The sequence below is a fragment of the Diceros bicornis genome, chromosome X (genome assembly GCF_020826845.1).
Source record: "Diceros bicornis minor isolate mBicDic1 chromosome X, mDicBic1.mat.cur, whole genome shotgun sequence".
NCBI classification, from domain to species: Eukaryota; Metazoa; Chordata; class Mammalia; order Perissodactyla; family Rhinocerotidae; genus Diceros; species Diceros bicornis.
This window is the reverse complement of record NC_080781.1, coordinates 34,831,578-34,972,110: the sequence shown is the minus strand read 5'-3', so window position 1 is coordinate 34,972,110 and position 140,533 is coordinate 34,831,578. Positions and strand designations below refer to the sequence as shown.

The window sequence follows — 140,533 nt, the reverse complement described above, 5'->3', positions numbered from 1 at the left end:
TGAATAGGCCACTCTCTTTCCTGCCTCTGAGCCCTTGTTTTTGCTGTTCTCGCTGCCTAAAATTCTCTTCCCCTGGTTCTATCATTACTATCATTATCTGACTCACCCTGAAGCTCTCAGGTTAAATGTTGCCTCTTGTTAAGATAGGAATTCTCCCTAAATATCCATTCTTCTCTTTGTTGGTAAATAACTTCCAATTTTTCACTGAACACGTGGTTGGCCAGAATAAGGTCTACATTTCCCAGTTAGATGTGGCCAAGTGACAAAGTTCTAGCCAATACGGTATAAAATGAATGGGTGTATACAACTGGCAATAAGTGTCCCTAATGAGGAGTCTGCCCTCAGAAGAGTTGCTTCCTCTTCTCTGCCGGCTAGAATGGGTACCAGAAGGCTGGAGCTCAAGCAGAGGGGACCAGGGGTGGTGGCAAGCTACACAGAGAAGCCTCACGTACAACACAGTGCCAGAGCCACAGGGCAGCCAAGGCCCAGAGGGCCTGGAGGCCAACAGCACTCTCAAGCATGGGGAAATAGAGCTCTAAAAATGGTCCCCATACCCAAGACGGGCACAGACATGGCTGTGAGGCTGGAACCCCAAGAGGCCTCTGGGTAGCAGTGAGGGAACCAGAGACCACAGCAGCTCTAAAAAGGTCAGCAGTAAATGCATCGAGAAGAGCGGGTGTAGCAGTCTGGTGTAGGGAGGGTAGATTTTGAAAGTGGCCTCTACGATATTAATGATCTCACAAACTCTTCCAGAACCCTGCCATTCCACCATCAAGAAGTGGAAACCATTTCTCTCTCCTCTTGAAGTTGGCCAGGCCTTTGTGACCACCTTGACAAACGGAATGTGATGAAAGTAATGCCACATGATTTCTGAGGACTAGGTCATGAAAGGCAAACTGGCCTTCTCTCTCTCTCTCTCTCTCTTTCTCTCTCTCCACTCACCCTTAGAATCCAGCCGCCATACTGTGAGGAAGCCCAGGCGACAGGCAGAAGCCATGAGTAGCTGTTCCAGCTGGCAGCCCCAAATGAGGTGACACCCAGCACCAAGTGTCCAAGGAGGCCTTGAGGTGATCCCAACCCCCAGCCTTTGAGCCACCCCAGCTGACACCGAGTGGAGCAGAGAGAGATGTCCCTGCCATGCCCTGCTCAAATCACAGATTTTATAGGAAAAATCAATGTGGTGCTTGTTTTAAGTTCTGGAGAGCTTTGGTATGCAGCCGGAGAGAGATAACCCGATGGCAGAAGTGAGTAAGCACCAGTGGCGGCGTGTGAGCCCCTCCCTCGTGCCAGGGCCAGGGGTCAGCCCTTGATTACCCCTGGGGAGAAGGGAAGGAGGAGGTAGGGATGAGTGAGAACTGCATTTACCCTGAAAGGGACTATCTTCACACCAGAAGTGCCTGAGCTGGTCTGAATTGTCACACCGACATTTTCCACCATCAGTGGAAATGCAACCTGGAGAGCCAAGGTAATTTTAGTTTTAGGAAATTAAAGAGCATTCGTCTTTGCACACCAGAGTTTGTGATCAAGCAAAAACTCCTACCCACTTTACAATTTGGGGCTGAGGTGCGTCTACCCACAGCTCTGAGTCTAGCCCCCAAGCAGGCACTAAATTTGTCCACACAAAGACTAATGCTGCACTGGCCTTTCCAGCAGGAAATCATGGTTTAGTGGTATAAAGTCATGACCCCTGGAACTGTCACCCAGGGAAGTCCCTAAAACATTTTCCACATCTAAAGCTTTGTTTTTAAGTTGTGCTTGCTTATAGGAACCAAGGCAGAACAATGCGGGTGGCCAAACAGCAGAACCAGTCCAAACCAAGTTCAAGACGGCTATTGGGTGCCATGCACAAGAGGAAATGCGTGCAAAAGATGCTGTGAGCAAGAAGGGAAGATCTGCGCATGCCCCAAATGCCCCCGCCCCGAGTGATGACGCGGAGACCCCGCCCCCTTCACATCCCATAAGAACCCTGCTCACTTTCCCTTTGGGGAGAAAGTGTTTTAGAGCATGAGCTCTGCCTCCTCTATTCATTGATCAATGAATCAAGTTTCCGCTCTGCTATTCTGAACCCAATCTAGTTCTATTGGTGAGAGCAGCTCCGGGCAAAAGGACCCACTCACGGTCACTGGTCCCTTAGGGCTCGGTAACAGAACCAAGTGGGTCTCTCAGTTCATCCCTTTACCATTCCAGTCCACCCGAGGCTTCTGGCAATGGGAGGGAAGGGGAAGGATTAGTGCAGGTGGAGAGCCCCATCCCTGATCCATTCTCGGGGAGGGTGGGGGGGCACCCACAGTCAAGCTGCAGCCCCACCTGTTTACATCCCTCTTCTTGGCCTCTGCTCAAATGGTCACATGCTGGCCTAGTCACTTTGTGGACAATCCAGGCAGAAGGTTGTGGATGGGCCAGATGTGCCTCCAGGCTTCCTTAGCCTTCCAATTCTGAGACAGATGTTTTATGACTCAAGAATTTTGGGGAGGGGCCGGCCCGGTGGCGCCAGTGGTTAAGTGCGCACGCTCCACTGTGGTGGCCCGGGGTTCACAGGTTGGCATCCCAGGCGCGCACTGACGCACCGCTTGTCAGGCTATGCTGTGGCGGGGTCCCATATAAAGTGGAGGAAGATGGGCACGGATGTTAGCCCAGGCCCAGTCTTCCTCAGCAAAAAGAGGAGGATTGGCAGATGTTAGCACAGGGCTGATCTTCCTCAAAAAAAAAAAAAAAGAGTTTTGAGAAGGCAATCTTGCTTCAAGTATTCCTATTGTAATCTACACCACAAGTTTTTACAAAAGGGATGTTTTTCCTTTGAGATACGTGAAATAGCTCTCCGTCCCCAAACATGCCTTGGAACCCTTCAGCTCACTCTGCCTACAAGTTGAGCAGCGCCGTATTTTTTGCTCCTCAAACAAATTAGGTGCGTAGTCTCAGGAGTAACACATGGTTGCCATTAACGCTCATGACGTTTGGGGTTTGGTGTAAACCCACATTTTATTCACTGAACTATTTCTTTTTTCCAAAATAGTGAAAAGAACTACAAAACACAAGAGCAATTACGTGACTTAACTTTCCAGCTCTGTCAAGCTGTGATTAAAAGTGGACAAATAATAATAGCACTTATGTTTCTTTCTGGAAAAGCAAGAAAAAAAGGAAATTTTTTGCCATGGTTGTTTTTTTAATGCCATAAACTACCAGTGATGAGAAGTGGAGAGAATGATGGGGCTTCCTGAAAGCATGAGAAGCTACAAGGAAAGACCTTTTTCGTGAGGGACAAGGGCTTGGTGACCACTCAGGTCCTGGAGATATGTGACATGTTCCCTGTCAGGACACTTGGAGTTATGGTTTAGCCTCTGATGGCTCACTCACCTCTGGTAGAATCCAAGAGAGACTGGCTATGATATGGTGATTTATAATAGGAAATATATATTTGGTCTTCATCCCCATTTCTGGCACAGAGCTCCTAAAACACCTGGAATTTGTTAAGTGATTCGAGTGCTAACAAGTGCCTTTTGTTATGTTAATAAGGTGATTTTGGAAAGCCCCTAGGTCACCTAATAATGGGGGCTGGTCAACAGAGGAACCAACCATGTGATTAGTGGGTTGGAACTTTCAGTCCCGCCCCCTAACCTCCGGGGAGGGAGAGGGGAGAGGGGCTGGAGGTTGACTCAATCGCCAATGGCCAATGATTTAATCAATCATGCCTATGTGATGAAGCCGCCATAAAAACCCAAAAGAATAGAGTTTCAAGAGCTTCCCCATGCCTTGCCCTGTGCATCTCTTCCATCTGGCTGTTCCTGAGTTATGTCCTTTTATAATACACCAGTGATCTAGTAAGTAAAATGTTTCTCTGAGTTCTGTGAGCTGCTCTAGCAAATTAATCGAACCCGAAGAGAGGGTCGTGGGAACCTCTGATTTATAGCCAGTCGGTCACAAGCACGGGTAACAACCTGGACTTACGACTGGTGTCTGAAGTCCAAGGTAGGGGGAAGCCTTGTAGGACCCAGCCCTTCACCTGTGGGATCTGATGCTATCTCCAGGTAGATAGTGTCAGAATTAGGTTGAATTCTAGGATACCCAGCTGGTGTCCGGAGCATTGCTTGCTTGTTGGCGGTGTGGGGAGCCCCCCTGCCCCCCACGAATTTGAATTGGGATCTGGACACTTGTACTGGCCAATAGCCTATGTTAATGAGGGGCAAGAACTGGCTCCTAATTCACCAGCCAACCCTGTATGATCTCCCCTAGATTCCCTGAGGATTTTTCAAATAATCTTGGATAGGTCCTTCCACGGTCGCTTAGCTCTCCTATCCACGCTTTTATCTGTCCTGATTTAGATCTGTAGGCCCGGTCACAGTTTAGGCCATCTGAGGTCTCCCATGTGCCCTGATCCTTGGGAAGGTGGTAAAGGAATATCCCGGGAGAAGTCAAGAGGCTTACATAATTCCGTATCACAGAGGACTGCGTTCGGCTGCCCATAATGGAAAGTCAACAACTGTGGTGGCTTGATGGAAAAGGAATTGATTTGTCTCAGGCAGTAAGAGGTCAGAGTAATACAGTCCCGGTCTGAAAGGGTGGCCCACGAAGGTCAAGCAGGAGCCAGGGCCTGTCTGTCTCCCCCTCCTCCAGCCTTGCCAATGGGAACTGCATCTCCAGCCCAGGCCCTCGCTCCAGCAAAAGGAGAGAGCAGCAGAACAGGCAATGCCAGCTGACTTCGGATTGCGTCCCACTGGCTAGAGCAGAGTCACATGGCCACTCCTACTGCACAGATGTCTGGGAAAGTGGGTTATTGGCTCTAAAGCCTTGCTCTGAAGGACTATCAGCGAGAGGGGAGTTGAAACGGGGGTTTAGGTACCGGACTGGCTGAGAGGCAAGGTGGAAGTCAATCAGTAGGATCCTGCGGCTCCTGGAGGAGAATGACCAGCTGATCCGCTGTATCGTGGAGTATCAGAACAAAGACCCGGTGAATGAGTGCGTCCAGTACCAGCAAGTATTACACAGAAATCTCATTTATCTGGCCACCATCACAGATGCCAACCCAACCAGTGCTTCAAAAGCAATGGAATAATCTTCCAGTTGGCTGTTGTGAGGAGTAATTGAATGTAATCCATTTCCTATGAAATGGAGATAGGATCTTTACCAACTCAACTGCTTAAAACATGAATGAAACCTCTGTGGCTCTTTTAAAAATGTGAAAATGTGAATAAAGCTACTAAATTAACTGTATTCTCAATGTAAATATTTATTTTAATAGTTAAGCAGATTCCCTCAATTAAAAAAAAAGAAATGAGGATTTAGGGAGCCAACCTACCATACCTGCCTTGATCTCTTTTGGACTGATGGTATGGTTTTTTCTTTTTTTTGAGATATAATTGACATATAACATTATGTTCGTTCCAAGTGTACAACATGATTCAAAATTTGTATATATTGCTAAATGATCACTACAATAGGTCTCTTAGCAACTTTCAAATATGCACTACAGTATTATTAACTATAGTCACCATGCCGTGCATTACATCCCCATGACTTATTTATTTTATAACTGGAAGTTTGTACCTTTTGACCCCCTTTGCCCATTTTGCCCACCCACCACCTCCCTCAGGCGTCCACCAATCTCCTCTGTATCTATGAGCTCAATTTTTTTGTTGTTTGGTTTGGTTTGGGTTTTTTAGATTCCACATATAAATGAGATCATACAGTATTTGTCTTTCTCTGTCTGACTTATTTCACTTACCATGATGTCCTCAAGGTCTATCCATGTTGTCACAAATGGCAGGATTTTTTTCTTTTTTATGGCTGAATAATATTCCAGTATTCATTTTCTTTAATGATGGTGTGGTTTCTTTGCTTACATTTTGCTTCACCAACAGGCTGGGGTGTTTCTTAAGTCTTATTTCACTACTGATATAGTTGTTTGTTTGTTTTTTAAGTTGGGTTCATTTTGTTGTTCAAGGGGGCAGGAGTGAGAGGGAAGTTTCCTGTTAAATATAGGGGGGCCGAGAAACACGGAATGAGAATCTCCACACCTCTGCCAATCTCAATTCTCATAGTAAGAATATTCAGCATCCAAAGAATTGCTGGGATAATTAAACTGTTTAATTCCTAGAGCAGTAAAAACTACTTTCTGTTACATGACGTAGAAACCCCCGTGGAAACTGGCTGAAATACTGATTGGGGATGTATTTGTTCACACGACCTTAAATCCAGAGGTAGAACTGGCTTCAGGCAAGCCTCGATCCAGCAACACTATAATATCTCCAGTGCCTAGTACCTCCCTATTTCACTGTTCTGTCTTCTGAGGCACAGGCTTCCTCCTCAGCTTTGCTCCCTGAGGCAGACGCTATTGATGCCCCCCCATTCCTTATCCCCTCAGCCTGCCTGAACAGCTGCAGGAGATAGTTCACTGTGCTCTGACAACCTCCTTCTCCAGCGTGTGCATGTCTCTAATGCTCTGCCTGGCTGCTTTCTCCAGCACCAGGGGAGCTGGTGCTACTGAATGCTGGGAACTCATGCTGGGGGACATCTCCTCTCCCTGCAGCTCCATACTTGGCTTGTGCTCTATTTCTGTTGGACAGTGCTGCTACAGATTCTACAGCAAACTACAGCCTCCGCACTAAACCCGGCCAGCCACCTGTTTTGTAAATAAAGTTTTATTGGAACCCAGCCACACCTGTTCATTTTTATACTATCTGTGGCTGCTTTTGCTGCAATGGCAGTGTTGAGTAGTTGCAACAGAAATCATATGGCCTGCAAAGTGTAAAATATTTCTTCTCTGGCCCAGTACAGAAAAAGTTTGAGGATCCCCGACAGAGAATATTGACCTTAGGAATATTTCCAGGCTGCAAAAATATTACTGGCTTTCAGAAAAGAGGAGAAGTTTGGTTATTTTTGGAATGTATAAGAATATATATTTAGGGCCGGCCCCGTGGCTTAGCGGTTAAGTGCACGCGCTCTGCTACTGGCGGCCCGGGTTCGGATCCCAGGTGCACACTGACTCACCGCTTCTCCGGCCATGCTGAGGCCGCGTCCCACATACAGCAACTAGAAGGATGTGCAACTACGACATACAACTATCTACTGGGGCTTTGGGGAAAAAAAAGGAGGAGGATTGGCAATAGATGTTAGCTCAGAGCCGGTCTTCCTCAGCAAAAAGAGGAGGATTAGCATGGATGTTAGCTCAGGGCTGATCTTCCTCACACACACACACAAAAAGAATATATATTTAACACGTGTGTGTGCATCATATGTGACCGGTGTGTATGCATGTGTATTTTGGGGTGGAAAAGGGAAGATGGCAGCCGTGTGAAAATTAATGCATACAGCAACGTGGACACCTCAACAGGACATTGAAGTCCCTGCTTCCAAGTAATGACTGACCCTATGTGAATTTTGACTAAAATGAAAAGTGTTTTTAATGAGCTCTGAACAACTTGCCAGAGAAGTATAAAAAATATTCTTATTAGGCTCAGGGTGGCAAAACAACTTGCCCAAAGTCAGACAGCTTGTTTTTTTTTTTCTTTTTTTTGCTGAGGAAGATTCGCCCTAAGCTAACATCTGTGCCAGTCTACCTCAATTTTGTATGTGGGTCGCCACCACAGCATGGCCGCCAATGAGTGGTGTAGGTCTGCACCCGGGAACCAAACCCAGGTTGCTGAAGCAGAACATGCCAAACTAAACCACTAGGCTGTGGGGCTTGCCCCCTCCAGTCTTTTTATAAAAGAAACTATCTTAAATCTCAAAAAAAAAAAAAAAAAGTTTACCAAATGAAATAAAGGTAACAGAATAAAGCTATTATTTTAGTCTGCCCAGAACACATTCTTGTACCCCTTCTTCTGATACCACCCCCACTGCCTTTGGTGAATAACTCCAGCTGCAGGCCTCTGGTGTGGCTGGCAGTAAAGATATTCCCACCTACCGCCCAGGAATTAACACATAAGCTAGGCTACAGCCACTCTACTTCCTCCCAGACAGAGCAGTTGGCTCAAGGGGGGGTGGCATGTGACCCACCTGGTCAATTGGAGACCTTTCCCAGAATTTTCTAAAGAGGAAGTGAAGGGGTAGCTGTAAGGATGTAATCCTGGGCTTTTCGTTCCACTTACTAGTGCTACATAACAAATTATGTTGAAGTGCATCAGATTCTATGGGTCAGGAATTCTGACAGGGCACAGTGGGGAGGGCTTGTCTCTACTCCCCAGTAGCTGAGGCCTCAACAGGAAGGACTCAAAGGCCAGGAGTGACTCGGACCAGAATCATCTGGAGGCGTCTTCACTCACATGCAGTGGCTGATGCTGGCTATTAGCTGGGACCTCAGCTGGGCCTCTTGGCTAGAACACTTTTCTGTGGCCTCTCCGTGTAGTTTGGGCTTCCTGACAGCATGGCAGCCTCAGACTTCTGCCATGGCAGCTCAGTACTCCAAAGGCACTGTTCCAGAGAACAAGGCAGAAGCTGTATCGTCCTTTATGACCTAGCCTTGGAAGTCATATAATATCACTTCTGCTGTAGTCACAGCCTCACCCAGATTTGAGGGTAGAAAACATAGACCCCATTTCTCAAGGGGAGGAATGTCAAAGTCACATTGTAAGATGAGCGTCTGGGATGGGAGATACTGTTGCCACTGTTTTTTGAAAAGGCATTCATGCATCGCTTAACAACAGGGATACGTTCTGAGATGGTACATGGTATAGCCTATTGCTCTTTGGCTACAAACCCGTAAAGCATGTTACTGTATTGAATACTATATGCAACTGTAACACAATGGTAAGTCTTTGTGCATCTAAATGTATCTAAACATAGAAAAGGTACAGTAAAAATACAGTATAAAAGACAAAAAATGGTACACCTGTATAGGGCACTCAACACAAATGGAGCTTGCAGGATGGAAGTTGCTCTGGGTGAGTCAGTGAGTCAGTGGTGAGTGAATGGGAAGGCCTAGGACACTACTTATTTATTTATTTATTTATTTATTTATTTATTTATTTATTTTTGTGTGTGAGGAAGATCAGCCCTGAGCTAACATCTATTGCCAATCCTCCCCCCTTTTTTTTCCCTTTTTCTCCCCAAAGCCCCAGTAGACAGCTGTATGTCACAGCTGCACATCCTTCCAGTTGCTATATGTGGGATGCGGCCTCAGCATGGCCGGGGAAGCGGTGCGTCGGTGCGCGCCCAGGATCCGAACCTGGGCTGCCAGCAGCGGAGCGCACACACTCAACCGCTAAGCCACGGGGCCGACCCCTAGGACACTACTGTACACTATTGTAGACTTTATACACACTTACACTTAGGCTACACTAACTTTATTAAAAAAATTTTTTCTTTCTTCAGTAATAAATTAACCTTAGCTTACTGTAACTTTTTTACTTTATAAACTTTTTTAACTCTTTGACTCTTTTGTAATAACATTTAACTTAAAACACAAACACATTGTACAGCTGTACAAAAATCTTTTCTTTCTTTATATCCTTATTCTATAAGCTTTTTTCTATTTTAAAAATTTTTTAAACTTTTTTGTTAAAAACTAAGACACAAACACACACATTAGCCTAGGCCTGCATGGTGTCGAGATCATCAATAGAGGTCTTCCACCTCCACATCTTGTCCCACTGGAAGGTCTTCAGGGGCAATAACACGCATGGAGCTGTCATCTCCTATGATAACAATGCCTTCTTCTGGAATACCTCCTGAAGGACCTGCCGGAGGCTCTTCTTGAGGAGGTGTCACTCTTTTCAGAAATATGTCCATGGTGGTTTGCTTGGTTTGCTTGAACATTTGCAATGTTCATGATACAGTCATAGATGTTGTAATCCTTCCAGAATTGCCTCAGTGTCTTCTCAGTGTCTTCCTCAGTTGTAGCAATAGCCTGGGCAAAGGTTCTCCTCAGATAGTAGGCCTTAGAAGCTACTAAAACTCCTTGATCCATTGGTTGGATCAAAGAGGTGGTGTTTGGAGGGAAACTTGGAAACATTGCTTTGATATTGGAATGAAGATCACGAATAAAAGGAGGAGGTCCTGTAGCATTATCAATAATAAGCAAAATCTTGAAAAGTATGTTATTCTCCAAACTGTGCTTCTCCATTTCTCTGGCATAGCAATTCAGGAGGGCAGCTTGGAAGAGGAGCTGTGTCATCCATGACTTCTTACTGCTCTTGTAGTACACTGGCAGTGTGTGCTTGTTGATATGCTTAAAGGCCTTGGGGTTCTCACTGTGCCAGATCACAAAGGGTTTCCATTTGTAGCCTGCAACATTGCCTCCAAGCAAGACTGTTATCCTGTCCTTCAAAGCCTTGAAACCTGGCATTGACTTGGCCTCCTCATGGATGAAAGTCTTTTCAGGCATCCGTTTCCAGAATAGGAGGTTTCATCCATATCGACTATTTGCTCTGACAAGTAATTTTCCTCCACAATCAGCTTATCCAGAGTTTCCAAAAATTCTTCAGCTGCCTTCACATCAGCACTTGCAGACTCACCTCTCACTTTCACATTAAGTAATGAATAACGATTCTTGAATCGTTTAAACCACACAGAGCTGGCAGTAAATTCAGCATCATAGTTGAGTCCAGTGTGTTCTTTCAACAGGGCAAACAAACTTTTTGCTTTGGCTGTGATCGTCATGGTGCTGAGAGGGCTACACTTCTGTGTCTGGTCTTCACTCCAGGTCATTAGAAGTTTCTCCATGTCTGATACAGGCCCTTGTCGAATTTTTGTTAGTCTTGTTGCCTTCAATGAAGCTGATCCTTTAACAGCTTCCATCACTTTGTTCTTGTTCTTCAAGATCGTAGCTATGGTGGAATGGGACATGCCTGACTGGCGAGCAATAACCATCACTGATTTTCCACCTTCGGAGTCCTTAATTGCTTTTAATTTCATTTCCAGGCCAATTATCTGACGTGGCCTCTTACTGGCAACATTAGCAGTGGATTTTGTACAGTTAAGGGCCCTGAAGAACAAAATAACACAAGATTAAATCAAGCACAAGAGAAAATGATGCAATTGAGAGATGCGGTAAACACGAGATGTATCAGGCTGCTGGTGTAACACAGCACACTGTTTTATAATCAACTTTTTTTTTATAAGTAGAAAGGGTACACTCTAAAATAACAATAAAAAGTACAGTACAGTTAATACATAAACCAGTATCATAGTCGTTTATTATCATTATCAAGTATTATGTATTGTATATAATTGTATGTGCTATACTTTTATATGACTGCCAGCGCAGTAGGTTTGTTTACACCAGCATCACCATAAACATGTGAGTAATGCGTTGCGCTATGATGTTATCACGGCTATGACGTCACTGGCAATAGGAATTTTTCAGCTCTGTTGTAATCTTATGGGACCACCATTGTATGTGAAGTCTGTCATTGACCAAAACGTCGTTAGGTGGCGCGTGACTGTGTAATCCGCCACTCTCGTGGTAGCCATGTTCTCTGCAAGAACAAAGTCAAGTGCCTCAGTGGGAGGGTATGCAGAGATGATCTGACAGGTGTGTGGTCCTCTGTGCCAATACCTAAGCCCTGGTTCCTGAAATCACTCCTTAGATGTTAGAAGCTACCCCAGTCATCTGAACCAAAAGATTTCCTTTTTGCTTAAACAACTTTAAATGGGTTTCTAGGGGGTCGGCCTGGTGGTGCAAGTGGTTAAGTGCACGCGCTCCACTGCGGTGGCGGGGGGTTCGCCAGTTCGGATCCCGGGTGCGCACTGACGCACCGCTTGGCAAGCCGTGCTGTGGCGGCGTCCCATATAAAGTGGAGGAAGATGGGCACGGATGTTAGCTCAGGGCCAGTCTTCATCAGCAAAAAAAAGAGGAGGATTGGCAGATGTTAGCTCAGGGCCGATCTTCCTCACACACACAAAAAAATAAATAAAATAAAACAAATGGGTTTCTAACACTTGCAACCATGAGTTCTGGCTGATAAAATAATTATTGATTTTGAGACTGAGAGATGATTTCATTCATTCAGTCACCAAATATACATAAGTAGCGTTCATTCATTCATTCACCAAATATACATATGTAGATTTTATTCATTCCTTCACCAAATACACATAAAATACACAAAGTAATGTGCTAAGTACTGGGGGGGAGGTACGGCACAATGAGTTAGACACAGCTCTGAGTCACCCACGAGGGGTTTACAGGCTGTATTAGTCTGCTCAGGCGGCCATAACAAAATACCACAGACTGGGTGGCTTAAACAACAGAAATTTCTTATCTCACAGTTCTGGAGGCTGGAAGTCCAAGATCAAGGAGTCAGCAGGGTTGGTTTCTTATGAGGCCTCTCTCCTTGGCTTATAGATAGCCTTTCCTCTGTGTGTGCACAATCCTAGTGTCTCTCTGTGTGTCCAAATTTCTTCCTCTTATAAGGACATTAGTCAGATTGGATTAGGGATCACTGTAATTTTGGCCTCATTTTAACTTAATCATCTCTTTAAGGCCCTATTTCCAAATGCAGTCACTTTCTAAGGTTTGGGGGTCAGGGCTTCAACATATGAATTTTGTGGGGACACAGTTCAGCCCATAACACAGGCTCTTAGGGATGATAACTGTGGGAGACTGCAGTACTGTTTAGCAAATATTCACTCACCTTCCCCTCCCTCTTGAGATGGTGTGCTCTCCTGTCCCACTGACTTTGGGCTTGACCCTGTTACTTGCTTTAGTCAATGGAATGTGAGTAGATATGATGCCAGCAAAGGCTTTAAATGTACTTGCATCGTTTGGCTTCCTTGTTGCTCTCTGGTGATCTGCCCTAAGACAAGAATGCCCCAGGAAGCTGCTGGTCCGGGGAGATTGAGGAGACATGTGGAACAGGCCTGGACCCAAGCCACTGAGTGCAGCCAAACTCACCTGAGATCAACAGACCTGCAGCTGACCCACCATTGCATGAGCAGGAAATAAACATTTTAAGCCCCTGAGTTTTGGTGTGTTTAAAACTTTTGTTACACAGCATTACTGCAGCAATAGCTGACTAATGTGATGAGTGATAAATTACTCTACCGTGTAGACAAAAAGCTTTTTCTCTATGCTGAATTTTATTTTACTGAAGATTTTAATAGCTATAACTCCTCTTTTTCAAATGGTTAAACAGAAAAGCCATAAATTATTTTTATTATCTAATATACTTGACAGGGAGGGGAGGTTTTTCCCAAACACAATGCATACGTTTTTACTTTCAAGAGGATTATTACCATTTCGTGAGCATCAGCGATGCGTTAAGCACTGACCTGGGATTCCAGGAAGTACAGTTCAGGCTCAGAAACCTCAACACTGGAGTTGCCTAAGGACCATCAGACAGATGAGGTCATGAGCTGAGAATTTCTTAAATATGTGAGAGGATTGTGAGTAATTATGTAATGATGCTGGTGATTGGAAGCCCAAGTTTGCATACTCACAGTCTCAGGTATGACTCCCTACCTATTCCCAAACGGAAATTTCTCAAAACTTGCATGGCCCTGGTATGTCCCGTTTCTTATTTCTAATCCTATGAATCTGCTCCCAAAGTTGGAGGCACGTCTTACACCCCACAAGGTTCAAACACTGGTGGCAGCATTTATCCATTCTTATTTTTCTGATAACCTGCCAGGAACCAAGATTTATAATCAACTGCATGGGATTGTGAACATTAGTTGAAATTACACTTTATATGGTCTCCAGATCATCTGTCTTATTTCACTTGGGCTCACCCGTTTCCATTGCATCTATAAGCAAAGGTCACGACCTCTTTTGAAAAGGGCTCAATGGAAGGGAAAATAGCAAGTCTACGTGTTGAAGTAAAAGAATTTGGTTCATAAAATAAAACTAAGGCGACAGAAGGCAAAGGGAGTTTCCGCTGTTTGAAAAGGGGCTTTCTCAGCACAAGCTTGGAAAAAGATGTTGATGATTTATGCAAATTAGAGAGAAAATGTGCCCCGAGGGATCTTGGCGCAGAAGCTCAAGTCGGAATTCTGGATTGGAGGCTGGCAGTGTCTCTGATTCACTCTGTGACTGGGGCTGAGCCATTTAACCTCTGTTTCTAAATACCCTCATCTATAAATGCAGGCTAACAACGCTGTTCTTCCTGCCCCTGAAAGGGAGGCAGTAAAAATGAATGAAATGTCGGGGAATTACTTCTAAGAGCCATCGATTAGAAATACAGCATATGGTCTTCATGAGAGCTTGTTTCTGCCACAAATTTTTCCCTGCTCCCTCTGATCACTCCGGCTAGAGTGCCACAGAAATCAACTTCTCTCTGCAGCTATCTTCACACGCCGCTCTTAAAATCACAGAGGTCTTTAAAACGGAGCTCCTGCCTGCTCTGGGTGTTCATTATGAGGCCGTGTCTCCTGGCTCTTTTCTACACGGAGCCACACAGCCTGGATTTTCTGAGACGGTGGTGACTTAAAATATTCTGTCCCATTGTCAGACCATGTGTTGGAACATGTGTCAGATCACGTGTCCTGATCACTGCTTCAGAAAATATGGTCGCTCACACCTTCACGGGAAAGGAAGCACCTGCTTGCTGCCTAAAGTCCTCTCTGGAAACGGATGGGAATAAGCAATAAAGCCATAGAGAGACCGACTGATTGATTGAGCAGTAGATATATAAACAGAGGAGACGGAGAATGGTAATTTGACTCAACCATTACTATGTGCCACGGTGGGGTGGGGTGAGTTATCTGTTTATTAAGTAGCTAAGCTTGTGCTGGGCACCGGGCTACAGTACAGGAAGTAATAAACAACATCCCTGGCCTCAGCAGCTTGCAGTCCAGTGAGAGAGAAAGGCAAGTAATTAACAAGCCAAGGGTGTGCTTTGGGGCTGTAAGGAGAGCAAAGACAGTTTGTGAGAACGCAGGGAGGGCTTCACAAAGGTGGTGACACCATAGCTGAGTATTGAAGGGTGAGTGAGCTCAGCACATGGGCTTTGCAGGGGAAGAGCCCTGCAAAGATCTTTTAGCAAGCTCTGATGGTGCCCCACATACAGCCCTCCACCCACCCCGGAAGGCACCTGAAAAGACTTCCCAAATACAAGGAGGACTTCCTGAAACTCCATCAGACGGTGTTCTCTGGCCTCTGAAGCATGCTCAGCTGGCCACGATAGGTGCGGGCAGATTCTATTTTCCCAGAAATAACCCTCAACTAACGAGGAATGAGAGCAGGGGTGTGCTGGAGCAGTGGTACTGGCTCTGGAGAGCCTGATTGTTACCTACTCAGAAAATCTGCAAGCCAATGGTTAAACCATTGGTAGCTTAGAATCAGCCACGGTGGGAATATTTACATCATGACAATTGGCAAACACTATTAAATTGGGACTTTCTTTGTTCTCCCAGAAAGCTGGTTTACCAGCACACCAGTGAATGGGAGTTAGTGGATAAATACTCCAGCTTCCTCAGCCCTCACTGGAGCAGTTCTGAGGGGTGTGCTATACAAGATTCCAGAGCGGCACCAGCAGGACTGAGCCCCAGTTGCCCACATCGGTAATGCACACTTCATTGGCCTTCCTCCCTTCCCTGTCTCAATTCTCACTCCCTCCTTGTGCTTCCTAGGATCACCTCTCTCATGCCCAAAAATCCTTGGCTCAGGGTCAGCTTTTGGAGGTACTCAAATTAAGACAGGCATGGAAGTGAGAGAGAGCATGCATGGTGCATCCGGAGGGAGCAGGACAGTGCTCATGGAAGGCTACTATATCATGCAGAAGATGTTGAACTTAACCAAGGTGTCTCAAGGTCTTGGAAGAATTTAAACAGGGAAAAGATGGCAAGATCAAGTTTGCATTTTAGGAAGTCACTCCAGGGGCTGTGTGACAGATGAAGCATGCTCAGATGAATGCAAAGGGAGCGAGACCAGAGGCGGGAGGATGGTGGTCATGGTTGCACAACAATATGAATGTACTTAATACCACTGAACTGTACACTTACAATGGTCAGGATTATAAGTTTTATGTTACGTGTATTTTACCACAATTGAAAAAATTGGGAGTGCCAGGGTCTAGGTCAGTGAGAGAGTCCAGGGAAGAAATGATGAGGGTGTCAGACAACCATGGGAGGTGCCATCCACATAGAACACAATGTAGTTGTGCTCACCAGAGCACTGCTTGTGGACAGAACTCTGAGCATGGCCGGCACTATAGGAACAGATACCAGAAGAGGAGACTGGGAGAGAAATCCAGAGGGAGAGGAGGATGAGTCAAGGAAAGTAAAGGAGGATAGTGTCAAGGAAACCAAGGTAAAGGGAACGTCAAGGAGAAAGTGTCACCAGTGCCACAGGCCAAAGAGAAGTAGTTGTGAGGATTAAATAGGTAGGGGTTTAGTATCTGATATAAACTTCTCATGGAATCCTCATAAGAACCCTACATTAAGTTCAGTGACCTTGCTGAATTCCTTTATTAATTCTAATAGTTGGAGTGTAGGTTCTTTTGGATTTTCCATATGCACAATCATGTCATCTGCCAATAATGACAGTTTCATTTCTTCCTCTCCAATCTGAATGCTTTTTATTTCTTTTTCTTGCTTTATTGCACTGGCTATGACCTCCAGAATAATAATGAATATAAGGAGTGATAGCAGGCATCCTTGTCTAGTTCCTGATCTCAGGGGGAAAGCTTTCAATGTTTTACCATTAAATATAATGTTTGTTGTAAGTTTTGTTTGTACACACTCTATCAGATGAAGGAATTTCCATTCTCTTCTAAGTTTGCTAAGTGTTTTTACCATGAATGGGTGTTGAATTGTATTTCTGGTTTCTCTGGGTGACCCTGGGAAAGTTACTTAAACTCTAACTGTAAAATGACCTACTGCTTTGGCGTTAGATATACCTGGGTTCAAATTCCAGCTGTTCCATTTTCTAACCGTGACTCTGGGCAATTTAATTAAGTTTCCGCATATAGAAAATGGAGATAATTATAGTAACTTCCTCATAGGAATTTGAGATTTTTTTTTTTTTTTTGTAAGTTCAAGAGCCCAAGAAGTGGTTTTGAAGCAGGACTAGAGTTTAACATCCAAATCCCAGGGACTCAGATCTCAGATACTTTGCAGGGGCTGATGTTCCCAAGAGCCTTTCCATCTCCTGCTCCTCCCTCAGGATTTCTCAGAACCTTTCTGATGATGAATGGGAATGGATCTGAGCTCTTCCATCCATGTACTCACACTTTGCCCCTCAGGACTAAGGGCACAAATATATGAGTGGTGGGTCCACTGTGACAGCCAGTCTCTAAAGATGCTCCCCATGACCCATGCCTCCTGGTATTCATGCCCTTGTGTAGTCCTCTGCTTTTGACTCTGGGTGAGCCTGTCACTCTCTAGTAACAAAGTGAATGAGCACCAGTGATATTGCATGATGTCCAAGGCTAGGTCAGAAGAGGCTTTCTAGATTCTGTCTTGGCCTTTTGGAACACTCTCTGCAAGACCTGGGCCACCACGTAAGAAGTGCTACTACCCTAAGACTACTATGCTGGAGAGGCCACAGAAAGGAACCACATGGTACAGTCCCAGCTGAGCGCAGCCTTCCAGCCATCCCCACCAAAGCACCACGCGTGTGTGAAGCCAACTTGGACCCTCCAGACCAGCACATCTGCCACCTGAGTATCACTGAGAGACCCTAGTCAACCCCATATAGAGCAGAAGAATGACCCATCCTAGGCCTGCCTCAATTCTTGACCCACAAGATCATGAGATACAGTGACATGGTTGTTACATTAAACCACTAGTGTGGGGGCTGTTCGACGCGTGGCAATAGGTAACCGGAGTATCGACCGTATGGGTTTAGTCTTTAGTTATGGAAATGTGCTAAGCAAACCTGTCCAGTGCTCAACCCTATGACATCCATCTTGTTTGACCCTATTCTAACTCCTTGAGTTAACCAGATTCAAATAAGCAGTATTTAAGTACTGAGAAAACAGTGAGAGAAGGGAGTCATTTCACTCTAAATTTCCTGCATATTTTGTGCCTTAAATCCTCCTATTAACAAAAAGGGACACAAACAGATAATCTTCATAGCAATCTACAATGTTGGCACCATTACGTCCAGTCATTTTTTATTTTTTTTGCTGAGGAAGATGGTCCCTGAGCTAACATCTGCTGCTGATCTTCCTCTTTCTGTATGTGGGCCGCCGCCACAGCATGGCCACTGACAGACAAGTGGCATAGGTCCACACCCAGGAACTGAACCCTGGCTGCCGAAGCAGAGGACGCCAAACTTAACCACTAGGCTACCAGGGCTGGCCCACATCTAGTCATTTTTTAAGGTTGGGGAAATGAAGGCTCAGAGAGAATAACTAACTCGCCCAATATCACACTGCTAGTTAAATGGCAACGATGGGACTGAAGCCCAATACTATGAACTGCAAGCCAAGCTCTTTTTTTGTCTTGGTTGGGGAGCTTTTAGTTGGCAATCAGGGAAATCCATTCATAGAAGCACAGGGAACAGAAGGGAATTGATTAGAAGAACACAGGAGCAAAAGTGCAGACAGGCCCAGGAGGCAGGACCCCGGCACTGAACCCCCTTCGGGAACCCATCTTTGCCCTCTCTGGGGCCCCGTGTTTCTGAAGGCACTCTTATTATTCTCTGCCTTTCTGTAGATTGGCTTTTCCTGGCCTGGCATACACAGACTCGAACACAATGGCCCCGCGCAGTCTGGCAGGGCTGACTACATAATTTGCAGGGCCCGGAACAAAATTAAAATGCAGGGCCCCAGTCAGGGACAGGGAAGTCAATCTCCCCTTCCCACAGGCCCACTGCCTCAATCCATGGCAGTCGGCGGCCTCCAAGGGATCGCGACCTGCATGCCGGGACACACTCGGTGCCTGGATCTGCGGTGGGTGAGAGGCCCTGCAGAGTGGCCAGCCAAATGTGCTGTGGCCCTGCCAGCCTGGGCGGGTGGGGAAGGCTGCCACCTTGCCCCACCCCAAGATGCAGTGAGGCACACCCGACCCTGACCCTGACCTCCCCAATGTTAGCACCCAGGCCCCAGCCAGGGGCAGAGGGCAGCGGCAGTCCCAAGGCCAGGGTGGCATGCGGGAGGCCACCCATCTCAGGGAGGTGAGCCAGGATGCAGCAGGAGGTGGGATTGTACATGAGCCGAGGCTCCAAGCCCCTGGTGTGTGCTCCATCGTTCCATGAGACTTCACCTACCAAACACAAATTCACAGTAATATTATTCAGAATGTCAAGATGGCAACCGCAGAGCATTAAACCCCAAGCATGGGGCTCTCCTGAGCACAAGGCTGTGTGACTGCACTGACCGACCAGCTTTCTTTCTCCCAGTCCCCCATTCCCAGGAAAAAGAACAGAACTGGCTCAGCTAGGGGCAAGTTCCACCTGTAGCTACAGCAACATAGAGGCTGCGGCATCCCACCCCTGGGGAGGAGAGGAAGGGCAGTTCCCAGAGAACCGGGATGTGAACCAGGAATAGACCCCAAAAGGTCTCTACTGAAACCTCTCCGACCACTTACTAAGTATTTTCACACTATCCCTCACATACTCTCTTCGAGTATACGAGCAGGGGTGGCTGGCTGCCTACCCCAATAGTCATGGCCCCTCTTCCTTAGTAACTTGAGGCAGCATGTACCCAAGCTAAAAGGTAACATTTCTCAGCCTTCCTTGCAGCAAGAGATGGCCAATGAGACATAAGTGGAAATCACTGGGTGGGACTTTCAAGAAATCTTTATAAAGGAGACTGACTCAGCTGGAAGGGGATGCCCCTTTCACCCCTTGTCCCTCCCCTTCTTGCTGTTTGAAGGATTTAAAGCAGTGGGTAGCATGATCAAATGGAGGAGGTGAGTTTCAGGAGGGGGGTTCAGTTGTTCAGGGAAGAGTCCTCAAGGATCCTGAATGAAGGCAGCTGGATGAGGAAGAGCACGGGATAGATGTTAAGGAGGCAGGACCTACAAGATTTGATGGTCAGGACCATATCCGGCACCTTTTGTGTGCGAGGCAAAGTAGAATGTAAGCTCCACGAGGGCAGGGACCACGCCTCTTGCTTACCATTGCATACCCAGGCCCAGCACCGTTCGTGGCACAAACGGGGGAAGCCCTAAATGCTGTCCAATAAATGAATGAAGAATGAATAGAAAGTGCTCCAGAAGCCCTTTGGGGACTTTATTCCTAGTGGGAAGCAGGTTCAAGGGGTCAGGAGCATCCACTCCCCGGGAGCCCCTTGTACCCAGGGAACGATTCCCAAGGATGGCTTCTCTTGCTTTGTGCCACCTGTGTGCTCCATCCGTATGCTCAGACCCAGGCTGGGGTTTCTTGGGGCCTGCAAGAGGAAAGCCATAGCAATGCCACCTTGCACGAGCTTTTCCCAACTCTGGCTCCGATGCGATTTGCAGGCCAAGTTAATGCCACTGTTTCCACAACATCACTTCCTCTGCAGCGTGAGAAAAGAGGAAGAAAACTCGCTATGTGACTCTCCTCTTCCCCCAGGGAAAGCACAAAGCTGCTGGAAACAATAACAGCGGCCCTGTGTAAAGGGGAGACTTTTGTCTGTGCAGTCAGGGGTTGCTGTGCCCGTGACTTCCTGCAGGGACATTCGGCGGCTTTGCAGATAAATAAATGCTCACATTCAGAACGACCAGCCTAGAACACTTTTATGAGCCTTTTCTCCTCCCCAGGCTGTACACAGATAATAAATCAAATTAGCATCCTGAACCTCTGGTTCAGCATCACTTGTCACCAGTCCCCCCTGCACCAGGGGTAAGTGAGTTTCGGCAAGGCTGTTCTCAGTTATGATCTGGCCACGTGGGACTGAAGTCTATAGCCTCCTTGGAAATCATCTGATGCTTCCAACCTGGGCCGGCCACAAGTTGAGGTCCCAGGGTCCTGCTGGTCACTCCAGACCAGGCTGTAAAAGAGGAGGCCGAAACCCCAGCCTTATAATCAAGATTGGGTTGTTACCTACAGCGAAAATAAACGTTTTCATTTCTTGGTTAATAATTGTAGGAACGTGAGCCAAAATAGACAACTGTCAGAAGGAAAGACAGAAAGAGAGAGAGAGAGACAAGGAAGGGAGGGAGGAAGGGAGGGGGTGGAGAGAGGGAGGGAGGACAGACTATATCAATAACCAGAAACACAGACCAGGCATTTTCCTCCTCCATGCTCTGCCTCGTACAGTGACTTACACCGCAGAGGCATTCAACAGATGTTGGAGGAATCAACTTGCAAAGGAGAAAGTTCACTTTCAGGTACCCTGAAGTGAAATTTGTCCTCATTTCAGGTTGCCCAATTAGCGACATAGAAGGGACAACTGGTTAGGTTTAGAACATGAGGAGAGGAAGATAACAACATAGAATAAAAGTACATTCTATTGGATTATCTAAATATCCGAATGGTTTTTTTTTAATCGCATCCTCTCTTGGGCCACCGGAAAGAGTGGGACAGAACAGAGCACCAGTGGCAGCTCTCCAAATCGCAGATGTGGTCCCACTGACCAGCATCTCAGAGCTGTTGGTTAAGGTAGATGACTGCCTTCCGAGACATGTGACCTCGCAGCTGGTGAGGGCTGCGACTTTGAAGCAAGCTGCACGGATGGTGGTGTTCCTTATGTGGTCCGTGAATTAAAAAATAACCAGTGAGCTGCAAGCCACGCTCCCCCCACCCCATCAGCACTGGCGTGTGGAAGGGAAGCCAATGAGCCATGTTTGGTGGGTGTACACTCCTTCTTTCTTGCTATATGTTCAGAATCACTTCAAATGCAGTTCCAGGCTGCCTGATCCTGAGCAGAAACCTACAGAGAAGGAACAGGGTGGGGAAAAAAGGGCTGAGACCAAGTAAAAGCTGCTTTGGGTGTGTGCCCCAGCAAGTTCAAATGCTGCCAGGCTGATTGGCTGGGGGGTAGGGGTGGGAAGTTAATATATTTTTAAATAAGAGTTTCCTGTTACCTGCAAACATTCAAAAAACAACTAGAGATTTTATTAAGGTAAAACAATCCTCAGAAGGAACAATGGTTGGGGCTGTTTTCTCTAAAATCACTTGCCATCAATGATTCTGTCAATCATTTATTCAGACACCCATTCATTCCACTAATATTTTTTGAGTGCCTATGCGCCAGCCACAAAGCAACACGCAAAATACATAGCCTTCAGGCGAACTCTAAGTTTTGTAGGTGGGTCTGTACTTTTGATTCCAAGGTGAGCTCTACAGCATAATGTTTAGCCACTCTTGGCTCTGGGAGACCTGAGTTCAAATTCCCATTGAGTCATTTAACTAGCTGGGTGACTCTGAGCGAGTTACTTAACTGACCTTTCTCTAGGCCTCAGTTTCTTGATCTGTAAAGTTGGAGGGCTTGTGAAGCACTCAGCAAAGAGCGCGGAAACGGGAGCTGCTATTGTTTAGCGCAATACCTCCACCCCACTCCAGCTCTGCTCGGTGCCACAGTCCACCGCTTGGTGGTATTTCTGAGGCTGGCCAGGCCCTCTGCTGCTGGGCCGTGACCCTGGAAATCGGGTCAGACACTAGTCAAGGCGGCATATGTGTGTGAGTGTGTGTTGGGGGGGAGCTTTCTTTGCGGGCGGCTGCTCGAGTTTCCCCAGGGCCTCCGGAGAGTCTAAAACTCACTTCGGAGGAGAGGAAGGATCATGAAGTGGCTCTTTCGATCTGAGACACCCCCTCCCGGAGAAATCGCTCCCTCCCCCCAGCCCAGCGCAGAGTGAAATCTTAGAAGCTGCTGCTGCTGGGTTTGAACGGAATGCCGGAGTCGGTGGAAGCCGGAGCTGGTCCGCCCGAAGGTCAGCGAGTTGTTTTGAGTTCTCGTACCCGGAAGGGGGGGGGCGGGCAGGGAGGAGAGGACGCCAGGGCCCGAGAGACCCCGCGTCAGAGCAGAAATTGTTTGTGCTCCGGAACAGGCAGCTCAGCGGAAGCCGCGACGGGGGCGGGTCACGTGCGGCGGTGGCGGCGCAGCTGGCGGGGGAGCTAGGCTGGGACAAGGGCCGGGCCGGGCGGGGGTGGCGCGGGGCGGCGGCTTTCGCAGCCGAGGGTGGAACCGGCGTACCCGGGGCGCTGAGAGCGAGCGGCGCCCCGAGCCCGTGGCGCGGGAGGCGCGCGAGTTATGGAGGGGCTGGTGTGGGAGCCAGAGTGCTCGGAGCTCCGCGTGGTGCCGCACAGGCGGGACGAGAAATTGCCGGGGGGTGGCGTGGGGGTGCGGAAGCGGTCCCCCTAGGCACGAGTGGCGATAGCGGGACCGACGCGGAGACTGCTCGGGCGGCTGAACCCCGAGAATGGAGGCACCGCTCTTGTAGTCGCCGGCCTTGTTTTTTTCTTGCACGCAAATCCCGGAACGACCGGAACCGCCATCCCTGCTTGCTTCCCAGGGGCTCCCCATTACGCGTGGAGGAGGCTGCATCCAGCAGGGCGACTCCGGGCAGAGATAGGCTAAGGCCGTGGCCAGGGAGGGCTGCCGAGGTGGCTCCGCGGAGGGCGCGAGCTGGAATCGTGGTGCACACTACACACACACACGCCTCCTCCTCCCCCGGAAGAGCGGGCGAGGGAAGGCGCGGGCCATCTCTGGGGGCTCCCCGGGGGTGTGGGAGCCGTTCGGGGCCGCAGAGCAGGAGAGGGTGCTGTAGAGAAACCATCGGCCCCACCTTGAAGACAGGAGTGGCCTCGTGGCTGGGGCTGAGGAGTCTCACGCTTCCCCAAAGTGGCGCGCGCTACTCCGGCGTGGGAGGGAAAGGACACAAACTTGGCCATCCTCCAGAGCCCTTGAGGACGCCTGACTTTGGTATCCCCCCCGAGTGGCCCGAAATGTCCACCCACCCCGAGTCCACGAGGTTCAGGCCCGAGGCCTGGAAGAGTGGGGGAGTGTGGTCAGGCCTCGGACGGAAAACCCACCCACATTCCTCTCCGATGCCACGCGGGGAAGTCGGGGAACAGTCGTCTCGCAAAGTTTCCCGCGCGCCCCCCCTCCAGTCGGGGAAGGGGGGCTTTTCCGGAGGTGGGGGCAGGGGAATGGCCTCGGAACCGGGAGTGGTGCTAGTTCCTTTTCCCGAGACCTGGGAGCAGGAGAGGGGCGCGGGCCGCCAGCGTGTTCAAGTCCCCAGAGTGGCAGCGCTTTGCCTGCTGCGACGTCTGCTTGGAGTCGCGGCAGCGGGAGCTGTGCACAGTCTGGGACGACCTGAGACGCCATTTGCATCCCCCCCTCCCTCCTGCAGGTTGGCGGGGGCGGGGGTGTCGCCTGCCGCGGAAGCGTATTCCTGGCAGTGACATTGATTAGATGCTGTGTCGGTACGTGCACAGAATCGGGGTGGGCCTTCACCTCTCCTGTGCGCATACACTTTCTGTTGGAAAAGTTGCGGGTTTTTTTCCCCCAGTCGCCGCACAGCTGCTGTCTCCAGGGCGGAATTAGGCGAGCACATTTGCTCAGCCCGAGGGAGAAAGGATCGCGCCGGCGCCGGGAGGCCGCCGGGCCCGGGCCGCGAAAATCCAGCCCTGGCTTTGCGTTGAGCTGCCGATTGCGGCGCTTACGCGCGCCCGGCCAGCCGAGGCCTGGTTTCCATCTGCCCCTTTTGCCTCCGTGTTAAGTTCGCCGGGGAAAACCCAATGATCCGTGCAGAGCCCCTCGGAGGAGAACCCCACCCCCCCGGCCGGTTCTGACCGATGGAAAAAATGACAGTATAGGTCAGAGCAGGCTGCCCGCGAGTATTAATGCGGCCGCCTCCGTTCCCGGTGCTTGGGGAGGATGGGCGCCTCGCCAGGAAACCGCCGAAGGAGGAGCCACCAGGGCCGCCTGCCTCTTCCCGGGCTAGAAAACGTGGATTCTTAGAGAGACCAGACAAATGTGGTCAGACGGCTGCTGGAACTTAGCCCATCTAAATACAGGTTGTCCATGTATCTTTCAAGCAAGATCAATCTTTTTTTTTTTTTTAATCAAGTACACATTGAGTCAGTTAAAAATACTGTGAGATCTGGTTAATTGGTAGATGAGAACCTCGCTCTTTGCCTGGTATTAAACGTGTGTGTAGGAGGTGCCGGGCTGAGCATGATGTATCTTGGCACGGCCCGTGTGTCCTAAGAAGGCGCGGTCCCCTTTGCACTCCATCATCGAGGACTTTTAATGTAACTCTAAAAGGGGATTTATTTTAGTTGTAGTTTCTATTTGGGGGTTGCTTACTCCTTGCAAACTCCTGCCTGAGGTTGTTCGTACTTAGTAGATAGCCCAGGGTTTTGGCTTTTATAGCCCACGTTTTCCTCTTGACTTTTTCTTTTCCTGCGTACGTGCTGCTGGGTGCGGGGAGCACTGCCCCCCCCCAAGACGTGTGCTGCCGCCGCCCTCGGACTCTTGCTTGCATACCACGCGGCCTCGGAGGAGGGGAAATGTGAACTCTCCGGGTGGCGCTCGAGAACTGGAATTCTGACTTAGGGCTGCGGGTTTGTTCCGGAGGCTGGCCAGCAGCGGCTGTGAAGGGGAAGCCCCGGAGGTGACCCTGAGGCTTAGGGAGCAAACCTGGAGGCGCCCACGTCTTTGTCTTTCGCGGGGCTGGCAGCCTGGCACACACAGTTCCGATAAGGATCAACTGAGAGCAGAGCGAGAGCGCACCACCAGCACATTTCAGTGATTAGGCAAACGCCCGGCAGCCACGTAAGGGAAAGGCCATTTGCGTTGTCTTTGAAAAGGAAAAGGCTGTCCCACGTAATGAATTATGAGTGACCTGGGAGAGGCCAAGCGGGGAGTGAGTGGCGCCCAGGCCTCCTCAAGGCCCTTCTTTGCCCCAACTCCTCCTCATGGTGCAGGAGACCCCATTTCAAAGGAAATGGAAAGCTTTTTGAAATTAGAAATCCGACTGATTCTGTTTACATAAATAGTGTGCATTTGTGTGCCCCTAAAATGAGGCCTACCAATAGCCCAGGGACTAGGCCTGCCACATGCCCTGGCTAAAGTACACCCCCCTAGAGGATGTGGCTTTTGCCCAGGGCCTCCAAGAACTGATTTATAGGAGGTGGCCTTGAGCCATCAAAAAGGGTGTCCTGGAAAAGTCGACTGCAGGTCCTCTAAACCAGTGCCTTTCACCCAAGGCCTCAGGAAGAGGGTGGATAATGGTGCCTGAGCCCTGGCAGGAGCTTCCCATTAATCCAGTCTAAATGAGTGCCATTAAAGCCCACGTTCCCCCCTACATCACCACCACACACGCAGGGCTTTAAGGGAAAGTCTAGTCGAGACAGTTTGAGCCCATATTTGCTTAACGTTTTTGTGGGCGATAGTGCCCTTTCCACCCTGTCCAAACCCCTGACTCCATATAGGCCTCCGGGAAGTTGAACCTGGACGTTTTTCTCACCCTCACCCCATCCTAAGGTAAGAGAGTACCAAATCCGTAACAGCAAACACGTTGTAGCACTGCATGCTAGGAGGCGTTCTAGGCGCTTTACGTATTAACTCATATTAGCCTCAGAACCCTATGAATTAGACACTATTATTGGCTCGTTTTACAGATGAGGACACTGAGGCCCAGAACTGTTAACCGGCTTGCCCGAAGCTGCACAGCTTTCGATAGGTCAGGGATTGCCCCGAGGGAGGGAAGGAGGGAGGGCTGTGCCATCTCTCCAGTGTTGCGTAGTGAAGGCAAGCTGCTTGGGGGTGGGGGTTCCGAGGGGACTGCCGGGCCCCCAGTGTCCAAAGAAAAAAGTTACGAGAAGAGAAGGCCCAACATTTGGCTCTTATTTTGCAAAGGAAAGTTCCGGAGCGTCGTACAGAAGCACGTTATTGTGGCTCTGCGGCTGAGAAGGGGTCAGGGACTGCAGTGCAAAGGCCCCTCGCCCCACCTCGCCGCATAGCATCCGGCGTTCACGTCCGCCGGAGGTGACTGGGGGCTGGGGACAGCCGATTGCCGAGGAACTCCTTATCGCCGAGTGTCAGTGGTCGCGGGAGGCGGAGCAAAACGGCCGCCTGCGGGGGCGGTTGGGTCACACCAGTCCCTGGGCTCCAGGCGCGCCCCCGGGCTCCTCCCGAGGAGCTGGCCGCACGCCCGGCAGCGCTTTCCGTAGCTCCGGGCTCCCCTTCGCTTGAGCCGCCAGCCCTGGGCACTGAGCCCCACAGCCGGGGGCTGGAGAGGCCAGCTAGTCAGTCCCGGTTGGGACGGCTGGTTCCGGGTTGCTCACACTCACCCTGCCTCCCCTAAACACTCGTCCCCCTTTCCGGGCGCGCGCGCACAGACACACGGGTTCCAAGCGCGCAGCCCGCCTCCCGGGCCTCCACCTTCCCTTCCTCCTCTCCGCTCCGGCGCTTCGGAAGCCCGTGGCGGTTGTGTGCTGCGCCAGGGAAGAGTCCGGGTGGAGGAGCCGCGCTGCCCTCCTCTTCCTTAGCGTCCGTGCGCACGCTGGCACCCCTGGGGCGTGCAGCCAGGCCTGTGGATGCCATCCCCCCTCCGGGAGGTGGCCGCAGCTGGCAGGGACCTGTGCTCTCTGTGTTTCATGATGGCCTGCGGGTCAAAGGGGAGAGCCAGGCAGTGGGGCCTGCACGTGAATGGGGCTGGCGATAAATCCCCTCTCTCGCAAAGGCTGGCTCAGCCTGTGGCCACCGCTAGTAGGAGTGTAGCCAGCATCATGTATGGGCTGCAGCTTGACGCCCCTGCGTGCCTGGGCCGGTGGGGGGGGGGGGACGGTCGTGGTCTGAGGCGGCACAGGACCATCAGCTTCTCTCCTTCTCGAGCCTTTACTTTTAGCTCGCGAAGATCCATGGAACCCGTGCCCTCACCACCGCCCCGCCGGGGCCTGCAGAGGGGCAGGCTGGCCGGCCTCGCCGCACTTGCGGGCCTTGGGAGAGGCTCCGTGAGCCCGGGCTGGCCGCCGAGCCGAGGCAGCAGCCCGCGCGCCTGAAGGCAGAACACATGCCTTTCCCGGAACCTTGAAACCCAGGGGAGCCGCTGCCATCTTCGCGTGACGAGCAGCGAGACGCCGGTGATTAAGTGTTTCTTTCCGGCTCCCTTCCCGGGTTGCGGCTCTCCTTTCCACAGGGCTGGAAGAATAAAACCTGGGGAAAAAACACACGACTGCACTCTCCACTCGCACTCCATGTCCGTACTGGTCTCCCAGGGTGCGTCCGCGCGGGGCGCCCTCCGCCCCCCTATACCACGCCTCGCTGAGGATGAAGGCTTTGGGGGTCCAGGGCTACATGCCTCATTTTCCATCCGCCTTGGCCGAAATCTGGAAGTTTCATGGGGAGGGGGCACAAATTGCCGAAGCCACTTGACCCCCATCTCTTCTCGTCCCATGGGGATTAAACCTTAACACAGGAATCCCCCAACCACACCAGGGACTAATCCTGCCGCCCCTCCTGGGATTAACTCGGCTCACAGGTCCATAAAACGCTTCCGGCGCGGCCAGAGGGTCTGTCTGCAGAAACACTTTAAAATTGTCTTCCCGGGCCTGGAGTCGGAATTGACCCGGTGGAGGGAAGTGAGTAAACAGACGGTTGTAAGAGACGATCCGTGCGGTTTGCAGGCTGTAGAAGGAACTGCCTAAAATGTGGACGGTGGGGGCTGCCTCAGCCCGGAGGGTGGCCTGGGTTCCAGTAGATACATCTCAGAAAAAAATGCCGCATTTACTAGATGACATTGATCTAGAGGAGGGTGGATGCAGGCAGGAGCAGGCGGATTTCACCTGGTTTCTGGTCCCAGTTTAATGAGGAAGCCTAGATTCTTGAAACTTATGGCGCTCAGACTCCTTGTATGTAAAATGGGAATAATACCCTGCCCCTCTCCGGTGGGATGCTGAGGACCAAAGTGTTAAAGCACTTTGTAAACGGGGCATGATCCATCCACTTCACTGCGATTAACGTTCAGTCTCTTACCCTAAAAAACAGTGATTTGCTGATTAAAAAACGAAACAGTAAAAATCAGCCCTTCCTCAAATCCATGCAGGAATGTACGAGATAAACGGACTCCAAAAGCAACTTAATATTTTGAGCCTCCTTTTCTTTTACGTCCCTTCAAATTAAGTTTTTGAAGTAATGGGAGAATCTTTGGAATGTGCTACAAAAACTCCCTGTCAAAAATTGAGGGTTAAAGGGGGGGGGAAGACCTCTAAATTGGGTCAAACCACATTCTAAGGAGAAGAAAACTGGATGAAGAATATAAATTCGAAGTAGCTTTCTGGCTCTGTACCTGTCTGTTAGTCTGGAGAACAAATACCATAGCCACTCCATCCCCCAGGACCCCGGAAGTAGGCCCCGACTCAGGCTTGGTCAGCTAAGTGCGAGGTGTTCAGAGTGGGAACAGGGACGAAGGGCAGTAATGTGCTTAAAATGAACATCAGAAGAAAGACCTAGGCCTCCTTCTGCGTCCTGAAGGTCCAGAGCTGCTACAACTGTGTGGGAAGGAGCCTCCCATGACCTCCTTCCCCGCAGATGGACTCACGCAGCGTGACCGGCCCCAGGTGGCTCCCAGGCGCGCTGGGTATGGAGGCCCAGGTTGCACATTCACATTGCCTCGCAGATTGCTAGTTGGGGCCTCTGGCTAGACCGCCTACCCACCTTCCTCTCCCCTCCCTGGCCTGAGGCCTCCGGGCAGGGTCAACTCGCCTCCGCTCCACTGCCCCCCGTGCTGCGCCCTCCCCTCCCTGGCACCCAGCCCGGATCCTGAGGCCGCCCCCACCCCGCAGTCCTCGTTCTTCCCCTCGTGATTCATTTAGCAGCGGTGCAGAAAGCCTGTTTACCTCTGCAGCTCAGGGCGACTCGATCTGCGTAAAAAGCCCTAACGCCAGCGCCGACCAGTAGGGGGGGATTGTCCTATAGATTATTTCTCCGCCTGGGTTTCTTTTTTTTTTTCTCAAACGAGAAGGCTGGGTTGGAGAGGGGGTGGGGTGGCGTGTTGCTGCTGTTTTTTAAAACACCGTATTTGAAAGAGAAACAAAAGCCACACAAAAGCCGTTTAGGAGGTACCAAGGCAGTTTTTACATATAAAAAGTGCAGCGAATACCAAAGGGCCCCCAGCAGTGATAAACTGAATGGTTGGCCGATTTCGACAATTAGCAGTTAATCTGTTATCTGCGATCTGCAAACAAGTTTTGAGGCTCGAAGGACACCGAATTCCTGTTCCAGTCGACAGCGTTGTGCTCGGATCTGTCGGGCACCTCCGATGCCCTCGGTTTCTCTCAGTGCGAATCCAGCTGCTGCAAACATGGGTTTCCCGGGTTGGAGGACAGACTGGAGCCATAGAAAATTCACTTGGGCAGCCGAGGAGCCTTCGCCTGCATCGCCCCTCGGGCCCGAGCTTGTCTGGTTCAGATTTCTCCAAATTGGTTTACTCCCTAATTTCGCAGACCCTCCTAATTTTGCACGTAGTAGACCTCCAACAAATGTGGAATGAATGGCAGAAACTAAAGTGAAGCTCTCCCCCTGGAAGGCAGCCTGGTTCGCGGCCTCGCCCTCGGAACCCCACTCCGGTGCCCAGAGGCCCCTGCCAGCAGCCGCAGCCTGCGCGCAGCTTCGCCCTGCGCGGGCTGGGGCGGGCGGGGGAGGCCGGGAGGCACGAAGCGCCTGGAGCCTGCACGATGATAAATATTGCGCAGACAGCCCATAAATAATTTGCATTATGTTCAGCTGACAACGCAGGGCGATTAATTTTAATAGCTACATATTTGCCTGGGCTGCTGCTTTCGTAGGCCCGGTAACGAAAGGCGAGAGGCCGCCCTGGCTTCGTGCTCGCAGTCCCGGAAGGCAGCCGGGAGGTGCGGGAAGGCCCAACGCGGCGTCTCCTCCAGGCGGCCCCCCGGGGAGTCCCAGCCCCTGGGCCCCCCCCCCCGCCTCGCCCTCCGCGCTGCGTAGGGGTGGGGTGCGCGCGCGCCGCCGGAGCACCCCCGGGGCCTCGAGCAACAGGAGCCACCATAATGACACTGCACATTTGTCTGTATGGGGAGAGCCACTTGTGGACCAGGAGACCCTTCCCGGGGCGATGCGCCCCACCCGGACCAAGGCCGGAGTGAACTCCGGAGGGGATTTCACGTTCCAGTTTGGTGGAGGTTGGGGGGAGGCTGCTGGTGTTAGCCGCCGCCAACTCGCGGGTAGGCCCCAGCGCGGCAGAGGCTTTTCCGCCCTCCGGACCCCGGCAAGGGGCAGAACAAAGCCCAGCTGCCCACGCGTCCTCTCCGAGCGCGTCCCGCGCCCCGCGGGAGGCCCCCCCTAAAATGCTTCCCGAGCTCCTCGATTAAAAGGACCGCACACATGAAGGACGGAAGAAAGGGTTTGGAGGAGCTCTTAAAAAGAGGGGGGGGAGGGGAGCGCAGCGAGGAAGGACGCGGCGCAGCGGCCGCCGCGGTCCCGTGGTGGCCGGGTGCGCGCGTGTGCGTGTCTGTGTGTGCGTTCAGATGACAAAGCCCCGCTGCCGCCAGCAAGCTCCTGGCTGCCAAAGCAATGGTGGGGGTGGGGGAGGGGAAGGGGAGGAGGGGAGCCAGCGCTCGCGTAGGTAGCGGAGAATCGAAGCTTCTCGGGAGAAAGAGTTCATTCATGAGCTGCAGGAGGCTTCCTGGCCGGGCCAGGTGGAGCCTCCTGAAGCCAACACCTGGGTATTTTCCTTGTTGGAAAGGGGCAAGCGCATCGATCGTGACCATATTTTAATTGCCTTTCGCAAAGGTCATCTCTAATTATGAGTTGCGATGAGGGTAGCCCTTTATTACCTGTGTGTGTGTATGTGTGTGTGTCGCCGCTGAGACAGTGCGCCCAGGTCTTATCGAAATGCCAATCCGAGGGTGTCCGTGCGCGCCTGCGAGGCGGTCACGACGTGCTGGATCCACGCAGACAGACCAGGCTGCGTGCACAATGAAAACCGAGCAGGCGGCGAAGAGCCGCGCAGACCCACGGGTTTTCTTTTTAGAAACGGTGGTGCGAAGAGACTTGACAATAATAACACGCAGCAGGGTTAAATCTGGGCGGGAATAAGAAAATGCATTTTCGTTTCTAGAACCGCGGTCTGTGTTTAACCCATCCGATCCCCCAAGGGCTTTTTGTGCCCGCGTGGAGTCCCGCGCAGGGACAGGTGCGGGGCACAGAGCGGCTCGGGACTGCCTGATGACGTTCCGGGATAGCCACCTTATTTCAATATTAATCTCTTCCTTTAATTCAGCATGGTTGTCAGTTACAGTGACGTGGAATCCTTAACGATGTCTGTTTTATGGGAAATGATACCCGGCTCGTTGAAAAGGAGAAAGAAAACGTTGAGGGGTTTTTAACTTTTAACAGTCTGCATTTCTGCGGAAACCCTTGAGGCAGAGACCTATTTTGTTGAGGGACCTATTTGTCTGAGGGAGAAGAGCAGTTGGGAAGGTTGTTGGAGGGTCAGGGGTTCATGGGAAGATGTTTTGGAGATGAGGGAGCGGAGATCAGTGAAGAGTTGTTGGTCAGGGGTGGGCAGCAGCCACTCTGAACTTGACTTTCTCAAAGGAGCCTGGCATTTCTGAGCTACTATGCTGTTTTGGAGAGTCCCGCCTGGCAGGACCAGAGGCTGGGGTCAGGAGCCTTGGAGCCTTGGAGGGTTTTGTACCGGCTCTGCTTCCTGCCTGCCCCCCACACCTGGCCTCCTGGCCTCACCAGCAGCCAGCTCTGCCCGGAGGAAGGCAGAGCCAGATGACTGGTCCAACCCCCGAGAGACCGCCTGGCTTTCTCATCCCCTGTAATCAAAACCAGATGCACTCAAGCGCCTTTCATCAAAGGAAGCCCGAAGCCCTTTAACAGGCTTCAATAAAAGCCTTGCTAGGGACTACCAGCCTGCTCAGTGTCCAGGCCCCTGTGCCCATTTCCCAGCTGAGGAAGCCTGGGGCTGCAGTCAGAGTCTCTCTCTTCCCCTGGGACCCCAGAGGCCGAGGACCTCCACCTGAACAAGGTAGCTTCTCCAGGCAGGTAGGGTGTCAGGATCCCTGCGAGGTGTGTGGGTGCAGACCCCGTTGACAGGAGAAAAGAGACAGGCATGGGAGGGAAGCTGCCAGCTAGTGCCTAAGGAACGACAACAAGACCGGCCTCGTGAGAAGAAACCAGAGGGGCTAAGAGAAGAGAGGTGGGGTGGAAGGGCAATGATGGTCCAGACATTCAGAAGGGCTCCCTGGTACTTAGACTATCCCGCATTCAGAACCCCTATCCCCCTGTATTGCAGTGTTTCTGTCTCCCCAATAGCCCACAAACTCTCCAAGGGCAGAGACCATCTTTTTTATCTTTGCAAGCCTGGCACAGGCCTGGCACAAAATACGTGATCAAAATGTCTGGGAGATCACAGGTTTGGTGGAAAGCTCGGGAACAAGACACATCTGGGCTGAAGATGGGAGCTCTGCCCCAGTGGTTGTATAAACTTTTTGAGCCTCAGTTTCCTTATCTGTAAAATGGGCATGAGAATGCCTACTTCACAAGATTGGGGAAAGAGTAGGTGAAGTAATTGCATGGAAAGCACCAGGAAAGTAATAAGAAGATTTTAATAAATGTTGTGCCCTTGTTCTTGAAGAAGTGAGGGAGGGTTTGGGCTGATATTGTTTGAAGTGAAGGAAGGAACATTCGTGTAAAACCCTAGCTGGACACAGGTCTCACTGGCCTGGGATCTGGGTCAGAAGAGAGAATTGCTTCTAAAATGTGTGTTCCAGTAGCCCTGTGAACTGGAGCCCCAGGACCCCACTGTCCAGCGGGGGCAGGCAGCCCCAAAGCTGTGAGCTCGGGGTGCCGTGCCAGCCTTTGGACTCAGGCTCTGGGGAAGGGGCAGGTCTCAGGCCCTTGGGCTCTCTTGTGCAGGGCTGACTTGTGGCTGAGCCCTGGTTGTGCACTGAGGGCCAGGCCGCCTGAGATGAGTGGCTGACAGATAATCCCAGTTGGTACTGGCTTTCTGTGGTCAGGGGGAGAATTGTCCCTCCGGGCTTGACCTCTGCTCCTGTTTCGTGGCTGTATTTTATCTTTGGCAAGTTCATCCCTTGGCAGGGCAGGAAGGGGGTGTTACGTACTTCTTTTTGCTGCTGGTCCCATTCTGGCCTGTTCAGTAGCTCCCCACCGTTCACCCCCCACCCCTCACACAATCCAAAATCCTGTTTTTCTCCACATTGCAGATGATTTGTTCTTTTCTCCTGCTCTCTGGTTGCACTGCTTGTTGGGGGTGGGGGTGGGGGTTAGGACCTGGGCTCCCTGCATTCCCCTCCTCAGTCCTCTGCATTCCAGATGTCTTGCAGCTCCTCCCCAGGTCTGCCCTCAGCTCAGCACTTCCCCTGGAGGGTAGGCTGTGGGTTTGGGTCAGTGGACTGCCTGGGCATCAGGAGCCTGTGAGTGCCTGCCTTGGGGGTTGGGGGTAATCATGGGGGAGGGGGAGGGGGGGCCAAAGGCACTGCTGGGTGATTCTGTGGGTATGGCTTAGCAGATGTGACTCTGACTATTGTGAATGTAAACACATGTGTCTGGAGTGTGACACAAGTGGGGTAGTTGAGGTCAGGGAAGAAAAGATGTGAGATGGTGGAGGAATTGCGAAGAAAATGAAGTAAGCTGACACTCCGTCCATATTCCATCCTTCTCATCCATGGCATGAGAACCTTCAAGAAGAGGCAAGGTGGGCTTGCCCGGCAGTGTAGCGGTTAAGTGCACGCGCTCCTCTTGGGCGGCCCAGCGTTCGCAGTTTCGGATCCCGGGCGTGCACTGTCACACCGCTTGTCAAGCCATGTTGTGGCGGCGTCTCATATAAAAGGGAGGAAGATGGGCACGAATGTTAGCTCAGGGCCAGTCTTCCTCAGCAAAAAGAGGAGGATCGGCGACAGATGTTAGCTCAGGGCTAATCTTCCTCACAAAAAGAATAAATAAAGAAAAGAAAAGAAGAGGCAAGAAAAATGGGAGAGAAAAGCATAGATGGGAGAGCAAAGCTAGCCGGGTGGAAATGCGTGGTCCCTCTCTCCTGCCCAGTGAACTGGCTCCCTCGTGCAGCCAGTGTAGATCAGGAGGGAACAACAGATAGCGTCCTTTCAACCAGATCCTGTAGCGGAAATGTGACATCCGATTTGAGGAGGCAGGTCACTGTCCTGCAGGGATTCCATGAAGAACAAGACACCGTGTCATCAAAGGGGGAGGATTTGGATCTCGATCAAAAATGTTCTGCCCTCCACACTTCTGTTTTTAATCCATCTCACCTTCTTCCGTGGATTTAGCTACGTGTTATAAAACTGATCTTCCTGACTTACTATCCGGAAAAGAAGGGTGTTAGCATGTCAGCTGCAAGGGAGCTAGGTCAGAGGCAACTGAATTCTGCTCGTGGACTCTGTGGGTCCAGAATTTGGGGTGGACTCAACAGCTAGGGGCTGGAATCATCTGGAGGCTGCCTCACCCACGTGTCTTGCTGTTGGCTTGGACCTCAGCTGTGTCCTGTAGCACAAACACGGACTCTGCATGTGGCCTTCTTGTGGTATGGTAGCTTAAAGGTAGTAGGACTTGAAGTTACATAGTAGCAGTTCAGGACTCCAGAAACAAGCATGCCAGCAAACTGGCATCATTTTTACTAAATTCTACTGGTTACAATGAGTCACAAGGCTGCTCAGATTCAAGGGGGTGGGACATAGACACCACCTCTCATTGGGAGGAGCGTCAAAGAACTTGTGGCCCTTGGGGGGAAAAAAAAAAGCTATGCCAGGCACTCTTGAGAGCGAAGCTTAATTAGCAGTGGCTCTAAACAGAATAGTCTACGTTATAATAGGAGCTTGTACCCTCAAGAGGCTGCATAAATTATATGGGGGATGGGGGAGGCAGAGAGCTAAAATTAGGCCAGGGTAAAAGAGCCATAAAGCAAATATGGATTTTATGAAAAATAGAAGATATCAAAGTACAGCTCTGTCTGCGAGCTTGTGAAGTGTGGGAAGGACTGAGGAAGGATTGGGTGGTGGGATCGGATGGGTTTTAGGCCCTTCGGCATTGGAAGGGAAAGCAAGTAGTGGACAGGACTGGCAATCTGTCAGCCACCATTCTTTGCCCGCCATCTTGGAGGGATCTGGGGTAACCCTTCATTGCTCCAGGCCGCGTTATTTTCACCATCTGCTTACAAATCCTCCCAGTTTTTTTCAACATACAGATATCTTTATGTAGCACAGAGCTAGAAATGTAGTCAATGCATTTTCTAAAATAAGTATGGAAAAAATAATATATTATTCTAATAATGAATTACTCTAATACTTAATGTTTGTCTCCTGCCCCCAGGTGTGGTTTTAAGTATCCAGCATGGATAGTGTTGTGACTGAAAGGGACTGGGTACATCTCTAGGGCCCCAGGTTCCCATTATCCTTGTCTCTAACCCCTGAATGGGGAGTTTGACTTCTAATTTCATGCTAGGGGGTTCACAGGCGACATAATTGTATTTGCCTCTGCCTTTGATCTGCTATTTGATCTGCTATTTCATTGTGGCTCGACTAGGAGACAGAGATAGAAACGTGGTGGAAAAACATGATTTTGTTTTGCTTTGGAATTGGCAGTTATTATTTTCTCTGGCTCCCTTAATGTGACACACCTTCCCTAAATTTGAAATCTAATCATTTTCCCGTTTTTGAAAATCCAAAAGGCATGTGCACCCTCTGGCCTGCTTTCCTTTTCACTCATGAAGATTTAATTTTCAGCAAGGCTTTGGGGCATGATGCTCATGTTTTAGATCTCAATGAAAATTGAAGTCCCAGAGTTAGAGGAGAACTCCTGGGTGAACTCTGACCTACCTGTCCCTTTCCTGACCTCACTTCGACTTCCCAGGATGTACTTGGTTCCCCCCAGCCTCTCTTCAGGTGATTTGGGTCTGCAAGGGACGACTGTTTCTATGCTGGAAACCAAAGAAACCCAGATTCAGCAGGAACCTTGTGGGTCTGAACCAAGCAACATGCAGAGTGGCCCCTGAAATAAGCTGGCTTCTCAGGCAGGGCCGCCATGTCAGGTTGTGCAGTTTGTGCACTGCACAAAGGTCCCTGCCAAGACAGGGAGTGAGGGTTGGAATTCAGGCCCAGGAGTGGCACCTTTCTCCAATTCTCACAATGTCACTGAGTAGGCTAGTAGCAGTTCTGTTCTCAGGGCAGAGGAGAAACAGATTCTCTCTGTGATCAAGAAGAAAAGAGATGGTGACACAGGGCAGGGCAGAGGTCAAAAGGGCATCTTGGAGCAGAGTGGGCCAGCCTAAAGGCTGCAGACCAAGCCAGTGTTGACCCAGCAGGTTGGAGCAGTAGGCCCATTTACTCACTCTTTGTTTTGTCACCTCTCATCTGCAGGGTCCAGTGTTCATAAATTACTGGGTCCTTCCTAGCCTTTATTTGGAGTAAAAAAAAAAAAAAGATAGGGGTGTCACCCTACCTATGTGTCTTGTTTAGCCAGCAAGGTGGGACTTCGATGTGTGTCAGGGGGTATGTTTCCTTTGGTTTTGAATGTGAAGCTTTTAAGGGATGTTGTTAACTGCAGGCCTTTAGGTACTGAGTGTAGGCATTTGAGTGTAAGACCCTAACAGGTGGTGCAATTGAGTTTGACATCCTAACAAGTTACCTGTGAACTAAAATTCACACTAATGTGTAATGGATGAAGATAATTTGCATTTAAAAGTGGAGGATCATCCAGAGAAAGCAATTCCTAATCAAAATTAAGCAACTCCGAAGAGGGACTTTTCTGGTGTCAGCAATAGGCTGGTAGGGGAAGCCTTTGGAAGCCTTCTAAATAAGCCCTGGAAGGCTTACTCTTGTTCATTTCTACAGTGGACGGTATCAGTATTCGGAATTGCATTAATACTGGGAAAGGAATTTTCACAGTAAAGCCATAAATGGCATCTCTTCTGAGAAGGGCAAATTTAGATGGCTTGCTCTTCCCTTCTAACCAGGAATGTATAGGCCAGGAGCCCCAAATCCATTCACCTCCATCCCTGTTTCTTTCCACACTTTGGGTCATTTCAGTTGAGTATGTTGAAGGAAGATAGTTTCAAAGGACATTAGTTATATCATTGACTGTTTGGGAGTTCTCAGAGTTTTATTCTTCGAAGTATGTGTATTTTTGTTGCCTCCCCAAAGCCCCAGTACATAGTTGTATATATTCTAGTTGTAAGTCCTTCTAGTTCTATGTGAGCTGCAGCTACAGCACGGCTACTGACAGACCAGTGGTGTGGTTCTGTGCCCGGGAACTGAACCGGGCCATGGAAGCGAAGCAGGCTGAACTTTAACCATTAGCCCACCAGGGCTGGCTCAGTATGTGTGTGTTTTTAATTAAAATAATTTGTATTTTTACAAAGGAATATTTGCCCAAAGTTTACAAAGCCAAATAGTATGTAAAGGCTTGGTGCAAAAAAGCAGTCCCCTGTGGGTAGCCCCCTCCCTTGGTTTGCCTGTTTCTTCTGGGACATAACCATCATATTGCTAAGTAATATGTAGATGTGGCCTTCTCTGAATCATCCATAGTGACTATCATCTGCTGACCTCCTAGTATGGTAGAGGAGGATTTTAGTTCTCTGCATCATGCTTCCCCACCCCCATTCTCACAATAGGGCTATATCATAATTTTGTATTAAATTCATATTCAGTGTTTACTTTGTGACCACATATATATTGTTTATTGCTGAGGCAAATGAGCTTCAGTGATTGCATTTCCTTTCTCGTACAATTTTTTTTTCCTGGAGTTAATAATTGCCTCGTTGTTTTATTTGCTTAATTTTCTTTGACCTATGACTAATTTTCCCACACTCTCCAACCTCTGTACAAATCATCTTGGGACAGTTTTCTGCACGTTCCCATCTTAGAGACCATCTGCAAATAAGCTCATCTTTTTTCTGTGTTTCTTTTTTTAATTCCTATGTTCTTTATGTCTGAAACGTTTTTAGAAGTTTCTAATCTTCCCTTTAGTTTTATTTTCTAGAACTTTTCTTTTTATAAAGTGTAGTGGGAGTTTTACTGATTTCAAACGGGGGTATTGTGTTTTAATGGAAAATTGCATCTCTACCAGCCAGCTAATGCCAGGAGCTGAGAAATGAATCCAAAGTTTCTGATTCTTGGTATTTTGCTTAGTTTAAATAAACTTTCACCATTTTTCCTAAACATCAACCTTTCAGAAGTGATGACTGTTATTCCCTGGAACCCTGGAACTATCCAGTGTTAGTAAATTTTTATCCTCCTCCCCTCTCCTCTCCCAGAACTGATTCTACATTTTTAGAAGTAAAGGTTATTTTTAAAATAATTAATTGGCCCTTTCCCAGGCCGTTTACCGCAGGATTCATGCCCCTTGTTTACATTCATTTCGCGTTGCCTTTTAATTGTGTTTAGTTAGTCATTTACAAGTCTGCCTTCCCACCTAGACTGTAAATTACTTGAGGGCCGGGGTGCTTTTTTTAAAAATTCACTTTTGAACTTAGGACTCCCCTAGGACACACAGTGCCTAGCTCTTAGCAAGCTCTCCATAAACGCATGTCAAAAAGTGGACATAGAGTGACAATCTCCAATCAAGATCCCTTCCACAGAGGTAACTTTCAAATCCTCTCTTGCCCCGAAAGCGACTTAGAAACCCCTTGAAGGGTGGGGACAGTGCTGCAGGCCGCGCCCCCCGGAGCTGCCTCCGCAGGTGGCAGCCCCGTGGGGGACAGCAGCCCCGGTTCCGGGGTGCGCGGACGGCCGCTGTGCGCGGAAGAGGTGATAAAGCGTTGACTGTTGCAGGAGGCCGGGAACAAGAGGTCGTTTCTCGGGATTAAAATCCGCTCTGGCGATGCGGCGACGGGTGACACAGGCCGCGCTTTAAGCGGGAGAGGCCGCCCGGGCCCGGCCTCAGCCGCACCCCGCTGCGCGGAGGGGGCTCCAGCGGGAGCGGGCGCGGCGCCTCGCGCGCCCCCGGCAGCCTGGGAACGCCCGCGCGGCCGCCTGGGCCCGGCCTGCGGCTCTGCCGTCCCACCGCCGGGGGCAGCGCCGCCCGCGCCGCCCAGGCTAAGATGGCGGCCGGCGTGCAGCCCGCGCCCGGGGGAGAGGCAGGCAGCAGCCCCTCGGGAGCCGGTGCGCGCGGCCGTGTCCCCTCCGGGGGGAGGCCGCTCCTCCTTGGCCCACAGGGACCCCTGAGGACCCGGTCCTGCGACCTCCCCAGACAGGCTCCCTGCCAGGCGCCCTACCTGGACGGACCTTAAAGGGACATTTTATTCCCCATCTCCCCCAGACTCCTGTTAGGAGGAGGTATACACAGGCCTTGGCTGAGGATGACTGCCAGACTACACACGGTGGACAGAGGACCAGCGGGTACCACTGGGTGCAGGCCTCACACCCAAGCGGTTTCTTCCGGCCTTGGTAGCCTGGCCAATAAGCCTTGGAACACCTTTGGTGCACAATTCCACAATACCAGTGACGGAAGGTAGGGGATCACGCCTGGTTAAGACACAAGGCCCAGGGCACCGGCCCCGTGGTTTAGCGGTTAAGTGCGCACGCTCCGCTACTGGCCTACTGGTGCCCCGGTTCGGATCCGGGGCGCGCACCCACGCACCGCTTGTCGGGCCATGCTGAGGCCCCGTCCCACATGCAGCAACTAGAAGGATGTGCAACTATGACATACAATTATCTACTGGGGCCTTGGGGAGAAAAAGGGGGGGAAAAGGAGGATTGGCAATAGATGTTAGCTCAGGGCTGATCTTCCTCACCAAAAAAAAAAAAAAATACATTAAAAAAAAATACAAGGCCCAGAGCTCTTGAAATCAGGAATGTCTTGGAAGGTCTGGTACATCTGGTACATCTGGTTGTGAAATCTATATTATCTAGTAAACGCTACAGAATGTGTGCCGCCCATGACATTTGCTCTGACATCGGTATGTGCACTGTGTAGGCTGCCTTCCTCCTAGGACACTCCAAAACCTGAGGTCCAATTTACTAGAAATGGCATTGATGAATGCGGTGCATTCTGACTGATCTCGACTCGTGCTCAGGCTGGGAGGTCAGAAGGGCCCCCCTAGGGAGCAGCTGATGCAGGTAGAATCACAATGGTAGGAACAGATAAGTACCCGGAAAAGCTTCCATTGCCCTTTGTAAACTGCGGGCTGACACCTCCCACTGGTTCAAGGTTCCATCCGAAGTTTGCATGTTGCTTATCGGCTCAGCGTGAGAGGCTCAATGTGAACTTTTTGGTTTTGTTTGGTGAAATAAAGTCGTTCTGCATAACGTTTGCACCGGCTTGTATTCTTATGGAGAACACTTCCTCCATCCACCCAGGCAGCAGCCACACCAGCCTTTCCTTGCTTCTGCAGCCCCTTTTTTAATTACCTCTTTCTTGCCCCAGTTTACGCAACGCACCCGCCCCCCCTTTGTTCAAGTACAGCAATAAACCCGAGACTGGGCTTAATCCTCCCTGGTCCTGACCTTCCCTCTAGCAGGTCTGGAGCCTGCCGGGTCCTCCTGGCCCCCCAACTGATTAGGGCCAAGGATGCTGCTTGTGTTTATGTGTGTTTTCTCCCCTCTGCACACTTGTTGGTACTTTTCAGACAGACTGCTTCACCAAAAAATAAATCGTATACAAGAAAAAGTTCAAAGCAGCCCTAGGAGCCAGGCCTCCACGAGCTAGGGGTCATCCTGCCCCCGAGCCAACCATCCCATTTCTAAACTGTGGCCAGCGCCAACGGGTTACCGCTGACCTTGCGCCCACCGAATTCCTCTAGCAGCGCCAGCTCGGGTGGCCCGGGCGCACCCACCTCTAGCCCTGTCCAGTCCCTTGCCCTTTCTGGGAGGCGCAGTAACCATAAATGGCACGACAGGCGGCCAGCAGAGCTTATTCGGTGACGACTCCCTGGAGACCGCCGCCTCGAGCGGCAGGCCCCATCTGCAGTGCAGCTGAACGAGTTAAGCTGCCCCCAGCGTCAGCGGCCCAGGATGGGGCCTGGACGAGAGAACCAGCGGGAGCTCCGGGCAGCCTCGGCCTCAGGATGCCCCAGTTATAGAGCAGGGTAGACTTGACTCCCTGCTCCCGAAGGGCTGCGTAGGAGGCTGGGAAGACCCCTGTCAGGGGTTGGGGTGGCGACCTCGGAGCGGGGCACAGTGTGAGGCTGTGCTGGGGACCTTGAAGTCTCAGGGGGGATGCGCCCTCCAGGGTCCCCCGGGCGGGGAAGGCGCTTCTGTGCCAAACTAGCAACTAGGAGCGGCAGCGTCCGACTCTTAGACTCCTGCGGGCGGAGATGGACCGACGATACAGGCCGGCAAGGGAGGTGCGGCTCTCTGGCAGCCCTAGGTACCCTAAGATTGTTCGCCACCTCCGGGACAGCCTGTTCCCTTCGTGCCGCCTCTGCCCTCCGCCCTCTGGCGCCGGCCAGAACCTGGGCTGCGCGGGCCACCGCCCCGGGACCGCTGGGCTCAGCCCCGCGCGACCCCGCCTCGGCCTCACAAAGGCCGCGTGCGGCTAGGGCAGACGAGGAGCGGCCCCGACTCTCAGATCTTTAATTACGCCCCTACCCTTCCCCCCGCCCCATCACCGGCTTCCAGCCCTTTAATCAATTTCACGATATTAAATATTAATTTCTCGCCAGCCAGGCTTTCTCGGAGGAGGGGGAGGGGACAGGCAGGGCAGCTCGGAGGAAGGGACGGCTTTGTAGGGTGTGACCCGGGTAGTAGGGCGCAGAGGACGCGCGGGCTCCTAAGTGACCTGCTCCGGGAACTCGGAGCCACCGGGTCTGCGCTCTGCGGCTGGGGAACTTGGAGAGTTATGAACGCCGGGGTGCAGGCCTCCGGAAGGGGCAGCCAGGTGCGCCTAGAATCCCAGTGTGCTGGGCGACCGCCTCCTGCTCCGCTCCCTGCCCCCCCAGCCCGGAGTCAGCCTCACGCGGGCCCGCGGCGCGCAGCGATGATGGATCGCGCCTGGCGGGGGTGATTTGGTGTTGATCGCACATTATCACTGGCAGGTTGGACTGGTTGCTGATGGACGACTTCTAGCGGCGGCAGCAGCAGCGTCTTCAGACACCGCGCGGGGACTCGCTTGCTCTGCGAGGGTCTCTCTTTTCCCCCCAACCAACCCCTGCCCCACTTCCCGGCGTCAGGAGGACCTGAGAGTCGCAGCGGGGTCTTGCTGCACTCACGGCTGCCCGCCCCCGTCCGGGTCCTGGTGTGGGCCGCAGGCCGGGCGAGGAGGGGAGCCAGGACGCCTCTCCCACTTCTTCCCATTCCTCTGTCCCTTGCCGCCTGCTCTCCCCCTTCCTTCCTGCTTCCCCATCGAAACCGGGAGGGCCTGGGTCATTCTCCGGGTGGTTTCCCCGCCGCCGGGTCCAGGCCGCGGAGGGGCGAGATCCCCCGCCCCGCGGCCCCCACCCCTCTCCCGGGGCTGGCAGCACCGTGGCGCTGCGGTGCGCCCCTCCTCGCCTCTTTTTCTAAAGTGCCTGCAGATACAAAAGCGGTTTCGTAATGCCTTCCGTCTGCGAGAGCCGGAGGACCTTGGCTGACCTTTCGGAAACTGATTGCAACTGCCTGTTAACAGCCCGTACTGACCGCACCGAGCGGAGCGGAGGACAATCATTTAAGTGACAGACGGCGAGGTGGCCTCGGCTCAGTCGAGCGGCCTGGTTAAGCCCGCCCCGCCCCTCCCCCCCCCCCGCGTCCCCCCCTTCCAGCCGCGGGCGCACTGCGGGCTGTGGCGGGCGCTCGGGCGGGCGGGGAGGGCGCGCCGCGCGCGCGCGTGTGTGAGTGTGTGTGTGTGTGTGTGTGTGTGTGTGTGTGTGCGCGCCCGCGATTACCGGCCGACGGGTTAACCCTTCACCGAGCGGCCGGCTCCTTTGAGGCTGGACGCTGCCGGCTTAATCTGCCATCTGCAAAAGAGGAATAAAAGGGCCGCCTCCGCCGACTTTCCCTAATGGGTAAACTGTCCCCTCTCAGCGTGACCCGGGCTGCGTCCCTGCTGCTGCCGGGGAAAGATCCCGACCGACCCTCGGCTCTTCCGGCACGTCCCCGGGTCCCCTCCCAGCGCTCCCTCCCTCCGCCGCACAGACACCGACACAGGGAACAACACAGGGACAGGGTGAGGGGTCCAAGGGTTCCAGGAGACTCGCGGTGCAGTGGACGTGGGTGTTCCCAGTGTTTTCTGTTTTGGAAACTGGAGAAAGGTGGGAGGTGGGCCCGCATTGAGAAGGCGAGACGGGGGAGGGGAGGCTGGTGACAGGGCACCTCGGGCTGTGCTCGCTCCCTCTCTCGGGAGAGATCGCCAGCTGCTCTCCAACAGGCAGCGCCCTGAAATCTATTTAAAGAGAGGGAAAGGGGAGGAGAACAAAGGGGGAGGAGGGGGACGGCGAGCGGAGCCTGGGCGAGAGCGAGCGAGCAGGGAGGATCCGCCGCTCCGCGGGCACATCAAGCGCTCACATCTGTACACTCCGCGATCGATGGGGAGAATGGATAATATTTGTCAGCTGCAGACCTTTCTCTTCCCGGTTCCTGGGGAGAGGAAGGGGCGAGAGAGGGGGAGGGGCGGGTAGACCAGGCGAGAGAGGCCGCCTCAAGGACAGCGCGCTTCCCGCTGCAGCCACACGGAAACCCAGAGCCATGAAAGCTCGGGGATTTTTCTCTTATTATCATTATTAATTATTTTTTATTATTCCACAGCAGCCAGCGAACGCTCGGCGGCGCCCCTCCCCCGCTCGCCCGCCGCCTCCCTTTGTTGATTCTCAGCTGCGAGCGCGGCGGGCCCGAGCCGCCGCCGCCGCCGCCACCGCCACCGCCACCGCCACCGCCACCGAGCACGATCTGCTCTTGCGCCCTCGGTCGCAGCTGCGGCCCAGGAAGCCGGGGCTGTGTCCCCGCCCCCCGCCCCCCACGGCGCGGCAGCCCCCGCATCCCCTCCCTGCCGCCAGCCACGAGGCCAGCCCAGCCTCTTCGCTGCTTCTCGCTGCGGCTCCGCGTCCCCAACGCCGAGCAGAGGCGCTGGCTGCTGCCGCCCCGAGCCTCCGGCCACGCGGGGGCCTCCGCCACCCCCACTCCCCGGGCGGTTGCATTCTGATGCCGCCGTCCCCACACATGGTCTTCATTTCGCACACTAGCGGCGTGCTTCCTCTCTGCTCCCTCTCCTCGGGGCTTTTCGGAGCGAGGAGGGAGGTTTAGAGGAAGTTAGAAACCCAGCGAACCCAGGGGAAAGGGGGAAAACCCTCGCGCTCAGGCTGAGCTTCCAAGGCGGACGGGAGAGCCCCGAGGCGGGTGGGGCAGAGCCTGGGTGCCCTCCCCTTCCTTAGGTGCGGGAAGGGCGAAGTGAGGGGTGGCAGTCGGGGGAGGACAGAGAGCTAGAGAGCGAGCGAGCGAGCTCCAGGTTTGCTTTCGCACGATGCCCTTGCCCGCTCCTACCGGCCAGGGTAGAACTGACCCGCCCCCTCAGAACGGCACGGCGGGCCTGGGAGCCCATCGGATTAGCGGTCATCAGATGAGACCAAAGACACCCCAGACTGCCCCCACCTTCCGCGCGGGGAGCTCCCTGAGCCTTTGCCCCCTCCCTCCTCCAAGGTTGAAAGCCCGGAGTTGACGCCCCACAGGCCCGGGGTCCGGGCGCACTCTAGGGGGAGGGGGGGTGCAGAAAGTTCTAGTCAGGGTTTACTTATGTCTTCGCGCCCTCCCCCCACCCCCGCTGTCCTCCTGCGATTCCGGGCCAGCCTGCGGCGGCGTCCCCGACTGCTCCGCGGTCCTGGGCAGGGCAGGAAGCTGGCACGGCTGCCGGCTGGGCAGGCGCCACTTGGCCGGGCCGGCTGCTCTCTGGAACTCGCGCGACACCTTAGCGCCGAGTCGGGTTCCCGGGTCTCCCGCTCGGTTATCCTGAGCGGCTTTCCCCCACTCTGTCCGTCGTCCTCTCCCCGGAGTCTCCCTGTCTCCGCCCGCCCTCTCAGCTTTTCCCCTCCTTGGTCTGTCTCGGGAGCCCCGTAGCGCAGTCAACCGCCCTTCCCGAGATTCAAAAAGAAGTTTTGTGTTTCCCCGGGGGCAGCAGCCTAATGCTTCCCTTGTTTTCTGGAACAAAGCAGACATTCAGTGGGGAGGGGGCAGGCGCTGACTCCTTCCCCTCCCCGCAGCACCCCGCACCCCTGCAGGTTCAGAACGCTCGCTCCTGGGCCCTAGTGACCTGGGGGTGGGGTGGGGGCCCTCTTTCCCCAGGCACGGCTACAAAAGCCTCGCCCCCCCCGTCTCCCCCCCCCCCCAGCCTCTGCCGGGAGCCAGAGAGAAGGCGACAGGGTGTTTGGGTGAGGTTCCCAGCCCGGGCGGGGAGGGCGCGCACGCAGCTGTTTACAGTGTGCCTGTGCTGCTGGAAGCTCACCCGGCGGCGCCTGACAGCGTGGGGCACCCTCACGCTGCCAGCTCAGAGGAGGCGCGTAGCGGCGAGCCCTCCGGCACTCGGCCCGAGGCCTCCGCAGCCCTAGGGCCAGGGCGCGCAGGGAAGCTCGAGGTCTCCAATCGCGCCTTCCTTCTCTAGCCCACAGACTGTCCCCACCCCTCCCCAACAATGGCCTGAATCGGGTAGTATATCAAAGGGACTGGGGGGAAGGGGGGAAAGAGCTCACAAGGGGCGCTCAGAGCAGTCATTCCCCTACCAGGGGTAAGTTCTCCGGCCGGAGTGAGCAAGGCACTCCACTCTTGCGTCTCGGAGATGCTTCTCCCTCCGGGTAGCGCCCGGCAGCCCCACCTGCCCCTGCCCACCCGGTCTGTTGGACTCCCTTTCCACCCCATCCCCGGGGGACCGCTGCACTAGCTGTGCCCACGCGCGCCGGGCCTTCTCGTCCGCGCAGCGCTGCCTTAGATCCCGCTCCAGCTCTTTCCCTCTCCCGGGCCTGTGGCCGGCCCCCGGCGCCTCCAGCGCGGCCTGAAACTTGATCCCGTGTCGGAAGGACAGTGTGTAAACACCAGGCGCGCTCCGAGAGCCCGCGGGAGGGGCCGGGCGAGGGCCGCCCGGGCAGCTCCGAGGCCCCGTGCCCCCTCCCGCCTGCTCGCCCCGGGCACGATCGGCGGGGCCGTCGCCTCGCTCTCTGCCTTCCCAGTTGGCTCAGCTAATTGGAGCCGCCGCCGCCGCCACCGCGGCGGCCTCTTGTTGAATTTTCTAGATCGCAACCATTCAGTCGTGGCTGCCTGCGGCTCCCCTCCCCCTCCCCCAGCTGTTATCTCAGCCGGCAACTTGTTGGTGGTGGGGACCGTCCCTCCGCTGACCCTGGCCTCGGGCTCCGTGTTCACGCCAGCAGTTCGGGGGTGTTTTTCTGCGGGGCATGGGAGGGAAGGTCGAGTTTTATCGGAACTGTGAGGCTTCGCACAAGAATCTGAGGCTCGTTGTTCTGGTGAGCTCGAATACTCTCCAGGAGATCCTCTCGTCAGAAAGCCATCGTCTCCGCTGTCTTGCACCAGGAGGTAGTGACAGTCCCGGAGGGGCTTCAAGAACAAATCCACTAGCAACTTCAGTTCGTTCCAGGAAAACGTTCCAGAAGGGTGGGGCGGTGGGAGGCCTGAAGATACCCCCTCCCTCCTGCACTGCCCGAAATCCCTCTCTGCATTTGGGACTTTATGTGTATGTAGGTCCTTCATGCAGCAGAGCTCTCCTATATCTTGGGCCTATAGCCCACCCAGATGGGACAAGGCCATTTTCCCTCTTGGTTTGAAGTCCCAGGGGGGACTGTCAGCCTCAGTGGATTCTGGAGGTGCACCTCCTCCAAGCTGGGTCAGCACCAAGCTTGTGCCAGGAGGCCCTCCTGGGCCTTGGGTCCCCCAGCTGAGCCTCCCTTCTCCCTTGGCCAGCTATCTTGTAGCCTAGCCACATGTCCCCGCTAGGTTCAGACTGGCAGGTCTGCATGGGCCTATAGGAGGCCCAGAGCCTGGCCTGATGGCCAAGGTGGGAAGAAGTGAGGCAGTTGTGTAGTGCTGAAGGACTCAAGAAGGTGCTGATGATGCTGGAGCAGTTGCTCTCTGTCCAACATCTGCCTTAGAACATCTTTTCTTCTGAGTGAACTTTTGCTAGTGAATTTCACAGGCCAGGGCCCAATGTTGTAAAAGTGGCTGCACCCCCCGCCGGGAAACACATAAATACACACAGGCAAATTCCCAGGGGACGGGGGCTGGGAACCACCACAGAGGGGATCTGTAGCAGCGGAGCGGCAGCTTTTCCTGTGAGGTTCTGAGAAGGGCGCCTGTTCCCTCCCTTTAATGGTTCTCCGACAACTGTTAGGGAACAAAGAGGCGAAGCCACAGGCTCATTAACTGTCATTTTCCAACACCTCTTTCCTTCCCTTGTAACTTTTACACAGATCGCCACTTTGGGGTTTCCTGAGGTGTCCTCTCAATCTATTTATAACCAGAGCAAAATTTCCAACTCAATCCGTGTTAATTTAAGCTATGATAAAAAGGGAATCTATAAAACTAATGTTATAACTTGGTGTCTAGGATGGCACTTCAATAGGTCAAGTTCACCTAGTTCTTTGGCATCTAACAGCCTCCAGGCCCTTCCAATCAGATAACCTAAGCGTGTCTCCCACTGTTAGTTTCTCTTCTTTCTGTAGTGGAAAAAAATGAATCCTCTCAAAGATGTTTATTCTCCTTCACTCCTACCCTATCACTCTGTGAGAACCTTGTTTCTGTGTAGGGTAAAGTGTATTTCTGTGTTTTGATAAAGAAGAGAGTAATTTGTGTTCCTCTTCAGGCCTGAAAAGATAATTATGCATCCCGGGAGCTCGTTCTTCTCCTGACTGTTTAACAGACAATCTGGATTCTTGTTCTGGAGCAGGAGTGCTTCGATGTCCCAGCCTCTTCCTTGTAGTCATCCCGTTCCCTCTGTCACCCCCTAGCCATCACCAGGCCCTTGGGGGGTCACATGGCCAGAGGGTTTTTGTCTGGAAGGCTGGTGGTGCCTCAGAAGACCCTGCGACTCCCAGCCTGGCATCAGGCATTCACATTTCTTTTCCTGTGCAAGGAATATTCTGAGCCATTGGAATTCCTGTTCTATCTCCCTGAAAGCGTATGCCAAAAGCTCCCCATGGGGTCTATGGTGATGGATGTCATGAGGCCTGGGGAAGGAGCCATCATGGTGGGAAGAGTTATGTGCTTGCCTGCAGGACTCAGACCTGAACCTAACCAAAGTGCAAACAGCAACAACAAAAAAGGCAGCTCCATCCACCTGGTGGCTTGCTTGGAAACAAATCCTACCCCACCTCACCCCCCAACTAGTAAAGCCTGGGGGCATATAATTTCTTTGGCCTCCCTTTAGCTCAACTTGGGAATGGTGCAGTTAAGCATATCAGGAAGCTGAGAGGCATCCACCGCTCCTCACTTCCCCTGGCGCTGGGCTCAGCTTGGCTGAACTTGCCGTTCCTGTTTTTTTAGAGGAGCTGGTTGTGTTCCCCAAGCAGGATCTCACTGTGTCGCCTCCCCAGGGGTCCTCAGCTATTGATTTTTAATATCCGTATTCAATATTGTGTATTAAATATTGAATCCATGCACGAGAGGATGTGATGCAAATCACCAGCCGTGCCTGAGACTTTAATAGTTGTTTTATTGCCCGGAAACCACAGTTGGACGCAAGGCATCCTGCAGCCGAGGCTGGGGGCGGGGATGACAGGCAGAGATGAGAGCTGAGCAGACAAGCAGAGCGGGGCCTCCCAAAGATACAAGACCTCTGGAATAGCCGCTGCTGAAGGCACAGCCAGGCACTGACAGCTTGCCCCTGGGTAGGGGGGTTGCGGGCAGCTTGAAGGCTGCTATGGAAAGAGCCGGGGCTGTTGTGGAGACCTGGGTGGAGGAAGAGGTGTGGGGCTGTGTCCTTCCTTCCTGGACTTCCCTAACTGGACTGTTCATTCCTGTCCGGCCATCCCCCTTCCCTTCCACACAGATATTCACCCAGACTACACATACTGGGCTATTGAACAGGAAAGTGAACTTGGAGGCAGGAAACCCCAGGCCTCGGGCCTCCTCCACCACTCTTAACTCTGCCACCTTGGTACAGACCTCTCTTAACCTCTCTGGGCCCTAATTCTCTCCTCTGCCAACGAGGATACTGCTATCTGCTCTACCCCCCTCACAGCCCGGTGGTGAGGCTGGTGCAAATGAGATAATTTTCAGGGAAAAGGCTGTTGTAAACTGTCAGGCCCCACGTAGGCAGGCTGAGGGATTAGTGTTGGCTTTCCCTTTATACTGCCCCCTCTCCTGCAGGCTGTGTCTCCTGGCTGGCTGCTGTCTCTCTCAGGCAGGAGCCCCCTCCTCCATTATGAGCCCTCTCCTCTCCCTTGGCCACCTCCGCTGCTCTTCCAGGCTCCCGGCTCTGCCGTGACTCCGCGCCCAGGCTAGGCGGTCAGGTTTCGAGGGCGTCCAGCAGGGCGGCAGGAAGGGCGAGAATGACTCTGTGTGTGTGTGTGTGTGTGGTGGGGGTGGGTGCAGCGAGTGTGCGCAAAGCCAAGAGCCACGGGAAAGCGCTTGGCTTCATTCGAGGGAGGAGCGGGCGCTCCGTGGTGGCTGCCCCAGGCTACGGAGCCGGCGGGGGAGGTGGAGGGAGAGCAGAGAGTGGCGGACGCTGCTGGCCCGGGTGGTGGGGTGGGCGGGGGGGAGCGCGGGCGGGGTGGGGGGCCTGCTGGGCCCAGTGTGCAGGCGGTGGGAGGGAGCAGCTGAGAACCTGAGGCTGGGGGCCTCTTCCCACATTACGCTGTTCCTCGCTGCGGGAAGTCCAGTCTTGACTCCCGATTGTTGGAAAGTCAGGGCGTGGGCTTTGCCGTAAGGGTCTTGTGATCGGGAAACCCAAATGGTAATTCGGTGGAGGGTGGCGGCCCTCCGGCTCCTCCCCGTCAGATAAACAGTTGCCCGAGGCCCCCCAGGGCGGAGACACGGGTTCTCCGAGGGCTGTGCTCGTGCCCTGAGAAAGTGCCGAGGTCCTCTAACCCACTACCTTTGTCCGGGGCTCAGGGAAGGGCGGAAACCAGAGGGGTCCCTATCAGTTAAGACCACCTCGGGGACCCCGTCATCTGCTGGGAAGACCCAAACTGACTCGCCAAGCCGGCCCAGGCTCAACAGAGACCAGCTCTGGCAGTAGGCCCCGCCGGGAGTCCGCGTCGGCGTCCGTGGGCGCGCGAACGGGGGCATGCCAGGCAGGGTCTGGCTGCGCACGCCTCCGCGTCGGGGCTCGGGCGTCTGCTGCTGCCTGCGTTTCCGGGTCTGCGGCTGAGCCTCCCCGGCTCTCTCCTCCCGCTTTGTCTCGCTGCCAGCTTCTCGCCTACCCTCGCCAGTCTCCTGGGTCGACCGGTCGCGCTCTGCCTCTCCGAGTGCATCTCGGCTTTTACGCTGCCTCGCTCTTTGCTCACGAGTGGCCGCCTTCCCTCAACCCGGGCTCAGTTCGGCCTTTTCCCGCCGGCTACTTGGCACTGTTTTAGGACAGCTGCTAGTGCCCACCCCTTGCGGCCCTCGCCCCAGGCTGACGCATCCGGGGCTCGGCGATCTCCAGGACTGGAACAGCCCGAGGTTCTGGTTTAGCTTCACCAAAGCAAATCCAAGAGGGCTCGGAGTATACCTCACTACGTTCCTCGTTGCTCCCAGCCCGAGGCAGCAACTGGAGGGGGGCTTTTATGAGACCTACTTTGCAGAGTTAAAGGGGAACACTTCCGTGGCCGACCTCGCGCCGTCTCTGGCGTTCTTCGAACTCTCGAGACTAAGCCGCCGAGAAGAATGAGCACACGGTTGTGCCGCTGACTCGAAAGTTGGCCGGACGTGTGGGTCCGGGTGGGGGTGCTCGGAGTGCGTGTGCATGTGCGGATCGTAGGGCCTCTGGGTAGATTAGCCGCTACAAAGGGGGAGGAGGGGGCGCCGGCCTCGGGCGCTTGGGCTGGGAGCCAGACAGGGCCCTGCGAACACCCTAGGCCGCCAGGCAGGTGAAGACACCCTTCCGAGCCCGCCCCTTCCCCCTAGGCCCGCACACTGCCGGCCTTTGAGGCGGAAACACCGTCCAACTCCTTGAAAGTAAACTTGCCGCGAGGGGAGCGAAGGAGGGAGGCGGTTGTCGGGGGTGTTTTCGTCTGGAAGGCTTGTGTCAAGTTTCAGCCCCTAATGACACTCGGTGGCAAGGTGCCAAGGCCCTGGGAACGGCGGCGGGGGGTCGGGGTGAGAGTGACCGCGCCGCGGGGCTGGACTCGCGAACCCCGAGGCGCACCGCGCGCTCTCGGGCCGAGGAGGCCCGGGGTGGGGGGGCGGCGGGCGGCGGGCGGGGAGGGGGCGCTCCGAGAGTCGCCTGAGCGGAGAGGAGCGCAGGCATCTTCCGCAATCCATTCATGCACTGAAGCGCGTGCAGAGCTGCTGATCGCTGCCATTGTTACTCGCGGGCGGTGTGGGAGCCGAGCCTCCACTCTGGCGAGAGATAAATGGCCTCTGACAGCCCCTCCTCGCCAAGAGAGCTCCTCGGATTTCACCGCGCGGCGGCTCTCAGGTCTGTGCCTCGCTCGCTTCCCGGTGAGAACCTTTAAATCAGCCTCCCGGCCCTCCCTCCTCCCGGACGCTGCCCCCCGCCTGCTCGCAGCCTGCTCAGGCCCCAGCAGGGCCCCGGGCGCGCTGAGCTTAGTCTCCGGCCCCCTCCCCACCTGGGGGGGGGCAAGGTGGGGAGCTCCGGGAGGACTCGGGGGCAGCGGGGGGAGGCGGCTGGCGTCCCCCGCCCGGGCTCCGCACCTCCTCCGGAGCGGAGCCCCGCGCCCCGCCTCCGCGCCCACAAGATGGATCAGGCTACCGTGCGGAGAGCGGGCTGTAAATATTTAAAAAGTCTCTCGCGCGCCGGCGGTAATGGCTTTCGCAGTCGGAATGTGTGCTAGGAGAAGAGAGGAAGGGCGATGTGTGTACTGTGTTGCGAGGTGGGGGAATTGTTCCTGTGCCTCCCCTCTGGTCCGGGGTGGGCTGCATGTTCCGGCTTCCCGATTTCCCGCCCTCCGCCTCTCTGCGGCCGCGTCCGACGATAGCGTCGAGAACGCCAGTCGATAGGAAACTTGAGCATGGCAGGGCCACGGAGGCCCGGACGGGGTGACCTGGAGCCACTCTCCCCTTCGGGGTCTCCCAAGATCCTAGGCTGGGACTGGCCCGAGACCCCCGGTCCAGGTCTGGTTCTCGCTCATGCACATGGGAGGGCGGGAAACGCACAGGTTGGGACCCCCTGAGTTTGGGTGGTCGCTAAAACCTAGGCCGAGGTTTCTGCATCGGGGGGGCTTGGGCTCCGTTTGTGCCTTTGCTCCCCTCCCCATGCCTCTCTTAAACCTTGATCCATTCTAAAGGAGAGCCCCCCTCTTCTGAATCTGAAAGTAGCTTTGTGGCTACTGGGACTGAAACCTGGGAGGAGGCAACGCGGAGAGACCGGGGGAGGGGCGGGGGGTGCCTAGCGCCCAGGCTTCGTGGAGGTCACACGTGGATGTGGATGGGAGTCATTTGCTTCTCCGGCGAGTGTGGGCCTGGGATCTTGAAGGCCGAGCCTAGCCGGATGGAAGAGGTGGGGGAGGGGGGATCCAGCCTTCTCGGCTGGGAGAGGCTTAATGGGCCCACCACAGGGTGTGTGCCGGGTGAGGCTGTCGCCTTTGCCAGCGGCCCCTCCCTGGCGGGGCGGGGGCGCCGAGTTGCCCAGAGCTGGGGCGGGCCGGGCGCCGCGGGTTCGCGCGGAAGGTTGGAGGGGTGTGGGCCCAGGCTGGGGCTGCTCCCCTGCACTCCTCCGCTCCGCCCGCCCGGGGACCGGCCAAAGTGTGGGTGCTGGCGGCGTGTCTGGGCGCGCCAGGGCTGCTCTCCGCGTCCGAGCGCGTGGAGCTCCCGTCTCTTGGGAGCTCCGCGCACTCCGCTTCCAGGGGCTTGTGTTGCGCCCTATTCGCTTGTTTGTCTCGTGTGAACCTCGTAAACCGCCCTGATTTATTACCCAGACTAAATGCTTAATTTGTGAATATGAAACAGATTAAAAGGGGCGGGGGGGAGGGGGCTTGAGGTCGGCATATTTTAGCAATCAGACCAAAGCAGCCCGGCAGATGTTTCAAATTTGTCGACATTTTCAGGCTCATGTGGAAAGTCAGCCAGAATGGTCAAGAGGTCCTTTCTCCTTCCTTCAACCTGAGAACTTGGCAATGATCAAAAGGAGGTGATTAGTAGCTACAGAGAAAAGACACCAGCAGGCAAGGAGTTAACAGAGGCTGAGCCCTTCACCTCCAGGTTTGGGATGGGGGGGTGGGGGGGTGGAGTGAGAGCTGGTCACAAAGGCAAGAGGGGTCCTGGCTAAAAAGCCCACGTCCTAGAAGCCAACTTTGAAGAACAAAATAGAGGATTCATTAAAAGTTAATTCAGTAAATAAACTTCATCGGCGATAAAACAAACAAGAAAGATGGAAGCGCCAACTTAAGATAGGCAAAAGATAATAAAAATAAATAGTTTTGATGTGGCCTCAACATGTGCTCGTGCCTTTTGGCAGACAGGTCCCTAACGTGGTCCACCTCACACAGGCCTCTCCGGAGCACCCTCTCCCTTTGAAAAACCCCCATGTGTACATGCGATGTTTTTTGACATTTGTCATTTTTAGGCAACTTCACACATCAAAGGCGAGCACAGTGTTCTTTTCAGCTCCCTGTTTCCAGCTGCCCAGTGAAGCAGATACAATTTCTATAAATTGGCCTTCTCTTCTGGGTTTTGATTGATCATCACCATATGAGATTATTGAAAGTCTAATGTCTTATTTCACTTTCTCCAAGGGGTGAGGAGGGAACAGTTTATTGGAAGTCAGGCCACGTGAAGACTCTGGTGTTGTGCAATAGTAATTTCCATTAGCCTGGGCCCATCAGCCTCCGGAAACTCCCATGCGTCTCCGGCCCGTTCCTTGTACCACCTCCCCCCTCCCCCTCCAGGTCTCAGCTCCAGTCGTGGTTAACAGGTACAGTACAAACTAGAGCCTTCTGGAGCCTTTGTAGTTGGAAGGAGAAAATGGCTGTTGACTAAAAATAAGGCAACAAAAGATTCATTTCTTAGCATATTTGGTATAACTCAAGAATCCCCTCTTGAGGATTGTTTCCCACTCCAAACTTTTTTGTTCCCCTTTTGCCTCAATACCATCTTTCATTTTATTAAAGTTGATTATGGTTCCTCTGTCTTGTCCTCAGCCAGACAAAGGCTTCGGGAAAGTCAGAGAACGTGTTAATTATATGTTTCTTGTAAACTGACTTTTCATTTCCCCCTAACACATTTAGTTGGCTTGGTGTTTAGTTTAACACTCAATTGCTGCAAATACACTGCTTAAAAATGCTGTCTTTATTAAAACAAATAAATGAATGCAAAGACCTTTCTAATTTCAACGCGCGTGGGCTAGAAACAGAAGAGAAAACCGAAATCGAGAGCAAGAAGGAGGGAAAGGCAGCAGGGAGGGGAGAGAAAAGAGACTGGGAGACACACACACACACACACACACACACACACACACGCACACAGCATTCCTTCTGCCATCCCTCCCCCAGCCGTGTTAAACTGGTCCATACAATTGTCCCTGGCTGCGCCCTGCAGCTCGCCGGCCCGCCTGGATTTTCCATCACTTGGCGCCTAAGGCGATCATTAGCTGAGAATGGACAACCTCCTCTACCTCCTGGCAGACCATCACTTACCAGCCGGGGGAGGCTGGCTGCAGGCTCCCTCGTCCGGGCTGGACCCCATTTGCTCAACCCGAGAGGGGTCCTTGGTTCTTGACCCTGGGTGCATTGGTACCTAATTAAACTCTCTCCAGGGCAACGTGCACTAAATATACAGAGGCTGAGAGGAAGCTGGGAGGAAGAGGCGGTCATTACCTGGGCAGAGAAAGTGAATCTTCTGAGGGAGAGGCAGGGATCCCTCTGATCGCACTTTCTGTTTACCCTCAACAGAGTCTTGGAGCGCACATTAACTCTCCTGCTGAAATCAAGGAGAAATGGAAATTAGGAAGGAAAAAAACCCCAGAGCCCACACATAACTAAACAGGGCCTGTGTCACCACCAGGCAGGAGGGAGGTCTACTGTAGCTCCTAACAGACAGTGCTAGCTGCAGATAAATCACTCGGGTGCCCTTGTGGCATCGGAGTTATTGCTCATGTGCCATGGCCCCGTCGCACACAGGAGCTGGAGCTGTATGAATGGCTGTGAGGACAGAAAGGAACAGCCATGTCAGGAGCCCAAGGACCAGGTGTGGTGAAGCTAAACATACCGTGGAAAAGCAGGAGGAGAATCCGCAGCCCAAGGCTAGGGGCCCCACTAAGAGCTGGGCCCAGGCAGGGTGGAAATGGCCCGACCTGGGGATAAAGCGACCGCCAGCAAAGAGGAGTGCAGATCTCGGAAAGCGGTCGGTCGCCAGGGCCTTAATGGAGCCCCCATTTACCCAGCTGAGGATGTCAGTTCAGAGAGTGAGAACACTAGCTCAGGGTGACGCATTCGTGGCAAAAGTAAGACTGGAACCCAGCGCTCCCTGATTTGGGAAACAGAATCAGAGAAAAGCAACTTCTGGTTAGAGAGAGATTCAGGGTGCTCTTGGTCACTGAAGAGGCCTGGTACTTTAGTCGTTGAGCATCTATTAAGCATTTGCTGTGTGCAAAGCACTATGCCGGGCGTGTGAGGCCGCAGTGCTGTGAGCCCTCAAAGGACTGAGCAGGGGAGCCTCGGTCCTTTATCGAGTCTGGTAACAAAGGCCATGAAGGACAGTGGCTGAGGGGGCTGGAGAGGGCGGAAGGAAACCGACCACTCACAGGGTACAGCTTTTAAACACAGCCCACAGCGAAGTTTACAGGAAGGCGGCCTGGACAGGAGACCGTTTTCCCAGGGGTGGAGATGGGAGAGAGGCCATCTGGGCTGGGTCCCTTCACATCACTTGCCTTAGAGAGCCTGACTGTGCTGCCCAAAGCAGGCCAGAAAATTAGTCGAATGCAAATTGAGGAGGCCACTTTTCTAGCTCGTGCACTCATTGCGGTTATCTGTCTTGCCCTGGAAAAGTCGAAGAGTGTAGCTTCTCCCCCAAAGCTCCTGGACAAATGTAGGCTCTCTGGGGGAGCTGGTAAGGGAATACTGCCTCCCTTAAGAAAACAAACCCGAGACTCTCCAAGGTTTAGCACTGGAGACAGAGCCTCCCAGCAGAGAGATGGGGCTGGCTGAAGTGCCCCTCGCTCTGTGTCCCCCGGATTCCACCTGCCCCTTGGGGCGCTTGCAGTGTGATCACAGGTGCCCTCCCTGCAGCCATCTGGCCTTGGCCCAGCCTCTGCTCTTGGTTTCCCTAAGCAGAGGCGAAACACACTGGAACCTTCAAAGCACATTCCTAAACACTAAGGGAGAGCTGGGGGAAGTGAAAACAAAGAGGCGAGGCGCGCTGGAGCAGTTCAGCTTCCAGAGTCTGTGGGCCAACAGGGCTGGCCCAAGTTCAGTCAGACTTCCTGGCTCTGGGCCAGCCAGAGCTGGCAGCGTGCCCTCTCCAGCCCACCACTTGGGCCCACGTCGCTCCCCAGATCTGGGCACACCCTCGCACCCAGCCCAAGCCCTGGGAAGCCCTGCTGCCCCTTAGCAGCCCTGTCAGCCTGCCCCCTCCCCATCTAGACTGCTCCTTCCAGAGCCAGCCCATGGCCCCTGCAGTCTCTTAACCTGGAGCTTCCCAAGAGCGAGTGGGTTGCCAGTGGGCCAGTCCTTCAGGGTGGCCTGGTAGATCTAGGGGTGGCCCAAGTCCCCTGACTGGTAGCTTCAGGCCCTGAGCAGCCGTGTTGGGCAGTCGTGAACACTTGGTCACTGTTTTCCCTATTGCACCATAAAAATATCATGTTCTATGAGTGTCAAGGCTGGGAAGCACTGCTAATTCACGATAAGTGTGACATCCAGGTCCCAAGAGGTACCCACACGTATAATGACCACATGGTCCTTTTCGGAAGGTGAGCACGGCTCCGTCATTCATTCCTCAAGCATTCGACCAAGTCCCTCTTGACTGTTGGGCACCATGCTTGCAGCTGTGGGGGGCAGCCGAGGGAGACCTCAGGCTCCCAAGACCTGGGCCCCTCCTTAGAGAAGTCATAGTCTCCCTGAGAGAGATAAGCCCCACGTGGCTGACAACCTCGCTGTGCTCACATTAACCAAAGCCAGGAGAAAGAGGCGCCCTTGGTTTTCCTCCTCAGGTGTGTATTTTTCAAGCCAAAGGGTGGATAGTGTGCTTCTGCCCACTTTCCACTTACAGATGGATAACCAAAGATTCTCCCAAACTCTGAGCGGCCAACCTGCTGAACATTGACTTGGGAACTGGGAGTTCTGTGCTTTCTTTCCCGAGGTTCCAGCGGGATGATGTCACATTCACGGCAGATGTTACGGGTAACATCTGCGTGTGGTACAGAATTCTGAGGATATCGAGGGTGTGCAGAGGAAAAGTAATCTTCTCCCACCCCCATTCCTCAGTCACCCAGTTTGCCTCTCTGCAGGCAATCACTGCTCCTGGTTTCTTGCTTCCCCTTCCCAAGATAGTCTATTAGGGCTAATTCTTTAAAAAAAATTTATTTTATTTTGAAAAATCCCAAACCCACAGAAAAATTGAAAGAACAGTACAATGAACACCCATATATGAAGGCAGATTTTCAAAAGCGCTATATTTATTCAACACGCATACCCTTGGAAGGAATTCAAAACCCCTTCAAAGATCTGAATTAATTTAACTTTATCTGAAAATGTTACTTAGGAATACTTGGCTCTCGTAGATACGCTGCTTGTTCATCCTCCCTCCCCCCAGCCCCTAACACCTTATCAGGGTGCCTTATTTGCAGCTGGCATTTAATAAAGCATGTGGGATTCAATGGCAAAGACTACATAGTAGTTGGTAGGGCAAAGCCCGACTGCCCGGGGTTCCAAACCTGGCTCTGCCGCTCGACTTGTTGCGTGGCCTTAGGCAGTAACTCTTGGCGCCTCACTTTGCCCCTCCATAAGATGGAGAGTATTAATACAACAGATTTCGTAATGCTGGGAGAATTCAGCTAGTTGATGGAGATAAAGCACTTAAAATAGCGCCTGGCATATAGAAGGGGCTTCACAGGTATTGAGGAAACTTGAGACTTAAACGCATTTGGTATCAACTTTGCTTGGGTGATTGCATGTAAGTCGTTTGGCCCTGAGTTCATGGCCTCCGAGTTTTCATTGGTAACCACGAGAGAGGCCCAAGGAAACCAGGAATGTGGCTTCATAATCCTTCCCCTCCTGAGAGAATTGCGTGCGCTCTGCTCAGAGCAGAGCTGAGGCAGAGTGGCGTGTAAGTGCGGGCGCTTCCCGCGGACAGCTTCCACACTCATGGGGAGTTTCTCACTGTGCTTATTAAAAAGACATTTGGAGGGAAAATTCCCCCCCCCCCATTTTCTAGCCTGGCTAGCTGTTGCCCTGCTGCTAGAACCATCTTTGAAGAAACAACTAGCGTTTGCTTTAGGGACAGAGCCAGGAAGAACATGTCCTCCCTCAGGGAGTTCCAGGCTCACAAGGGCTCGTTTCAGGCCCGAATCGAGGGTCAGACGGGCAAGTGGGTGCGATCCCTGGAGCCCCCGTCTGACAAGCCGGAGAGGGTCTTATGGACTCCCAGACAAAGTTGTCCTGATGCTGTTCATATAGGAAGGGTCGAATGGTGGATATCTTAAGAGCCAGAGGCAAGAGAGGACACAGGAAAGATAAAGAAATTTGTTTAAAGGTATACTTTGCTCTGTGCTATAAAATACTGTGCCTAATGTTAGGCTTTGATGGCTGTAATATCTGACCTTGACGTTGTGGTGTTTCTGCCATATGATTTAATTAACATGTGATGCTGGCATGATGCCAGAGAGTCAACCATTCTGACAGCTCTTGGAAGCCACACCAGCCCCTTTGAAGTTCCCCCCAGTGAACTGACACATGGAGAAAGCTCCTAAGGTTGAGGACAGCCCCTGATACGAGGTACAGAAATTGAGCTGTGTTGCGGTTACGTTGGATGGCACTGGCCAAGTCACCTGCTGACTTGTCACAGTTCTGGAGGCCTGCTGTGGTTTCTGAGGGCCCAACCACCGTGAGTGGCTCCTTGAGGCAGAATAACTCATCCCTCATCAGGGACAACATGCAGAGGTCTCCTGTTTGCAGATTTTTCTCCACAAAATGTTTTCTTCTTCCTCAACTTTGCCTATTGCCAAGTCACTGAGCTGCACACAGGAACATACATCAGATAAGAGGCTTATTAACAAAGGACAAAAAGGACTGTATCCATCCACTCGGCACATGATTATTTAACACCCACTACACCTACCAAGGCTTTGGGTGTTTCTAGCAGGGAGTACAACAGTATCTTGGCCATCATAAAACTTCGTTTTACTGGAGAGAGAAAGAGAATAAATGCATGAGCAAAAATATATATAATATTTCAGGTTTCAATAAATGCTGTGAAGAATTAAGGACACAATGTAATACTACTCAGCCATAAAAAAGAAGGAAATCTTGCCATTTGCAACAGCATGGATGAATCGCTAGGGTATTATGCTAAGTGAAATAAGACAAATGGAGAAAGACAAATACTATATGATTTCACTTATATGTGGAATCTTAAAAACAGAACAAATGAACAAACAAAACTCAGAGATACAGAGAACAGATTGGTGGTTATTGGAGGGGGAGGGGGATAGGAGTGGGCAAAAAGGGTGAAGGAGGTCAATTGTATGGTGACGGATAGTAACTAGACTTATTGTGGTGATCACTTTGTAGTGTATACAAATATTGAATCATTATGTTGTACACGTGAAACTAATATAACGTTATATACCAATTTTACCTCCATTAAAAAACAAAAGAAGGGTAAGGGGATAGAGAGAGATACGATGTTCTTTTCGATGGTAGATTGTGCATTCTGAGTCTTGTGTTGACAGAATAAAGTGCTTAGGTGGTGTATCAGTCAGTGCTGCCACAGTAATGCTGTATAACAAACCACCCCAAAACTCAGTAGCTTCCATCAATAAGCATTTATTTTTCACAAATGTGTCTGGGGGTCACCTGTGGTTAGCTGATCTAGATTGTGCTCAACTGGGCGTGACTCCAAGTGTGGTTGGGTCCAGTCTGCTCCATGTCTCTCATCCTCCATGGACAAGTGGGCTAGCTGGGACATGCTCTTCTCACAGCAATGGCAAAAGTGCAAGAGGGTAGAGTGGAAACACAATGACTATTAAGTCCTAGACTCAGAACTTGCACACTATCACTTCTGCTTACATTCCATTGGCCAAAAGACATCCTGTGGCCTGACATTGATGGGACAGGGAGGTACACTCCACCTCTAGTGGGATGAATTGCAAAGTCACATGGCAGAGGGCATAGATACAGGGTGGGGTGAAGAATTGGGAACAGATGGCTCAAACCAAAACTATGTCTCTCTAGCCATGACATTCATATATACAAATACATATATCAAATGATATAACCATCTTCGCTAGACTCTTCTGTTTTAGATTAAATTTAAATAAATCCATGCAATAATTACACATTAGCATCCCTGAAGTGGTTTATTATGGGACCAGCGGCTTCTGGGTCATGGCCACCAACCTCAGGAAACCTGAGAAGATGGACCACAGGCCATCCCAATGCTGGGAGAGCAGAAGGCCATGATGGAGACCTTTCCTCCTGCCTGGACTTTCTGTGCAGGGATGGTGCAGGTGGGAAAGACCAGAGGGGGCCCCAGACCCAGCAAGTGTCTTTGCTGGCCTCTGAGCATGTTTTGGAGTGATACAGATCTGGAGTAAGACCTGGGAGGTGTCGCCACTGGGCCTCACTCTACTACCAACTAGACCTTTAGCTAGTCTCACTGGCGGTCTAGGACATACCTTCATGTGTTGTATAAGGGTGTAGGTCAAAGATTCCAGCTCTTTCTTGCAGCTCCTTTCCCCCTAGTCCTGCCTTGCCTTTCTCATGCCTTCCTTGAATCATGTGGGAGGGATCCCTAAGTGTCTCTTCAGAAAGTGATGATGTTTAAAATCGAGCCTCCCTTCCATGAATTCCTCCAGGGCTCTGCAGTCAGCCAAGTACTAGAACCTGGCCCTTCCCTTTAGGGAGGAAAGCTCGCTGTTCAATTGATTCCGACAGCTAATGGAATCTAATCGCCTTTGCCCAAAGTGATTCCAATGAAAGAAATCCACTGTATAAAAATTCAAGGTGGCAGCATCAAGATTTACATCTTGTAAGCAGAGAGAACGGAGCGCTGGAGCAGATGTTTAATGGTGGGGCCCTGTGGGGATTCAGACCATCTCTTATTTGGGAGAATTCTGCCTCCTGTCTCCAAAGGTGTGTGAGGTGATCCATCTTCTGTAACTAATCCTAGCCTAGAACTGGAAGGGGGACCAGCTGCATGTATTCGCCTCTTAGACCAGCCACCATTATGGAGTGTGGCGGACGTTCCTGAAACTGCAGCTTGGTCTCTGATTTCACTGGCAACTTCGCTTGTTTCACTGGGTCCATCTTGAACTTATCCATGTCTGAACCTCCCTCAGCTTGGTTTCTTTGTCACTCTCAGTGTAAATCTCTTCACAGCTCTATCCCAAAGACCCTTCTGTGCTTTCAGCCTTCATCCCCCATTAGATGATGATGATGATGACGATGATGACTTACTTTTTATTGAAGCATAATAGCTGTACAGAAAAGCATGCATATCATTAGTGTATGGCTTGGTGAACATACCCATGTAACCAGTGCCCAGATCAGGAAACAGAACATCACCAGCACCCCAGAAATCAGCTCGTGCCCTCTTCCAAGTACCATGGCCCCAAAGATAACAGGACTCCTAACTTTTAATAGCATCAATGAGTGTTGTCTGATTTGGCACTTTGTAGAAATGGAATCTACAATATGAACTTTGTGTGTGTCTGGCTTCTTTTGCTCCACATTATGCTTATGAGATCCATCCATATTGTGTGCACAGTGGTTCATTCATTCTCTTTGCTGTGGAGCATTCTACTGTGTGAATACGCCACTTTTTTTTTTTTTTTGGTGAGGAAGATCAGCCCTGAGCTAACATCCATGCCAGTCCTCCTCTTTTTGCTGAGGAAGACCAGCTCTGACCTAACATCTATTGCCAATTCTCCTCATTTTTTTCCCCCAAAGCCCCAGTAGATAGTTGTATGTCATAGTTGCACATCCTTCTAGTTGCTGTATGTGGGACGCGGCCTCAGCATGGCCGGAGAAGCGGTGCGTTGGTGCGCATCCGGGATCCAAACCCAGGCTGCCAGTAGCGGAGCGCGGGCGCATAACCACTAAGCCATGGGGCCGGCCCCAATACGCCACATTTTATTTATCTACTATTCTACTCTTGATGGGCATTTGGGCAATTTTGCTTCAGGGCTGTTACTAATAGTGCCGCTATGAATGCTTGTGTGTGTGCCTTCTGGGGAATAGATGCACACATTTCTGCTGGGTTTATGTACACCCCTGAGTTGAATTGCTGGGCCATAGGTTGGGCTTGTGTTCAGCTTTAATAGATAGTGCCAAAAAGTTTTCCAAATTTGTATTAATTTATACTCCCACAGCTGAGTATGAGAGTTCTCCTTGCCAGCATTTAGAATTTTCTTTTCCCTGTAAGCATTCTGGTGGACTTGATTAGATTTTAAGCTCCTAAAGGGCAGAAACAAAGTATTTTGCTGCCTTGAAAATTCTCCCAAATATCCCCTGTAAAACCATCATGGGGAAAATGTTAGCTGATTCCCTGGGAAATTAAAGGCAGTAGTTTTCTTTTGCTTTTCAGGAAAATCTGAAATTTCGCCCTTGACCTTTATTTATTTATTTTTTTGTGAGGAAGATCAGCCCTGAGCTAACATCCGATTCCAATCCTCCTCTTTTTTTTTTTTTTTTTTTTGCTGAGGAGGATTGGCCCTGGGCTAACGTCCGTGCCCATCTTCCTCCACTTTATATGGGACGCTGCCACAGCATGGCTTTGACAAGCGGTGTGTCGATGCGCGCCCGGGATCCGAACCTTCGAACCCTGGGCCGACGAAGCGGAGCGCGCGCACTTAACCACTTGTGCCACTGGGCCGGCCCCCGTCCTTGATCTTTAATGACAGTAGCTTTTGGAAACTGAGAAAATAAAAATCTGGATCAAGCTTCAAGCCCCCCCAATCTGGTCCTGCTCTACATTGGTTTGCACAAGCCACAAGCGTACCCACCAGGCAGCCCAAGGCTTCCTGCTGCCCACCCATGCTCTCCTGCCTGCTCCGCCCTTTGAGGGAGCCTCAGCTTCTGGGCCCCCCGCCTGGAATGATCTCCTTGCTCCCCCTGATGCCCAGCTCCAGGCACACCTCCTCCAGTGAGCCCCTCTCAAACTGCTGCTCTAAGTCTAATCCTCCCAGCTGTCTTTGTGTTTATTGTCACACCCATAAAACTTCTCATTGGGTTGCTCTGTTATATCTCATCTCCTCGGTTCAGTTGTAAGTTCTTAGAGGGCAGACACGGAGCCTAGCAAGGTGTTAACACACACGAGTTGCCCATGACATGCTTATTGGTTGGATACACTACCATTGGGTTCTGTCTCTTAGTTGTGTGGGGCTGGAGAAGATTCTCAGATGTTAGGATCCAGAAAGTCTAAATTTAATCCGATGAGCGTAGATCATGAATGATTTCCTGACACTGGGTATATTTTAGAGAAAAGCTTGTTGGTCTCCTCTAATTGTCTATAATAACCTGGCCGAGCAGCAGGACCCACTGACTACTACACACGCTGACTGCCTCCGTGTCACCTGGGGTGTCAGTGTAGAATGCAGAGTCCTGGCCCCAGGCCTGAAAAGTCTGACTCAGTAGGCCTGGGGGAGGGGCTGGAAATCTCTATCTTTAACACTCGCCACAGCTGACTCTGACGCACAGCCAGGTTTGGGAACTAGTTGAGTCTGAAAAGAATGTTCTTTTCTAGGAAGTAAAAAAATGTCAGGGGGTGCCGTGAGAAGGGGCTGGGATATAATGTTTTGGATTTAGAGGGACGGGATTTGAGTTTCAGCTCTTCCACTTCCTAGGTGTGTGACCACGGGCGAGTTCCTCAACCCCTCGAAGCCTCGGTTTCCTCTTCTATGAAGTGGGAACAACACCACGGATCTGTTTCTGGTGCAACAAATTACCCCACATTTGTTAGTAATTTACCAAAAAATTACTTCACCGCTTAAAACAACTGTTTTATTTTGTTCACAATTCTGTGGGTCAGGAATTCTGGGAAGGGCTCAGCTGGGTGGTTCTCTCCTGGGGTTCTAGTCAGATATCAACGGGGGCTGCAGCCGTCCAAAGGATGTCCAAGATGGCTACTCACGTGGCTATCAGTTGATGCTGGCCGTCGTCTGGGAGCTCGGCTGGGCTGTTGACCCGGGCATCTACCTGTGACTCCCCGGCATGGTGGTTGAGTTCTTTCTGACTTCTGCCAGAATGGATGCCCCAAGAGAGGCAGGAGAAAGCTGCATGACCTTTTTCTGACTTAGCGTTAGAAGTCTCACAGCATCACTGCTGTGGTGTTCAAAGCAGTCATGAGCCCACCCAGATTTCTAGGAGTGGGGGCATTGACTCCACCTCTTGGTGGAAAGAGTGTCAAATAACCCTCAGACGTGTTTAAAACCGCCACAGTATCTCATGGGGTTGTTATGAGGATTAAGTGAGATGATCTCTTTGAAGTGCTGGACAGACGTGAATTCCCCTCCTTCTAGTTTTGAGGCCCAGGAGCTCACAGGGCAAAGTCAGTGCCAGGTGCCAGGTTTCCAGTTGCAGTTGTTCATGTCTGCTGGGCTGTAGGGATGGGGTGAAGGGACAATCTTTGTCAGTTTCTAGTCATTTCTGGCCTTTGGGTAGTTAGTACAGGGCAGCAGTGAAGCACCTTTTGATTTCCCACTGGGGGTTGTTGGGTACACAAGGAGTTGGGTCCACAAGGTCTCCCATGGTTCCCTGAGACCCCATATCAGCCCAGCCCATGTCCCTGGGCTCAACTGGAAGCTTCTTGGGCTCTGAATGGGAACACCGGCTGAGGACATAATGTCTTCAGGACAGACACCCTGGTGTGGGGCCCTCAGGAAGCCCACTAGTGTTGGGGTGGTGAACCAAGTGGCAGCTAAGAAAACACAGTTGGAGAGTGGCTATTGTGGGCCTGGTTCTTCCACCTCATGTTCAGAAGTGAGTCCCTTCTCTGACCTTGCTTTCTTCACCTCAGGTCTGGTAAGAGTCGGGGAGCTGAAGAAAGGTCAAAGGGAGACCATTTGGGCCAGTTCCCGGGCTCCCAGGGGAAGGTGGGGGAGAGGTTGCCTTCCAGAGCTGTGTTCGAGGGTGCCTCAGGATGAGGCTGGGCTCCAGTTGGTGCCAGAGTGGATAGGATTTGCCCAGTAGGGTATCCTGGGAAGGCAGGACCAAAGAGGGAGGAGCTGTTATGTGTCTGCTACAATTGGCTGCCATTTGGGAAGGGCGTGGTTGAGAGCTCTCTCTGAGGAAGGGGCCCATTTACCCCTCTCTCTCATGCTCTTATTCTGGAAAAAGGCAGTGAGGCCTGTTTGGCAGTCTGAGGAAGCTGCTCTCTCTGGTCCTCCTGCTTTTCCTTCTGGGGCTTCCTTCACCTCCCCTGTCACCGCCACTAGCCTCATGGTTGGGCAACTGTGTTGTTCAGAGCAGGGCGGGGTGAGGCTCGGAGGTGCACAGGGATGCAACAGTTTAGCCACCAGAGCTCACATTCTTGGACTCCTTCTATGTGCCCGACACCCAGCTGAGGGCAAGAAATGGTCCACGGCCTCCATGATGCTGGCCCAGGAGCCAAGTTGATGAGCACACACCATGGGCCCAAGTAAAGTGATACACGTGTCAGCACCTCAGGAATCCATGGCAGGGCAGGTCTCGGACTGGGGAGACCAGGAGAGGACTCCTGCACTGAGTAACTAGGCTAGGCCAGACTGCGGGCTGCCCATCCTGTCACAACTCTGTGCCTCAGTTTCCCCATTTGTAACATGGCAGTAACAAGATGCCCCCCTCAAAGTGTCGCCATGAGGATGAAATGAGGGGGTACGGATAAGGCTCAGCAGGGGCTGGTCCCAGTCAGCCCTTAATCAGGTTGGTCTTCACATGTTAGGGATTTGCATAAGCAGGAGCCAGGGAAGGAGGGAGGGGAGCCTGGGGAATTGCTGAGGGAAGATGGAGTCATCCAGAAGAATCCAGCAGGAGGCTAGAGGGAGAGTGGTAGAGGGACAGCCTGCTCCAGGGTGGGTTCTGTACTCCGTTCCTACTCCCAGGTAAGGACAGAAGAGCTTCCGCCCCACCCCGACCCCCACCTCCCCAAGGCCTCCCCGGCCCACCCCCCTCCAGACTGTTGCACCTTCTCCTTCTCTCTGAGGCATTTCGTGGCAGCTCCACCCACGGTTCTCTTTTTCCTTACACACCTGGCCTGGCCCCAGCCCTAACACCGAGGCCTGGCCTCTTCATTATATGACCAGCTCCTCCTATTCTACTCAAACCTTAGGGGAGAGGAAAGACTCTCAGTTTGGGAGTCCAGGCCCACTAGCTTTGTGACCTTAGGAGAGCTACTTAAGCTCTCTGAGTCTCCGTTTCCTCATCTACAAAAGAGGGTAATAATTGTGACTAGTGACTTGTTTTGACCACACTTCCATGGGGATTAAATAAGAGAATGCATTAAATATGCACCTAGTACTTAGTAGGTGCTTAATAAGTGGTGGCTATTTCCATAGTGATTCTACGGCTGTGTATCCAGAAGGTGTTTAATTAAAGGACATCCAGGGATTTGACTGGCGTAGGGCCGCTTGTTGTTAGAGGGCAGATAAAGACATGGAGGTCCTCCTCTTCCTTGATGCAAGGAGAGTGCTCCCTGCCCCCTGTACCTCTGAGGGGTACCGTGTGTGTGCCCCAGAATTGGAAAGAGCAGGTGCAGACACAGTGTGGGGGCAACCCAGAGTTAGCTGGGAAGCCCTGAGAGAAGAAACAGTTCTGGATAAAGGTTTTTAGCATTTAGTGGAGGACTTTGCCCAATATTCATGAAAACATATTTGCTTCTAAAACTTTTGGATGGAAACCTTCCTACAGTATGTTTCCATGAGATGTATCCATTTGTAACCACCCTAGAACACAGTGGCTTCAAACAACAACAGTTTCTTCTTCCTCACTGTTGGGTGGACTGGCTGGGCTCACTCCTGCAGCTTCAGTCAGCTAGAGGACGGCTCGGGGGAGGCACAAGATGGCATCATGCACAGGCTGGCAGTTGGTGCCAGCTCTCAGCTGGGGTGAACTGTGGCTCTTCTCCCTGTCACCTCGCATCCTCTAGTACACGAGGCTGGCTTCCTTACAGTGACATTTTTAGAACTGCCTGAGAAGGTGAAGCAGGTTGCTGCAAGGTCTCTTAAGGGCTTGCCTCAGAAGTCGCACAGTATCGCTCTGCCGCGTTCTGTTAGTCAGAGCAAGTCACCAGGCCAGCTCGGATTCTAGGGGAGGGAAGATAGATTCTACCCTGTACTAGTCGGCTCGGGCTGCCACAACAAAGACTGGGGGGCTTCAACAGCAAAAATGTACTGCCTTACAGTTCTGGAGGCTGGAAGTCTGAGATCAAGGTGTTGGCAGGGTGGGTTTCTTCTGAGGCCTCTCTCCTTGGCTTGTAGATGGCTGTCTTCTTCCTGTGTCTTCACATGTTCTTCCCTCTGTGCATGTCTCTGTGTCCTAATCTCCTCTTCTTATAAGGACACCAGTCAGATTGGATTAGAGCCCACCCTAATCACCTCATTTTAACTTAATTACTTCTTTAAAGCCCTATGTCCAAATATAGTCACATTCTGAGGTAGGACTTCAACCTAAGGGTTAGGATTACAACATATAGATTTTGGCGGACATAATTCAGCTCATAACACACCCCCTTGGTGGGAGGAGGTGCGGAGAAGTTGTGGCCATGTTTAATCTACTATAGGAGATGATACAGTACCCACCATAGTAAGTGCTCAAATGTGCCAGCTGCTAGTGTTACCATATCTGCTATTTTATTAGCTGCCCCTTGTGAGGTTAGTGAGGACAGACTCCAACTATAGGCCCTAAACCCTCCAGACTCACTCTCTAGCAAACACGCCCCTTCCCCAGGGCGGCTGCCCCTAACACATCACAGCAGGCTTCAGGGACCTCACCTGCCTTTGCCATCAATATTCCTGCTTGTCCAGCTGGCCTTGAGTGGACTGTGTGGGCAGCCTCCAGGAACAGGACAAGCCAGGCTGGCCCTACGTGCCTTTATCACCCCCACCTCTCCACCCCGCTTGCAAACCCCTCCATCTTCCATCTGACCTGACACTTCCCCTCAAGGTGCGTGGAGTGTCTTTTCCAAGGCAGTCTCCCTTGAGAGCACCTACACTCATTCCCATAGCCCCTGACTTATACATAGGGGGTGTTTAATAAGTGTTTGTAAAATAGAATTGATTTCAGAATCTTCGTGGTCCCCTTAAGCCCCTGGCTCAACAATTCCCCCGAGTCCTCAAATCCCAAAGAGCCCAGTGGGGATTCAGAAGGTTTCTCCTCTCACAGCTTCTCTGGTGCTTATTCCTCCCCTCCAAGGCCTCTGCTCCTTCCCCCGAATCCGTTCCACAGCTGCCCTTCCTCACCGCGTGGCACCCTCGAAGATACGGGGTTTTGACATTGAACCTGACTTTTCCCTGCTGTGGATTGGTGGAACGGTAGTGCTGAGAGACAGAAAGCATTTCTGCTCCCTCTGAACCCTCTTACACGCGGGTGCGCACACACACACACAAGCCAGGAAACCATCCTGCACCTCAGCCTGCATCTCCTCCCAGGCTGAGCCCCTGCACTTCCGGAGCAAGATAAATGAAGGAAAGTAAGACACAGCTGCAGGTACTGCCACCCCAAGAGAAACGAGAAAGTGTGGGAGAAAACAAGAAGAAATGGCATGGAGTTCGGAGATGTCAAGCTCCAGATTATTTGCAGCTCTGATGGGAGCACAGCACAGCTCAGGGACACAGCGGTGGTGGCAGCCCAACAGAAAGGCTGACAAAGACACCATCCATTGCCAGAGCTGTGACTCTGCCGGGCAGTCGGACTTGAGCTCCATCTCTGAACACCATTATGAACTGATGGTGAATATGCAGAAACTTTCACCAGAAACCGTCCTTCGCTGACTGGAGCATCCCTCCTGACTCTGTGCAGCCCTCGCCGCCCACAGTGCTCTGGTGCAGGGTCCCCGAGAGCCTTTCTCAACCCCGGTCCCCACCCCCGCTACTGCGCAGACACCTTGGTGGCGGGCCAAATATGATATCTCCTTGCGAGTGGGAGAAGCAGGTTCATTCAGAAGGGAAATTCACCAGGGATTTCAGGAAAGGGCCAACATGGGGATTTCTGATCCCCATGACTCTTTTTTTTTTTTAAGTTGCTGCTTGACCCGCAGTGGACATCTTGAAACCTCTATAAAGGAAGGTCAGCAAGCATCCGAGACTCCCGGGCCTCCGAGTTGCCCCAGGGCCCAGAAAAGAGGTCAGATGTGCTAACCACCGTGCTGTGGCCAAAAGCTCCTGCCGTGCAGAGCAGTTCTGCTAAGCCAGAACGTATTTTCCAAACAGTCTGGCTCGTCAGTCCTGCCTGAGGCAGCAGCGGGTAGTAACATTGGGCTGTGGGCCTTTTAAACAAGCACACTCCGCTTCACTCTGAACTCGGAGTCGTCTGCCTGGAAATAGAAAACATCTCTGCCCTGGCAGTGAGGGATCTGAGCCCTGGTGACAGGGGAGTTGAAATTCTTGGGACCGGCGGCCAAAGGCTGCTAAGAATATCCAGCCACAGAGCTGACCACAAGCCAGTTAACGCCCCACGTGGCGGCTTCCGTGGCCCTTCAGGCACAGGAGGAAAGAGCTTACTAGGCAGCCAGTGCTCATAAGTCCCACAATTGGAAGTGTCTACACACAGAAGTAAAGAATAGGTAAAGTAACGTTAAAAAAACCCAACAAGCCCTTCCAGCCCTCAAGGAATATATAATCTGAGGAGGGAGAACATTGACCTGCCACAAGGGAGTTACAATATGGTACAGATAAAAACAAAGACAACCATACAGAAAGGACCAGTGGCGAGCCACCTCCTGTGAGGCTGAGACTGCAAATGCCGAGTGAGCCCACCCTGGCTTCTCGAAGCCAGGTGGGGTGGATATTGTGGCCTAGAAGCTGGTGGCCCAATGGGGAGCCCAGGATATGGGGTCCCTCCTGTAGACCTCAGTTTCTGCATCTGCAAAGCGAGGGATTGGATCACTGTTTCATAAACATTTTTGGCCTCTCAGACCCTCTAGAACTCTGATGCATGCACCCCCAGAAAAACGGACACACACACTGAGGCCACCATTTTCGTGCCACTTAAAGGGGTTGCCCAGCCCCAAGCAGACCATCCAGGGATCTCAAGTGAAGGTTCTGGGGTTTTGGTTTAGGGGAGGGTATGCTATTGGAGGTCTGGAGAGGGCTGGGAAGAGTTCACAGAGAAAGTGGGATTGAAGGAGGTTCAGAACTGAAGTAGCTACTCCTTCATGCAACAAATGCAATGAGCGTCAACTGTGAGCAAGCACAATGGATGCAGCCACCAAGAAAACCCAAGGGGTCTTGGGTCTTGTGGGACTGCCATTCTAGCTGGAGAGACAGCCCATTCTGCTCCAGCCATAAAAGCTGCCCTTCTCTTCCTCAGGTAGTTCAAGGTCAGGCCTACATCAGGGCTTTTGCTTTTCAGCTACCTGGGGCTCTCTTTCCCCCATACTTCTACAGCTGGACGCTTCTCAGCTCAAAAGGCATCCCTGAATGGGGCCTTCCTGGCCATCCTGGCTAAAGGTGTCCCTCTCTCGCACCGCTTGCAGTCACACTGTCCTGGTCCATCTTCTTTGGAGCACACAGCACCATCTGAAATTATCTTCTTTATTTGCTTTCTTTTTACGGTCCGTCTCCCATAGGATGGGGACCTTGTCTGTCCTGTTCTCCACAGTGCCCTGGCACCCAGGACAGTGCCTGGCACAGAATAAACGCCAGTCAAATATGCAAGTAACCAAATGAAGTAATTATAGACTTCATGATAGATTGCTGTGAACTGGTGAGGCCTGTGATGTAGGGGAAGGGCAGGGGGGTTCGAGAGGGTGAAGCTGGGGCACTAACCTGGTTCGGGGAAGGTGTCTTGGAGGAAGTGCTGTTTGAATAGAGCTCTGAGGGACTAGGCAAAGGGACTGGAGGGAAGACGCATCTAGGCTGGCCCCTGGGAAGGCCCTGATGTGGGAAAGAGCTAGAAACAGAAGCCGAGAGCAAAGGTCTGAAGAGCAGGGCCTGGTGGGCTGGCTGAGGGTTTTCATCTTTGTCTCAATAGTGAAAGTCATGGGAGCACCTGCGCTCCGACTGCAGAACTGCCCTCCATTCTCTCTCTGATCCCTCCACTACCTCCTTCACACTCTGGCCCCCCCGGAATCCTGGGTGTTCCTTACATGCAGCAGGCACTCTCCTGCCCGAGGGCCTTTGCACTGGCTATGCCTCTGCCTGCAACTCTCTTCCTCCAGAAATCCTCTTGGCTCACTCCCTCATCTCAAGGCTTTGCTCACATCTGACCTTCTCAAAGAGGCCTCCCCCAACTACCCCTGAATTCTGAAACCTTCTCCCCAACCCCTGCCCTCCTGGTGCCCCTCCCCTGCCCCCACTGCTCTTTCCGTGGCACGTAGTCCTGTCTACCACGGGAGATAATTTTATGCCTTGTTACATTTATTGTTTATCATCCATCTCTCTCCTGCTGGAATATAAGCACCTTGAGGGCAGGCATCCGATTTGTCCCCCAGGGTGTACTGAGTGCCTGGAAGTGCACCTGGCACCAGGTAGCAGTCGATATCTGCAGGGGTGGTTGTTGCTGTTGGCTGCTGTGCAGTAAATGGACTGCAGAGGGGCAGGAGCAGATGAGGGGGACCGGTTAGGAGGTCAGTGCCATGGCTGAGGCAAGAGGTTGCGCTAGGCAGGCGCCAGATGCAGAGAGACTCCTAGAGCTGCACAGAGGATTTGGGGATGAGTCAGGTTGGAGGGGTGAGGCAGTCAGAGAGGTCAAGGGTGACTTCCAGTTCCCGAACTGCATTTTATGCAGAACTGCATGTTATGACTAGGTGCTTGGTGGGGACCAGGGAGAGGAAGCAGGGTTAGAGGGAGGAAGGGACAAGAGGGTCCCTGGAGGGGAACATGCATGCACAACAATGGGAGAAAGGCTGGGCCCGTGTAGGGGAGGGTGAACAGTCCGGTTTGGCTGGAGTGGAAGGAAGTTCCTGCAGAGGAGAGGAAGAGAGAGGAAAGACAGGATGGGGAGCCTGTCCATCCACTAATGCTGCCTACCTTCTGCTCTCCCTCGGGAGATTGGCTTGGCCCACCGGCAGGGCGGCTGCGAAGCTGCACTGTGAATCCTCAGCGTGAACATGGCACATCTGCCTGGAGCGTCACTCAACAGCTCGCCTCTCTTATGGAGCAGAAAGTTTGCTTCTGTTCACGTGATTTTGAACTGTGCTTCCTGGCCGTCTCTAGAACAACCTCACTGCCCTCCCCTCACACCCCGAGTCCACCCAGAGTGGCCCCACTCTTCTGCAGCCGGGTCTCCTGCCGAGAGCTCGCAGGCAGTTATAAGCCTTATTCCTCCCCAGTTTGTTTATGTATTTTTTTATTATTGTATTTTTTATTTTGTTAATATTTTATTGAAGTGCAGCACACAGACAGAAAGGTGTATAAATCCGAAATGTACAGCTTGATGAATTTTCACAAGCTGAGCACACCCGTGTAGCACACCCATGGCACAGAGTACTTCCAGCCCCCCAGAAGTCCCCCTTGTGCCCCCTCCCAAGGGGTATGCCCCTCCCTATTGTCCCCCTTCCTCCACGGTAGCCCCTACGCTGGCTTCTGACACCTTAGATTGGCTTGGCCCGCTTTAAAACTTGATGTAAATGGAAAATTATTGTGCACAGTCGTTTGAGGCAGACTTCTTTTGCATACCATTTCATTTGTGGGATGCGTCCGTGTTGTTGTGTGTGCTTGCATTTTAAAAACAGTCTTCCCAGCAGTCTCTCACTTGAGGTAAGTCATGAGGGCTGAGCCTCCAGAGCCCCCTCTGGCCTGTGGAATCCTTCGAGAAAAACTTGGAGAACCCCTAGTAGAGGCAGCAGAGGGCTGATGGAGACTTTGGGTCCGGGAGAGGACAACACGGGTGTTTTAAGCAAATGATATGCTAAGCATTGTATTGGGTGCTGCAAGGGATAAAGAAGTGGAAGATGTGGTTCAAAGGGAATGGAGGGGAGATGAGACTGGATCTAGAGGGTGGGGCCAGGTTATAAGAGGGGCTTGCAGAAAAGAAAGTAGCTCACACCTGAGGGAGGGAGAGAGAGAAGGTCTGGAAGGACGTGACTCCCTGCCTCCCAAAAGGATATCCTCTATGCTACCTCACCACCCTCCTGGAAGTCTCTCTTTAGCTAAAGGTGGGAAGGGGGGTCCTTGCCTTGGGGGAAGAGACAATTCAAGTTTCATTGTCCCAGTGTCTGGGAAGATTTTTCAGTGTGTGTGTGTTTGTGTGTGTGAGAGTGAGAGAGAGAGCGCTCGCAAGAGCACACTTCCCGGGAACCCATTTCTCTAATAGTAATTCCTAGGGGGCCTCATGCCAGATGGGCAGTGCTGGCTTCCGCCTGCATGATGGCGGGAGTGGGAGGGAGGGAGGGAGGAGGAGGCCTCAGAGATTGGCAGAGACATTTGAGAATTTCAGAATTCAAAACCCAGAGAGGGTGAGTGACTTGCCCAAGGTCACACACCAAGGGAGCCAGCATTAGAAACTGGGTCTCTTGTCCCCTCCACAGTTCTTTCCATTTCTGTGTACCACTTCCTGGCTTTACAAAGAGCCTAGTGTTACCACTAGAACAGCTAAATTACCTCATTTTTGAAAGGCGTTATAAATTCAGTTCTCCTATGTGGACTGGGGCAAAGATGTTGTGAGCAGGCCTGACATTATAATTCATGTCCCACTTCTTCTATTTATCTTTGCTGGGTTTTGTGTATCTTTGGAAGCAGTCTTAAATCATTATCGGAACAAAATAGGGAGAAAAATAATAATATATAATTACAAATGAGGAATAGACCATATGATCCTATTAATTGCCTTGCCTGCAATCCTTAGTTTTGGTATTTTCAGAATAATTAAAAGATTAGGCTCCCATTGGAGGTGGTGGGTTAGCAGTGAACCTTAAACACACTCCCTAAATCACATCACCGACTCCAGGAATGGCCCGGTGCCACCTGCCGCCTGCAGCGCTTTCTGAGTAACACCAAGGGCTGTGCTCCAGTCTCAGAGTATTTACTCTCTTCGGAGGAGAAACTCTGGCAACAGCTGTAAAATAAACCCCAAAGCAAGGAAGAAGCCGAGGAGAGGAAATACTCGGCCGTGCATTAATCATAGTCATCAGATGTAGAGCAGAGGACAGAGGCTGGTTCGAGGAAAGACAGAACCTAAATTATCTTGGAGATGGATCTTCCCTCCTCCTCGCTCCCTGTGCCAGCAAGCAGGTCAGGAAGGTCCCGGCGCAGCCACTGGCACTGAACAGGCGAGGACAGCCACCCACTGACCAGCGTGCTTTGTCAAAGAGAGCAGGGCAGGGATTACCACACTCTGTTGTGGGGATCATTCCAGAGCTGGTGTTCACCCTGCACGGGCCTTGTGGAAAGCTACAGAGGAGAAGAGGCATCTCAGAGGGACCTGCCGGACACATTCCTTGCTGTCATGTGCTCAGGGGACATCGTTTGCATGCCAGGATGCAGTGAAGGCCATTTCCTTCAGATCTGAATAAAGCACCCAATTATGATGAGCCGGTGGAATTGGCAGAGTAATGAAGCTGACCAGAGGTGCCTGGAAAGTCGGAAAGACTGCGTAGAAAAAAGTTGGGGCTCTAGGAATCGGGCAATGGGTGTCCAGGCAAGCAAATTATCCTCTAAGCCTCAGTTTCCTCATCTGTGAAATGAGGATAGGCTCTAGGAATCGGGCAATGGGTGTCCAGGCAAGCAAATTATCCTCTAAGCCTCAGTTTCCTCATCTGTGAAATGAGGATAGGCTCTAGGAATCGGGCAATGGGTGTCCAGGCAAGCAAATTATCCTCTAAGCCTCAGTTTCCTCATCTGTGAAATGAGGATAGGCTCTAGGAATCGGGCAATGGGTGTCCAGGCAAGCAAATTATCCTCTAAGCCTCAGTTTCCTCATCTGTGAAATGAGGATAATAATAGTACCTTTATTATAGGGTAGTTTTCTATATGAAATACGATTATTTTTTTTAATAATTTTATTTATTTTTTTCCCCCAAAGCCCCAGTAGATAGTTGTATGTCATAGCTGCACTTCCTTCTAGTTGCTGTATGTGGGACACAGCCTCAGCATGGCCAGAGAAGCAGTGTGTCCGTGCGCGCCCGGGATCCGAACCCGGGTCGCCAGCAGCGGAGCGCGCGCACTTAACCGCTAAACCACAGGGCCGGCCTGAAATAAGATTATTAATGTAGGGGCCGGCTCCGTGGCGCAGCGGTTAAGTGCGCGCACTCCGCTTCCGCAGCCCAGGGTTCGCAGGTTCGGATCCCGGGTGCGCACCGACGCACCGCTTGTCAAGCCATGCTGTGGCGGTGTCCCATATAAAGTAGAGGAAGATGGGCACGGATGTTAGCCCAGGGCCAGTCTTCCTCAGCAAAAAAGAGGAGGATTGGCATCAGATGTTAGCTCAAGGCTGATCTTCCTCACACACACACAAAAAGATTATTAATGCATATAAAGTGTTTAGAATTGTGCCTGGCAGAGAGTAAGCCCTTAATAAATCCTAGCTATTGTTGTTCTAAAAGCTGAAAAAAGCTATTGACTCTCCTCTCGCCACATCTCAAGAGCTGTCCAGCTTCCGAAGGGCCGTGTGGTGGGTTCTTGTCTTATCATCTCTTCCCTGCACTAGCTCTCCCCATGGTAAGAGCTGAGTCATCTTTATCGAAGCTCAAAGCAGGAAAAAATGTTGCCCAGAACTGTGAAAGGTTGCAAGGTGGTTTATAATCTCGCCAAACGCTGAACCATAATTTAGTATTGGTGGCGGAACAGAAACTTCCCAAACAGAGCTGAGGAATCTACTTGTTCTGGGGAGGAAATCTCCTTGAACGTGGCCCCACACTTTTTCAGAGCTTACCTGGGAGGAAGGCGACTCCTGATTCAGATGATAAATTCTTAGGTTCCCATGGTGAACACGACCGAACAGCTGAGACCTTCTGCTCCCAGAAAGAAACAAACTCCTTTGGTGATATTTACTGCAGTTGGTGAGTTGCCAGGAGGACCCCAGAAGGACACAATCGGAGAAGCTATGTAGGATCGAATCCCAGAAATAGTTTCAGGTGTGAGGGAACAGTGCATGTGTGTGGGAGGAAAACAATACCCTCTATTAGAAAGCACCTAGCTTTGGAGTCAGATAGAATCCCTGTAGCCAGACTCGGCTGGACGAGCTATGTATCTTGGGGGCAACTGGAAGAGCTTCAGTTTCCTCAACTTTAAAATGTGAAGCGTGATCCCAAACCCATAAGGTTATGTTGGGGCTTACGTGAGCTAACTTGGAAATGCACCTAATAAAGTAAGTGAAAAGAATGAAGGCCCTCAAGAAACAGTAGCTATTTGTATCATGTAGGAATTATTCACCCTTACTTGCTTTGCTATCAGATGCATTGATACAGTGGTGCAGTGACTGTTAGAAGTCAAATGACATGGAATTGAGAGAACTCCAACTACCCAAGGTCAAGTGTGACCAGAAACCACTCTTCTAATTTCTGAGGGTCTCAAGAAGAAAGATAGTCTCAATCTTTTGCCACCAAATGAGGGCCAAAAGGTTGGCAATAGGCAAAGTGCTCTAAGGAGTTCTGGTTTGGGCTCTGTCTTGCTCTTGGCTAGGATGTCCCTCTCTCACCTCCTGGGGATGACATTCTGCAGCAGTTAGCAAGGATAGGACGCCCAAGGCCTGCCCTCAATGTGCACTCCTACGAACCTTGCCTCCTCTGACAAAGACCTGGACCTTCCCAGATGATAATGGCTCCTCAGTGTTCATGCTTCACTTTCCAAATTTCTTCAGCCTCACTCCTCACCAGAACTACAGAGCCACTCTCTGCAAGCCCGGGCATCCCCTTTCCCTGAAGCACACGCCTACAATTGTCTTGCTCTCTTGAACTTCGTTTCCTCTCTGGCCATGACAAAGAATATAGATTCAGTTAGCGAAAATGTATTAAGCATTCAGTCAGTCATTGATTGTTTATCAAGTAATTTTTTTAGCATCTATACGTGCCAGATGCCATGCTAGGCACCATGGGATACAGCTGCGAACAACATTATAAGAACATTATGTTTATGCATATTCAGTAATGGACACTGATGCAAACTTAGTACACCGTGATGAGGCGCCCCCTCCTTATAGTGTACAGTCTTGTTGGGGAGATGACAGCCCAGGGAGGAAAACTCAGAGCCTATTAAGGAGCTGACAACAGGCCTGTGTGCTGGCCCTCAGAGTGTGAGACAGACAGTGGCAGGCCACGACGTGGCAGGGACAGTAAGCCTTGTTAAGAAGTTTGGGTTTTGTTCCAAGTGCAGTGGGAACTAGTGGGGTAGTGACATGTGACATGTTTTCAAAAGACCTTTCTAGCTGCCATGTGGAGGACGGGTTGGAAGGAGGTGACAGCAGCAGCACAGAGACCAGCTGGAATAATAATCCTGTATGCTAATCCAGGCAAGAGAAGATGGTGGCCTGGCCTAAGGTGGATGTGGGAGAATGGGAAGAAGTCGGCTTATTAGATAGAACATTTGGAAGTAGAATGCTAGCTTTGCAGTGGACTGGAGGAAGGTGAGGTGGGAGATGAAAGAGACAGGTCAAGAATGACCTGCCCAGGGTTCTGCTTTAAGCTCTTGAGTGTATGAGACATTTTCTGTGGGAGTTGAGGAAAGGGAGTTGAGACAAAGGGCAGGTTCCAAGGGAAGAGCTTGTTCCTTTTTAAGGGACAGTTTGTCCAGCTTACCACTGTTTCCCCAGCACCTACTGCAGGGCCTAGCATTTAGTTAATACCCCCAAATAGTCGTAGATTAATTCATTTTTTTTTAAGAATTCAGTTTTAGGCATGCTATGAGGCAATGAAACCAAGGGGCTAAGAACATGGACTCTAGAGATAGGGCACCACCATTTTCCAAGTGACCTTGGGAATGTTCTGTAACGTTCCTTGTCTCAGTTTCCTCATCTGTAAAATGTGGATGATAATTCTACCTACTTTATAGGGTAGGTGTAAGGATTAATAGTTAATTTATATAAAGTGCTTAGAAGAGTGCTGCCAGCACTATGCAAATGTTAGCTATTGGGATCATGCAGCTGGACATAGATTGCCAAGTTGAGATGTCAGGTCTGCAGTTTGATATGGGGGTCTGGAATTGGAAAAAAAATTTAAGAGTCATCAGCAAGTAGGTGGTATTTAAAGCCATGGGCCTGAATGAGACTGGGGGGAAGGGGGAAGGATCCAAGCCCAAGCAACCAGTGGAGCAGAGAAGAGTCCAGAAAGAGACTCAGAGGTAGGATGAAAACCATGTGTGTGCGACATCTGGGAAGCCAAGAGCAGTTTAAGGGGGGGAGTGGTCAGGGGCGTTGAGTGTTCCAAGGCCAAGGAGGGACTGAGAAAACGCCCCCACTCCTGGCAACAAGGAAGTGACTGGTGATCCTGAGCACTTTCTGCAGAATGGCCAGGGAGGATGGAGGTGTGAGTTGAAGAGTATGATAAATGTTGTATCTATATAGTGGAATTCTGTGAACCTTGACACGGGCAAGGCTCAGCTCCATGTGCTAATAGAAAATAACCTGCAAGATGTATCGATAAATTTCGTGGATGAGATACAAAACAGCTTGTGCAGTGTTCCCATTTCTGAAAATAAAACGGAGGGCATGTAGATGTACAAAGAAAGTGGTGGTAGGGGGTGCTCCCCAGCAGTGATGAAGATGTTTACTGCACATACAAATATGTGTCTGCATTCCTCCCTACTTTGTTTTTACAAACTGTAACGTACCCGAATTGTAACATACTATATACAGCTGTTTGCTCTGCACCTATGTTTTTCCCCTAACAATAGACCTTAGGGGTCATTCCATATCAGTACACAGAGCAGATCTTTTTTTAAAAATAGCTACAGAATATTTCATTGCATGCATGTACCATCAATGTCATTGCTGGACATTTAGGTTATTTCTAATGTTATGCTGTTACAAACAAAGCTGCATTTACCCTCAAATCATAGAATAACTTCAAAACTAGCTGATTTTTAGAGTGTATACAAGGTAAGAAAATGGAAATGCTACATGGATGTAGACACCTCCTTTGAGAAGTACAGCTGTGCAGGGGAACAGATAAATAGGGAGACGAGGAAGGAGATGTGGGGTCAAGGAAGGGCATTCTGAAGATGGGAGATGCTTCAAGGGAATGAATACAACAGGGTAATTCAATAAAGAGTACATGAGGTTGGGGGAGGGGGACAGCCAGGAAGAGCTTCTGCAGTGATATGTTAGCAGGTGTAGGAAGATGACTTAAAATGGTATGAGGCCCTGTGCTGGGTGCTGTGGGAACACCAGGATGGATGGATGGACACAGACCTTCAGGAAGGTTCCACTCCAGCAGGGAAGCTACGATATTTCACAAATCAGTTGCAATATTGTTAGAAAGTGGTTGATTCTGTTACCGAGGTACAAAGATTTACAAACTTCCCACTGGGATGCTTGCTGGTGGAGTTTGCTCACATTTCCAGTGGTTCCCTGGGTTCCCTGAGAAGACATTAGCTGCGGGAGAAGAGAATGGTATTTTGCTTGAAATTTGTAGATTTTCCCATAGGGATTAAATGACATGCATGCCCTAGACGGCTGAAAAAAAATCGGAAATAAATAAAAATCCCAAGAAGAATTTATATTCCTGATGGCTTTGCTGATGGTCTTGTAAATTGTATATTTAATCAGAGGCACTCGAATGTCTTTTTTTTTTTTAACTATTGAAGAGCCATTTAAATGTCAACTTAAGTGATTCCCTCCCAAATAGTGCTGTTTATACATTACATCTCCTAATAGACCATAATGATTCATAAGGAGGCATTTCGAGCCTCTAAATTGTAGGCCTATTGAAATATAAATTAAGATGATAAATAATTTGACCTTACCTGAGAGTACTAAGTATTTACATGTGTCAAATACGAAATTACCCTGAATATCAGGGTCCCTAAAAAGGCAGCCTTCATCTCCTGGCTGAATTCAATAAATGAAACGGGTTTAGAAATTTCCTTTCGAGTGTGGAGGAAAGAGAGGGGCATACACAAAAGAACGTGCCCGTGGCCGGCCCTCCTCGCCCTTCAGACTTCCCATTAGGCTGGGGGGCGCTGAACCCCCTCCCCGGGAGTGAAAGGCGGGTGCAGGCCGCCCCCGCACGCTCCGTGCACTCCCCCTCCTCCCGCAACGCCGCTGGAGTTTCTAAACATGGAGTTTCCAAAGGAACTTTGCCAGGCCGAGCTCGCAGCCCTCCCGGGTCCCCGCAGCGGGATTCGCCAAGTCGGCGGCGCCGCGCGGCCTCCCCTCCCCTCACCCCCTCCGGGGAGCTGCTGACCTGGCGGCCTCCAGCAGCTCCGCAAAGCCGCTCCGCCGAGTTCATCACCCCAGAAGGCGCGGAACCTCCCGGGCTCAGCGCCCCCGCCCGACCCTGCCCGGGTCCCGGAGGGCGGCAGTTGGGCGCCCTCGGCGGGGCCTGAGTGGAGCCTGCCCGCTGGGCCTGTTTGTGTGCGGCCGCCTGCGCTCTGGGCCCAGGGCTCGGCGAGCTCTCCACTCCCCGGGCCGGGGCCGAGACGCGGGGGTCGCCGAGGCGGCGGAGGGGCTCGAGGCTGGGTGCGCTGGCGGCTCGCGCTGGGTTTTTGTTTTGTTTTGAAGCCGGGCGTGGGGGAGGGGCAGCACCTTGTCAATGAGAAATTTCCTGTTCGCAAGACTCGGCTTGCAGAGTTTCTGTCCTGCCCTTGAACTGACAAGTGGATCTCGGCAGCGCGAGCCCCCGAGAGTCCATCCAGCCGCGCGGGGCGCGCGCGGAGCTTGGGGCGGGGGCACTCGCGCCGCGGCGCCGAGGCCCCGGGAGCCCGGCTGAGCGGGGCCGACGCCTGCCCTCCCGGTTCCCGGGCGCACTCGTGAGCACCGAGGCGAGCGGTGACTAATCTGCGGCTCCGGGCCTCTTGGCGCGCAGCCCGGGCTCGCCTCCCGCCCCCTCGTCCCTCCCCCTCCCCGCCGTCCTCCCGGCCCCGCCGCGCCGAGCTCAGCCGAGAGAATCGCGCGGGCCAGCGCCGCCGCCGCCACCGCGTTCCCGGGAGTGTGGGAAGCGGGTCGAGGCAGGCGGCTCCGAGCCGTCTCTCCAGTCGGCCTTCTTCGACCCAGGCCCGAGTGTGCGTGTGTTTCCTTCCCCGTAAGCACTTTGATCAGCGTTTCCTCAGCGCCGCCGTGGAGCCAGGGCGAACCGGAGCTTTTAACCCCCTGCGTGCCGCCCCACGGTGGGCTCCGTGGGGGCGCCGCAGGGAGACGGTCCGACACGGGGGCGATCAGTTTGATTTGGCAAGCCCGAGTCTGGAGGAGCCCGACCGTTTCCGAGGAACTTGCCCAAGCGCGGCAGGCTCTCCTGGGGAGAGCAGGCCGCGAGGCCCGGGGCGGCTCATTAATGTTCCAGCCCGCCCCGGGGCCGCACAGTAACCCGACTTGCCCGGCGAGGCGAGGTGCGGGCTTGAAAGGCCCGGCAGGCGGAGGCATCTGGAGGGGATTGGGAGGCCCCGAGGGGACCTGCCTTCACGCACCCTGTCCGCTGGCGCGTGGATGGCTCCCAACCCAAGGTGGGGGCCTTGCGTTCGCCTCGCGGACTCGGCTCTGGCCGCCGCTCCCTCCCCTGGCCAGGCCTCGCTGGGGAGTTAATGATTGATTTACTGGCTCCGCGCGGCCGGCGCCCTCTTAGCTATTTGTCCAAGCTCAGGAGTTGCTGGCGAGCAGCGCAAAGGCCGGCAGAGCGGGGGTCGCCCGTAAGGGAAGCCGCGCTGCGGACGGGACCGAGCGGCCACTTGATTAGTCCCCACTGAGCGGCTGTAGCCGCGTCCAGGGCGAACCCGCTGGAGGCCCGGGCTGGGCGAAGGGAGCATTGGGAAACGCCACACGTAAACCGGTTGGCAGCTGGTGATTATGCCGCCCGGTTTTATGAGTCATAATGGGCCGCCCGCCTGGCCCTCAACCTGCTCGCTGTGGACTCGGCGCGCCGGGGTCCAGGCAGGGGACTGTTCCAGGCCGCGCAGAGGAGGATGCTCTGGGGGGCCTGGGCCGCCGAAGGCGTTGCGCAGGATTTCCTCTCATTTCTCGCAGAAGGCAACACAAACACCCTAAATCAAACCGCTCCGACAACCGAGGGCTCCACACAGACACATCAATAAGGATTTCGCCTCCCGCGTTCGAACGCACTGAAACACTTGTCCTATTTTTATGCAAATGACACCACACAAATAGATCTCGCAGGCCCGGGAGTGGGGCGAGAGGAGGAGGGGCGCAGCCGCCCCAGCCTGGGGGCTGTGAAGGGGGAGGGAGTCTCAAGCCCGAACCCCGGGGCCCGCGCCGGCTCTGGCGCAGCGGGGCTGGTACTGGCCAGGCGGCCCGCCTCGCGCGCGGTGGCTCTTTGCCAGCCCCGCCAAGTCGGCCGAGTCCCCAGGCTGCCTGCAGAGGCGGATTAGGGAAGGAGCGAAGCGAGCCTGTGACTAATCGCGGGGCCTCGGACCGGAGCACCAAGGCCATGTGCGACTGACAGGATCTACACTAGCAGAGGACACGGCGACGCCTCGCTTAATTGCAGGCTTAAAAAATTGCCGCCTGAGCAGCTCCGGTGCGGAGAGCCATGGCGTGCGCGCTGGGCTGGGGAGCGTGCCAGGGGAGACCTACGCTCATGCCCGGGGAGGGAGGTTTGGAGTCTCCTGGATCGAGGGACCTGGCCCTCCTGTCTCCCACTCTGCAGGGTCGCCCCACCCCGCGTGTGGCTGAGCCGGCCGTTAGAGTACGATCCAGCCCCCAGGCCTAGGTTTCTGACCCTATCCCCCTTGGATCCCACGTTTCCCTCTTCTCGCCCTAGTTCCTATAAAGGAGGCTGTGCAGTTGGGGGTGAGAGATTTCAACAAACCTTTAATATGAAAACCACACACACGAACCACTTTCTTCTCTTCCCTCCCCTTCCTTCTCCACCGGCTGATACAAAGCCCTGAATGACCAAAGGGAGGGACAGGCAACTCAGGGCTGCAAGGAGCGAGGTCACCGAGTGCCAAAAACTTGGGGCTCACAGACACGCACCAGAGGCTCTTCACCCCTGGTCACAGTCCCTCTGGCCCAGACCTCCTTCCTGGAGCGCTGAGGCCTCTCGGGGGAGAAGGGGGAAGCATCGGCAGACCGACTGGCCTGTGTGTGTCAGGGGAGGGGGGAGGGTGGAAGGCGGGGTGGCGGGGAACCCAGCGAGAGAAGTTTCCACCACGCTCTGGTCGGCTGCTGCCAAAATCCCCGGGCCCCTCCCCGCCCGCACCGCCTTCCGTTGCCACCACAAGTTTGGTTTAACGAGAGCTCAGGACAAAAGCAAACGTTTTCTATAGACCCTGAAAACAAAGGGGAAAGAGACGCGCGGGGCCGCCGAGAAGCGGCTGCTAGCGTAATGGTGCCGGGCCGACAGCAGAGCATTAGAACTGCAAAAGCCGCGCGGGCGGGAGGAAGTGCGAGGCGGGAGGCGGGAGCGCGGGGAGGGCGGGCGGGGGAGGGGCGCTGCGCCATGTTTCCGTGTCACCCGCCGAGTCGCCGGCGCTGGGCTCGGCCGCCGGCTCCCGCCTGCCTCCGTAACAGCAGAAAGCGTGCGATTAGCAGCCAGACAGGCGGGGACTCCGGGCCCGCGGGGCTGCCGCACACGCCGCCCGCGGCCCGGGCCCGCGCCCCCCCGCCCGCCGGGTAATCATCCTTCTCGCTGCAGCGCTGTGTGCACTCTCATTAGAGCAGGGAGGCTTTTCTCTGCGCACTCGCTCGGCTCCCGCTGGCAAAACAACGCCTTCCCCGGCCGGGCCCTGGGCCAGGAGCGCTGGGGAGGGCGGGACAGGGGAGGGGGGGGGTGAGGCAGGGCAAGCAGCGCAGGTCATCTCGGCCGCCCGATTTCCTCAGTGCACGGAGGAGATGGGGAGGGTCCATCGGCCCTCCTCACGTGGAGTGGCAAAATCCGAACCCCGCACCAGACCCTTCGTCGGGGGGGGAGGTGGGGAGGGGATTGCTGGTACCGCCATGACCTACTCTCGTCCCCTGCCGGAGGCTAGAGTGGGGGCTGAAGAGAGATGAGTGTGTCTGGTTTGGAGAGCGGGGGCGGACACTGGGAAGGCTCCCCAAACAGGTTTTGCCCCATCTGTCTTGCGAACGACCTCTTAAGGCCAGGATACGGGTCCCAGGGGTGGTGGCCCTTCGATCCTCATAAGACCCGAGTCCTCAGGCTTCGGGCTTGGTCACATAGAAGGGATGGGAGATGGGGGCGGCCGAGGCGCGGCTGCGCCTGGCCCTGAGCTTCGGAGCCCCATTTTCTCCTCCGCGATCTCTGCACACAACAGTAGGCAGCCTCTCCCGGCACCACGCGCCCAGCTGCAGGGCCCAGGAGCAGGTGTTCCTGCCCGGCCGGAGTGGCTGCTCCGCGCCCCTCCCGTCCCAGCTGCGGGGCTGGGGGCGCGGGTGGGCGGGCGCTTATGGCGGTAATAGAGGAGGTCTCTCTGGACGGCAAGAAGAGTCCTCCGGGCTTAAATGGGGATGCCCCAGGGCGAAGGCAGCCGCCTGGGGCCCGGAGGGATCGAGGGTGAAGCGCAGTCAGCCCTCGTCTGGAGCAGCCCTGGGGGCCAGCGGGGGCCGCTCGGGGCGGCGCAAGGGCTTCCGGTCCCGGTGACTGCGGCGGCAGGGCGGCTGGGAAGTTCCCGGGGCGGCCGCGAGGAGCACCCTCTCTTGGCTGCTGCCGCCGCGCAGCTTTCCGAACGGCGCCCTAGGAGCCTCTCGGCGTCTGGCAGCGCGGCTCTCGGCTTGCGCGGGGATGCGGGCTGCCGGGTGGTCCCGGCCCAGCCCTCAGCGGGGAGACGGAGGCGGGGGCCGGAGACCCTGCGGGAGCTGCGGCGAGCCTCCCTGCCCCCTCTCCTCGCCGCCGCCGCCGCCGCTGATATGGCGGGCACGTGAAGCGCAGCTCGGCGCCTCGGCGCCAGCCAGGGAGCGGCCTGCCCCGCCGGCTCAGCTTACCCGCGGGCCCAGGAACGCGGAACCGAGCCCGGCCGGGCCCCGCAGAGCCCGCGCCCCCGCCCCGCTCCCAGCTCGCTGCGGCCCCGCACCCCCGCCCCGCCCGCGCCCGGCCTTGGGGCCGCGCCAGACGGCTCGCCCGAGGGGAACTCAGGCTGACTAATGGGACGCGTGTGGGCCTTACGTGAGGCCCGGCTGTCAGCGGATGCCCGCTCGCTCGGCGCCTACGCCGCGGCCAGGCTTTTCGGGGAAGGGCGAGAGGAGGGGTTTCCCCGCTCGGCGGTTTCGGCTCCCCGGGGACAATCCGGCCGCAGCTGGCCCCGGGCTTTAGGTCGTGCAACCTGGTCCGGAGGGGGCAGACTCGGTGTGCGCCCGGCGCCAAGGTGCGAACCCGGGATGGGGGATGAGGAGGTGGGAGCTTTGGAGCTCTAAGCCGGAGGTGGGCGCAGAGGCTCATCAACTCGGCCTGGGGCGCCCGCCTTGATGTTTGCGATCTGGGGCCAGACGCTGGGCTGGGGGGAATTTACAGGCCGCCCTGCGGGCCTGGAGTTCAATACCGAAACCTCCTTCAACAAATACAAAGTCTTCCGGAAACCCCTTCGTGACATTTTTGTGCGGAAAACAGGATTTTATAAAACTCCCCGAGAGTTTGGTTCGGCTGGGCGTTCTCCGGTTCGGGGGCGCGTGATGCCTTCCCCCCCTTTACTGGGGCCTGTAGAAATCAGCAGAGTTTCTGATTATTTCACATTAACAGCCACTTCTTGTTGACGTAGTTACATGACCCTCCCGAATATACCTGTTTAGTTTCAACACACGAACGCGATGGTAAAGCACAAACACCGATCAGTAACTACGAGAAGGAAAACCCGGCTGCGAGTTTGGGGTTGGATGCAGGGTAAAGCCTCATCACGCATCCCTGGTTTTATTCAGCCTAATTACACTAGTAATCCTGCCCCCCTCGAGAAAGCCTGAAACCCTGTAGTCGAGGTGCGACTTTTCCTGGGGAGCCCCGCGGATGGGGAGGGATCTGCGGGTGTAGAGGAGGTGGGTTTTAAATGTCACTTCCAAATGAAAATGCTTTCCTTCAGCCTTTCTCTTTTTTTGATGCAGTTTTCGAAAGGAGCATTTTTGCGAGATAAGAAGTGACCGATCAAAATCGCTGAGGGGAGGTTGTAAGCAGCCGCTTTGCCCCAGCTTAGCGTTATCTTATCTTTCACACTTGCATGGCAGGAAAAAAAATTGGCTTATCTTTATCCCCACCCCCTTCTCGCCTTAATTGCTAAAAAACACTGGTGTGTGAAACGGGAAGAAGGAGGTCTCTGGATTGTCAGTGGAAAAGGAAGATTCAAAAATGAGGGCGCCTGGAGGAAGCAAGGGTGGCGGGATTTATTCTTTCCCCCAGGTCTTTCTAGTACAACGTAGAGGGTCCGCTCCGTGGTGGAAGGCTTGATGGCCAGATTTTTAAAAAAATTCTGAGGATGGCCTTGGGTCATGTGGCTTCCCTAGGCCTCGCTTTCTCCGCGCTGCGTTTACCAACCTCTCCTTCCCTTCATCTCTCAAAAGCTGGCGGTGGGTCTCGGGTTGAGGCCTCTCACTCTACCTTCATCCCCCCTCCTCTATACACATCCCCCTTTTGGGGAGGGGGATGCAAAGCTGGGACGCATGGCCTGCTGGAAATCATTAAAATATATGCGAGTGTCTGCAAACACACACTTTTAAATCATGGCGTTTCCCCTCCACGCTGGTATATTTAAACTCCAGAGCGAGCTCGATCTCCTCCCTCTCAGTCGTTTGTCTGTGTCACCGACAGGCCGCTAATGGTCGGGCTTCCATGCGCTGTGCATTATGCATTAGCCTCCTCCCTCCGCCGCACACAGAAGGTTCTGTCAGGCCTCGCAACACAAACCACCCTGCGCCCCCTCACCCTCCGTACTCGAGACCGGGGCCTGCTCGGCTGCTAACGTGCTGGAGAGGCAGGGATGGGCGGGGGGCATGGGGTCGAAGGCAGAGCCGAGTGGGCCGGGAGGGGGAATGGGAGCGGGGAAAAAGTGCCGCGGATTAAGCCGTTTGGAATCCCCAGCCCTGCGCGAGCCCTGAGCTTTGCTCCTGGTTGCGACCTTCCCGAGGCGACCACCCCGTGCCACTCACCTCTGCGCCCGACTTTGTGCGGGCTTCGGAGGTATTTGGAGACAGATCAGCGCCGCATTTCCATCTGCCGGGCCGTACTCCCTGCCTGCCCCGAGCAAGGGGCTGGCGGAGCCTTCCAGATGCCTTCAGTCCCCGGGGTAGTGGCTGCGAAGGGGCTCTGGGTGTTGCGTCTCCGCACGGGTCCCACGGGAGTGGGGGAGGGAAGCCGGCTACAAAATGGCTGGGGCGGAAGGCCGGCATGCTGGGTCCGCGAGCAAGTAGTTGGTGGTTCTCCGCCCCTCTCCTCGCGGTTCCCACTCACTGCCCCCGGCCGGGTAACATATGAGCTGGAGGCGCCTTGCTAAATAAGCAGCCAGGGCGGGACGAGGCGTCCGGGTTTATCTGCAAGAGCACCCGGCCCAGCGCGGCGGCTTGGAGGGCTCTTAAGCTGGGACCAGGTGGAGCGCAAGACGCTGCCTCCCCGAAGCCGCCTGTATGGATGCTCATTTGGCTGACACCCATCTACTCAGAGGGCCCCTCAGTGTAAACGGCAGTTCACCCACTGGTGCCTGGGTTTGGGGAGCTCAGAGCCTGACACTAATTGAGCCCAGACCAGAAATTGTGAGAGGCAGTCGCTACTACCACGTTGGGCCTGCCTTTTGGACCCTCCTCCCCAAAATGCCCACTAACCCTTCAAAGGTGAGGCAGAAAGAGCAGCCATCTTCAACCTGGTGGCCCCTAAGTCTAGCAGTCTTCTGCCATGGAAGGCAGCACCTTTAGATGCTTCCAGATAACTGCAGTCCCTAGGACAAGCATGCTCTGTGCTTGGGAGTTGGGCCAGTGGATCTTTTAAGTGTCATTGGGTAAGCCCCGAGTTCTTTGACGAAGTGCCCAGGGAAGACTCTTAGTGTGAGTGTTTGTGTATTTTTAAAAATAGTCAACGTTAATAGGCTAGCTCACAAGTAAAAATACATTATTTGTAATCACTCAGATACTACCTATTCCAATAACCAGTGTCATAGATGTGAGAACAGACTCTGAAGAGCGCCATTGAGGGCCTACAGAGCAGAACGATTTAGATCCTATGCATATGTTACAAATAAACCCCACACACAATGTTGGGATCCCAGGGTCCCCCAAACACGGGGTAAGGATCTCACCACGGGATACATGACCTTTCCCCAAGGCTTGGGTGGTGGTTGAAGGTGTGGAAGAGGCCCTGGCAGGCCTTGCAGTCAGCCTGGCCTGAACAGGGTGGCCGTGCTCCAGGCATGCTCCCCAAAGCGCCAACCTGCTTGCCCAGTTGCAGAGCCGGGATAGAATCTGCAGCAAGAGAGTGCCCGACAGCCTGAAGTTGAGCCATATGTTATAACTGGGGCAGGAGGCGGGTGAGGGACAAGAGGCTGGTGAGGGAAGGGTGCCCCCCAGCTCAACTGAAAGCACCTCTCCTTTTTGGTGCCTATTTCTTTATTTCTCCGCTGCCTGTGCGGCCTCCCCTCCCTTGTGCTGAACTCCCTGGCTCTCTCCGCCTCCTCCTCTGCTTTCATTGAAATCCTCCCCTTGCTGAGTGCCGGGTGTAGCAGCCTGACCCCCAGGTCAGCTCCTGAGGGGCTCGTGGGAGGGCAGGAGAGGAGGGAGGAGGGGAAGGCCCGGGCTGCTCACACATGCTGCAGGCTATGCAGTGTCCCCAGCTCCCGGAGCCCCTTCCCGAATGGGGACACAAGATGGGACTACCCTTCCTGAGCTTTCTGCTTCTCTTCCCTGGATGAATTCCAACTAACCGGGCCAATAGGTATAAACGCCCTACCCCTCTCCACCTTAGAGCACCTTGGGAAACTCACATTTTAATTCTCACTGAGTCATGAAGCCCCCTACACACACACACACACACACACACTCTCTCTCTCTCTCCCCCCCTCCCTCCCCCTCCCTCTCTCTCTCACCCCCCCACCCCTCCATGCCTCTCAGGACTCCATTAATAAGACTTTTAAAATCCCACGGAGTTGGGAAATGTATCCTTCGGAGATACAAGGGAAACCTTTTAATCCCACCAGCCTGAATGAGGACACCACGGAGGCTAGACTTCTTAAAAAAAGCAGGGGGTGTGTGTGAATACGGCAAATTACGTCAAAGGTGAATTTACTGGCCTGTTTGTCTCCAGCATCAAATTTCTTCCACAGTCAGCCCTCCTCTAGGCCCCTTCGAATTTACAGCACTGCCCCCCCAACTCATTTTAACTCTAGGAGTTTTAAAGTTAGACAAACAGGCCCCTTTGTCAGCAGCCCTGGGAGGCCACAGGACTCCGTGAGGCAGCAGGCTCTGTGCTCTCACTTGGTTCCTGGATTTTCCAAAAGTTCTGGACGGTTACACACAACTCAACTCCAGGAAAAGCTTGTGCCTGGGGGGAGAGTTGGGGAGGCATGGGAAGGGGAGAGAAGGTGGCGGGGCACGGGGCCAGGGGCTCTGCGGCGGCCTAACCGAGCCGGAAGAGCCTGGCACAGCTCCGCACTTGCTAGCCTAGGCCAGCTCTCCTGCGAGGCCGACAGTGGCACAGCAGCCTCCTCGCCTGGAACCACGTTCAGACAGTTTCCCCACAAATACCCAACTTCAGGCTTCCCGGTTATTTTAGACTTGTTTTGAATAAAAGGAGTTGCTTCAAAAAGAAATGTTGCTACAACACACAACCAGAGGCCTTTTCTCCAGCTGTGTCTGTAACTCGCATGCGTTCAGTCTAATAACTTTTAATGTCTGGCCCTAAAATGTCTTTATAAAAAATAGCTTTACAGCATAATAGTCCAGGTGTCTTTCTGCTTGTTACCGGAGATTAAAAAAATGTGTGGGTTAGCTTTCAGAGACATCCACCTCCAGAAAGACTGGAAAGAAAAAGGCGTGCATTCTATTATGCAGGCGCGGCTCCTGGAAGCGGTGGCGGCCCAGCAGGGCTGGGCACTGCTCTCTGGGGCACTTGCCCGTCTGTCTTTTGCATCAGTTGTTATAAGCAGCTCTGGAGCACTAAGATTTAATTCTGCCCGAAGTTTCGGGTTTCAAACGGTAGAGATGTTTCACTTCTGCTTTGAAAAGGGCTGTTTTTATAACTATGTACTGAGAACTAAAACAGAATAAATAAAATAGTACCTAAAACCAGTTCCCGCAGTCAGTATTAACTCTAATTTTCAAAAGAGATCTGCTAGCTAGAGGTGATTTGGGCCTTGACCTTGACTTAGTAATCAACTTGAGATGCTTTTGATTATTTTTGGCATGGAGACACTCCAGGATATTTTAAAACTTTCCGTGTGGATTTACAAGCCACCTCCATTTCGGATTGATGTCCTCATAGAGCCTGCACCATCTTGTCCTTAGGCAGAAAGAGACTCTCCCATCCCCAGCATAAAAAGACCCTAGCGAGCAGCCGAGTGGAGTCACCTTTTGCCGCGACGTCCGGACCCGCGGTCTGGGTGCGGTTAGGCCGGAACCCCCCTCCCCCACTCCCACCCCTTCCCGCCAGCTTCACGAACTGGGGTTTCTCGGCTCGCCCTAGAGGCTCTGCGCTCCGGGGAGGCCGGAACCTCGCCTCTCCGCTTCCCCCTCCCGCTTGCCTGCCCCCGCCCTGCCCCCCCGCCCCGTGCCCAGCGCCGCGCCGGGTGCGCTGGAGAAGCTCAATACGTGTCAATTGAATTGAACTGCTGCGGGCGCAGGCTATATGCCGCCGCCGAGCACCGATCAGCACGACGTTACCGAGTGGAAATTTATGGGGCGAACGGTGTAAGCCAAAAGTTGCTCCCTGCCAAGGAAAATAAAACGCGGGAGATAATCTCCCGAGGCCCAAGTGAAGGGCCAGGTCAGACCCTTCAACCGTCCGAGGTGCAGACTGAAATGCCCGCGAATGGGGAGAAATTCTGGCGGATCTCCGCTCCCCTACCGCCCCCATCTCCGGCCTCCTTGTGCCCCACGGGCTGCCTCCTCCACCCCCCGCCTCTCCAAACAATTCCCACACAATTGAAACGTCCGGGGAACTCGGGCGCGGAGTTCGGGCGAAACGGCCACTGTTGCCTAGGGTGGTGTTTTCAGGTAGCTCTTAACACCGAAATGGGAAAGGGATCCTCCGGGAGGAAGGGGCGACCCAGGGTAGGGGTGGGCGTCGACGCGCGCTCGCCAGGCTCTGCTAGGTCTCGGAGGGGACGCGCGGCCAGGAGAGCGCAGCGCTGGTGGTGAGAGGAGGCAGCGGCGGCTGTCGCTGGGGTTTGACAGCTTTGGCTGAGCGGAGTGCGAGGCGCTTTATGGTAATTGCGGTCCTCCACTGGCCTTCTGGGTAGCGAGGGGAGTCTCGGTGCGCGGCTGGGAGAGCCGCCCCCGCCGCCCCCCATCACCTCGGCTCGGGATCTGCGAGCCGCCCGCGGCGGCGCCGCCGCCGCCCGAGTCGGTCTGTGGCTCGCCCAGGACGCGCGCCCGGGCCGTGTGTGCGCATCCAACTCGGTCCGAGCGGGGGAGGGGAAGGCAAGGGGTGAGGGGGGTGCCACCCAAGTGGTCCGGGGTTCGGACCCAGAGAGGCGAAACGCGCCCGGCTGGGAATCGATGACGGCTGGGGAAACTCGGGCAAACCTTTCCTGGGGAATCACCCCTCCGAAACCCCACCGCCGAGGCGCCGCAGCGGAGGGTGAGCGGAGGCTGAGGGAGCTCAAACTTGCAAGAGCTGGAGGCGGCGGCGGGCGGGCGGCTGTCGCCCGAGCGCTGCGCCTGCGGGGGGAGGGGAGGCGGCTGCTGGGAGGGAGGGAGGGCGGGCAGAGGGAGGGGGAGGAGGAAGAGGAGGGAACCAGGGAGGGGGGACGCGTTGGGATCGCGGCGTGCGGCTGCAGACGGAGCTCGGGCTCCCAGCGGCAAGGTGAGGCAGAGCTACGCTCCTAGCTGAACGCGGGCCGAGCTCGGCGGCTGCGGAGGAGACGCGCCAGAGCCCAGACCGCGACCGAGAGCGGGAGCGAGGCGGGCGGCGGCGGCGGAGGGGGAGCCCACGAGCCGCCGGGCGGGGAGCCCAAGCCGCGCTGTCGCCGTGCAGGGACGACTTGGCCAACACACACACACTCACACTCACACACACCCAGCCCGAGCGGGCGCTCGCGGCTATCCGTCAACATGGCGCTGGGGCTCCTGCCCGAGCGCGGGCGGCAGCAGCGGCGGCGCGGGAGCTGCTGAGCCCGGCCGAGCCCGGCCAGCCGCGGGAGCCCGAAGGATCGCGCGGGGCTGTCGCCACCTGCCCGGAGGCTTTGAGCCCGCCCCGCCCCGCCCCCACCCGGCCCAGAGCCCACCCCTCGGCGGGGCCGACCCCGAGGGCAGCCGGCTGGCAGCAGACGGCGAGGGAGGCGAGCGAGCGCGGCGCTGCGAGCGGGCTGCGGGCAGCCGGGGACGGCAAACTTTGCTGCTCGCCGCGCTTCCCTGGCCCGGCTCCTTCTCCGCTCGCGAACGTCGCCACCCCACTTTTCTCCAACCCCGCACACCTCTCCCTACCCACGCAACCGCCCCTCGCTCCTCCTCGGCGCCTCGACTCCGCTCGGGGGGAAAACTTGAAAGCGCCGGATCGCAGGCTCCCTGCTTACTCCCCGGCCGGGGATTTCAGGTCAGTGCCCGGAACACCTTTCCCCGGGGAGGCCGCGCGGGCTGGCTGGCTGGCGGGTGGGCGGGCGCGCCGCGGGCTGCAGTCGGCCCCCTCCCTCCGGGCCCCCGCCCGCCGTGGGTTGCTCCTCCGACTCTCTCGCGTACCCCGCGAAGCTTTCGCCTTGCACTTCCCTTCGGCTGCTTTGCTCGCTTTCGTTTTTATTTCATAGCTATGTTATTAAAAATGCAGCCAACCTAAGCGGCCCCGCGTGGGCACCAGGGAGGGAGGGGTGCCTGCCGCCTCCCGGGAGGCTGGGAGGAGAGCAGGGAGTGCGCGGAGTGGAAGTTTGCAGGCTGTGTGTGTCTGTGTGCGCGGGAGCGCGGTCGCCTCTGAGCGCCGAGAATCGGGCGCAGGAGCTGGGGGGGGGGGAGCTGGGCTGGAAGCTGGGAAGCTCGGCTCGGCGTTAGCTCGCGAGCAGGAAGGGGAGGGCGGCGGGTTCCCGTCTGCTTTCTTTTTCGACTCGGGAAAGAACTGTAAAAACCCCCAGCCGCCGCCGCCTCGTCTCGCCTCTCCGGGGGCCAGTCGTTCCTCCTAGTGGAACGACGGCGTGTGCGTGCGTGAGGGTGTGTGGCGGACGCCCGGGGCCGAGCCGAGCTCGACCTGCCGCCGCCGCCGCCGCGCAACTCGGGAGGGGAGTCCCGGGTTTTTTCTTGGCTTGCCCCAAAGCACGAATCACGTGGATTAAAGAAAAAAAAAAAACTACTAGGAAATCGAGCAGAGCGAGGGGTTCCGACTCGGCCCACCAGCCAGGTCAGACGCTTTGTTTTGCAAATGTTCTTTTAAAATTATAATCCGCGATCCCCTCCCACCCCTACCTTCCCCCCGACCTCGCCAGATAGGTTTTAAGTTAAGAGCCTCTCGAGGTGGGGATAAAACGTGCGTGTACGGGGGCGGCGGCGGGAAGGGAGGGCGAGGGCGGGGGCGGGGGCGGGGGGGGGGGCCGAGACCTGGCCCTCCACTGGGCAGTGGGGAGTCTGATGGGAAGCCCTGTTGGGCGTGTGCGAGTCTGCGGCCGGAGGAAGTTGGTCCCACTCGGAGGGCGTGCGGCGCAGAGGCTGAAGGCGAAGAGGAACTTGCGCACCCGGGCGCGATCCTCTGCCGAGGCGGGAGGGCAAGGCGCCGCCGCGCCGCCGGGCCCGCGCTCCGAGCAGGCGGGCGGCTGCGCTGCAGAGCCTCCGCCAACTCGGGGGCTCCGGGCGGCGGCGACGTGCGCCTGCTGTTTACGAAGCAAGCCCTGGGGCGCCGTGTGCGGAGTAGGGCGGCTGGAGGCACTCGTGGTCCCGGCGGGCTTCCCGCCGCTCGCACTCTCGAGTGGGCACGTCCCCGGGTTCCTGAGACGGCGAAGTCTGGCCGCGTGTAGGCCGAGGCCCGGCGAGGCTTAATTTGCTGTTAATGAATCTTTTCCAGAAAGTCCGTGATCTCCAGCTAGAGGCTGTGAGTGCCCGCGCGCGAGGGCGCGCGCCGCCGGCGTCTGTAGGGTGGGGGTTGGGAATGGAAGAGCGAAGGAAGGGGGAGGGTTATGTGTATTTAAAAACAAACCTTAAAAAGAAACCAGCGCGCTTCAAATAGGTATTCGGGCAGCCTCGCTGTGTCTGGACTAGACAGCTCCGGATTTTAGCTGTTTTTTTCCCCCCTTCTTTTTTTGAGAGAAGACTAGGGGAGGGGTAGTGGTATTTGGTTCTAGGGGTAGCCTTTTGGAGAAAAATCCTTAAAGTGGGCTGGGAGTAAAAACGGGGAGGAAATGGCCCACCCCAGAAGGTGGTGGGTGGTGAACGCAGACAGACTTGGGTATTTCTAGCCATCTGACACTTCCTGTGGCACTGGAAACGGACGCCGCGGGCCGCAATCAATCCTTACGAGGTGTTGGATTTGGTTTTGCCAACAGAATTGCTTGTGTGGAAGGCATTTTAATTGTCGGCCTCGGAGACTCCTGTACGTGGACACTTGGAGAATACGTTTGCTTCTCGACCCTTCCCACTCCACCCCCGACCTGTTATCTGGTCTGGGCTTTGCAATGTTGGTTCTCGTGTTTATTTTGGGCATGATTTCACCGCGTGGAGGAAGGGGGGGGAGATGGCGGTGATTAATATGCCGTCTAGGTTTAATCCGAGGCTGGGCTTCGGTGTTCGAGTGTATGCCGCCACTCGCCTGGATTGCCTGGGGTAGTTAGGGGAGCGCGCGGGGTTCGGGCGCCAGGCGCTCGGTGGGCAGGTCGGGGCTGGTGCTCGGACGGCTCCAGCGCTGTCCTTTGAGGCGCTGTCACCAGTAGGTGACTGAGAGTTAATTAGGAAGTGTTCTCCGGATCAATGGGCCGCACAGCTCATTAGCGATTCTCTCCAGCCCTTTGCAGGGCCGGCCGGGCCTCTGCCTCCCACACAGGCCGGGGCCCCGCGGCCCGGGCTGCGGAGAGTGCCGCTGGGAAGTGGGGAGGGACCGGCAGCGAGGGGCGGCAGGGAGACGAGTGTAACTTCGCCGGGCGGCGCGTTGCGTGCGGCGCCGCGAGGCCCGCGCAGCCCGCTCTTTCTTCCTGCTCTCGGTCGCCTAGACTGTGTCTTTAACTCGCTCCCGCTCGCGTCGCTGCCTGGCTGCTCCTCCCCGCCTCCCTCGCCTATCTCTTGTTCTCTAAGCACGACGCCTGTGCTCCCCGCCCAGTTTGGGATTAGACAAGATAAAAATAGGACTGCCCAGCGCGCAGAGCTGTGACTGTGCCCCGGCAGCCGGGCTGGCGGGAGCGCGGGGGGCCAGGGCCGGGGAAGACCCGCGGCGCGCTTGGGGCGGCCCGCGCCGGTAGGCTCCCACCCCCACCCCGCAGGCGCGGTCACGCTCCCCGGGTTCTGTCCGCCGGGAACCGTGCGGGCAGGGGGACCTGGGCAGGGTCTCTGCGCTCTCGCGGGTGTTGTTGGTGTGCCTGTGATAGATCGGTCTAGACAGGCATGCAGGCTCCCTCCCGGCTGAAGGACGGGAAGGGGGGGGCGGGCCGCGGCGGCGGCGGCAGACTCCCGTGAGCAGCGAGTGAGCGAGCAAGCCTGCGGGCCCAGCGAGCAGGGTGGAGGGAAGGCTGCGAGGGTTTCTCTTAACCCTTTAAAGGCCATGAGGAGAGTGTAAGGGGGGTGGGCAAAGAGCCTCATAGAAATTCCTGGAGGCAGAGTAGCCTTCAGCGGGGAGGGGGCGGGAGTCTGGGCCTAGGGTTTTCCTTTCTCTTCTGTGTATGCACGTTCATATCCTGGTGCATTGGGCTGGATTCTTCGACAAACCAAACGCAGCTGCTAGATGATCTAGTTTGACGTGGTACTTCTCAATGGGGGAGGTGTAGACACACGCAATGGGCACCCTTACTTCAAAGAACTGAGTTCGAGAGATGCAGATGTAGACCTCAGTGTTCCCAGAGAGAATTCATGCCGGCAGTCCAGTGTGGGAAGGTCTGCTGAGAGCTGTAGTCGGGTGGGGCCTCTGACCAAGACTGCTACAGATAGAAGACCTGAGCCGGAAATGCCAGGCCCATGTGTACAGGTATGCATTGGAGAGAGCAGAGGGATCCTTGAGTTGTCTCTGTAAGTAGACACACTTTTACCCATAAACTTGTGGGGAGTTACAATCAGATACATGCAGGGAGACAGCCTCCAAACAGGAGTTGGACAGTGATGTGTGCAAGATCGAGCATCTGTATACACATACGTTGGGCCAATATTGAATTGGTCTAAAAATTTAATACAACTCTGCAGACGTTGGTCTAGTTCTTTCCAGAGGTTGAAATTGGTGGGTGGGTTACCCTGTATATAAATAAATCATTAGTAACACTCCTGTCTTCTTCACCTTCCTTTCCCTTTTAGAGTTTGTGGTCTAGGGGATCCTCTAGTTACATTTAAACTGCAAACCCATATTGGTCTGGCCTGGGAATGAGCTACATTACAGGCAAAACAAGAATGTAAGTAGAGGGGAGGTGTATGTGTTAGACAGGAATGCTCAGATTAAGATGTGGGCCTGGATGACATGTGCCGAGACAAATCAAGACACTTGGGTTCCAATGCCCACGTGGAACAAGAGATACATAAGAGATAAAGAACTGGCCAGGAGGAATGTAAACATGGATATGCAAATAGAGAGACCTATGGCGATATTCTAAGAGAAAATCCCAGACTTTATTGAGCTGGAAACTGGGGGCTGAATTTCTGTAAGTAGGTTCCAGAGACAAAAGCCCATTTAAAGGTGTGAAGAGGGTCACTTGGAAACACAAAAAGCATTCATATGCATACATCCATGCTTAGATACATGGGCTGAATGACAAAAACTCCTCAATGCCTGATGAAGACTGTCCTGCCGAGTGAAACCCGACGTGGGCAAGGAAGTGTGGGCCACACAACCACATTCAAACACTCATTCACAGGGAAATGCATCCTTGGCTAGAAGGAAACTGAGGGCAGAGCCGCCTAGCTGAGGGTGGATGGCTCTCAATTAGTAAGATTACTTCTGGTTACAGTTTCTTGCCGTCTAGAGCAGGAGAGAGGGTAAGTGTTGATCAGGTAGGAGGAATTCTAAGAAATTTTGAGTTCTTAACCTTCAGTGGATGAATGGTGGAGGAAAAAGAAAGGAGTAGCTTTCCACTTTGGGTCAGGAGGAATGGATGTTGCCTTGCTCCAAGTCCTGTTTGCAGAGGTGGCTCAGGGCCTAGTGGACTGATAAAGACAGAACCAAAAGAAGTGCGAAGTTCGGCCTCTGGGAAGAATAAAGGGGACGTATGCTTTCATTTTGGTATGCATTCATTTTTTTTCTGGAGGAGACCATGCAGGGACGGCCTGCGGAGGGTGGATTAGCAGGCGCCTCTGTGACCCCAGACGCGCACGTAAACTAGGCTAGGGTTTGGTTTGCCCGCGGCGTCGATTTGCCGCGGTCCCTCTTTGTCTGAGCCCAGCCGGGAATTCCAACTTTTATTGGGAAGACCGCACTCGGGTGGAGCCCGCGCCGGATCGGGCGGGGCAGGGCTGGGCCGCGGGCTGGGCGGGAGGCTCGCAGGCCTCAGTGCCGCCCGAACCCCGGGACACCAGGACTGCTCTCGGGAGCGCCCGGCAGCCCTGATAATGCCACCTTGGTGGTTTCCTCGAGGGCGCCGGGCCGGGCCGAGCCAGCCCGGCGCGGCAGGGCGGGGGGCCGCGCGAGTCCACTTGGGCCGCTGCGCCCCACTGCTCCCCCTCCGGCCCCACCCCTCCCCCGCCAACCCGGGGCCGAAAGGAGCTCAGAAGGCCCTTTGTTAGGCCCCGGGGTCACACCCGTGCTCTGGGGGCCGCGGAAGGGCGGGAGAGCGGTGCTCTCGGCGAGAAAGGACCTTCTCCTTGTTTGGAGGCCTCGGCCGCCCGCTCACACGGTTCAGGCCTGGCGGGGCCTCGCCCAGTCCGGGGAGGGGAGGCCGCGGCCCGCCACGGCTGCTGTGCCAGTGTGTATGGCCGACAGGATTCCGTCTGTTTGCAAAGCCGGCTGCGCTGCTAGGGCCTAGGTGACGGCGGCCGGATTGAGAAGCAGCTGGGGCAGGAGTGAATGGCCTCCTCAGGCCGCCCCCGTGGTGGCCAAGCTGCCTTCGTCTCGAGCACTTGGCCCGGGACGTCCACCGACCTCCAGCCCGACCCGACGGCTTTCGCAGGTTTCCCCCGATGTGTTCGTGGGGAAGGAATATCTGACTTTGTGTTGGATGAGAATTAATTAACGAGGCTTTTCCGCGATATTTCTGTAGAAGGCCCCCTTTCCCAGAAGGCCCCCTTTCCTTTCCGCCTGCCCCTAATCGAGGGTCTCGGAAATGGGGGTCCTCACTTGGTTATTTTTTAGAGCCCTGTCTCTGCAGCCAACATCGCCCCTCAGCACCCACGGGCTCGGCTCCCCTTGATTAGACTAGCGGGGAAAGTCCGCGAGAAGATCCTGACAGCATAAAATATAATTTGTGATCTAAAAGACAGTTTCCAGTATAATCTCATTATGCACCACAGACTCCCGGTGTTATTTTGTGGAAGGCGGACAATGATCAATTTACATTGACCCGGGGCTGGGCGAGCTTTTAGATGGTAATTGCCATATTGATTTGCATGCAAAAAGGAGACCTGCTAAAATTAAAGACCGGAAGCTAAATTAAACTAAATTTATTGTCTAGGTGCAAACCAGAGGAACTACTGGGGGAGGGGGTGTGAGTCAGGTCAGGGTGCCAGGGGCAGAGCAGGTGAGAGGCCCAAGAGCTTCAGGAGGTCACAAATTTGGGAGTGATCTTTGCCCTTGTGATTTTATAATGTGAGGAGAGGGGCTTGTTTAGGGTCTGGGGACCCAGCGGAAAAAAGTTATAAACAGGCACTATTGTATTGAAGGCACTGGTGTCTTTTAATGCTAATAGTAACTGCGAGGGGGAGGTTAATAGGGTTATAGGGGTCTTCCTGCACCATTTCCGGCACCCCCCCATTTCTATTGTTCTACTCGAGCGCTCGCAGCCGTGCCGGGGACACCCAAAACTCTTGTAGCTGAAGAGTTAAAAAAAAAAAAAAAGCCGTTAACCCTTTCCACCCCACTCCCTCCCCCCTCCTCCCCCAGCGTAAGCTCTTTCCGAGAGCGCGCAAGTGTCGGGCGCGCACTGCACGCGCGCCACGGGCAGGCCCGGCCCGTTGGAGGCTGCGCGAGTTCCTCCCCGGACGCAGCAGTCCCAGGCTTGGCCGGACGCCGATCGCTTCGGGAAGCCGCCCGCTCCAGGTGGCCCAAGGCAGCGGGGGGGGCACGTCTGCTGAGGGCCGGGGGCGGGGGGGGGTCGCCTCCCTGGAGGTTGGAAGGCACTGCAGAGGGGGGGGGCGGGGGCGGAGACTGGAAACCCTGCCCCGATCGCCAAGGCCGGAAAGTTTAAAAAAGAGAGAAAGCCACTGGCTAGAAGCCAGGGCTGGCCGGGCCTCTGGGGCGTGTTCGGCTGGCTAGCGAGGTGAGGACTCGGCGCCGCCATCGCCTCGATCCCTCCCGCTGCCGAGGCCCTTGTCCGTCCAGTCGCTCCTGGGGCCATTTCGTACATCGCGAGCCTCGGCCCCTGAACGAGCAACCGGTCCGGGGCTGGGAAGCCCGCAGGGGCGGCCGAATGTGCGGTGCCCCTGCCTGTCCGGGTCCCCACCGGGCCAAGCTGGAGACGGCCCTCGGTGGCGTCGACTGTGGGAGTTCCTGGAGCATCTGAAAGCCTGGGGCAGACCTGGAAATTGGGGGTGGGGTGGGGAAGGGATGTTGGGCGCCAACCCCACGCTTCTGGAACGAGAAGTTGGGGAAAGGAAAGTTACTCCAGCCCCCCAGCTTGTCTCGGAGTTTGGCTTTTTGTGGGGCCCCCCAGGGGTCCAGTAGGGCCTGGCATCTTGCAAGCCACTTCCCTCTTAATTCCCTCCTCCACCCCACTTCGGTTTCTGGGGTTTTTCCGTTAAAACTCTAGGAAAGGTAAGTGTAGGCACTCTTTCCAAAGGGCTTTTGCTCTATCTAGATAATTTGATTTATTGCTTTATGTGGCAAAACTAGGGTGGCAAGCCTAGTTCTAATCCCAGGAGTCAGCGCTTTCTGCAGAGCCCTGAGAGTCGTGACCCACCTAGCCCTATCTATTCTGGGCTTTTGGAGGAGGCGAAAGTGGAGCCTTGTTGGGAGCCCTGGCCTCACACCAGGGTATTCCAGTGTAGGGAGATGCATGAGACGTCGGGGAAACGGTGAAAGACTTCAAATGGACCAAGAGATTACTGGGTGTAGGAGAAACTGGGTTCCAGGCTCCTTGTGGACCGAGTTACATAGCTGTTACATGCTATCCTTTTCCTCTGTACAAGGGCTAAGGAAGCCTTCTGAACTTCTTGGGGATTTGGAATGGCACAATTAGACCAATAATTGGCTCCTCTCCGAAACTCCAGGACTGAGTTTGACCGTGGCCCATTTTTACTAGCTGTGTGACCTTGAGGGCAAGTTATTTATGGCCTCTGAGCCTCAGTAAGTTTCTTCATTTGTAAGACTGGGAATAATTATCCACCTTTAGGATCAAAGAATACTTGGCACATAGTAGGCCCTGAGGATTAGTAATTGCTTTGAATGACTGGTCATGTTCCTGTAAGTTGCTCCTCCATTCCCTGCTGCCCCTGAGACCCTCTGAGACCCCTGGAAACCTGCTTAGGTCAGTGTCTGGGGACCCTCGATGCAGGGTAAGTTCCCCTCCCAGGGTATTCCCAAGAATACTCCTCCAGGTCTGCCTCTGTGGGTTCCTCTTTCTCTTTGTTGCAGTTCTTTGCATTCTGTGTTTTAAAGGATTCCATATGAAAGGACTTGGATTTTTTTTTCCCCCTAAGTGGGATCATTATATGGTTAGGAATTGATTCCAGAACCGGTATCTAGGTGCTCTTTGGCAAGCCTTCCCGTCATTCCTTTGGGGGAGGGGAACAGCAGTGGCTGGAGGGAAGAGACCTGGTTGGAAGAGGTGAGAGGGGTGGCCTGCTGCAGAGGCCAGAGGTGCTGTGGTTTGTTTGATAGGGATTAAGTCCGGATGTTATGAGGTCTCAGTGTGGTTTTCAATAAAGTCTGCCAGGGATTGCTTCTTTTATATCGATATGTATTTAAAAAAATTACTAACATGAGAAGAAAACCAGACCTGTATGGATGCAGGCCGGTAGTAAGCTACTGTGATCAGGTTTCCCCCTCACTCCCAGAGGGGAAGTCAGCATTTGATTGAAGCTACACTTGGTTCTTGACTCTCAGGGGATGCCTGCTCTGAAACAGGAGCCCTCCCTTTCTCTCCTCCTCTCCCCCTCCTCCTCCCTCTTTTTCCCTTCTTCCCCTAAAAGCCTTTGTGCTGAAAGAGCTTCAGTAGGCACGAATCCCCGGTCCCTCTCTAAAGAATGCCTTCCAGCCTTTGCTGACATTGTTTTGTGAACAGTGGGTTTTACCAGGCCAGCAGTTTTCCCCCCATCTTAGCTCACTATTGTAGAGGTAGAGTCTGGCCAGGATGATTTCCACAGCATGTAGCCAGGGCCTTGCCTGTAATCTGAAGACACCTTAACCTTTGCCCTAGGTGCCCCCAGAGGGGGGTGAAGGTGCGGAGAGCCAGGACAGGGGGTTGTTGTTGAGAGTCTGTTTGTTTTCTCCAGCAACAGAGGCTGAGGGCGGAGTGGGGCGAGTCAGAGAGTATGTATGTTCCAGCTTTGCGGCTGATTTAAAACTTGGTTTAATTGGAGAAACTCTTAGGCATTTAACAGTTCTGTACAAACGCAGACTTGAAATAGCTGTAGGCCTACGTCATTTAGGAAAGAATAAATGAAGTACAGAAATGTCCAAACTATGTAAATCCTGGAGTTGTCTGCCCTCCCATAAACACATGACAAGTGCCAAGGCATTTCCAGTCAAAACACCCGTGGAACCAGCAGCCTCCATCCTTTGTATTTATTATTTTATTAACAGCATTTTACACAGCATTTAACAAGCACAGGCTGCCTGCTTAGCACCACGACTCAGCAGACTAAGGGGTGGAAAGCGCATGGGGGTGGGGAGGGCTGGTCTCTAGAAGAGACTTCTAGCAGGAGAAATCCCTTCCGATGGGTAAGGAAAAGTAAGTAGCATTTGGGGTGTATTTCTACTGGCCCCAAAGAGAAGGCAAAAGTAATGCTTTGGAGGAAGAAATCCCCTCTCTCTTCTCAGCAGGGAAGTTGTGTAGATGTGGTATGTCTGGTCTCCGTGTCGATTCTAGAAGGTGAAACAAGGTCTATTTCATGATACTCTACCCATCGGTTATTGGTGATTTTCAAAGAATAAGTATTTGTCTGCTATCGTTATTCTGTATCCTGGTGGAAAGTTTATAACGAAAAGTAATGCCTTTTTTAAGTCATAAAATGAGCCTTGTATGATTATTTAATTAAAATCTATTTAAGGACCGATTAGGCGTGTAATTTGCGCTAATAATGACGATTATGGAAATGTTCGACTTAACCAAAAATCATAAAGGAGACATTTTGATCAGTGGGGCGACCAGTAAGTATTCAGGGAGTTGGACAGTTTCTGAAACACAAGGCATCGGGCTGCGGGCTACAGCAAGTGAAGAGCTGCTGGCCTCCCTGCCCCGACTCCAGGCATGGCCAGGGCAGGCCAGCCCACGCTTTGCTGGGCATAGAAACCGACCCTGGGAGTCTGAACAACCTTTATTCCCAGCTGAGGAAATGGGGGAGGGGTGCTTCCCCAAGCTACCAGGAGGAGAAAACTCTGGGAGAGGCTGATAAAGCACACAGAAATCTCTGCGAAATGGCTGTGCTCTTTTGCTTTAACAATCAGCAGCGACAAACGCAAGCTGCCTTGGCTAGCCTTGGCTGGAGCCTGGAGGGGTGGGGGGGAAGGGGGTCCCTTGTTCCGGAGAAACCTGCCAGCTGCTGGGCTTGGTGCGAAGGCAGCGAAGGCAGACACAATGCTGCTGTTGTTGGTTTGATCTCTAACTGTGGATTGTTAGTCTGGCTTTAACTATGTGGTAAGGGGGGAATGTGAAGGCTGTTTACAGCGAGTGCAAATAATGTGACAGCTGTTGGTGCACGAGCAGCGCTGCGCCTCCGCTGCACTCACACAAAGCGCGCACTATGCAGGCCCGCGGAGAGCCGCAGAGGTGGCCGCCGCTTTCTGGCCAGAGCGTCCTCAGATGAGAGAAAGCTCGGCAGCACTCCCCACCTGCCCTCCTCCCCCCAGCACACACCTTTATGGCTCCCAGGATTGGGATGGAGCTGCAGGATGGTTTGTGTGTCGTGGTTTAGGGAACTTGTTAGGCAGAGGTGGTAGAGAAGGCCCACGGGGTCATGAGTGTCACTGTCCTGGGGGAGGTTGGCCAGGATCTGTGGGCCTGGGTCCTCAGCTGCTTATGACAGGGGTGTTTAAGATTTGGGAAAATAACTTTCAGCCCTAAGCAGGCTTGTTGGAAAGAATGTATTATTAACTGAAGGCTTTCTGGAAATTGCAGAGCCTCTGAAGGCCGTTGTTCCCCCCTCTGAAATGGCCCTGTTATTCAGACAAGTTAGAGAGTCAGGCGGCCGCTGTGTTCTATGCACTTGGCACTGGTTCCCCTAGAGGCAACGCAAGTGTGTAGGTTTAGGACCCACAGGGGGATGCATTTGGGGGAAATGGGCGCAGGTTGGCTTTTGATTACCTGCATCTCTTAACTTTCCCTCCCGAGCATTCCCATTTTCAAGAGCGCATTTGCCTTCAGCTACAGGACCAAAGGTGCAGTCCTGAGGTCTGCCCACAGCACCACCCACTCTGTGACTTAATCAACTAGATGCCCACAGCCACAGGCCTTCTCTGAGTTTCTGGTCCCCCACCAGGCACTGCAGGGAGGCACCAGGGTGGGAGGGAGAGCAATTGGTGGCGGCCTGGAGATGCATGGCTGGCCCAAGCAGGCTCAGGGTGGCCAAGAAGGTGGGCCTGCCTCTGGGCTGTCCTGGGGCAAGGTGGGTATAAAAATCGCTCCCCCCATCCCAAGGTTGAAGCCTTCGCAGCTCTGGCCCCTGGGTTTGGAGGCTCATTTAGAGCTGACTTAATTCTATATCCCATCCTTCTATGTGACTTTGATCCCTGGGTCTCCAGCCTACAGGATATCTGCAAATCAAGTTCATTGTCCCCCACCCCCCTCCCCCAGGTCTACCGTCTCTGAGTTTTAATGTTGACTTCTACATCTAGTTAGGTTCCCTAGTGGAGAGCTGGGAGATGCTTCTGGAGCGATACATGAACTTCGGTGCCAGTTCTATAAATTGGTCTCTTTTTATGACGTGTGCCATTTTCTGTAGGAATGTTGCTTGCAAAACGAGTTTCGCCTTGGAGGAAAGGCGGAAAGATAAACAAGCCTGCAACGCCAAAACACTGGCAGTCTTTCCCTCCTTCCAGCTCTCTTAAAGCAGCCGGGCTGTATTTCCAGGATTAGACTCGGGCTTGTGAGGAGGGACTCTGGTTGGCTTTTTTTTCCCCCAAGCAAATGCAAATTAGAGAAAAATAATTTTCTTTCAACGATATGCAATGTATTAGTCACTTGTTATCGTGCTCCGAGGCAGGCCTCATTTGCGTGTCTGCCAGCTCGCTCACATCTGCTCGGCGCTGTTCGGGGCATTTTAACCTTGGCGGTGTCGTGTCTAGTCCCACGGATCAAGGAGGAGTAATTAAGCTCTGAACAGCTACAGAAATTCACGGGCCCCCGTCTACACTGCAGTCGTTCACAGCTTTGTTTGGGGTGTTCCGAGTTCCAAGGCTGAGTAGCAAACACGGGGTTCCTATTGTTCCTTGTAAAGAAAGTGGGAGCCCTTCTCCTCCTCTGACCCTCATCCCCAGCCTTCCCAGGACTCCCAGGTGGCGCACAATCAGCAAGGAACCCGGGTGAAGATCGAAGGACCCTGGGTATTATGCATCTTTTATGCATAAAAAGTTCCTTTGTGCTTCCTGTGTGTACTAATGATAGCTGTTGTTAATAGTCTTATGGTATAGCTTGTTCCTTTGGGGGGGGCATTAAGTGCGTTTTATTCCTACAAAGCCCTAGTGGAGACTGCAGTGCATTGACACCCCCTCTGGAGTTGTGGTATGGATTGTTTATTCTGGATTTGCCCCCAGGTTGTGTAGACTCCAAGTGGGAACCCAGCTCTGTAGGGACTAGATTGAAGGGGGTGTGTGAGGTTTTTTGGAGGGGGAGGAAGGGGGAGTAGGGGTGATTAATTGCATTCAACCTAGGTTTTCTGTCCTGGGCCGCCTCCTGTCGAGGGACACCAGCTTCTAAACGGGCCCCCTCTTGCATACACACGTGGTTGTGTGTGGCAAAACCGTGAAAGAAAGTGAAAGGAACAAAAAGCCGAGGCAGTGGCCTGGACGGGCGTCTGGGGAGAAGGGGAAGCATCCGACGTTGGTCCGTGAGCTGACCCGGGGCCATGGCTCTGCCTGGGGGGCCGGAGGGGGGCGAGCGGGGTATGTAGCTGACAGCTCCAGTTTGGCAGCGACTCGCCTGGTCTATCCTTGCTGGTGCGCCCCCCCCCCTTTACGGTTGGCTACACTTAGTTTGCATCTTTTTGTGCAGGGGGCGTCCACGGAGAGCAACCCTCCAGTCCGGTCGGAAGGGAGCCCAGGACGATGGCCGGGAGGGGTCTGCAGTGCCCATTCCCCGGGTGGGCTCGGCAGCATATCCTGGGTTCTCCGTGCGCCTACCCAAAGTTCCTTTTTGTCAAGAGATTCCGTGGCGGGTACAGACGGTGCGGCGGGGGCGCAGGAAGGGGAGCGCGCGGGCCGCAGGGCCCGAGGGGTTAACTGGGGTCGGGGGACTGCGGAGGTCGGGTCTCCTCCGGGAGAGAGCTGGAGTTCCTGGAAGGCTGGGCGGGGGCGCGTGGCGAGGCTGTGGCTGTGTGCCGGGGCGCGGCCCCGCGCGGGGACCTGGGCGGAGGAGCCGCGGGGAGGGGCGGGCGAGCCCGGAGCAGCTCGAGTGTGTGTGGTGGGAGAGAAAATCCCTTTGTTGCCGACCGATCGCGCTTGGGGCTGAGGCGGGGGAGGGGGCGCCCCTCCCCCGCTCTCCCTGCAGCCTCCGCCGCTGCCGCCCGAGGGCCAAGTTCACTCCCCGAGCGACCCGAGTGGCTCTCTGCTCTGACCCAGGCGCCCTGGGAGGAGGCAAGGAAGGTTCTGGTTGCTTGAAAGGTCGGGGCTGCGCGAGTTTCCCGTCCTCCTCTCTCTCTCTCTTTCTCCCCTCCTGCTCCGCAGTTCAGTCTGTTAGTAATGCAAAACTTGGGGCATGGGTGGGGACGCCCCGGAGGCAATGGCCATGGCTTGGAGTGTGCCAAGAGACAGCGCCTGGGCAGGCTGGATGACTCCTCCCAACCCCCCACCCCTCCAGCACCCAGGGAGGGCGGGAGGACCGAGCCAGGGGCGACCTCCCTCAGCCCTACCCCTGGAAGCCTGTGGCCCTGCTGCGACCTGGGGGGCAGGAGGCAGCCTTGGGGTCCGCCCACTAGGGGCTGCTACACACACCCGTGAAAGCAGCCCAGGAGGACCCGCCCAACACTGCACATCCGGGAGAGCTTTTTCTTCTCATCTCCCACCCCCACACAGCCCCCCCTCATCCTAAAATAGGAACTTCTTCACCCTTCCCTTCCTTTACACCAGTAGAGAAGTGCTGCTGTGCGTGACTCAGTCTGTGCTTGGAGCAGCCCCAGGAAGGGCTCCCGCGTGGTTAGCTTTGGGCTTCGATGAAATCCACGCAACTCTGCTGAAGGTCACCCCTCCCTGGCCTGCCCCCCCCCCCCCCCCCCCCCGTGTCCCTGCCTCAGCCTTCCCACTGCCACAAAGAAACTATGCAGCGATTCTGCGGTTTGTTACACAGTATGTTTAGGGGAGTCAGATGCTGTTTAATGGGGTTAAATGTCACCTGGACCAGCAATTGTCAGGCAAAACTCAAGTCGATAGTGTAGTTTTAATCCTCTGGAAAACACGGTGCCAGATATTTACAGATGAGGGACCCAAAGTTGAACAGGTTCGGCCACCGGCCCAGAGACATGCCATGGATGAGGGTGGGAGCTGGGAGGCTGTGGTGACCACAATCTTGTATGTTCTCCGCAGAGAACCAGCCGTGCAGTGAGGGAGACCCCTTCCCGGAAGAGGTCCCCAGCCCACAGAGGACCCCAGCACTCTGCACACTGGCTGGGATCCCTGATGTCTGCTTGGCCTTCTGAGGTGGAAGCCCCTAAAAACCTCTCCAGGTCTTCTTGGCCCCTAACTGGATAACTGCCTAATGGAGGCAAAGGCCGCCTAGTGAGAGAGACCCTAGGAAGGGCCACCATTAGCGCTCACGTGGAGCATGGGAGTTGGGATGGTTTGGTGGCAGGGTCGGCCCCGTGGCTTAGCGGTTAAGTGCTCCAATTCCACTGCTGGTGGCCTGGGTTCGGATCCCGGGCGTGCACCGACGCACCACTTGTCGGGCCATGCTGAGGCAGCATCCCACATACAGCAACTAGAAGGATGTGCAGCTATGACATACAACTATCTACTGGGGCTTTGGGGAGAAAAAGGGGGAAAAAAGGAGGAGGATTGGCAATAGATGTTAGCTCAGGGCCGGTTTTCCTCAGCAAAAAGAGGAGGATTGGCATGGATGTTAGCTCAGGGCTGCTCTTCCTCACAAAAAAAAAAAGAAAGAGAGAGGTGGTTTGTTGGCGATGCTTTCCATTGTGTCGGTGCCACTTGACAAGCGTGAGGTGCAGACTTGAACGGATCGCCGCCTCGAGGATGGAGGCAGTGGAAAGGGGCCTGGTGCCAGGAGGAGCCAGGTTGGAGAGAAAGGAGAGGTGCCAAGAGTGGCCTGGTGCTGCCTCCCTCCCTTCACGCATCCTAGCCTCTCAGGGCCACTCCTTCTTCCTCTTCGCCCTGCTGTTTGTTGTCTGCCAGGGTAAATAGCCTTTTAAAAAACTCAAACGTTCTCTCCTTTTTCTCAGTCCATCACGGTGTCCTCATGGCAGGAATAAATGAAATGGTGGTGGGTGCTACTCGGCACCCATGTGCCCCCTCATGTCTTTTCACAGAGGGCAGAAGTGCTCTTTCTCTGGGATGCCAAGTTTGGAATGATAGCTCCTAATCTTGGTCCCTCTGACCTCTTTCTGCCAGTCGGGCCCTTGTCTCCTCAGTTCCAGGCCAAGTTCAGATCCTAATCCTAACTCTTGGCTTCCAGAGCAGATAAATGACTGCTTAAGTGACGAGGGAGACCCAAACTCTCGTTCCTTCAATCACCACCAAACCGAGAGCTGGAGACCACATGGGGTGTGTCTGCGTTTTGCAAGCCAGGTCTCTCCCCGGAACTGGGAGTTCCAGCAGGCGGTCAGTACAATTCCCAGTCTGTTCTTTAGAAACCAGACACTCCTCAGTCTCTCCTCTGACCACTTCTCTCAGCCATCTTCCCTCTTCATCCACATCCTTGCCCCCTTCTCTCCACTATTAGAAAAAAGGGTTAAAACCCGGAGCCAAGGTGAAGCCTAGCAGCTCACACGGGAAACAGGTTGGTGCTTGTAATGTGCTTTTCCTGAGTGACTTCACACGTCTTGGCACCTCTAGAAGCATAGCTTGCATGTGGAAGAGAAGGTGTGTGTGGGGGAAGGCAATGAGAAATAAGGGCAGACAAGCCTCTTATACAGCAGAGCGCCTACCTGTTTGTCATCTAAATCACTTCCTCTCCATCATGTCCCACGGCCAAGGGTCAGCGAAGTCAGTTTTGAAGCACTTTCCTTCCCTTCGACGTAAAACAAGATCCTAACTATTTCAACAGCCGCTTCTAGAAGTGGAGTGGGATGAGCATTGCTGTATCTCTGCCTCTCAGTCTCTGTTTCTTACCCCAATGTCCCCTTAGTTCTGCATCCCGGAGAGGTGGCGGAGGGGAGGCCCCATCCTTCAGTAATGGTGCCTTGTGAGCAGTATGGCCTTTGCTGAGCACGTTCCTGCCAGGGATTTAGGCAGCTCATGTCTGTCACCCTGGAGAAGGGCTTCCTGCCAGGCAGGGCCATTGCTCATTGGCCCTTTCCACTCAGCTCCATCTTTAGCCAGGAACCTGAAGAGTTAAAAGTCTTTAGCTTGTTGCAATGAAATTATGGCTGGCAGTGGCGCCGCTGTTTGTTCAACAGACCTCCACTTTTAAACAGTTCACAAAAAGTTCATGGGGCAGCTAAAGATTATAAGTGTGTGTGCGTGTGTGTGTGTGTGTGTGTGTGCGTGTATTCAGCAGGATCCAACAATGTACCCCACCCCCCGTTGCTGCTTCATGGTCAGCCCCATCCCTCTGCCCCCCCGCCCCCCCATGACACTGAACCTCACTCTGGGCCTCAGCACTCCATCTGACCCTGTGCATGTGAGAACCCTTCATTCTGACACCTGGTGTCATTTATCTGTGCGGCATTAATATTGAAAACCTGACAGGACAAGCCCTGGAGAGGGGAGAGAAGCTCTGAAAGCGCCCAGTGGTCCCGGGTGTTGCTCAACTGTGTTCACCTTTCCGCCAAGTCCGGGCTGCCCTTTCTAAAGAAAAGCACTTTCAAGGGAAGGAGGCCTCTGGGTTGTTTTTTGGGGGGAGGGGGCTCTAGGATGATTGAGGCAACACCCTTCCCGTTACCTCAGTCAGGTGCTTGGAGGTTCTTGTCACAAGGGGACTAAAGGAGGTGTGTAGGAGAGGGCTTGTTTAACGGAAGGCCAATTTTGAAGACTAGGACACCAGAAGACTGAGGTTTCACGGGTACGCACTTTCTTCTTCCTCGTCCCTTTCTTAGGGGTTTGATTGAGTGACCCTTTTGCTCCTGATGTAATGTCCGCATTTCATCATGGCACACAGTGACAGGATGGCATGGTGTGGTCCCGCTGCTGCAGCTGGTGACCAGGACACTTGCCCCAAGGCATGTTGTTCCACCTTCTACATTAGGCCACCCAGAATGTCTTCCTTTTATTAGAAGGGACAGCAGGAGTTAGGGAGGGGACACTCCGTTGAAATGTTCCTTGTGGTCGGCCCAGCACTAGTGGTGGCCTTCCCCCAACTTGATTTGTATATTTGGAAGATGGAAGAAAAGCTCATGAGCCCCCACAGAACCTTCCTCAACACCTGAGTCTGTCTTTTCGGGGCGCTGTGGCTAGCCCGTTGGAAACACCCCAGTCTGTCTGAAGAAAGAGATGCTTCCTAGAGCTGCTAGGCCTGCCCCAACTCTGCAGATTTCTGCCTCTTCTTCTCCTCCTCCAGCTTCATTGTTGAGCGCAGTGTGTCTGTACGTGGCTCTTGATTAACAGACGGTGTTCCATGTATAGGGGGCCGATGGGGGATGCTGGTGGACAAAAGACCTCGTTAGGACAAAGAAATGATGAAGGATAGCCTGGCTTTCAGGTCTCCCAGGTGCTCCCCCACCCCCACCCTCAGTTACTCCCAGGACCTGGTGCCTCCAACCCTACCGACCTGGCAGTCTGCTCCGTGTGCTCAAGTGTAAAAGCAAGCATTTGCATATTTTTTCCTGCTAACAAAGGAAATGTGTCGAGTTAGGGAACATTTGGGCTTTCGGAAACTGTGTGGGTGGGGTGAGTGAGGGAGGAGAAAGAAAAGTTCCCCTGATGATCTGCACGCCAATGATTTCACACTCAGGTTTGGGTCCTGTGTAAAGATGCCGTGGCCGGGTCCTGGACGAGGGAGACTGCAGTGTGTTTGTGAGCAGGGAATTGCCGAGGGCCATCGGTCCCAGGCATTAAAGGCTCCCCTACTTATTAACCCAGCATTTAACAGCAGGATATGGGCTGAAGCGCAGTCAAAAGAAACGGCTCAACCTCCAAAGAGCAATTAAAATCCTGCACGAGGATAAATCACGCGCCGTGATAATCCTGTTAATAAAATGCAGCTTGTCCTGACCCTTCACTCATGCAGCAAACTAGAATGTGATGTGGGTGGGGGTGGTGGCCAGAGAAGGTAAGGAAGGCGGGGGTGCTCTTCCCTCCTCTGCCTCAGCAGCCCTCCCCATCCCGGTCGGTGGGAAATGGGTGGTTTTTGCCCGCTCCCCGCATGCCAGCGGCTCGCAGCCCAGCAGCCTGGGCTGCTAAGACTTCTGCGCTCGCTAATGATTTCTTGTCCCCAGCGAGCAAGCGTCATTGAATTACTCAGCCGCCTCCCTCTGCAGCTCCCAGGCCAAACCACCCAGGCAAAACCACCCGGGTTTGGTGCTTAATCTAATCTAAGGTTCAGGTGGGGCGGCTCACCAGCCCACCGACTCTTTTTAACCCTCAATCTGTAAGTTGCACACCCCACGACCCTGGAAATTCAGCCCTGGGAACTTGTCATAGTTGAGGCCGCCACACCGAACTATTGTGCCTTCCCCCACCTCTGAGCCTTTTAGCTCCAAGAAGAATCAGTGTGTGGCTCCCTGGGATCCAGCACTGGATGCTTTCAAGCGTGTTCTCCGAAGGCTGGGAAAGGAGAAGGGAGGATGGCACCGGACAGGGGGCGGGGGAGGGGGGAACATGTGCTCTACCTTGGGTGCTTGGATGGGGTGGTGTGTGGTGCTTTAATTAACCCTCTCCTCACCCCCAGTGCCTCCCGCTGGGGAAGTTACCTTTCTCCTCTCCTGTACCTTCGGGTCAGGTGTGTTCTTTCACTCCTGGACATCTGTAGAACCTCGAGCACAACCTGCCTTCCCGAGTCTATATTCCGTGTGAATTGCCTAGAAAGAGGGCTTCTCTCGTTCTCTGGCTCTTCTTTATTCAACCTCCTGGGATTCTTTTTTTTTTTTTTTTCAAACAGACTAGACGCTTGAAGAAAAGCTGCCATCCAAGAAGACGACATGCTTTCAGCAACCCCCCTGTATGGGAACGTTCACAGCTGGATGAACAGCGAGAGGGTCCGCATGTGTGGGATCAACGAAGACAGGTGAATGTGCCTGTCTGGCTGAGGCCTGGGAAGAGAGAGCGGGTCTCTTCCCCCTGGGCTCCTGAGCAGAGCCCACGCCAAAGCTCCTCTCACCTTCTCACAGCCAGAGGGGGCCCAAAAGGGGTGGGGGAGAAAGATCTCCCGCCTAGCTGGCAGCCCTTGATTTACAGTTTTAACAGGCAACCTGGCTCAGCGAAGCATTGCCGCCCTTTAAAAGATTAGCCCCTAAAGCGGCCTTTCAGTGCACTTTCGTCCTTAATTTATTATTTCATATTTATGAAGGCGAATTAATCCCAGTCTATATGCTGCTTTAACTCGAAATGTCAGGAGTGTGGGCCCAGGTGGATCGGCATTCGATGTGCTTTTAAAACAAATATTTTGCTCAGTAATAAGTGGGGAGATAGCCACCCTTTACTTCATTTAAGCCCAGGGTTTGTCCATGTCCTCTGCTGCCTGTTCAGCCAGGCCATTGGCTCCTGGTTTCAGTCACCCGACAGCTCTGTTAGGCTTCCTAATCAGTAATTTTGGAGTCCGGGGTAGAGGCAGCTAAGCAATAGATGATTGAAGCTGCTCTTCGAGGTAATGATGAAACTTTCCTCTGCTGCTTGTCAGCGATTTTATCCTGAGGATTTGGAAGTTGGCACCAAGCGCTTTCTTTATCGATGCTCTCTGATAACAAGTCCCAGGGCAGCCGCAGCAGCCTGGCACAGATGTGCAGCTTCTTCTGGAGCCTGGAGCAGCTGACATTTCTATGATATTAGTGTGTATTCTCCATCATTTTGATAGAGGCAGTCAAATATGGCTTCATTATCACCATGGAAACCAGTTTCGTAGGACATGGTACCTAACTTTGTTTGGGGAAAAGTTTTGCAGGCCTGCCTTCGTGAGTGACACAGAAGTGATTGATGCTGCCAGCCTGGAGATTCCAGCCTTGTGGCCTCCCTTTGGTCTTTGGCCATTGTACTGCTTAATGTCTGTCCTCAGAGCTTCTAAGGGTCTGCGAGGACAGCAGAGCCCAGATTGGCCTACTTGGCTTCTCTAGAGAAAAGATTGCACTGAGAAGTGATTGTGCTTAATTTCTCCCTTACCCAACTTGGGACATATTTGTGATTTCATGTCTCCGTTGTCCTGCCTTTCCTTTGTTTTTGCCGGTCCGGTTGAATCACCATTTGGGGACAACTTTCGATATGGGCCATTGGGGAGGAATTTTTTTTTTTAAGGGCAGTTTGAAAAAATGGAGTTATTAGAAACTGGTCTGTTCTGGGGCAGTCTATGAAAGATGGATTAAGTGAGGAATGCTTTCATGAAGTTGGTGTGTCCTTTTAAATAGGAAAATTCCCGTAAATGATGGTGATGCTTCAAAGACCAGACTGGAACTAAGGGAAGAAAATCCCTTGAACCACAACGTGGTAAGAGATTAATGGCTTCTGTTGATGTGCTATCTGAATATCAGTGATCTGTAATCAATCGTGCATTCATTTGCATACCATTAAAGGGCCTTTTGGGGGCTGGGTGGGGGTGTTTTGTGGCTAGGCTGAGTAGTAGCCTCTGCTGCAGGACAGGGCCCTCACCCAAGCTCTTCCTGTCTAGGCTTCTTGGCCGTGCACTCCTTTCGACATGCTCGCCATTTATGTGCACGTCCCCTAGTGACTGGTGGGTTACGGGCCGCCTTCCTTTCTTCAGTAAGCTACGTGCCACATCGGTGCTCCCAGCTGGATAAATTTCCAGCCTCCAAGTAGACCCTTAGGGTTTACCTTTCCAGTAAAATATGAAACACAGAACTGTCTTCAGACACCAGGGAGAGGAAGTCAAAAGACACAACCACAGTTTGACCCATGGCCTCTTTATTGATTTAGAAATGAGGCAACTAAAGTCCTCCGTTCCTGCTGTCCCACTGAAGATTGTTTCTTGTTATGTTAAATGATGCCTTCCTACATCTAGGAAAAACACAGTCGACACCGCCCTTGCACCCAACGTGGCAGGCCCAGGGAGGGTTAGTGCGAGTTTTGTACCCCATGAGGGTGGTGCCGAGAGTAGTGGAGTTGATGTCTCAGTTGCAGCAACGACTTTTTGCTGAGAAGGTGAATTTCCAGAGTTAATAGATGACTGCATTAATGTATGGGCCTCAAGTCTAACGGGATCAACGTTTTATGGGCTTTCAGGATACTAGCTGAACAGAGGTGAGAAGGCAGGCAGCAAAGGGTTTTGGATAAGGGGGGAGGGGACCACAGACCCTGTGAATCCTTTCTTTTTTAACCCTTTCTGCTCAGCTGTTGAGGCTGATGTCATATTGAACTAGTTTGCAGTTTCTTCTGGGAACGGGCTCTGTTGCTTTGAAGGAGTGTCCTAAGTAACCCATGTGTTCTTCTTCTGCAAAGGTGGACGCAACTACAGCCCATCGGATCGATGGCCTGGCAGCGCTGAGCATGGACCGCACTGGTCTTATCCGGGAAGGGCTGCGCGTCCCTGGCAACATCGTCTATTCTAGCTTGTGTGGACTGGGCTCAGAGAAAGGTCGGGAGGCCGCCACAAGCACTCTAGGTGGTCTTGGGTTTTCCTCCGAAAGAAATCCAGAGATGCAGTTCAAACCCAATACACCTGAGACAGTGGAGGCCTCCACTGTCTCTGGAAAACCCCCAAATGGCTTCAGTGCTATATACAAAACGCCACCTGGAATACAAAAAAGTGCTGTACCGACAGCAGAAACACTGGGCTTGGACAGGCCTGCCAGTGACAAGCAGAGCCCTCTCAACATCAATGGTGCTAGCTACCTGCGGCTGCCCTGGGTCAATCCTTACATGGAAGGTGCCACGCCAGCCATCTACCCTTTCCTTGACTCGCCAAATAAGTATTCACTGAACATGTACAAGGCCTTGCTACCTCAGCAGTCCTACAGCTTGGCCCAGCCGCTGTATTCTCCGGTCTGCACCAACGGGGAGCGCTTTCTCTACCTGCCGCCACCCCACTACGTCAGTCCGCACATCCCGTCATCCCTGGCTTCGCCCATGAGGCTCTCGACGCCTTCCGCCTCCCCAGCCATCCCACCTCTGGTCCACTGTGCAGACAAAAGCCTGCCCTGGAAGATGGGCGTCAGTCCTGGGAACCCTGTCGATTCCCATGCCTATCCCCACATCCAGAACAGTAAACAGCCTAGGGTGCCCTCTGCCAAGGCGGTCACCAGTGGCCTGCCAGGGGACACAGCTCTCCTGTTGCCCCCCTCGCCTCGGCCTTCACCCCGAGTCCACCTTCCCTCCCAGCCTGCTGCAGACACCTACTCCGAATTCCACAAGCACTACGCCAGGATCTCCACATCTCCCTCGGTCACTCTGTCGAAGTCATACATGACGGTCAGCAGCGAGTTCCCCGCGGCCAGGCTCTCCAACGGCAAGTATCCGAAGGCTCCAGAAGGGGCTGAAAGTGCCCAGCCAGTTCCTGGGCACACCCGGAAAACAGTGGGTCAAGACAGAAAAGATGGCGGCTCACCTCCTCTGTTGGAGAAGCAGACGGTTACCAAAGACGTCACCGATAAGCCACTAGACTTGTCTTCTAAAGTGGTGGATGTAGATGCTTCTAAAGCTGACCACATGAAAAAGATGGCGCCCACAGTCCTGGTTCACAGCAGAGCTGGAAGTGGCTTAGTGCTCTCCGGAAGTGAGATTCCAAAAGAAACATTATCTCCTCCAGGAAACGGCTGTGCTCTCTATAGATCTGAAATCATTAGCACAGCTCCCTCGTCCTGGGTGGTGCCCGGGCCAAGTCCTAACGAAGAGAACAATGGCAAAGGCATGCCGCTGAAAAACAAGGCCTTGGATTGGGCGATACCACAGCAGCGGAGTTCTTCATGTCCGCGCATGGGTGGCACAGAGGCCGTGGTCACTAACGTTTCGGGGTCGGTGTCGAGTGCAGGCCGCCCAGCCTCCGCGTCGCCAGCCCCAAATGCCAATGCAGATGGCAGCAAGACCAGCAGGAGCTCTGTGGACACCACACCATCGGTCATTCAGCACGTGGGCCAGCCCCCGACCACGCCTGCCAAGCACAGCGGCAGCACCAGCAGCAAGGGCACCAAAGCCAGCAACCCAGAACCGAGCTTCAAAGCAAATGAGAATGGCCTGCCGCCAAGTTCAATATTTCTATCTCCAAATGAGGCGTTCAGGTCCCCACCAATTCCCTACCCCAGGAGTTACCTCCCTTACCCAGCGCCTGAGGGCATTGCTATAAGTCCCCTCTCCTTACATGGCAAGGGACCTGTCTACCCTCACCCAGTTTTGTTGCCCAATGGCAGTCTCTTTCCTGGGCACCTTGCCCCTAAGCCTGGACTGCCCTACGGGCTGCCCACAGGCCGGCCGGAGTTCGTGACCTACCAAGATGCACTGGGGTTGGGCATGGTGCACCCCATGTTGATACCTCACACTCCCATAGAGATCACTAAAGAGGAGAAACCCGAGAGGAGGTCTCGGTCCCACGAGAGAGCCCGTTATGAGGACCCAACCCTCCGGAACCGGTTTTCTGAGATGTTGGAAGCCAGCAGCACCAAGTTACACCCAGAAGTTCCTGCGGACAAGAACCTAAAGCCGAACCCCAGCTGGAATCAAGGGAAAACTGTCGTCAAGAGCGACAAGCTTGTCTATGTAGACCTTCTCCGGGAAGAGCCAGATGCTAAACCCGACGCCAACGTGTCCAAACCCGGCTTCACAGCTGAGAGTGTTGGCCAGAGCGCTGAGCCTGCCAAGCCCCCGACTGACCCGGCCCTGCAGCCACACCGCGACTTCATCGCCCTGAGAGAGGAGTTGGGGCGCATCAGTGACTTCCACGAAGCTTATACTTTCAAACAGGCTCCGGGCCAGTCAGTCTTCAGCTTAAGCAAGGAGAATGTTTCAGCGGGAACCAACAAGGAGAACCTGGGGGTGCCAGTCTCGACTCCATTCCTGGAGCCAAGTCTGGGGAGCGATGGCCCTGCAGTAACTTTTGGTAAAACCCCAGAGGATCCCAAACCATTTTGTGTGGGCACTGCCCCACCGAGTGTGGACGTCACCCCCACCTATACCAAAGATGGAGCTGATGAGGCAGAATCAAGTGATGGCAAAGTTCTGAAACCGAAGCCATCTAAGCTGGCAAAGAGAATCGCCAACTCTGCTGGTTACGTGGGTGACCGATTCAAGTGTGTCACTACCGAACTGTATGCCGATTCTAGTCAGCTCAGCCGAGAGCAGCGGGCATTGCAGGTGAGCCCCCCACCCGAATTTCAGTAACCTTACCAGTTGTCAGTTTTTTTAATGTGTAAAGAGGATTGGGGGGGTATGGTAGGGCAGGACACCAGGCAGATTTGGTTAATGAAGCTTGTAGTAATTTAAATGTATGAAATGTGTCCAGTAAGGGGACATGAGCGGCAGTACTGCTGGAGGTTCATGTGTCTGGATACTTGTAAGTTACTCTGTAGATTTTAAGAGAACTCCACTCCAATGCTGAAAACGGAAGTTTTAATTGTTGCGAAGGCTATCTAAACTGCATGACTTTGACCTATTAATTGCTTTGATTTCTCTGCCGTTACTATACGTTAACAAATATACCTAGAAGTGCTGCTTAGGATGCCTTACATGGTACTTGGTGGAGGTGTGTAGCAGCCGCATGTCTGTGGGATTCGTGCAATTTTTTTCACCAAAGAAAGAAAAAAAGGAAAAAAAAGCTCGCTTAAAGGGATAGAGTATGTATTTAACTTGCTAGTGAATGATAGATGTTGTATAGGAATTTCCTTAAGATATTTTACTTTTAATTAAAAGATAAATAAAGCCAAATTGTTTTGCAATGTTAAGAAAAAAATTGGTTTATGCTTATAAAAATGGATGAAGTTATCTAAATGATCCATTGAGTGCCCATTTTAATTACATAGATGGAAGGATTACAAGAGGACAGTATTTTATGTCTACCTGCTGCTTACTGTGAGGTCAGTTCTTCAAATTTTTATTACTAGAATCTTACATAAACCTTTTGAGTTAAATTTCATTTCCAAATATACAAAGGGAAGTTTGTGGGCCATGGTCGTCTTTATTCATTGTGCATTTTATTTTCTTTTCTGTTGTGTTTTTGTTTTGTTTTCTTTGCGTTGTGTTTTTGTTTTGTTTTATTTACCTTCAAAAGAGAATGTCTGTCTCTATGCAATAGTGTATGTATGGATATACATACACACCGCATATATATCTATATACATATGGCTTTATGAATAAAGATTGTGTGACTACTTACATATAGATACTCTTAAATTTTTATCTGTTAAATTTAAAAATATCTCAGTTGTATCATAAATTGTGGTTGGTTTTGGGCAAACTTTTCTTTGAAAATACTTTCCTTTAAGGTAAGGCAAATGAAATAGCTTTTATGGTAAGGTGTTGTTTTTTTTCCATCTCCGTTTTCTTTCTAGCGTGCAATGATGCGCTTCTCAGAGTTGGAGATGAAAGAGAGAGAAGGTGGCCACCCGACGACCAAAGACTCCGAGGTGTGCAAATTCAGCCCCACTGACTGGGAAAGGTTGAAAGGAAATCAGGACAAAAAGCCAAAGTCGGTCGCCCTGGAGGAGGCCGTTGCTGACCAGAACGACGGTGAGAGATGTGAGTAAACCCAAGTAGCTTGTGTGTGGGACCATGTCTGTGAGAACGGGGTGGTTCTGCTCCCAGAGCTAAGGGAGGTGAGAGGAAGCGACTTGCTTACAATGGCCCGACGTCCAGTTAGTGGCTACCCGGCGGCTCTTGTGATCTGTGGAGTGAAGGGCTGATGTCCTTTTGAACATTTTAGCATCCAGGAATGAGGCACCTATGAAAGATTATTTCCTGGGCCACATCTCCTTTTCCGGAGAAACACTGTCCTGTAGTTAGTAACAGTGTAATACAATGTAGCAGAGGCGTGGCAGTGGGCAACATAATTGTGGCAGGTATATGTTCGCTTCTGTAGCAGGTAAGGGTATGTCTTGTTTTGTTTTTGTAGCAGTAGAATGACACTTCCAGCCAGAGGCAGCTCCCCATCCCCCATAGTGACAGTCTCATATGGAATGGAGAGTACTCATATTCTCCCTCCAAAGGAGGGGTTTTGTTAAAATGGGATGAAGGCTGATGAAGGCACCAGAAAGAGGAGCATGATTCTTTTCTGTGGCAGGTTTGCCAGCATCGGGAGCTGACAACACAATCCATGGGTGTGGTATACATGAGGGGGTTCTTCCCCCCAGACAGAGGGTGTATTATGCTTTGGAGGCAAAATGTGGAGTGAAACCTGGTGCTTTCCTCCAGTCACACTCTTTAGTCCCAGCAGCTGGTCCCCCGCTGTGGCTGACTTTGGAATTTGCTCACAAGACTTCCTGGGCTGATAAGGTGTGCGGGCAGCAAGTGGAGAAGGTCTTTCTCCTCATTTCTTAAATGTGCGTGCTTGAGTCCTAAAGCCCGCTCCGGACCTCAGAAATCTTGGTGGTGGTGGTGAATTAGGGCGTTTGGGTGAACGTCGAGGAGAGTGGGTGCAGAAATCCTCCCAAGACAGGACAGTCAGGGATGGGGCATGCATTTGAGAGCCCTGTGCCATTGGGCGTCATAAGTTTGGCGTGCCCATGCACACTTAGTTCAACGGTTCCTGATGGAGTTTGGGAGAATTTGTGGTCTCAGAGAGCGTACTTCTCGAGTCGTAGAGCACAGCCTCCATCCTCCACCCCAGCTCATCCTCGGGGTCAGACAAAGGCCTGTGGCCAGGGTTCTGGGCAAACCACGCCAGGACCAGTTTTTTCCTCATTAGTCCCGTAGAAGGGAGTTTCTGTCACCAGTCCATGGCGGTCTTACCCGAGTGCCAAGGACTCGATGTACCTGAAGTGAAGGTTTCTTACTCCTCCACCTCAGGGGATTGATTTGCGGAAATAGAGGGTCTAGGCCACTCTTGAGTAAAGCAGCACAGAAAGCCTTCCTCCTTGCTGATGCTCACTCTGGACACGCAGCACTTCCCTTCTCAGTTGCCTCGTAACACCAGCTCTTGGGGAAGTTTCTCAGAGAGACCTGGTAGTAGTGGGCAAGGCCGAGTTAATGAGAAGGTGCTTCTCGGAGGAGATGGAACTGCCTGCAAGGGAGAAGCCCTCTTTGTTCTGGGTGGATGGCGAGGGAAGCTGGAGGAAGGGAGCAGGAAATTAGCCAGCCTCCAGTCTTCTTGCCCTTCCTCTGGTTTTCCAGTAACATGGCCAGACCCCAGGTGGCCGCTGCCCTTCTCATCTCAATGGCCTCACCCCGACCTTCTTCCCAGAGAAACGTGTGTCTTTCCTCATCTTTCCTGCTGAATCTAGAGACAAGAACTCGGTGTGGCTGATGGGGAGCAGGGCCCGAGCCCCAGATGGTTCAGAAAGGCCTTTCCTCTCCCCTGTCCTAAGCCCCTCCAACAGACCAACAGGCTATGTTCCTGGAGCAACTAGAACACAGCCTAGTGAGCCATAATTTCCACCGAGGGCAAGAGAAGGGTTGGGGAAGGCAAAGGGTTCAGTTTTATAGAATGGGTCACCATCCTCAGTCTTCTGGGGACTTGTGGTTTGTGGTTGGTCAAGAGGAGTAACCTAGAGGAGCCATTGTCCTTGCTGCCGCCTCCTCATCCAGGAGATAGCAGGTGCTGGATCCATTCAGCTGCAAATTAATGGGCCTTCTTGTCCTTCTGGCCCTCCTGTCTTGAGCCCACGTGGGCTCGGGCCCTGCTCCGCATTGGTTCCCTTCTCCAGTTCTCTTCTCATGGGTGTTGGTGTGGCCAAGGGCTGAGCTGTGAGCACGTGGGAGCTGAGGTAGGAATTTGGGGTGGGCAGGGGTCTCAAAGAGGGTACAGGATGCCTTCCCCCTTCTGAGGCAGCCCTGCACCCCTGGAGCCTCCAGGAGCTTCTAAGATGCTGGGTGCTTCTTGCATGGCCCAGGTGTGGGTATGTCTTGTTGGGAAGGGCTTGCTTAAGAAAAGTGAATTAACTTGGAAACACAATGGTCAGGATTTTCATTTATTCTTTATGATAATAGGGGTGGTTGAGTTAAATTTTTATTTTAGAAGTTCAACAAATGAGTTAGGGGGCTCCTCAAACTTCGAAATTCATTAATAGGAACCCTCAGTGGCATTTTGAAGGTGGGAAGGGACAAGGAGGCATTGGTCCCTTCCTTCTTGAACTGGAGTGACTGTCTCCCTTGCCAGCCACTTGGCTGGGGCAGACCCAGGACCTGCTCAGTGGCAATGCCTGGGCAGGAACTGGAGAAAGCCTCAGTCAAAGGGCTTCACAAAACTTCTTAGCTCCAGAAACTTCTCTTCTGGCAGAGCACCTGCATGTTTTGAAACTACTTTGAGTTTGGAACAGAGATTCCCTATGTCTCTTCTGTGGACGGTGTAAGTTTTAACAAGGTTAGCCTTTGCTGGAGGTGCTATGGTTATCTGCAGAGGAGGGAATTTCAATCATGGGTGACCCTCCAACATCTCAGTACTCTCCCACCTTGCTTAGGGCTCACTGGGCATGGCTCAACAGTGGTGAGGGTGCTTTGTTGCCATGGTGACTTGTTGCCATGGCGATACTTCTGTGATGTAGTGCTATGGCACAACCATGATAAATTATGGGATGTATGTGCTGCAAGTCATAAGACCATGTTGCAGGGAGTAAATGTGAAACCAGGAACCACACAGCCACGTTCACAACTGCTTAGTGCAAGTGACCAAGGACACGTGGCTTTCTGCTTATAGAGGGACCGAAAGTAGCAGGGATGGGGGAGTCTGATGGTTAGGACCCCTGTGTATCTGTTTATCTCTCCAGCTCCTTGGCCCTCAAGGGTAATTCCGTGGGTTGTAGTTGAAATAGCCTCATTGAGGAGCTCCAAGTCAGGTGTGCGGGAATGTGACATGGAGTCTCTCCTCCATAGCTGGTGGCCCTGTGTATCTTGGGCAGTTAGGGTAGGTGTTCTTCAGGATTGTTACTGGCCTGAGTAAGGTCACGTTGGCTTAAGGTCTTGGGGGCCCTTCATTGAGGGGAATTGGGATTTTTGCCCTGAGAAGCTCGGGGGTTGGGGAAAGGGTAGATGGACCCGGTTGGGGAAAAGATCCTCATGCATAATGGGGAAGAAGTCTCTAAACTATGTGTGTGGGTGGATGATTTCAGTGAACCCCGACTTTACAAATGGAGGGTTCCTGATAATAGTTCAGGATGAGGAACCACAGACATCACACTGAGGGGTCCCTGGGGACAAGGCAGGAGGGGATCATCCGGAAAGTAGGCACAGGAGCACCATCCCCAGCTGAGTGGGAACAGCGGGCACCTGTGCTACGCATTTTCTGTCCTGGTAGGTGAAGAGACGCCCTCTGCACCCAGGCAGCTTTTCTCAGATGGGAAGCCTGGAAGAGACAGAGAGGAAGGGCTCATCTTGTAAGGTTGCTCTCGAGGCAAGGAGCAGGGAGACGAGGTCCCTGTCAGTCACTGCCTGCTGGCGCCTGTGAAATAAGTCATCACAAGTCTTCCAGGTGGTTTTCTGTGGGCAGGAGATGCCGGCTCTTGTGGCACAAGGCCGGGTGGGTGAGATGTAAGCTAACTTCACTGCTAGGAAGGAAGTTTGCAGTGAGGGTGTAAACTTAAGTGGAAAACCTTCTCCCTGAGCAAGATGCCTCTTTAGACAGATTGAGACTGTTACAGATATAGGTGACGATGAGACCTAGAGTTAAAATGGAACCTGTGGAAGTGGAATCTGAAACACTCGGGGTTGCCAGATTCTTAATCTGATTGGGAGACATCTCAAGTGTGGGCAGAGGTGGCAGGGCAGAGCAGCTCATTGGGCCGGACCCCACACTGGCTAAGCTGCTGCCCGATTGTGACCCTGGAAAGCATTGTTGACATCCCGCAGTGATACCAACCCACCTGCTTTGAACCACCTTTCCTACCTAAAGCAGCGGAAGGAGGATACACTTTAAAATCACATGTGCTGCTTCTTAAGGTAGCCCTTACATTTTTACACTGATCCCTAGTCCCTCCCACGGGGCTTTCAGGGAAGACTGATTGGACCAGAGAAGTCAAATGGTGTAACTAGAAGGGCTCACATCTTAAAATTTCATACGTAGTGGGGCTAAAATTCAAGCTGGTCTGAGAATCTTGGTGTCCTTTTGTTCAAGTGATGTCTCGGGCCTTTGCCAGTTTCTGTGTGTGTTTATGAAGCCCACCCCCGGGAGGCAGCTTGCAATAATAGTCCCGCTTTACAGCTGAAGGGGGCTGAGTTGTAAAGTGACGCTGTTACTGCCAGAGCAGTTAAGAGGGTCACAGAGCAGCCCGAGTGAGGGTCGCAGCCTCCCCCTTTGCTTGCCCGGCCGAGCCGCGTCTGGCGGTGATCTCAGCTGCTTCGCCCGGAAGCACAGGCCAGAGGTTTGGGTGAGCTGCGGGTTTTCTGGTGCCACTCAGCTTTGTGTTAGGACACTGCCATGACAGAAGACCCACATGGTTGGGGCAACTCCACCATTTCTGTGCAAGAGTAGACGTGGCCCCACCTGTCCTGCCTTGGGATGCCCTGGGAAAGGAGGTGAATGGTGAATGCTTTTCCACCCTTGAGAGCACAGGCTGGCCAAGGCCAGGGTGGAGCTCGCCCTGACTGCCTGCCACCAGACACTGGGAATGCCTCCCAGAGAAGGCTGATCCAGGGGGGCAGCGGGGCTGGTCAGAAGTGGGAGCGATATTTGAAGTGGACTGGGGAAAGGAGGAGGAATGGGATCAGCATACAAGGAGTGTGTTTGATTTCATCTGGAAATGAACTTAGACCGCTTAGCTCAGTGTTACTGAAATACCGAACTCCTACCCCTGGTGATGGGCAGAGTCATTTTGGGGGAACACCTTAACATCACAGCGATGAGTATTTGTATATTAGAAACAGTTTGACCCGCAAAGCAGTCGATGAGCTGTTTCTCAGGCTAAAGCAAAAGTCGGGAGAGGTGTAGGGCTGAGATGATTTAAGGCAAGGTGCCCCAAGCTGATGCTAGGTTGAGCGGAGGGAGCAGAAGCGGCGCAGGCGGTGCTGGAGGGAGCAGTTTAGCGAGCACCGGCTTAGCGTGGACAAGACACCCCTGACGGACGAAGGGGGTAGAGTCTTGTCTTTGAGTGCCCTTAGATGCTTGCATGTGAGGGAAGGTGCGAAGGAGCGCCAGGTGGGGTGACTAGCATCCCCATGGGTATGCATGGTGTCACCGAGGGTGTGAGGAAGAGGACAGAGGGACATGCATGAGTTCTTTGAAATTGCCCCTGACCCTAGTGCGCATGCCAGGAAACCTTTCCTTTGGCTTCACCAGGCTCCTCTTCCCAGTGCCCTTGGTCCCCCAGCTTCCCTGCCTCCCAGTACTTTCCTCTCCCTCTTTCTTCATCATCTCCCCTGTGGACCACGTGCGCATTGGTGCTACCCCATCTGTAGATGACACCCTGGGGATATTTGGTCTTTTTATTCTATCAGCCTTCCTTTTATTTCAAGACAGTGACCTCAGCAGATGTTTCCATAGAGATGTTTAGGTCAGCCCTGGCTTGGTTGGATCTTGCTGCGGGGTCCCCTGTCCTCTGGGTAAGGGCCCTGGAGGGGACCTGAGCACCATCAAAGTTGCCCAACTGGGATGTGGCAAGCGAGGAGTTCTTTCATGATGTACTTAAAAAAAAGAGTGTTGATGCCTCATCTCTTTGATTCTCTCATGTCCCAACTATGAAAAAGTAGAAAGAGAAAGTTGAGTGTGGCGTACACCTCGTTTTCCACTTCACTTGCTGATTGTCTTCAGTTACCCTTCCTTTGCTATGTTCTGTTTCTGAGGGTTTTGTGCTTCCAATGTGTGAGGCCCCCAGTCTCCAAAGAATGGTCTATTAATAGCACCTTACCTTGGGCACGGAGGTCCCGCCTGCTCCCCAAATCCTGCCTTCTCGAGGGGACCTTTGGGCCTTCATTTGTGTATTATTGTCTCCCCTCCCCCAGGCGAGGATAGTGCTGGAAACAAACAGGATCCCTTCGAAGCCCCGGAGGACAAAGACCTTCCTGTGGAGAACTACTTTGTGGACAGGCAGCCCGTGAGCGAGCCGCCCGCTGACCAGGCGGCCACGGACATGCCACACGACCCCACCCTCCAGCTGGAAAAAAAGCGTAAAATCTCAGATGACAGCAAGCACACTGACACTACTACGGAAGAGCTGCCAGAGGACCCTCTGCTGAAAATCAAGCGAAAACGGGTCTCCAAAGGTGAGCTCGGTCGGCTTCGGCCAAAGGTGGACAGACAGGAGGTGGGCTGCCCACCCTAGCTGCAGGGTGCCCGGGGGAAATCCCAGGGCGGAGCACTGAAGATTTCCACTCCCACCCTGGAGCCCCGGGGGGAAGCCACGCACACCTCCCCTCCCCCAAAGCCAGTTGCAGGAGCTCCAGCCCAAAGATGGCCAAAGACAAATAGGCCCCCTCCCCAAGGCTTGGTACCAGCAGACAGTGGCCGCACCCCTCCCCTCCCCTGCTCCCCTTAGTGATGCTTAAGACAGTTTGTTCCCCCCTCCCCCAGGGGGCTTTTTCATTAATTTGTAGTTATTTCTCCATTAGATGACTGGCCTGAGAGGGAAATGACAAACAATTCCTCTAACCACTTAGAAGACCCACATTATAGTGAGCTGACCAACCTGAAGGTGTGCATTGAATTAACAGGGCTTCATCCCAAAAAACAACGCCACTTGCTGCACCTTAGAGAACGTTGGGAGCAGCAGGTGTCAGAGAGCAAACCTGGCCGGCAGGGCAGGAAGGAAGTGACCCAGGCAATTCAGCCTAGGGCTGTTACCCAGGGCACTAACATCTCCGAAGAGAAACCCGGCCGGAAAGGAACGGAGGCTAGAGGCAACAGAAGCTGGTTGGAAGAGCCCCTCAAATCCAGTGACAATGAACAAGGTATGCGGAGGCCACCCGGTGACTGCCCGCCTCACTCCTGGCACCCGCCCTCGGTGGGAAAGGGCCCTTGAGGGGACATGAGAGCCGTAGAAGTTGACTGACTAGGATGTGGCAGGCGGGGAGTTCTTTCACGACGTCCTTCCAGCCTCCACACTTTCTCCAGGAATGAACAGTGAGGAGGGCAGCTGAGTGCAGCTGCTCCTCACCCAGCCCAGGGCTGGGCAGGAGGGGAAGTCTGGGGGACCCCGGGGGCTTGCCCGCGCCCTCACTGCAGCTTCAGGCTGTGTCCAGTCGCTAGGTCCTGAGCACCCAGGCCCCCAGTGGGTGGGGATGGGAGAGCAGAAAGGGCTGGCTTCTGCCCTCTTATCCCTGCTTTTGAAGAAACTTACCATTTGGCGTTTTGTGGGTTAACCTATTTGCCATTTGAATGTGGGATAATTAAAATATTAATGCTTTGAAAACATAATTGGTATATCTTTAAAAACTGAAGCCGCTCCAGTGATCAGTGCTAACAATGGGCTTTTCTTTCTGCACCGGCTACAACTGTGTAACGCCTGCTTCTTCTCCCCCTCCCTCCCTCCCGCCCTCCCACCACCCCCTCCGGATTTAGGCTTGCCTGTGTTCTCCGGCTCTCCGCCCATGAAGAGCCTTTTATCCACCAATGCAAGCGGCAAAAAGCAGACTCAGCCAAGCTGCACGCCAGCTTCAAGGCCGTCTGCCAAACGGCAAAAAATTGAAGAAAGCCAGAAGACAGATGTGCTGTGCACAGACGAAGAGGAGGATTGCCAGGCTGCCTCTCTGCTGCAAAAATACACCGGCACCAGCGAGAAACCATCCGGGAAGAGACTGTGCAAAACCAAGCATTTGATCCCTCAGGAGCCCAGGCGGGGCTTGTCGCTGACAGGGGACTACTATTTGGAGAATGCTGATGGCAAGGTACCTCTTGCCCCTCGCTTCCCCCCAGGCCTGTTTGGGCACATCCCGCCTGCCTGCTTCTCTGCTCCTGGGGACAAAGCTTTCCTTCTCCCTGACTCCTCCCTTAGGACGGGAGGGAGGTCTGGGGGGCACGTCTCCTGGGTGGTGGTGAAGTTTCAAACTAGTAAGAATGAAGCCCCTTCCCCCAGCCCCCATATGCACCCCCCTCCCCCCCAAACAAAAGAAAAGGAAAAAGTGCCTTACTCCACTCAGGTTTGTAACTCAGGGAAGAAGGGAAGAGGCGAGTGTTAGAAGACAGCCTTAAATGTGTGCCCTGCTTGGTTTTGTGATAGGGGACCGTCCGGAGATTCAGAAAGCGGACCGAGCCCAGTTCCCACTGCGATCTGTCACCAGCCAAGCAGGACCAGAAGACCTTCGACCGCTTGCAACAATTGCTGCCAGCTTCCCAGTCCTCGCAGCTGCCGCGCTCAAGCTCCCCTCCAGAGACCTCCCAGTCGCGCCCAATGCCGCCCGAAGCTCGGAGACTTATTGTTAATAAGAACGCCGGTGAGACCCTCCTGCAGCGGGCCGCCAGGCTGGGCTACGAGGTGAGTCTCCTTGTGGGTGCCCTGGATTCAGAAACCACTGGCTGTTGCTCCTTGAGGTTGAGGTGGGGGGCACACTGGCTGGGGCAGGGGCAGGGGAGGGGCTGGGGGAGGGACTCAGAGCCAAGCCCCCTCCACATCAGGGGGCTGGGCTGGGTGTTCCAGCAGGATGTTTGTGTTAGTCTCCACTCACGCTCCTGTCTCTTTGGTGGCTTGTTCAATCGCGGTGTGAAAAGAAAGGCCTCTCTGATGTTCAGTGCGTGTTCAGGCAGGTAGGCTGCTTCAGCATCCTCCAGTCTTGCTCACTTATCTCTGATATAAAATCTGACATAACCCGGGGCTTGGCGACTGGGGGAATTTTAATGAACCCTTTTGGATTCTGATTAGCAAGGAGGAGAGAAGTTATTAGCTTTATTTCGGGTTGCTTGTGCGGAGCGGGCCCCCCTCTGGGGCAGTGGGTGGGAAATGTCTGTGCAGGGTAGGGGTGGGGAGGGGACAAACCTGAGTGGTCTCTTTATGAGAGGGGCAAGGGAGCCCGAGGGCTACTGTGAGGACCAGGGACTCGGGCCTTGCCCCAAACTCACTGCCCACCCCCGATATCCCCACCCAGCATGACCGATGACAGTGATAGCTTATATTGCTATAGCAATATCAATGGAAAGATAGCTTGTATCTTTCTAAGCCCGTATGATCCCTAGTAACTTATTTCACCCTTTCAACATCTTCATGTGGTGGTAACTAGTATTATCCCACTTTCAGATGAGGAAACTGAGCCCCAGAGGAGTTTAAGCGATACTTGTAGAGGTAGCAGTCCAGCAGTCTGGCTCCAAAGCCCAGCCCGCACCCCACTCCCCTCCAAGACTGGCTCACATTGGAATTGCCCTTTTCCCAGTTCGAGACCTCTGTGAGACAGATTCCTCCCTCTGCCCTGTGCGGCTCCCCCACCACACTTGTCAGTTAAAATTGTGATGTAATAGCCCACAGGGCAGAGGCTGTTTTTTATGCCGGCATCAGCCCTCTGGGAGTTGAGTGGTGAAAATAAAATGCAGCTCAGCAGGCTGAGCGTGGAGGTGTGGAGTGCCAGGTGACAGGACCCGTGCTGGCCCGGGGCTCTGTGCCCCTGTCCATTGTGTCATGAGCCCTTCCCGGTGTGACGGCCCCAACCCTCACACCACCCCGAGGCGTGACTGTGTGGGTAGCAAGTTTGGAAGCACTAGCACTTTCTTAGTTTGAGGATATTTTGGGGTGTTGTTTGTATCAACATGTCTCTTCCGGGGATCTCTGGATTACCTGGAGAGAACTCTCTCAGGGTTTGGTAGTCAGCTCAGTTACTCACAGATGAAATCCAGGTGGCAGCCCGTTGGTTTCCTGTGAGCTGAGAGCAGCTCCTAGGAGGACAGTGGCGATGCTGCACGTGGCACTGAGCTAGATCCTGTGTGCCAAGTGTTCACTCATTACTAGTTGTGGTTGAGAAAATAAGCTTGTGCTTCCAGCAGACGCTGGAGATGTGAGGAGGGAGGGCAGGAGGGCGGCCTGCTCCACCCGCCATGGAGGGTGGGACTCCTGGCCTCACCTTTGATCTTGGCGTCATTTCCACCAGTCTCCCTTTGGGACCAGAGACCTTAAGAAACCCTTGTTGGCCCTTTAAGGAAGTTTCCATTTTGCTTGTTTTCATAGAGTTGATGGGTCTGAGGCCTGGACCAAGGCGTGCTTGATCCACACTTTTTTAGGCTATCAGACCTTTGATGGCACATGAAGCCTTAGGAATGTTTATGGCAAGACAGCTGGTTTGTTTGTTTCTTCAAATGTAAATTTCAATATGTAAATTGCACAGGTCACCAGTTTTGATGCTGAACATTTTAACTACTAGATGAAAGCTTTCAACTTTGAATCCAACTTTCTAGGATTTCTTTAGACAGAATTGAAAATGTTGGGTTGATGACCGGTTCAAGAGATACGGCAATTGAAACCTTTTAAAATTGCAAGACAATTTGCTTTCCTGCTTAACCCTGTAAAGGTGTGGTTTTAATGCACAGGTTTGGAAGCCTTTTCCTGAAGTTAGTCTGTACCATTGCTATGGTCTGCTTAGCTGAAGACACCATGTGCAATAAAAAGGCTGTCCAAGTTTTATGTCGTGTGAATCTGGTTCTTGAGGCTTAGAAACACTCTCTGTCTTCAGATCCGCGTCAAATAGACACTTATATGGCCAGACACACTCAAACCTTTCACTCCCGGTAGAAAGGCTTCTGTTTCTTAGGCTAAAATGCCAACGTGCAACCACATGCTTGTGCGTTTAGTGGTGATGGTTAAATTTTCTATGAATTGAATAAATCATGTTTTTAAAAAAGTTAATGAGGCATTTAATTAATTAACAATGTCGGGTTTATGGCCTTTATGGTTACATTTTGCAGTTAATGGCATTCGGCTTATAGCTGCTTAACAGAAAACTGTCCAACAAAACCAGTGTGATTTTGTTTGGGAATGGGTGGGCTGCCCTTCAGACACTCCCATTCCTAGTGTAGAAAATAAACCAAGAAATGGATTGGGTAGACAAACTTGCCCAGACTCTTCACCATTCTCTCTAACTCTTGGTGACGGTGGTTGCCATCTGTTCAGAGGCCATTGCCCTCCCAGCTAGAAAAGTTAGTCGTCCCGCTTGACCCCAGCAGACAGGGCCTGCGGGATGGCTCGTCACGGCTGGATTGCAACTCTGGCTGCATTGCATCTCTCTAGCTGGGGCTTTCTTGGGCCTTTTGAATCTTCCCAGCTGACCAAGTACCGAAAGACCTGAGTTACAGGTCTAGTACTTCATGTTAATTGAACTTGGGGTTTAACCTCTGTGGGCCTCAATTTCCCCAAGTGTTGCCGGAGAACAGTACTACCTTCCCTTCCTGATATCTTGTAGGTTACTGTAGGGTAACAGAAGACATACTCATTTGGGGAAATGAGAAGTACTAAGTAAATAGCAGTATCAACACAGTTGAGTTAGGACAGCCCATGGCAGAAGGTCTGACCTGGCTGTCTGGTCACTATTGCCTTTGCTGCCATCCTCCAGGGGAAAAGAGAGTTGACTTACCCATCAGCTTTGATGTCCTTTCATTTCTAGGGACCCTCAAATCAGCCCTCATAGCGATGGTGGTTTCCAGGTGAAGGCCATAATTGTCAGAGCAGATAAACCCTGGGTTGATAGGACATCAGGCAGGCCGCCGGTACCCGGATAAATTGATCTGTGCACAGCAGTTGGTGGCACTCAGACCTGATCCCAGAGTCATGTGACTGGGCCTCTCCCTGGCTGGGGCACACAACTTATTAGCTTGCAGCCGTCCACTCGAGGCTGGCTAGTGAGGGCCTGCTAAAAGAACAGCAGCTTCATGCGGTATCCTGGATACCAGGGCTCAGGGCAGGTGGCCTGGGAGCCCAGAGGATTGTGGGCTTTCTGGCAGGTTCAGATCTGAATGAAGAAACGCATTTGTGGGCATGCCTTCTTTCTTCCTCCTGGTTTTGGAAGGGAGCTGCCAGAGTGACCTGACGCAACAGGGCACTGATGGCCAGATTTGCCAGCATGCCACATTAGGTTCACAGGTTGAGCATGTGGAACGGTCTAGTTAGCTCCCAAGTGAGTGGTCACTTGGTACGTCCTCGAAAGGGCATTAAAGGTTTTTCAGAACCCATCTCACATCTATGGGTGACTAGAATGACTCCTGTTTTAAGTTGAACAGATGAGTTATTTGGGACTTGTCACAGGACGGCCTGCTCTGACCCGGTCTGCCTCCTCCTTACCAAGTGGACCACGTGTTGGGCCACCTGCAGGCTTTGCCTACCCCCAGCTCTCTACTGGGTATGACTTGTAGGAAAACAGTATAACGTGTTTTCTGGTGGCAAATGCTGTTCTATGTGTTTGAAAACTTTCTTAATCAAGGTAATAAAACATTGAATAAATTACTGCTCTGCTTACTGGGAGCAGTTCATATTAATATTTTAACATGCCAAAGAAGTAAGATTAATAACAGTGGTTCTAATGCAAACTGTTGACACAGAACACCCTCTGAGAAGGGAGAAGGGCAAACTTATTTTATTTAGTTCTAGAAATGTGTAGGTTGCAGTATGTGGTATATCAGATCCCTGTCATTAACTTAAGTAAATATGAAAACATATTGATTCAGCCCCGAGTTGGGTGGAGAGTGAGTTAAAATAGAGGGTGGGGTTATTTGAAGCATTTTGTGTCATTTCTTGATGATGTATGCGGAGCATAGAGAGAGCCTCTCTTTTACACTACTTCACATACAAACAGGAGCCTTTGCGGCCCAGGCTCTGATTCCAGGTCTGAGGATCTGACTAACCTGGGCGTCCCTCTCTATGTGGAGGAGTGTTCTTCTTATGATGTAATTTAATTTCTCTTATGCATCGATCATCCATACTTTTATCTAAACTTGTGGTGTTCTCCACTACCACCTATTGATGGGACCCATAGAGTGAGCATGCCCTGTACTAGTCAATGCGTCATCTAGGATATTAGCACCAGGACACCTCTGTACTGGCTGGCCATGCCAGGCCCTGGGCTCAGGGCTTCCACAGCTATCTGATTGCATCCTCTCAGCAGCCCTATGGAGGCTCTGTTATTCTCCTGTTTCACAGAGGAGGAAATGGAGGAGTGGAGAAGTTCAAGGGTAACTTGCCCAGAGCCAGCCCACGGGGCAACAGAGTCCTAGATGACACTGTCTATATCACCAAGCCCTTCACACACACTCTTGCCCCCTCACCAAAACGTCCACCACCCGCCCGCCCCATAGTGGGCTTTCAGACCCAAGGATATATGCCTTTGAACATGGGCACTGCCAAGCCATGGAGAGTCACCCTTACAAGGTTCATTGTGTGGTGGTCTGATGATGTCCCCCCTCCCCGCCCCACAGGAGGTAGTCTTGTACTGCCTGGAGAACAAGATCTGTGATGTGAACCATCGGGATAATGCGGGTTACTGTGCCCTGCATGAGGCCTGTGCCCGAGGGTGGCTCAACATCGTAGGACATCTCCTGGAGTATGGCGCTGATGTCAACTGCAGTGCCCAGGATGGAACCAGGTCAGTGGCCGGTCTTGCTCTCAGCCTGGCCCTACTGGGGCACAGGCAGTGGTTCTCAGGGTATGGAGGAAACCCTCGAAGGAGAAATGGAGAGTGATGTGTAAGCTCATCGATGGTGGAGTCCTCTAGAATGGAATTGAACAGACCTTTCTGGCAAATTTAGGTAGAACTTTAAAAGTTTGTAATGCTCCCATGGATAAAAATCCCTGAAAATGTTGAGCCTGCGTTGCCCTTTAAGACCCTGGACTCTTCATCAGCGTCTGTTAAAGCACAGTATTTAAAATATATGTGAGTTAAAAGTCCCAGGAGTACAGACAGAGGGCCAATGGCCACTGGCTCAGTAGGACCTGCCATGTCCACCCACATCCCCGGGCCCAGCCCCCACCCTGTCCTTGACCTCGGTTTATTGATCAGAGGCCCAGGTCTGAGTCAACCCAAGCATCTTTCTGGTTGTGTGTGTGGGATGCTACTGGGAGGTGGGGCACTAGGGCTTTCCTGACAGTCCTAAATTAGCAAAACTGAAATATATTTGGTGTTTCATGGTTTCCAAATAGCATTCCCTCAGGAGGGGGCTGTGGGCAGCGTTCCACCACAGTGGACATGGGCAAGAGGACTCTGGACCCTCCTGAGAACTCATCCTGGGGGTTTTGCTTCTGGGCCAGAGGGTGGCTCATTGATCTCCAAGCTGCTGGGGTCCAACTTTGAGGAGAGACTCCACTTTACATCTAGTTTCTTTTAAAAATAGAGTAGGCTTTTTTTTTCTTTTATGGTATAATGATTGCATATTGTATTGGTTCCATGGTGATGGGGTTTTTTTCTTTCCCTGTAAGTTCTCTTCTTGCAGTCTATCACTACTTCAGTTCATTGAAAACGGTTTCACTTTGGCTCAAGTTCCTCCTTAGGTCCTGGATTAACATAGATTTGCATTTGAGAATTAGGCCTGAAATAGTCCCTTCACCTGCCCTGTAGAGGGTTAAGAGTAGAGATAATAACAGAGTAATTCATTGCTTGGCTTTGGGCCAGTCGAGGTGCCTCAGTTTCCCTATTTGGAATAGCAGTGACAGTACATACCTCCTTGGTGAAATATTGCACCTAGGCGGCTTGGCACCCACATACCCAGTTTTGGCTGCTGTTGTTAGAGGCAAGCATTGTGTGCCCAAGTTTAATCCCACTGTGCGTCTCTCCTAGGCCTCTCCATGATGCCGTTGAGAACGATCACTTAGAGATTGTCCGCTTGCTCCTCTCCTATGGTGCTGACCCCACTTTGGCTACGTACTCAGGTAGAACCATCATGAAAATGACTCACAGCGAACTCATGGAAAAGTTTTTAACAGGTATGACAAAGTTCAAGAAATGGTCTTATTCACACATCTAGAAGGTGACTTCACATGTCCAGCCAAAGAATGCCACTCACTCCCTTGGCCCACCTTTGTTTAGTGACTTAAATTACACTTACTGGGGAAAGCAGCATAAAGTTAGTCTATCAAAGAAGAGATACATAATTCAAAGAAGAGATACATGCCATATTGTTGCATGTGAGGGCTGAAAAAATTCTTAACTTGCCCGTGTAGCTTTTGTTTGGGTGGGCCAGGGCGGTAAGGGTGGTCTGTCCCCTGGGAAGGCAGGTGAACAGGTATGTAGGCTTGGGTCAGATACGGCAGAGACTAGGGTGTCAGAGAGGTGCACAAAGGGAGTGTCATGGGGTAGACAGGAAGTGACATGCTAGCCCTAACAATGAAACGCCCCCTAACTCTGCCAGCATTTGATTCTCATCAGCAGGTTTTATCTTGTTTTTTTCTCTCTCTCTCTCCAGACTACTTAAATGACCTTCAGGGCCACAGTGACGATGACGCCAATGGCTCTTGGGAGTTCTATGGCAGCTCTGTGTGTGGTGAGCAGCATTGTTCTTTTTAGTTCAGTGAGAAGTGAATGAGTTACAGAACATTTGTCTCTGGTGGGGGTGAGGGGGTTGGGTGATGGGTGGTGGGTGCTGTAAGCAGGGCTCAGTTGGGAAAGAATCTTTAAAGAGTCCCTTTTTTGACAACAGCTGAAATTGTGCTCTGCCTTACTGATTCCTTTCTCTCGTTTGCCCTCCATTAGAACCACCTAATGAAAGCGGGTGTGATGTCCTAGCAAACCCGCCGGGACCGGAGGACCAGGATGATGATGATGAGGCCTACAGCGATGTGTTTGAATTTGAATTCTCAAAAAGCCCCCTCTTACCATGTTACAACGTCCAAGTGTCTGTCACTCAGGGGTGAGCATGGCTATGGTGTGGCTGAGAATTAGCCAAGTTGCTTTTGGGGTGGCAGGGTTAGAAATCCCTTTAAGCAGATGAGGATGGGTGGGTGAGTGAATTTTTATGTGTCCATGAACTTCACATAATGTAGTAGATCTTTTCCAGAAAAGGTGTACTTGGAGTGGGGGTGGGGGCACAGCATGGTATAACTGCCCTCATCAGAACACCCCCCCAGAGCCCAAAGGACATTGAAGTCAGTGACTAGAATTTCACACTAGAATCCTTCAGTCACTAAACTCTTTAGGAAGGGGTCCTCTTTAGGATCCTCCCCAACAGGCCACCGTAGGAGCCTCCCAAGGCATTTGAGGTCTACTGGACTATACTCATATATCCCCTTCTCATGTAAGATTAGGAAAAGCATTATATGGCACCTGGGGTCTTGTGTGTCATCAGATGTGGTTAGATCCAGTCTTGCCCCCATGGTTGGGCCGCCGTGCCCCGGTGACCAATCTCTTGGGGTGTACATGTCAGGAGACTGTTCTCCAGTGTGTTGACAAGGGTGCTTAAAGAGTAACATCCTCCTCGAGCTCTGAAGCTATAAACACATATGCCGTTACAGTGACATTTTATTAGTAATAGAAATCATAAAGTGTGGCAGGGTGGATGTAAGGAATGTAACACCTTCTTCTCAAAAGCGTCACTCCCAAAAGCATTGAGGGGTGGGGGTGGAGGTGTGTGAAAGGAAAGGAGAGCCAGCCAGCCTTCTGTGTTTATAATGCTCTATTTGTGACGGTCAGTCGGAGGAGAAGAGAGATCAGAGAGGCGTTTATGACTGACTCTCGGGTTGGGATACAGACTGGCTTCCCCCAGTGACTAGCGGGGCACTCACTTGCAGAGTGGGGACCCAAGTTGTGAGCAAATCTCTACCTGTCAGTTTCCATCAGCACTGGCAGCACTGAGGCGGCCTGTGATGAGGCTCCTTCAGAGGTGCTGCTCCTGCTTCCCTCTAAGTCGGCTAGTGCTCCCCAGACGGTCTCTTAACAAATCCGCATGAGTCCAGAGTTCCCACTGGTGGAAGTAGACCTTCCCTCCTAGATATGGTGAGAAATGGGGGAGGGGAGCCTTGTCGAAGCAGAAGTGACTGACCCTTATTCCAGCCAGGGCCTGAGCTTGTCACAGTGGTAGTTAATGGTTGGGAGGGCTTTTAATTTTGCCAGAAACTTGAACCACTTTCCTTTCTCTTTTGCAGGCCCCGAAACTGGCTGTTGCTTTCGGATGTGCTTAAGAAACTGAAAATGTCCTCTCGCATATTCCGCTGCAATTTCCCCAATGTGGAAATTGTCAACATCACAGAGGCGGAGTTTTACCGCCAGGTTTCAGCGAGTCTCTTGTTCTCTTGCTCCAAAGACCTGGAAGCCTTCAATCCTGAAAGCAATGAGCTCGTACATTTGGTGGAGTTCACTAATGAGCTCCAGACTCTGCTGGGCTCATCGGTGGAATGGCTACACCCCAATGACATGGTCTCAGATGACTACTGGTGAGCTCGCCGGGCCCGCTGTGTACAGTGTGTTATAGTGTTAATCCTTGTGCATATGTGTCATAATACGACTATTTCTGTAAAGAAAGGACACTATTACATATGAAAATATCTCTTCTTTATATAAGAGAAATGACTCCAGTCGGAAGGACTTAGAAACATGTTTTTTTCTTTTTAAACTTTTAAGTCAGTTTTTATGAAGTTGTTATAATGTTTCTTTACTTTTCGATGCACACATGCTTTGGGATATGTTTGTTTTTACTTGGAACATTTGTTTCTTTTCTTTTCTTTTCTTTTTTAAGGAAAAAAAATGAGGAAAAGGAGCTCCATGCTTTGACTTAATTTCATACAAAGCTCTGATGACAGAGGCTGTAACTGTTGAGTGTGGTCAGAACCGTGTGGTTGGTTTTGGGGGGGTCGAATTTGGTGAAGGCACTTGGTGATGCTGTAACGTTATGTTTTGTTTACAGAGTACCTGCTCAGGCCAGGTCAATGCTATTGGATGTAATCCAGTAGTGTGTAATATAAATTCAAACCATATCCACACACAACAACTAATTGTATGAAACTTTTATATCCTAATTTAAAAGCTGTGAAATTAGTTTTCACGCATCAAACCGGATTGTTTATATGTTTAAACATTTTATGCTCTTATTTAAAGAAGACTTTGAGCTATTTTTTTCTGTACCCTGTAAAATATTGAAAACTAACATAATATGTTGAGGTTGCTTGAAAATGTACATAAAACTAAAATTTTCTGAATTGTGTGTTTATGTTTGAAATCTGTGTTTTAACTTTGTAAGTAAATTCTCTGCCTTTGTATTTATATTTTACAAAAATTTTCTTAAAAGGCAATAAACCTGTTGAGGAAAGGAGAAAATTGAAGTTCCTGTGTCCTATGTATTCCTAAAACGTTGTCATGGATTTTTTTTTAAAGTGATGTCGATGGTCAATTCCCTATGGATGACTTTAGGGCAATTTATAGACTCTATAAATCAAAGCAGACTGCAGTATTTCAGGGGAGTTATACTCAGAATACGATTTGGAGTCCTATCCTGAAAGCTCAACTTGTGGACATAGATTTTGATGTCTTTCAGGTCCTTCTCTTCCCCACCTCCTTTGATGCCCTAGTAGGCTTTCACATTGCCTTTGGCCTTGACCGACTACAGAAGCTCCATCATGGTCAACCCTTTATCTTCAGAAGTGCTTTTTTCAGAAACAGGGCTTTTATTGTGTCATTTTTCTCTTCAGACCTCATGTTTTTCTGTTACCTTTTAGGATCAAGTCCAAACCCACTTGTCTCCATAGTCAAGGCCTGTAGCTTCGACCACTCTGCTACTCCACTGCCCTTACTTTTTTCAGCAGTATCCCTGTGGGTACGGTCCATTGGCACTCAGTTTTCATCCCACATCCTTTTATGTCCTTCCTTCGTTGCAGAGGCTAGAAAGCTGAAAACTACTGGACTCCCTTGCAGCTAGGTTTCTGAATGCCTGTTCAGTTTGGAAGGCAGAGTGAGGTAGAGGCATCTTCCTGCTCTAGTGGCTGCTGATAAGAAAGGTCAGGGAGACATGCCTGCCAGTTGGAGTGACTAGACCAGCCTTCCAACATCAGGTCTTCAGCTTGGTAGGTGATGAGAAGCAGTAGTGGTTGTGGCAGCAGTTTTCTGATGCCTAGATGACAACCTCGGCAGATCGTTCTTGAACTCAGTGGTTCCAGCGTCATGCCTGACTCATGTTCCTCTGGCCCTCCCCAAGATTTTATGAGCTTCTGATTCCTTGTATGAAATCCTTCTGTGCTCAAAATGCCCTGAGTGCTTTCCAGTCCTGCACTGAACCCTGAGAATGCCAAGGCAGAGCAGACGGAAGGGGGCTCTGGGGTCAAGGAAGAACTCATGGAGATAATGTACTTAAGGTGGGGTCTTGAAGTATGTGGGGGAAGGGGCCAGCAAACTGTGGGCTGGCAGGCGGTAAAAGCCAGGCGTAGTTGGGAATTGGGAAATCCACCATGGTCAGATAATGTGTGTGTGGAATGAGAGAGAAAGCCCTTGTTGGAGAAGACTTAGCGTACCAAATGAAGCTTGGGATAGACCCTGAAGACGAAAGGCAGCCAACAAGTGTTTTTGATCTGTTAATTTTTCTGATTATAAAAAAATACACTTCAATTGTAAAAAATAAAATCCAAGCATTTTGGAAATCGAGGTTCTTGTCATCCTATGCCAAGCCTCCCTTCCTCCCCTACTCCAGAGTTAAGACCACTGTTAATAGTCTGCTAAATTTTTGATTTTTAGGAAATCACCTCAAAAATCAAATGGGAATAACGAAGAGAAAAAAGCAAATAGCAAGAGCAGTAAAACAGACCTGCAGGAAGGATGTAAGCAAAAGAGGACTGGTGAGCCTGGCCTACTGTAGCGGAGGGGCTCCCAGGCGCTCCAATGAAAGCAAAGCATAACTCCAGGGCGTTCTGCTCTTTGTATTGTATTTGGGCTGGAGGCAAAGGGAGAGACCAAGGCCAACTGAGGTTCTATCCTGGATGAAGGTCATTCTGTTAATTAAGCCAATTAAACAGGTGGGGGCCGGCCCCATGGCTTAGTGGTTAAGTGCGCGTGCTCCGCTGCTGGTGGCCTGGGTTCGGATCCCGGGCGCGCACCGACGCACCACTTCTCCGGCCATGCTGAGGCCGCATCCCACATACAGCAACTAGAATGATGTGCAGCTATGACATACAACTATCTACTGGGGCTTTGGGGAGAAATAAAATAAATAAATAAAATCTTTAAAAAAAAAAAGAAAACAGGTGGGAGCCCCGGGTTTAAGGGGTGTGGGAGAAGTAATGAGCTGGGTTTAGGAGACATTGAAGATCATGGTTCATGCAGTTGGAGGAGCTATTAGACGGAAAGAACCTTTATTGCAAGAACCATCAGGGTGTTTGAAAACATGGGTGAAGAAGAACTAAAGAACTGACCTGGGGTATGGATGAGATCACCATGGCCTAGAAGAGTTTGGGCATCAAGGAACTCCTTGTGGGTAAAGAGGAGACACCA

The 140,533-nt window shown here is 52.9% G+C and overlaps 2 protein-coding genes and 1 pseudogene across 9 annotated transcripts; 2 read left to right on the top strand and 1 right to left on the bottom strand.

Moving 5' to 3' along the window:
* Positions 1-5,092, top strand: part of LOC131400256 (SS18-like protein 2) — a 5,208-nt pseudogene extending 116 nt beyond the window's left edge.
* A 17,384-nt stretch (positions 5,093-22,476) lies between these two features.
* On the top strand, positions 22,477-139,162 carry BCOR (BCL6 corepressor). 8 transcript variants are annotated; one of them, XM_058535651.1, is made up of 15 exons: positions 22,477-22,677; positions 113,100-113,225; positions 114,556-114,634; positions 115,604-118,447; positions 119,113-119,166; positions 119,641-119,827; positions 126,176-126,436; positions 126,782-127,120; positions 127,731-128,056; positions 128,389-128,643; positions 133,551-133,717; positions 134,906-135,051; positions 135,531-135,608; positions 135,818-135,974; positions 137,206-139,161. In XM_058535651.1, exons 2-15 carry the CDS (start codon positions 113,140-113,142, stop codon positions 137,495-137,497), a joined length of 5,271 nt encoding a protein of 1,756 aa, XP_058391634.1. In that variant the 5' UTR covers positions 22,477-22,677; positions 113,100-113,139; the 3' UTR covers positions 137,498-139,161. The 8 variants fall into 8 exon arrangements, with proteins under 8 accessions (XP_058391634.1, XP_058391633.1, XP_058391636.1 ...); XM_058535650.1 differs by lacking the exon at positions 22,477-22,677 and adding an exon at positions 52,085-52,223; XM_058535653.1 differs by lacking the exon at positions 22,477-22,677 and adding an exon at positions 93,734-93,805 and having other exon boundaries at positions 126,884-127,120.
* On the bottom strand, positions 92,360-100,802 carry LOC131400255 (basic proline-rich protein-like). Its single transcript, XM_058535062.1, has 6 exons — positions 100,753-100,802; positions 100,447-100,641; positions 94,731-95,175; positions 93,153-93,578; positions 92,565-92,931; positions 92,360-92,451 (listed from the first exon to the last, which is right to left on the bottom strand). Exons 1-6 carry the CDS (start codon positions 100,800-100,802, stop codon positions 92,360-92,362), a joined length of 1,575 nt encoding a protein of 524 aa, XP_058391045.1.
* Positions 139,163-140,533: the final 1,371 nt, after the last annotated feature.

Bases quoted from the DNA above. Each gene is read 5' to 3' on its own strand.
- LOC131400255 (XM_058535062.1), bottom strand. From the start codon at position 100,802: ATGGCGGCGCCGAGTCCTCACCTCGCTAGCCAGCCGAACACGCCCCAG. The intron at 92,932-93,152 runs GTCTGGGCTCTG...CTCCCCCCGCAG, and splicing joins CGCTCCCGCTCTCGGTCGCG to GCGCAGCGCTCGGGCGACAG. The intron at 92,452-92,564 runs GTGATGGGGGGC...CACTCCGCTCAG, and splicing joins CTCGCAGATCCCGAGCCGAG to CCAAAGCTGTCAAACCCCAG.
- BCOR (XM_058535651.1), top strand. From the start codon at position 113,140: ATGCTTTCAGCAACCCCCCTGTATGGGAACGTTCACAGCTGGATGAAC. The intron at 113,226-114,555 runs GTGAATGTGCCT...CCTTTTAAATAG, and splicing joins TGTGGGATCAACGAAGACAG to GAAAATTCCCGTAAATGATG. The intron at 135,052-135,530 runs GTATGACAAAGT...CTCTCTCTCCAG, and splicing joins CATGGAAAAGTTTTTAACAG to ACTACTTAAATGACCTTCAG.